The following is a 118062-nucleotide window of genomic DNA, read 5'->3' as shown; positions in this document are numbered from 1 at the left end:
TATTGATTAGACCTGGATCCCGCGTAAGAAAGAAAAGTTGATTAATAGCAAGCTGAAAATTTGTCAAAGCTGAAAATTCTGTCCGACGAAATTAATGGGAAGTTTTCGTAGTCCGATATTCTAAACATGTAGATAAAGATATAGACAAAAATGCTGGTGATAAATAGCTTTCCGACAAAAACGAAATTTAATTAAGTAAATTATTCCTTACAAAGAATGACTGTTGTCGGAAAAAAATAAGGGGTAGATTTCGTAGTCGGACAATTTAAAAAAATAATTTTTGAAATTTCAATAACGGGTGATTATTCTATATCAAAAGTACCTACAATCAATTACAATCGATACCTTTCGATTAATCTCAACATCATTTAGGTACCTTACTGCAATACATTCTAACTAGTAGATTAGGCAAAGTATGGGCCACTCTGTGCTTCGAGGTGTAACGCCAATATTATGCCATCTTTGTCTGTCACATGCGCGGGATCGCTTGGTTAAAAGAGATAGATAGACCATCGATCGACTGTTTGCTCTGTATTCCCTGTCTACCCTTAATAATATGTCTATGATTACATTGCCATTTAAAGGGCGCTTTACAGCTTGCAATTCTACCTGCAAGACGCAAGAAAGTTGCCTAAAGGCATGCGCAGTATGTCGTCAGTTGATTATTGCATGCAACTTCTTGCAATTGCGCAATAATCGGTTTGGTGCCATTTTTTCTGCAAGTTTTCATGCAAGTCTAGGGGAATTTGATTTTTCCACAATATCAAATGTCATTGACGACACGGATTCACGAATACATGCCGATCAGCTGTTTTCTGTTTGTGAAATATATCAACGATGGAAATGAATTAATAATGAAATGGCACTTTCTGAGATTCTATAATAATTGTAAATTGTATATTAAGCTACGGAAGCCCTCTCTCCTCTAGCTAAGTACCTTAGGATAATAATTAATTTGTGTTTCGCAAAAATAGTATTTCAAAATATAGATTTCTTTGTAATTGTTCAATTTTTCCCAAGGGTTTATTAAAATGTACATTCATTCCTAGAAAATTAGAGTCATTTTCATCATCTACTTGGATAAATTCTTCTGTTGGAGATACATTATTACCCCTCTTCTTGTTCAACTAAGATCTTACTCACCATCTCCGATCTCGGCGTTCTAAATTAGTGACTAAAAGGCTGGCTGCAGCAATAATAATACTTAAAGTTGCTGCTACCGCCTTTTTCCTTTTATATTTGGTTATTTCTGGTAGTCTTGGCATTTCGAAATTTACCAAGTTAAATAAACAGCAATAAAGTAATTAAAAAAAAACAAAAGTTTATAAGTTAGGTTAAGGGTAAAACTTTCAAATTGCATGCAAGCCGAGTTGCAAGCTGTAAAAGACAATAGACTTGCATGAAAGTCTTGCATGCAAGAAGTTGCAGCAAGTTTTCTTGCAAGCTGTAAAGCGGTCTTAAAAAAATTATAGTCCAAGCTAAAAACTGTCACTTTTGACAATAATTCATAATAAATTGCAATCGTAATTTCAACAAATTATTTCTAGCCATGTGACATATTACATTATATATGTATTTCATTTGTAGAAATTTGAGAAAAATTACTATATACGATTTTAATAAATAATTTATTTAGGTACCCTTCTTCAATGAAGCCCTTTTTAACTCAAAAAGCATTACAGCACGAAGAATGATATCCAATAAAATTTTGTAAAATGTTCGACAATTACTCAAAAATGTTCCGTTGAATTGTTTCACTTTTTCATTTGGTGGCTTAAAATCTAAACTGTTCACACTCAAAAAAAAAACACAAAAACACTCCATAGTTATTATAAATTTTAATTTCCAACACACGAGGCAAACAGAAAGTCAGAGACCATTGTGCTTTCAAATAATACTTTGTACAGAGCACAAAATGTCAGACATAAAAATACAGCCTTCTACATACACATACTTACGTATATGCTTATAAGCACCGAATTTTTACACTCTTCACATTTTTCAACGTCGTTTTACAGGGTTAAGATTTGGTTATGGAAAAAAAATGTATACAACGTTTTTTGTAGGAAATTTTCCATACTTTCTGATGCACATAATTATAAAACGGTAAGTCGTTGCTTTCACATGTTCTATGAAATTTTTTTATTATCATTTTGAGAATATCTAGAACAAATTCCACCCAAAAAAATATTTTTTTTGCAAGATTGATGCAAAGTACATGCATTGATACTTACCTCACTGTTTTTGGAGTGTGCATGTATGTATATACATATGCAAGTATGTGAATATAAATAATAATAATATACAACTAAATAGCTTTATCAATATGCGACTAAGTCATTCTCAAAAAATGATTGTTTATTTATTTCCTTGGATTTTCCCAAACTTTTGGTCCGACATATAACTTTTAGCGTTACAAAATATAATTTGTACACAAAAAAAAAATCAAAATTAGCTTGCTATTTATCACCAACATTTTTGTCTATATCTTACATGTTTAGAACGTCGGACTACGAAAACTTCCTATTAATTTTGTCTGACAGAACTTTCAATTGATTTTTTAACCTTTCATTAAACTCTCATGCAAAAATCAGACTGCTATTCATCACCAACATATTTCCTGTGATGTGACATGTTCTACGTGTCGGACTAGTTAAAATGCCCAACATTTTTTCGGACAAACATTTTTTCATATCTTGTATAACGTTGGCTATTGAATATACTTAAAAACAACTTGTAATTTTTCACAATCATAAACTTGTAAAGACGACACGTTTATCATACTCCACAATTAAAACTTCCCCTGTTCCAGTGTTCCCAAAGTTTGTACGACTAGACACCGTTAAGCTATTAACAAATTTTCAGCTTGCTATTAATAAACTTTTCTTTCTTACGCGGGATCCAGGTCTAATATCATGGCAGGTTCTTCAAATAATACAGATGAAGAAACCAGATCATACTTTTCATATACTATTTAGCTACAATAAATTACAATACTTTAGAATTATCTGTACATATAGGACGGAATATAAATGGAATGCACTTTTAAACTTCTTTGAAAATAAATTTGGAGTGAATTTTAAAAAAGAGAGGTGATAAAATACGCCCTTGCCTCACTCCACATCGTATTTCCACTGATTCCAAGATGGAGGTATTGGTCATCAATTCCCACCTATTGCAAGACACCTATCAGTTTGTGGTTATGGGCGATCTCGTCAAAGGCTTTTTCAAAGACGATAAAGCACATATATAGGGTGAGGCAGATAACTGTCCTATTAGAAATATCTCGAGAACTAAAGGCAACAGAATCATGAAAATTGGAATGTAGGGGTTTTGAAGGATGATCTATTAAATGAAAATATTTTCATCTCTTTGCAATTTCCGGTTATACCAGAAGTTGCTTATAACTTCGTTTTTTTTAATGGGACACCCTATATATTTTTACATTTTTGGATTCTCCTCAATATCTTCTTTCTTAAAATATGAGGTTTTGTAATATTATACAGGGTATTTTAAAAGATATTTATGTTTTTTTTATTAATTTCGTAGCAACATTCACACCCTGTAGAATTGTAACAGTTTGACATTAAAAACTCTGCTTACGTTCAAGTGATTTTTAATATAGTCTACTATTGTTAAGAATCATTAGTATAGATAATTATGAAATTTTAGTATACAGGGTTGGTCGAAACTTGAAATGAATATTTTCTGAGTTTTCTTAAAGGGAACACCCTATATTTTAGTACTGTAATGAAATGATATTTCATGGTACTTTTTTATTTTATAAGTATTCCCTATACCTAATTGCTTTAATTTGTGAGTTATTGGTGATTCAAGCTAAACATTAATTGCAATAAAAAATACGTAAAATTTTATTAGGTTGGCCGCGAAAAAATTCAATCACAAATAATTTTTCAGAAATAAATACATATTAATCCAGACTAATCCTTAAAATTGCCAATAATGGTTTAGCTATCAAAATACCTACGTAATTAAAATTGTTGGTGCGATTAACAATTAAGCACAAATTAAAGCAGTTAGGTATAGGGAATGTTTAAGAAATAAAAAGGTACCATAAAATATAATTTCATTACAATACTAAAATACAGGGTGTTCCATTTAAGAAAACTCAGAAAATACTCATTCCGAGTTTCGACCAACCCTGTATACTAAAAATAAAAATTTAGCTATACTAATGATTCTTAATAATAGTATACTATATTAAAAATCATTTGAACGTAAGTAGAGTTTTATATGTCAAACTACTACATTTCTACAGGGTGTGAATGTTGCTACGAAATTAATACAAAAACGTAATTATCTTTTAAAATACCCTGTATAACATTACAAAACCTCATATTTTAAAAAAGAAGACATCGAAGAGAATCCAAAAATGTAAAAATATACAGGGTGTCCCATTTAAAAAAACGAAGATATAAGCAACTTCCGGTATAACCGGAAGTAGAAAATAGATGAAAATATTTTCATTAAATAGATGACTCTTCAAAACCCCTTAATTCAAATTTTCATGATTCTGTTGCCTTTAGTTCTCGAGATATTTCTAATATGCCCTTTATTTGCCTCACCCTGTATACCGGTTGTTCTATATTCCTACATCTTTGAACCATGACCTGCAAACTGAATAATTCGTCTATCATTCCAAGGTTTTTTTCTGAAACCAAAATATGTGGTTATATGTGGATGATTGGTATGTAGTCTATCCACTAACATGATCTTTGTTTTCGAGATGTTTGTTACAGATATTTACTGCAGACCAAATATTTGTTTTTAGTTTTCAACAAGTCGTATGGCATCAATTAACTCATCTTGGATATTTGCAAGCAGGGCTCTGTCATCTTCAAACCGTAGATTATTTATTTTTTGACTGTTTATTAAGATGCTCTTTTCCCATCCTCCAATCGCTCTTCTCATAATATGTTCCCCATAGGGGAACAGGGGAACTGTATGTTAGATAATAAAAGTAGTATACATCCTTGTCTGACACCTTGTTCTGAATGGAATTCGATAAAGAGTGTGCCGTGCCAAGCACTTTAACACTCGAAATTAAGTGATATGGCCTATCTCTTTCAGTTTTTGCCATAAGTGTTTCCATTTGATCCTGTTGAATGCTTTACGATAATCTCTAAATCAAATGTATAACGAGATAAGACAAAGTTTTCACTCTAATGGCATATAAAACAACATCACCAGACTGAAAACAATGGGAACATTCTCTGGTTACACCTCCGAGGCTTCTACAATTTGCAATCCATAAGGATGCTGAGACTTAGGAAGATGAGGGAATTTTACAATTTATAATTCACGTCCCATCTGCTCAGCGCCGTAAAGTTCCAACGAGAATGCTTCCCTTCGTACTCCAATCAGAGTAAACATGTAAATAAAAAATGAATAACCATTTTCAATTTCGCTGCAAAACGAAAATACAGCCGCACCATATTCTAGTCCAATCAGAGAGTGCAGCAGGCACCTCTACCGGTTTCGAAACTTATTAGTCTCTCATCAGGAGGCACATATGCTGCTCTCTCTGATCCAACCAAAAAAAACCCCGGCGTGCAGTCCCGGATTGCAATGAACGAAATGACATAGATGCCCTAGCCACAACTGCTAGCAAAAGACAAAGTTTTCACTCTAATAGCATATAAAACAACATAATGTTGCTCTACATCCCACCAGACTGAAAACAATCAGAACCTTCTCTGTTTACACCTCCGAGGCTTCTACAATTTGCAAGCCATAAGGATGCTGAGACTAAGGAAGATGAGGGAATTTTACAATTTATAATTCACGTCCCATCTGCTCAGCGCGGAAAAGTTCCAACGAGAATGGTTCCCTTCGTACTCCAATCAGAGTAAACATGTAAATGAAAAATGAATAACCATTTTCAATTTCGTTGCAAAACGAAAATACAGCCGCACCATATTCTAGTCCAATCAGAGAGTGCAGCAGGCACCTCTACCGGTTTCGAAACTTATTAGTCTCTCATCAGGAGGCACATATACTGCTCTCTCTGATCCAACCAAAACAAACCCCGGCGTGCAGTCCCGGATTGCAATGAACGAAATGACATAGATGCCCTAGCCGCAACTTCTAGCAAAAGACAAAGTTTTCACTCTAATAGCATATAAAACAACATAATGTTGCTCTACATCCCACCAGACTGAAAACAATCAGAACCTTCTCTGTTTACACCTCCGAGGCTTCTACAATTTGCAAGCCATAAGGATGCTGAGACTAAGGAAGATGAGGGAATTTTACAATTAATAATTCACGTCCCATCTGCTCAGCGCGGTAAAGTTCCAACGTGAATGGTTCCCTTCGTACTCCAATCAGAGTAAAAATGTAAATCAAAAATAAATAACCATTTTCAATTCCGTTGCAAAACGAAAATACAGCCGCACGATATTCTACTCCAATGAGAGAAGTTGTTTTCAGTCTGGTGGGATGTAGAGCAACATTATGTTGTTTTACATGCCATTAGAGTGAAAACTTTGTCTTTTGCTAGCAGTTGCCGCTAGGGCATCTATGTCATTTCGTTCGTTGCAATCCGGGAGTGCACGCCGGGGTTTGTTTTGGTTGGATCAGAGAGAGCAGCATATGTGCCTCCTGATGAGAGACTAATAAGTTTCGAAACCGCTAGAGGTGCCTGCTGTGACTAACTGCTGTGCCAACTCTCTGATTGGACTAGAATATGGTGCGGCTGTATTTTCGTTTTGCAACGAAATTGAAAATGATTATTCATTTTTTATTTACATGTTTACTCTGATTGTAGTACGAAGGGAACCATTTTCGTTGGAACTTTACCGCGCTGAGCAGATGGGGCGTGAATTATAAATTGTAAAATTCCCTCATCTTCCTTAGTCTCAGCATCCTTATGGCTTGCAAATTGTAGAAGCTTCGGAGGTGTAACCACAGAAGGTTCCCATTGTTTTCAGTCTGGTGGGATGTAGAGCAACATTATGTTGTTTTTACATGCCATTAGAGTGAAAACTTTGTCTTTTGCTAGCAGTTGCCGCTAGGGCATCTATGTCATTTCGTTCGTTGCAATCCGGGAGTGCACTCCGGGGTTTGTTTTGGTTGGATCAGAGAGAGCAGCATATGTGCCTCCTGATGAGAGACTAATAAGTTTCGAAACCGCTAGAGGTGCCTGCTGCACTCTCTGATTGGATTAGAATATGGTGCGGCTGTATTTTCGTTTTGCAACGAAATTGAAAATGGTTATTCATTTTTTATTTACATGTTTACTCTGATTGGAGTACGAAGAGAACCATTATCGTTGGAACTTTACCGCGCTGAGCAGGTGGGACGTGAATTATAAGTTGTAAAATTCCCTCATCTTCATTAGTCTCAGCATCCTTATGGCTTGCAAATTGTAGAAGCCTCGGAGGTGTAACCAAAGAAGGTTCCCATTGTTTTCAGTTTGGTGGGATTTAGAGCAACATTATGTAGTTTTATATGCCATTAGAGTGAAAACTTTGTCTTTTGCTAGCAGTTGCCGCTAGAGCATCTTTGTCATTTCGTTCGTTGCAATCCGGGACTGCACGCCGGGGTTTGTTTTGGTTGGATCAGAGAGAGCAGCACATGTGCCCCCTGATGAGAGACTAAAAAGTTTCGAAACCGGTAGAGGTGCCTGCTGCACTCTCTGATTGGACTAGAATATGGTGCGGCTGTATTTTCGTTTTGCAACGAAATTGAAAATAATAATAATAATAATAATAATAATAATAATAATAATAACCCAGATACGATCCAGAAAATAACACAGCCCAACAGTGTCTGGATACATTAAAACAAAAACTCTCCGTCTACTCAGGACGATTAAGAAGGTATAAAGTTAGTAACAACCGAAAATGTGACAATGCACTTTTTGAGAACTCTGAGAAGGCGTTCTACCGAAAACTCAATTCCACCGCAGAAAGTGTCGACAAGTCTTACCCAAGCCAAGAAGAAATTCATGAGTTTTGGGGAAATCAACTTTCCACACCAGCTGCTTTTAACAACAATGCTGGCTGGATAGAAGATACGACGCACAACTGTCACCACTACGTCACTGCTAACTACGAACCATTCACGACTGAAGAAGTCTCAAATGTCATCAAAGAGCTTCATAACTGGAAATCTCCTGGACCAGACGGAGTTCAGAACTTCTGGCTTAAAAAGTTTTGGAGTATTCATGAGTGCTTATCAACATTAATTAATCATGTTATTTCTAATCCGCAGGAATTACCATCATTTCTAACTCAGGGAACTACTTATTTAATATCCAAGGATCAAAATAACACCCAAGATCCATCCAAGTACCGCCCAATTACTTGTCTTCCAACTTTGTATAAATTGGTCACATCCTGTGTAACCCGGCGTATCTACCAACACTGTGCTCTAAACAATATCATAGAGCCTCAACAGAAAGGATGCGCTAAGGGTTCCATGGGCTGCAAAGAACAGCTTATCATCGACTCAGTAATTTCTAACCAGGCATTCACTAAAAAAAGGAACCTTTTTACTGCTTTTATTGACTATAAAAAGGCCTTTGATTCAGTACCGCATGAATGGCTAATAGATATATTGAAAATATACAAAGTAGATGATAACATAGTGACCTTTTTAAGGCATATAATGAGAGATTGGAAGACTAAAATTCACCTCCAAATACCTGGTGAAAACAATATCGAAACCGAAAATATCGCAATCAACCGGGGCCTATTTCAAGGAGACTCGTTGAGTCCATTGTGGTTCTGTTTAGCTTTGAACCCCCTTTCCCAGCTATTAAACTCCACTGACTCAGGTTTTAGCATTAAAAGCAATAATACTGTGGTAGCGAAGCTCAATCATCTGTTGTATATGGATGATTTGAAATTAATGGCTTCCACTCGAGAACACCTAGAAGAGATGCTAAAAATTGTAGAAACATTTTCTAATGATATTAGTATGCAGTTCGGTCTAGACAAGTGCCGTGTTTTGAATATAGTCAGAGGAAAGGTACAGCCCGGTGGATTCGATATGCAAAATGGCCAGAACATCGAGGCCATGGGCGACAACGATATGTACAAATATCTTGGAGTAAAGCAGGCGCGGAAAATTGACCATAAGCAAATGAAAACTGAGATCACTACTGAGTTTATAAGAAGGGTAAAACAGCTGCTTAGGTCACAGCTTAACAGTAAAAATTTGTTTAAGGCACTAAACACCTACGCTTGTTCCGCGCTTAGCTATTCATTTGGTATTGTTAAGTGGACAAAAACGGATATAGAAAATCTTCAGCGAAAAGTACGAACACACCTCACAAAGGCACAAAAACACCACCCTAAAAGTGCAGTAGAACGAACGACATTACCCCGGTATTTAGGAGGAAGAGGACTTATGGATATAGGTGAGCAATTAGATAAACAAATTGCTAATTTAAGAACTTATTTTCAGATGCAGGCTGAGACATCTACTCTACATCGCGCTATCTGCGCAGTAGATGACACAACACCGATCAAACTGAGGGAAGCAGAACTGCGCATAAACCACCTTACTAAGGACGAAAAAGTGCGCGCCTGGATGGGTAAACCTTTGCACGGGCGACATCCCAATGAGGTCAGCCAAGATTATGTCGACAATATAGCGTCGAACTACTGGTTGACATCAGGAAAGATGTTCCCTGAAACGGAGGGTTCATTACTGGCCATTCAGGATCAGGTTATACCAACCAGAAACTACCTGAAATATATCATCAAAGACCCTCAGGTTCAAAACGACAGATGCCGATATGGATGTCAAGCCCAAGAAACCATCCAACATCTTACAGGGGGCTGCCAGGCATTTGCTGCAACTGAATACAAGGAACGGCATGACGCAGTGGGAAAAATCCTTCATCAAGAGTTAGCTATCAAGCTGGGACTTCTCCAAACGGACCATCTCCCGTATTATCAATACGTCCCTGAGAGTATGCTTGAGGATGGCAACTACAAGCTATACTGGGACCGCACTGTGCTCACAGACCAAACAGTGGCACATAATAGACCAGATCTCGTACTAGTTAATAAATTAACAAGACAAACAACACTAATTGATGTGGCGATACCTAACAACAATAATCTACGCAGTAAATTCACTGAAAAGATCGCCAAGTACAGAGATCTAGAAATTCAAATACGAAGGCAATGGAGAATGCAAAGTACCCAGACGATACCTATTGTTATGTCTACTACTGGAGTCATTCCGAAGAACCTCCTCGAAAGCATAAAAAGGCTGGGTCTAAATGAACATCTCTACAAGACCATGCAGAAAGCTGTACTACTCGCAACGGCCAGATGTGTACGAAAATTTTTGGGAGATACACCTGCATACCAAGTCACCTAGGGCTCGACAACACGGAAAGAGTCCCACCAGAGCTCAATCCTTTTGATACCGTAGGTATCTGGGATGAGTCAATTTTCCCCTTAGAGGGAGTGTGAGCCGTATGGCTAAATCTGGATAATAATAATAATAATAACTTTTTACTGCTTTTATTGACTATAAAAAGGCTTTTGATTCAGTACCGCATGAATGGTTAATAGATATATTGAGAATATACAAAGTCGATGATAACATAGTGACCTTTTTAAGGCATATAATGAGAGATTGGAAGACTAAAATTCACCTCCAAATACCTGGTGAAAACAATATCGAAACCGAAAATATCGCAATCAACCGGGGACTATTTCAAGGAGACTCGTTGAGTCCATTGTGGTTCTGTTTAGCTTTGAACCCCCTTTCCCAGCTATTAAACTCCACTGACTCAGGTTTTAGCATTAAAAGCAATAATACTGTGGTAGCGAAGCTCAATCATCTGTTGTATATGGATGATTTGAAATTAATGGCTTCCACTCGAGAACACCTAGAAGAGATGCTAAAAACTGTAGAAACATTCTCTAATGATATTAGTATGCAGTTCGGTCTAGACAAGTGCCGTGTTTTGAATATAGTCAGAGGAAAGGTACAGCCCGGTGGATTCGATATGCAAAATGGCCAGAACATCGAGGCCATGGGCGACAACGATATGTACAAATATCTTGGAGTAAAGCAGGCGCGGAAAATTGACCATAAGCAAATGAAAACTGAGATAACTACTGAGTTTATAAGAAGGGTAAAACAGCTGCTTCGTTCACAGCTTAACAGTAAAAATTTGTTTAAGGCACTAAACACCTACGCTTGTTCCGCGCTTAGCTATTCATTTGGTATTGTTAAGTGGACAAAAACGGATATAGAAAATCTTCAGCGAAAAGTACGAACACACCTCACAAAGGCACAAAAACACCACCCTAAAAGTGCAGTAGAACGAACGACATTACCCCGGTATTTAGGAGGAAGAGGGCTTATGGATATAGGTGAGCAATTAGATAAACAAATTGCTAATTTAAGAACTTATTTTCAGATGCAGGCTGAGACATCTACTCTACACCGCGCCATTTGCGCAGCAGATGACACAACACCGATCAAACTGAGGGAACCAGAAATGCGCTTAAACCACCTTACTAAGGACGAAAAACTGCGCGCCTGGATGGGTAAACCTCTGCACGGGCGACATCCCAATGAGGTCAGCCAAGACTATGTCGACAATACAGCGTCGAACTATTGGTTGACATCAGGAAAGATGTTCCCTGAAACGGAGGGTTCATTACTGGCCATTCAGGATCAGGTTATACCAACCAGAAATTACCTGAAATATATCGTCAAAGACCCTCAGGTTCAAAACGACAGATGCCGATATGGATGTCAAGCCCAAGAAACCATCCAACATATTACAGGGGGCTGCCAAGCATTTGCTGCAACTGAATATAAGGAACGGCATGACGCAGTGGGAAAAATCCTTCATCAAGAGATAGCTAACAAGTTGGGACTTCTCCAAACGGACCATCTCCCCTATTATCAATACGTTCCTGAGAGTATGCTTGAGGATGGCAACTACAAGCTATACTGGGACCGCAGTGTGCTCACAGACCAAACAGTGGCACATAATAGACCAGATCTCGTACTAGTTAATAAATTAACAAGACAAACAACACTAATTGATGTGGCGATACCTAACAACAATAATCTACGTAGTAAATTTACTGAAAAGATCGCCAAGTATAGAGATCTGGAAATTCAAATACGGAGACAATGGAGAATGCAAAGTACCCAGACGATACCTATTGTTATATCTACTACTGGAGTCATTCCGAAGACCCTCCTCGAAAGCATAAAAAAGCTGGGTCTCAATGAACATCTTTATAAGACCATGCAGAAAGCTGTACTACTTGCGACGGCCAGAAGTGTACGAAAATTTTTGGGAGATACACCTGCATTCCAAGTCACCTAGGGCTCGATAACACGGAAAGAGTCCCACCAGAGCTCAATCCTTTTGATACCGTAGGTATCTGGGATGAGTCAATTTTCCCCTTAGAGGGAGTGTGAGCCGTATGGCTAAATCTGATAATAATAATAATTGAGAGTATGCTTGAGGATGGCAACTACAAGCTATACTGGGACCGCACTGTGCTCATAGATCAAACAGTGGCACATAATAGACCAGATCTCGTACTAGTTAATAAATTAACAAGACAAACAACACTAATTGATGTGGCGATACCTAACAACAATAATCTACGTAGTAAATTCACTGAAAAGATCGCCAAGTACAGAGATCTAGAAATTCAAATACGAAGGCAATGGAGAATGCAAAGTACCCAGACGATACCTATTGTTATATCTACTACTGGAGTCATTCCGAAGAACCTCCTCGAAAGCATAAAAAGGCTGGGTCTAAATGAACATCTTTACAAGACCATGCAGAAAGCTGTACTACTCGCAACAGCCAGATGTGTACGAAAATTTTTGGGAGATACACCTGCATACCAAGTCACCTAGGGCTCGATAACACGGAAAGAGTCCCATCAGAGCTCAATCCTTTTGATACCGTAGGTATCTGGGATGAGTCAATTTTCCCCTTAGAGGGAGTGTGAGCCGTATGGCTAAATCTGGATAATAATAATGTTTATTAGCTTTCATGAATACAAAATATCTTTTATGAATACAAAATATTTCTAAGCCACAAAACTTAACTAATAAACAGAAATCTCCACAGAAGTAACACCAGTGCAAGCACTGGAGTTGCTTGTATGTGGAAGTACAATATATTTTATAGAATATTATTAATAATGTAAATATTTAAATAGTTATAATTACACCAATGACACTAATATTAGGTAACTAGTAGTAATCTGATGATCAAATCTACTTAACAATATAGTAAACCTATGAAAAAAAAAAAAAAAAAAAAAAAACATTAACAACAGGACAAAAACTGTAATTAAAACTTTACGTAAAAAGAAAATCATATAATAAATATATTTAAACATTCAACTAGACCTACTTATTTACAATTTCTTATGGACCCATATTACGTCAAATTAAAAAAAAATTTCAATTTAATTTAATGAACCGCTGTAATTCGTAATTGATTTCCTTTTCTTTTACTCAAGTGGATGATTTTTAATATGTTTTATTAATCTTTTCTTAAAAATATATAACGAAGGACTTTCCTTGATTATATTTGGAAGGCTGTTGTAAAGCCTAGGGCTTAAATAAGAGTGTGCCCTTTGTCCGATAGTTCGACGAGCTCGTGGGACTTCATACTGGTTCGCATTTCTGGTGCTGTATTTATGATTGTGTGATGTTAGTTGTTTATTATTTTTGTACTGCATTATGTTAGAATTTTTACAGTAAAGTTGTTGAATAGTCATTACTTGGGCTTCCTGATATAACATATTACTAGGATATCTATTACTTCTGGAGAGTATACACTTTAGAATTCGTTTAATCATTACCTCAAGAGGTTTAAGATAAGTGTTTGGCATTGATCCCCATACTAGTAATCCATAGGTTGTATGACTTTCGACAAATGCGTGGTAAAGTATTATTTTATGTTTTAAGTCTATGATGTTTTTTAGTTGACGAAATTTATATAAAACATACCTTAGTTTTTTTAATAAATAGTTTACGTGCTCCTTCCATCGTAGATGTTTATCTATAAAGACTCCCAAGTATTTAATAGTGTCTACTCGAGTTATTTTTTCGGTGTGATTTAGAGTGAGGTTTTGTAATATGGGTTGGGTTGACTCATAATTTGAAAAAGGAATAAAAAATGTTTTTTTAAAATTTATAGATAATAACTTATGGTCAAACTAATCCCTTATTATTTCTAGATCAGTTTCTACTTCTGTTTTTAAAGTTTCCCAAGACTCTCCTCTATAAAATATGGCTGTGTCATCTGCAAAAGTAATAATTTCTCCTGATGTTTTTAAGTTAAATAAACTATTCAAATAAATAATAAATAGTACTGGTCCAAGGACTGTACCCTGAGGTACACCATACTCTATTTCTTTATAACCGCTATATTCGTTTTCCACTTTTACACATTGCTTCCGATTTGTGAGGTAGTTTTTAAATAATTCAATACAATTGCCTCTAATTCCAAGGTTTTCGAGAGTCGTGAGAAGAAGTTTATGACTGACCGTATCGAAAGTCTTGGCTAGGTCCAGAAAAACTGTAAGACATGGTTTAGCTGCATCCAGTGTTTCGTACAGACGGTTGGTTAATGTTAAAATTGCATCTTGGGTGTTTTTTGCTCTCTGAATCCAAATTGCTTATTAGAAAGAATATTAAATTTTTCTAGATAACTAGTTAATCTTCGTTTTAAAACTTTCTCAAATATTTTACTGAAATTTGTTAATAATGATACCGGTCGATAGTTTCCAGGGTTGGTTGTTTCCCCCGACTTGTAAATTGGAATTACCACCGATACTTTAAATTCCGCTGGAAACTCACCTGTTTTCATGCATACGTTAAATATATGTGCTAGGGGCTCAGCTATGTATTTTTTAACGTTATTAATTGTTTCTGATTTAACATTGTCTATTCCTGGTGTCTTACCATTTTTTAACTGTCCTATTATTGTAATAATTTCTTCAACAGTTGTTGGTCGAAGAAACATAGATGTGTTGAGTTTTTCCTCTTTCACTGGATTTGGTCTATTTGCATTGATTTTACTTGCAAGATTCCTACCAACATCTACAAACGTATTATTAAAGAGATTGGCTATTTGTTTTGCTTCGATGACTACATCACCATCTGCATTTATCATAGTATTTATTGTGTTAGATTTTTTAGTATTACATAGTTTGTTTATAGTTGTCCACAGTTCTTTTGGGTTGTTTTTATTTTTATTTATTTGACGTTTGTAATAATTTTCTTTGGCTTCTTTGATTAAAGTGTTCGTACTGTTTCTGTACCTGTTGTATTCTATTTTGAGTTCTCGGCTTTCAGGATTATTTTTAAGTCGTTTAAACATTTCATTTTTTTTATTAACTGTTTTAATTAATGATTTAGTGATCCATTCTTTCCTCTTCATTTCTTTATTTTTTATTCTAATTTTGTAAGAACTTTTATCTAAACATGACTGAAATATCTCTATAAATCTTTTTGCAGCCATTCTACCATTGTTTGCAAGGTACACTTCATCCCAGGAAGTTTCTGCTAAAAGTTTATCCAATTTAGTATTATTTATATGCGTTCTATATTTTATTTTATACTCATTTTTTCCTGCTTTTGCACTAAAGATTATTTGCAGCATTGTTGTAAAGTGATCAGTGATATTAGTTCGAATTACCAGCGGTATTATATTGTTGAGGTCACCATGCAAATTTCGTATAAAGATATGGTCGAGGCAAGTTTTTTAATTTCCTTGTACTCTAGTAGGGGCATTTATTGTTGATTGATATCCAAATTCACCAAGAATATCCAAGTACTCGTTAGATATATCAGTCAACTCTAGAATATCAATATTTATATCTCCAGCTATGATTTTAAATTCCGACGGTTCTGCGTCATTTTCACTGAGATATGTGTGAAGGTTTTCAAGGAAATTTCTAACGTTGGTAGATGGTGACCTATACAAAGCATGAACTAAAACGGAATTGTTATGGACTAGTAGTTTTAGCTTAATTGCATATGATCCATTGATTTCTATAATACTGTGAGAGTGATAAATTTTAGATTTTATAAATACTAATACGCCATCGGACTGGTTGAGAGCACCTTCATTATATATAGTAATATATCCATCCAGTGCAAAAAAGTCAATATTGGGAATATTCCAGGTTTCTGTAAAAATAATGCAGTCAAAAGTTGTGTCAATCTGTTCCATAAATATTAAAAACTCATCCATGTTTTTAGAGATACTTCTGATGTTGTTATGTACCACTTTAAGATTATGTGAAGATTCGTTAATTTGAAATATTTCGTTAATTTCTTTTGGTAAATTTAAGGTATATGTATCAATTTGATTTATTGAGAAGTCGCTTATAAAAGGGTCCATATCAATATATTACTTAATACTTTTTTTTATATTGAATCTAAAATATTTTTTTCTTTTTTTTTACCTAATTAAATTAAAATTTACAAACAAATAGAAAAAAAATAATCTACACAGGTTTAATATTATTGTTTGTTATTACAGACCTTGTTTTGCTTCTAATTTACAACGCTGCAGTAGTTGGTTACTGCAGAAATCCGTTTCAGCTGTTACTTTCTGGAAGAAGTGGAAGAAGTTGATTTATTTCTGTTTCTTTGGTCTTGCTGGCGAGTAAATGGTTTACCTGTATATTTCGACGACGTGGGTGTTCCGTTTGGGTTATCTCTTATGTCCGGTTTATCCTTGTGGTTTTTTGGTATCTCTGGAATATGTTTAGTAGGTTCTTCACAGGTTTTTGCTTCAGTTGTTGGCGTAGCAGGAGCACTATTTGTAAGTCTTTCGTTATTCTCTTCTATATCTATTAAATCTTCTGCTGCATAGACTCTATTATTTACATTGAGTTTGCCTCTTTTTATGTAGCTATTTTCTCTCTTGTCTTGTTTGGCCAGCAATAAATGTTTCCGCAATATTTTGGCTTCTATTTGTTGTTTCTTAGTTAGCACTGATGAAATAAATATACCCGGCTTTTCTTTCAATTTAAAAGAGTTCTTTAGAATTTCAACTTTCATCCAATAATTTACTAAATCTATTCTTAAAGGGCTATTTGGTTTTTTTCCCAACGTGTAAAAGTTGTTTATGTCTGATGGTTTGGTTTCAATTTCCACTAAAGACAATATATGTGCGCAAATATCTTTTACAGTAAGTTGATTTCCAGTTATATGTAGTCCGAAAATCACTATACTATTTTTGTTATTATGTCTATTCACTTGCTCGACTTCCTGTATTAACCGTTTATTCTCTTCCTCTAATTTGTAATTTTTGTTTTTTAAATCGGCAATCTCTACCATTAATCTCGTTTCTGCAGCTTCTATTGCATTCTTTATCTCGACTCTGTTTCTTTTAATTTCATTTAGCACCTCATTTAATGGTAACCCAAAATGGTTATTCATTTTTGGTATAACGGGATATTAAATTTATTAGATTTTTCTATTATTTGTATTATGTTCAGAAGCTGGTCTAGAGTACCACTTTCTCTTTTTGCGTCGCTGTCTCCTTTAATGGAGATTAGCGACTAAACTGGAAAATCTGTCTCTGCCCAATGCGGCCCTAAACAAAGATGTTGAATCAAGACCGGTCCAGTCTTTGATTAGCTTAAAGCTATGGACACCTGTTGCCTACCGGGACCTCGTTTTCCTTCAATCTTCCCTTGGATGATCAGTTGCGCTAGGCGGTACTTTTTGTTTCTCATTATATGTCCTAGGCAGCTAACTTTTCTAACTTTGCTGATCTTTATCAGCTCCATATCTGTACCTATTCTCCTCAGGATATTTTCGTTGGTGGTGTGGGTTGTCCAGGGTATTTTCAAGATCCTTCTACAAAGCCAGAGTTGTTCAAAGGCTTCTAAGTTTTTCATCAGCGTTATGTTGAGCGTCCAGGCTTCTGTTTCATACAATAGTATTGACCATACAAAGCGATTCAGAACAGATACGTAAGACTGATATTAATGCTACCGTTAAAAAATAAGCTTTTCAGTTTGCTCTTGTACTATTTCTCTTTGTAGGAAAGTTTTACTACAATCAAGCTATACTACAATCAAAGAGCCACCGTACGGGTAGAAGATAGTGAGACAAACCAAGTGGCGATTCAAAGAGGAGTCAGACAGGGATGCGTGCTGTCGCCACAATTATTTAATGGGTACTCCCAACTAATATTTTAGGAGGCACTATGGGAAAGAATTGAAGGTGTAAGGATTGGAGCGAGCATCATTAATAACAAGATTTGCAGATGATACCGCAATCATGGCAGAGAATATAGACGGTTTACAAATTCTCCTAGATATCATTAACAGAGAAAGTAAAAAGATGAGACTAACAATGAATGTAAATAAAACCAAATTCATGGTGATCTCAAAAACGCTGTTGACAACATACATCTGACATTGAAGGGTAAACCTATAGAGAGGTTCGAGAAGTATAAATACCTCGGAGCAATTATAAACTCACAATTAGGTCAAGATGAGGAGATAAAAGTCAGAATAGAAATAGCTCGAAAAGGATTTATAAAATACAAGTCAATGTTTACAAATAAGAAATTGAGTATGGACATTAGATTGAGGTTCGTCGAATGTTATGTTTGGTCGCAACTACCATATGGGGTAGAAGCTTGGACTCTAAAAGCTCAATCCGTAAAAAAAATTGGAGGCATTCGAAATGTGGCTATATAGGAGTATTCTGAAAATTCCTTGGACTGCAAAAGTCTCAAAGAAGGAAGTATTAAGAAGAATTGGACATGGCAGAAAGCTTATGAACACAATTAAAATAAGAAAAACATCGTATATCAGAGATTGCAATAACCTCAGTGTTGAACAGATATTTCACGTTGCAAAATACAGAGAAGCGTTTAAAAAAGTGATCGTCAACCTTCGTTAGAAGACGGCAAGAGAAGAAGAAGAAGGAAAGTTTTAAGCCTCGCATTGATTATGGATAGCATTATTTTACTGGCATGTGAAACAGGGGAGATGGTTCTATAGTTGCCGTATTTATGGAAGATGCCTTTTTTAGTTCAGAGAAATAAGGAAAAAAATATCATGTTGGTGACACAACCACCTCCACGCCACAACTAAATTTTTTGAGTAGTGTGGACATCTATAATATTAATAACCTATATGTTTCTTGCAGCCGATTTTGATGATATACATTGTTATAAACAAATGAAGATCGAAAAACGCTAAATTTTCGCTTTTTTCGTCTATTGCCAAAAGACTAATCATTTTAAACAAATTTGGAAGTAAGAAACTCATAAATCATATAAAAAAACTTTAATATCGCGTCCGCTGAATATGTCTATGTCTATCCTTATTGGTTGCTTAAAAAATTGCAAAATAACTCATAAATTTTGAGTTTGTATAAATATTCATAACTTATGTAAAAATTAACTTAGAACCTTCTCATTACACGGAATGCTGGGACTTCTGGTGCTTAAATTATACACTAACTTTCATAACAATTGGTCAAACAGTTTAAAAGTTATTTAATTTGTTTTTCCCAAATTCATTTTTTTTGCAACACTGTAAGTCAGAAAATGATGAAGTTACAGTAATACTTTGGATAGTTTATGAAAGAAGAAGATTTATGCTAATAACTTAATTAAAAAAATACAAAAAATAATTCTAAGTATCGCAAAATTATTTTGCAAAATCATGTCGATTTTTTGCTTATAAACAATTAGAATAACTTTTTAACCATTACCCGTAGAAAAATTATTTTTTCATATTTAGAAAGACTGAATTTTTATACATATTTAAAAGAAGAAAAAATTGTCCTAGGACAATTAGGGACGAAGTTGACCCCCCGCCCCTTTTTTTAATTTACAGCAGCTTTCTTTATAACAATTACGAAATCAAATCAGTCACATTTGAAAGAACATACTTCAGAGTTTTAATGTACTAAATATACAAAATATATACTTTCAAACAAATCGTCCACAAAGCTTCAAAGTGTCACCTTTAAAATCGGCCCTTGAAACATGGGAGATCGATGAAAAGGGGGAAGGAACTGTTAGCTGTATCTCTTGTTCTCGCCTATGGATTTCGACGTTTCTTTTTTTAATTTGTATGTACTTTTTGCGTACAGCACGAGTATGCATTATTTAAATAAATTAATTGTTATATACAGCATCAAATTTGTTTAAACAATTTTTTTTCAATTTTTTTAAATAATATTTGAAGTAATTTTAATTACAAAGCATAAATATTTATGAATAATATAATAATACATAGTTTTTTATTAAACCTAGTAATAATTTAAAGTATGAAAAACAAATTACCCCATTCAATTGTTTCTTAAAATAGTATTGGTCTATGGAAATCAGAAAATCTCAAATAAACTAGGTTTTATTTTTTTGGTAAACATGCTATTAGATGAATGAAAAACTAAAGTTACAGAACCACCAAACAAGAGATAAACGTAATTGATTGGGGTTGGAAATTAAGCTAAGAACCGTTAGTACCGATCAGATCAACAGATCTTCTTTATACCAGATATTTTATTAAAATAAACTATCTGCTCTTGCAAAACTGTTTGCACCGAGTTCTTGTTAGTACAGAGATATAAATGGTTTATGGACTTCGATAACCAAAACCTCAACCTTTCTCTATTATCTATTTTGGAGTTTATTTTTTTAATCTGTATGTACTCTTTGCGTACGTTACGGATATGTTTTTTGTTAATAAAGTGGTTATTTAATTAACTATGTAAATTGTGTAAACAATTTTTGGAAATTCTTTTACGATATTTCTAGAATAAATTTGTTGGCAATCATAGGAGTGGATCATATGCACTTGACTTTACAATAACTTATAATAAATAGGTAACTGATAACTGTTACTCTTTTCATAAAAATACAATTATTCCTAGATAAATCTCCTTTAATTTTATTTTAATAGTCTTGTTATCATAACAAAATGTATGAAATATCTTAATTTTTATTTTTTTTTTCAATCTTAAAATTATAACTTTCAATGTTGTACGATACAATTATTACAATATTGTAGAAAATTTCTGAAAATAATTTTTTTCTTTTTATCCTTTCTCTAATTTTGTTACATTTCATTTTTCGTTTATCTAGTAGCATATTTATCGAGAAATAAAACCGAGTTTATTTTAGATTTTTTATTTTCAATTCAATATTACATATAAGCCAATTTTAGATTTAGGAATAATTGAATACGATTAGTATATAATAATTACAGGGTGTAACAAAAATACAGGTAATAAATTTAATCGCATATTCTGGGACCAAAAATAGTTCGATTGAACCTAACTTACCTTAGTATAACTATGCACATAAAAAAAGTTACAGTCCTTTGAAGTTACAAAATGAAAATCGATTTTGTCCAATATATCGAAAATTTCTAAAGATTTTTTATTGAAAATAGACATGTGGTATTTTTATGGCAGGAGCAACTTACAAAAAGAATATAGTACAATCTTGACACCTTATAAAAATTTTATGGGGGTTTTGTTCTTTTAAACCCCCCAAACTTTTGTGTACGTTCCAATTAAATTATTATTGTGGTTAAACATTAGTTAAACATTAGTTAAACACAATGTTTTTAAAACTTTTTTACCTCTCAGTACTTTTTCGAAAAGTCAGTTTTTATTGAGATATTTTGAATATTAGTCAAATCCACCACATATTTGTATATGGTTAAGTACGATTATGGAGACTTGGTAATCGTATGAAAATTTATTTATATTTACATTTTACATTTTTAGGTATATTTTGAACCATATTAAAAAAGATGCCACATCTTAATAAAAGGTGCCTTATCGAAAAAATACTAAGAGACAAAAATTTTTAAAAACATTGTGTTTAACTAATCGTATACTAACGGTACCGCAGTTATAGTTTAATTGGAACGTACACAAACATTTGGGGGATGTAAAGGAACAAAACACCCATAAAATTTTTATGTAAACGTATTAAAAAAGAAGCCGCAACTTGATGAAAACTGCCTTATCGAAAAAATACTAAGAGGCAAAAAAGTTTAAAAAACAGTGAGTTTAATTAATGGTACCACAATAATAATTTAATTGGAACGTACACAAAAGTTTGGGGGGTTGAAGGGAACAAAACCCCCATAAAATTTATATGGGATGCACAAATTTCACTATTTTTCATTAAGATGTTCCTGTCATAAGAATGATACATGTCCATTTTCAATAAAAAATCTCTAATAGTTTTCGATGTATTGGAAAAAATCGATTTTCATTTTGTAACTTCAAAGGGCTATAACTTTTTTATGTGCACATTTGTAGTAAGGTAAGTTAGGTCCAATCGATATATTTTTGGTCCCAGAATATGTAATTTAATTTATGACCTGTATTTTTGTTACGCCCTGTATAACTAATATGTACGTTTTATAATAAAAGTTACATCAAATATTATTTAAAAAATTGAAATAAAATTGTATAAACAAATTTGATGGTGTATATAACAATTAGTTTATTTAAATAACGCATATTTGTAATGTACGTAAAAAGTACAAAAAAATTAAAAAAAGAAACAACGAAATAAATAATCGAGAACCAGAGATACAGTTAACAACTACTTACCCCCTCTCATCGCTATCCAAGTTTCAACGCCGGCCGATTTTAAGGGCCAAACTTTTAAGCTTTGTGGACGATTTCCTTGAAAAGAACTCTTTTGTATACTTGGTACATTAAAACTTTGAAGTATTTTCTTTTAAATGCGCCTAATTTTATTTCTTAATTGTTGTAAACAAAGCTGCTGTGAATTAAAAATAGAAGGGGGTTAACTTCGTCCCTAATTGTCCTAGGACAATTGTTTTTCTTTCTAAATGTGTAAAAAATTTCAGTTTTTCTAAATGTAGAAAATTATTTTTCTACGGGTAACGGTTAAAAAGTTATTCTAATTGTTTTTAAGCAAAAAATCGACATGTTTTTGCAAAATAATTTTACACTATTTAAAATTATTTTTTGTAATTTTTTTTAAATTAAGTTAATAGAACAAATCATCTTCTTTCATAAACTGTCCAAAGTATTACTGTAACCTCATCTTTTTCTGACTTATATTGTTGCAAAAAAATTAGTTTGGGAAAAACAAATTAAATAACTTTTAAACTATTTAACCAATTGCTTTAAAATTTAGTATATAATTTTAAGCACCAGATGTCTCAGCATTACGTGTAACAAGAAAGTTTTAACTTAATTTTTACATAAGTTATGAACATTTATAAAATCTCAAAATTTATGACTTATTTTGCATTTTTCTGAGCAACAAATCAGGATAGACATATGCAGTGAACACCATATTAAAGTTTTTTTTATATGGTTTATCAGTTTCTAACTCTCAAACTTGTTTCAAATGCTTCACTTTTTATAGGTCTGGATCCCGCGTATGAAAAAAAAGTTGATTAATAGCAAGCTGAAAATTTGTTAATAGCTTAAGGGTTCTAGTCGGATAAACTTTGATATATGGGAACACTGGAACAGGGGCAGTTTTAATTGTGGAACAGGTTAAAAATTTGGAACGGTTACACCACGAAAACGGCACATTTATTTTGTCCGACAGAACAGACTTAAACTCTCCGAACAGAGATTAAACTCTCATGCAAAAATCAGACTGCTATTTATCGCCTGTCAGAATTCCTGTCATTTGACATATTCTACATGTTCCACTCATTACAACGCCCATTTGGTGATAAATTGCAGTCTGATTTTTGCATGAGAGTTTAATCTCTGTTCGAAGAGTTTAAGTCTATTCTGTCGGACAAAATAAATGTGCCGTTTTCGCGGTGTGACCGTTCCAAATTTTTAACCTGTTCCACAATTATAACTACCCCTGTTCTAGTGATCCCATATATCAAAGTTTGTCCGACTAGACACCCTTAAGCTATTAACAAAATTTCAGCTTGCTATTAATCAACTTTTTTTTCATACGCGGGATCCAGACCTATTAGTAATAGACGAAAAAAGCGAGAACTTAGCATTTTTTGATCTTCATTTGTTTATAACTATGTATATCATCAAAATCGGCTGCAGGAAACATATAGGTTATTAATATAAATGTCCATACTACTCAAAAAATTTGGTTTCGGCCTGGAGGGGGATGTGTCACGAGAAAAATCTTATTTCTCTGGACTATTTTATGTATTTCCTTTATTGTAGATATTGTACAGTCGTCAGGCCATTGCTTGGAATGTCATATTTTGTTACAAGCATGTGAAACAATTTTATTCCGGTTTCTTTTATGGCTTTGAGCATGTGCTCTATGATCCTAACTTCAGGAGAAGAAAAATCGTTCTCAATCGTGCTTCCATTCACTATTGTAGCATATACGGGTGATTCCATTTCAAATCACTCAATTTTGGAACAAAAAAAATTTTGGATCTCCGATTTGTCTGAAAATTGGTATATAGCATCTGCGGGATGTAGAAATAAAACATTTAAGGTCGAATTGTCTTCTGCTTCTTCTTCTTCTTCTTTTTTTTTTTTTCTCAAAATGTTATTTTAAGCAGTTTTGCAGTGATTTGGTATTTCTGGACTATTTTATGTATTTCCTTTATTGTGGATATTGTACAGTCGTCAGGCCATTGCTTGGAATGTCATATTTTGTTACAAGCATGTGAAACAATTTTATTCCGGTTTCTTTTATGGCTTTGAGCATGTGCTCTATGATCCTAACTTCAGGAGAAGAAAAATCGTTCTCAATCGTGCTTCCATTCACTATTGTAGCATATACGGGTGATTCCATTTCAAATCACTCAATTTTGGAACAAAAAAAATTTTGGATCTCCGATTTGTCTGAAAATTGGTATATAGCATCTGCGGGATGTAGAAATAAAACATTTAAGGTCGAATTGTCTTCTGCTTCTTCTTCTTCTTCTTTTTTTTTCTCAAAATGTTATTTTAAGCAGTTTTGCAGTGATTTGGTATTTATTTAAACAAATTTGCATTTTATATCGTAAAGTATCAATGGAAAACATAATATTTTAATAGAAGCGACTCAAAAATGTCATTATATAGCATTATAACAAGTTATTTTGATTCAAAACAAGTTTTTGATCAAATTTTATAGTGTAGAAAACGTTAAAACATCGTTTTTTACATTTTTCTCCATTACCAAAATACATCATAATCGATTAGGCTGAAAATGTGCCCACAGATAGCCACAACATAGGACTTTAGGTGGTTAGAAGAATTGGAATTATATTACAATACCAAAAAAGTTACATGCAATATCGTAGTCAAAAATATAGGCGTCTACTGTAAGTACAATTAACTCGGAAAATATCGACCTCACGACAAAAATTGTTAAAAATAAATTGTAATAATTGCAAATACAATTTATTTGGAACAATTTCATTTCCTACCATTTTTGTCGAAAAGTTACAAATGGCGGAGATATTGAGTAAAAACCGTTCTCCTTTAAAATCAAGATGGCGGCTAACGTAACGGAGAAATTCATTCCCGATTTTAAATTTAGGCAACTATTGACCAACCTAAAGATAAGAAAAATAAAATTTTTGGGCAGCTCGGTGAGTGGTTAGAGGATACCTCAAGCAACAAAGCATGATATTATTGTATGTAACTTTTTTGGTATTGTAATATAATTCAAATCCTTTTAACCACTTATAGTGGAGTCACTGAAGGTTTTCACCTCCGATTTCGTTGAACCTCCATCGATTTTCATGAAAATTGGTGAGTGGTTAGAGGATACCTCAAGCAACAAAGGTGATATGATGCAAACTTGCTCTTTTCCGTTGGGGGTGGAAGCCACCCCTTCTCGGGGGTGAAAATTATTTTATTAAAAATAATACCATAAATCGATATAAGGACTAATTCTAAGCAAAATATGTTATATAAAGTTATTAATATAAATCAATTCTTTTTGAGTTATTGAAGATCAAAGATTTTATTTTTTCGTAAAAAAATGCATGCTTTAAAGCTGTTTTTCACGTATAACTCAAACACTATAAGATTTTTCGAAAAAAGATATTATTACCAAAATTGAAGATAATAAAAAACTGAATACACTCCTCACTTAAAAAACTAAACTAATGTTAAGTCAAAGTGAGTTATGGGTAATTGAATGTAAATTTTTTTCGACGAGTACTCAAATCAAATTATTCAAGCTTAAATAACGGGAAAACGATGCATTTTATAAAATATACAGTCGGAAAAATGAAAGAATACCCATGAACGAACATATAAAACACGCTGTATTTTCCTGTCACCGTATCACAAAGAAAATTGTCCAGTGCAAGTACATGTAACAATAATTATTACATGTACTTGCGCTGGCCAATAATACAGCGTGTTTTATATGTTCGTTCATGGGTTCTTTCATTTTTCCTACTGTACCTGTTAAGCAGTTTTCAAAGCACTTCAGATTACCTATCAATTGAGCTTTAGAAGAAGTTAACAGCATTAAAATTAAGCAAGTTATGATGAAAATAAGAGAACCCTTTCGAATTTTTTAGGAAAAAGTGAAAAATAAAACATACGCCATTTCCACAAAAATTAAAATTTATAGTAATCCTTACATAATTTCTTTATATTAGCATAAGTAATGATATCAACAATTTTGACCGGTTTAGAATGAAAAGTTTTGAAAGAAAAGTATAATTTAAAAAATCAGAATTTTTAAAATGATCGTAATTTTCATTTTCTTTTGATAATACCTCCAAAAATATGGTGTATTCCACGAATATACGACGGTTTTGGATTATCGCGACAACGAATATTTTAGTGTGCAACATAAGAAGTACGAAAGTATTTTGCTCTAATAATTACTCCAATAAACAACAATATAATTTGCAATTTACTTTCGTTCTTCATATTTTGCACAGTAAAATATTCGTTGTCGCGATAATCCAAGATGGTCGTATATTAGTGGAATGGGGTATACTCAACATACGTAAAAAATGATATTCAACCAAATTTGAGTTTTTTCTGTATCAAATATTTCACCGTTTTTATTATTTCTGTAGGGTAAAAAATAACCGAGATAGAAACGTTTAAAGCTTAAATTTTGCTACGAGAACCATGTAACCGGGGCAATTTAACCTTTTATTTTTTAAAAAGTAAGGGGTTTAAAAGATTAAATTTAACGTCATTTAATTGCCCTTGGAACTAACTTTCAAATTTCAAACTTCAAAGGCGAACTTGATATCCTAAAAATTAACGGAGCTATTTAAAAAAAAAACAATAACATTTTTTGGAAAAAATTTTAAAAGATAAATTTTGAAAAATTTTGGAGCATAAATTTTAATGCTATCAACTTTTCCGAGGACTCATTTGATAGATATTTCTAAGTACTTTGACAAATGTTTAATAAGTTTATGTTATAAAATGCATCACTTTCCCGTTATTTAAGCTTGAATACTTAGATTTGGGCACTCGCCTAAAAAATATACATTCAATTACCTATAACTCACTTTCAGTTACCATTAAAAGATTTTTTTAGTAAGGAGTTTATTTCATTTTTTATTGGCTTCAATTATGGTAATAATAACTTATTTGTAAAAACATAGTTTTTGAGAAAATATCGCTTAAAAACATGCATTTTTCTCACGAAAAATTAAAATATTTGATCTTATAATAACTCAAAAAGTTTTGATTCATTTTAATAACTTTATATAAAAAATTTTGCTTAGAATTTGTCCCTCCATCGAATTATGGGGTTATTTTTAAAAAAATAATTTTCAACCTCGAGAAGGGGTGGCACCCACCCCCAGGGTAAAAGTGCAAGTTGGCACCATGTCATCTTTGTTTCTTGAGATATCCTCTAACCACTCACCAATTTTCCAGCAAATCGATGTAGGTTCAACGAAATAGGAGGTAATAGCTCATATCCACCTTCAGTGACTGCACTATAAAGTCCTATGTCTTGGCTATCTGTGGGCAAATTTTCAGCCAAATCGATTATGATGTATTTTGGGAATGGAGGAAAATGTAAAAAACGGCATTTTAACGTTTTCCACACTATAAAATTTGATCAAAAACTTGTTTTGAATCAAAAAGCTTGTTATAATGCCATATAATGGCATTTTTGAGTCCCTTCTATTAAAATATTATTTTTTCCATTGATATTTTACGATAGAAAATGCAAAATTGTTTAACCCTCGTAAGGCGGTGCGGGGTGCAATTGCACCCCAGGCCTCGTTTTTCTCACCTATCTTTTTTAATAATTTTTTTTTGATTTTTGTCATTTTTTTTTATTTGCATTAAATTCAATTCTAAACACATTCCACCCATTACAGCATTTAAAAATCTGCGTTTACGTTTTTTTTTTGGAAAAATGAGTGTAGAGTGCAAATGGTGAAAATTTCATATTATCCGGAATTGGGCGTTTCTGATGTTCCGCCTGGAGCTAACAGAGCTACGGGTCAAGATCAGTGTTACTTATGTTAGAGAAAAAAGACCGAAAGTCCCGGCATAACTGTATTTTGTGTAAAAACTTTGCGTTGCTTACTCTGAGAAAAATTTCATGTGTTTGTCTTGCAACGATAATTAATTTTTTTAATCAAGAAATAATTACCTTGTTTGTAAAATTATGTTTCATAGTATAATATACAAGTTTTAATTATCTTTCAAATCAATTTCTCCAACGTTCGCATATAATAAAATGGATATACGGATGGGGTGCAATTACACCCCGCACCGTTGTTTACGTAACAATCTAAGCACCGCCTTACGAGGGTTAAAATAAACACCAAATCACTGTAAAATCGCATAAAATAACATTTAAAAAAAAGAAGAAGGATATTTTTTGACCATAAATATCTTATTTTTACGTCCCGCAGAAGCTATACAACAAGTTTCAGAAAAATCGGAGATCCAAAAGTTTTTGCCTGAGTGATTTGACATGGCATGCACCATAAGTACTATTTTGCTGAACCGCTGGGTGTTTGATTTTCTGATTTATATCAGTTTTTCCTAAATACAGTGTCTTGAATAATTACCAACAGTATTAACAAATTGATCCAATAAAATTGTGTGTCTTATTAATTTAAGTATAAGTACCATAATTGCTGAAACCGATTTTTCTGGGACAAACTTTAGTAGACTTTGCCTCGCCATGTAAGAATTAATTATCCAAATTTACCTGGTTTCTTAACGACACGCATTATATAACGAGCCACAAGTGGTGGTGGAGAGGTGAAAACGCAAAATCGCAATATACACTATAAATATCAACAAACGATTTTAAATGGTAATGAAAAGAGTTTAAAGAGTGGTTTACCATGAAATCGTTACTGCTAGTGATTTGTTGTTGCGCCTTTTACAATGTGGTCCAAGGAAGAAGCTTACAACAATTACGTAAGTGATGTTATTGTTAAATAGATTAATAACGCGTAATTTTTTTTCACCAACAGCATGATGGATTTATCTTAAGGGTGTAGACGCAAAATTTCGGGCCAATGCTTTACGCATTCATTCTATTCTATTTCGGTCCAGAAATTAACTGTATTGGTGTAGGATTTGTAAGCGAAATTTTTGATTATTATTGAGTAAATGTCTATACTGTTTTCGTCATGTAAGTAAAACTAATCAAGTATTTACTTAAGTGGATTTATTCTTATATCATAAAATTTAGATATGCTTTGAAAATTTAAATGAATAATATATATTTGGATACGATTAAAAATTAAAAACAAATGCATAACTACTAATGTACGAGTATATGTATGTCACTGTAAGTTGCAACCATATATAAAACTTTTTTATTATTGATTTTACGAAAAAAAATTATTCTTCATCAAAAGCTCTGCATGGTCTAAAACCTAAGATGTAGTCATCTGATATCAAGTTTTATCAATAGTATACGAGGGATCTCAAAAGATATGAATTTATCTCAAGGGTAAAGTACCTTTATCTATATATTTCACAAGATTTAAATTGAAAAGTGTTATTTCGAAAATTTGTTTGGACTTTATATTATTAGTTTTAGGAAAAAAAAGTTATTCTTTACAAAAAGTTTTGCACGTTCTACAACATTTATCTACATTTTTATATATGTAGAGTAAGCGCCACGCTAGTAGACACACGGATACCTATGTAATTGCTACGCTTATGGGCTAATCCGGCCCGTTCTCAAATGTGACTTTCATGTCTGTCATGTTATGTATGTCATGTATTTTATATAGGCCAAGAAATGAAGCATTTTGGCTCGCAATTTTTTCGTCCAGCATGGATTTACTTGAAATTTTCACATAAGTTAGGGAATAATAGCCCAGGGATCATTTTCTGTATCATACCGCTGTACGCTAAAACCAGGGGGGTGGTTGCTCCCCCATCTTGGGGGTGGGAATTTTAACCATGGAATTCGATGAAAAAAGTGATTCTAAAAAATTGTTTTTTACGGTTTCTTCGTAAAACTAATATTTTTCGAGTTATTCGCAGTTGAAATTAACAGTTTTTCGACGAAAAAATCGACTTTTTTAGAGGATATTTTGAGAAATATATGCATTTAATAAAAAAACTGTAAATATAAAAATTGCATCTGTTAGAATCAGAAACCAAATCCCTTTTTTATAATTTTTCTGCGACCAACACAAACCGAGATACGGCATGCTAAAAGTTAGCTTTTTCGTCAAATGCATAATTTCAAATATTCGAAGCCAAATAAAGGGGAAAACTTCATTTTTCGAAGAAAACATACATAATCTATTTTCAAGTATGCAATGAGACGTTTAAAAAAAAGTTTCTTGCATAAAAATTAAGCGACATGATCAAAATAACGTCGGCCCCTACTTTCTTCTGCGAAAAAATTAGTGAAAGCAACCCCCTAACTATTCTCCTAATTAAAATTGATGTTCACCCTTCTGTAATTATTTTTATATATGTATTATCAATACAATCAAGAAGTGACCTATTTAAAAGGCCTAATTTTAGAAAAATTGGAGTTTAAAGATAAATTGATTTTTTGCAATTTCGAATTTTTTACCCTTTTCTTCAAAATATCTCCGAAAATACAGGAAACACGAAAAATATTATACAATATTAACTTGTATCTTTTTTAATGACTAAAATTTCCCTGTGCATATTGGTAGGGGAGCAAAGTATGCTAAATGTGTAGTCACTCGAACGTTATGGAGACCTATTGGGTTGTGAAGAGTAGGTCCTAAAACCAAAAAAAGTTAAGTAAAATTTTCCATTTTAGTGGGCGCTTGCCATTTTTTAATTTAATTTTCCATTTCCAATAATCGTTTTTTCCTATTATAACGCCATCTATCCATAATTCGAAAAAATGTTTCGAATAAAAGTTACTTAATTTTACGTAAGTAATCCAAATCTGCAATAAAAAATGGGGGCTTCTATTTAAGATTTTAAAGTAACCCCCCACCCCACCTCCTTGGGTAGTCGTGTTTGGTGCCATTCGATAGATTTTGTAAAAGTATCGAATAAGTGTATTTTACAGTTTTTCGATCTGATGTTCATTTCGCGAAATATCGCGGGATTCGTATTTAAAATATTAAATTTACCCCCCACCCCTCTCCGTGGGAAGTCGTATTTGGTATCATTCGATAGATTTTTAAAATATATTGAGAACGTATTTTTTAGTTTTTCGATCTGTCATTTATTTTGCGACATATTCGCTTATTTCTTGTGAAATTTTGGGACTCACCCATTTCCTTACCCCCTGCTCAAATCGTCAGATTTTTGAAATATATACTCTTTTGCATGTACTTAACTTACCTTATCTTAATCTGACAATTTCGAGTATTTTTAAGGATAGATTTTTTTTTTCGGGCCCCCCTTAACGAACTCCCCTGTGTTAAGAGCCAATATATGGTAGAGGTTCATCTGCAGGGTACCAGGTTTCTCCCATATGCTAATCTGACGCGCTCGAGTAACTGCAAAAATCCCCGCTTGGGCTCCCCTACCATATATTTTCTCTACAGTATAAGACCTCTACAATATAAAAAAATATATTCTCTCGTATAAAACCTCTATTTACGAGCAAACACCCCCTTATTCGAGCTCTTTAAGCTCACCCCACTTAAAAACTAAGGGATCTTACGGAATTTAATTTACATACTCTTATAGCTCTTCAAAAAAACCTACAAAATCATGTTTAAAAAACTTTTTATCACCAAAATGAAGAAGCTATACATGTTTATAAAACGAATTTTTTTTTCAAAAAAATTCGAATATCTCGAAATTTCAAAAAAAAATGAAGATGGTGTCGGTCTCGATGAAGATGACTAAAAAACTATTTGTATTTGCATTTTTATTTGTAAATTCGTATTTTTGTGTAAATAAATCTTTTGTTTTTGTACGTAATTCTACTTTTTCTGTACAGATCTATTAAATTATTTATAAAAATTGCAATGTTATTAAGAGTGGTTTTTAAGGGTTGAAATGTTATGATATTATGTCCTAAAGCATAAAACAATCATTATTTAACCAATCAAAACCAAATTTTACCCATATTAAGGTTTACAATGTTTCCATATAATTTTTGACAATAGGGGTAGTTTACATCCCTAAAAATAATCAACGACTTTGAGCTTGATATAGAATATAAAGTAGGTACAGAGTGAGATTATCCTAATCCTTAATAATTCTTTTTGCATTCGATTTCTGAATGTACCATGAAACTTTGTGACAAATACATTCTTAAAGTGCATCTCAAACATAGAATAAAATAAATTCAGAACTCATCAATTATCGGTAAAATTGAGTTCAATTTTGTTACTCGTGGGTTTTTGGGTCTCTGAAAACGAATATGATATTGGAAGTGATCTCCGGATTACCTGGTGCCCAGATTACCTACTGTTTACCTCGTCTACTGTAGCTTTTGACAAATTCATTAAAAAATTAGTCAAATATCATTACTCGGGAGCTTTTTGGGGTCACTGAAAACGAATATAACGTCGAAAGTGATCTCCGGAGTACCTGGTGTCCAGGGTACCAACTGTTTACCTCGTCTTCTGGAGTTTTCGGCAAATTCATTAAAAAATTAGTCGAAAATCATTACTCGACGGTTTTTGGGGTCGCTGACGAGGTATATGACATCGGAAGTGATCTCCGGAGTACCACTGTTTACCTCGTGTTCTAGAGTTTTCGGCAAATTCGTTAAAAAATTAGCCAAAAATCATTACTCGGGGGGTTTTTTGGGTCGCTGATGACAAATATGACATCGAAAGTGACCTCCGGATTACCTGGTTTCCAGTGTACTTACTGTTTACCTCGTCTCTTGGAGTTTTTTATAATTTTAATAAATACTTAGTCAAAACTTGATAATTGGGTGTTTTTTGTGCTCGCTAAGAACGTATTTACATACTGTGCAACATACCAGTAGCCACATGCTGTGCCTTGGAGTTAAAATGGCCAGTGTCAATTTTTTGCGCTTTGTTTTGTCAATATTAAATTTTAAATAAAGCTGTACAAAAAAGTAAGATATTGACATTGGCCCTTTCAGCATCAAGCCACAGATATATTTTAAGCGGGAGATCGTATTTTTACTTTGTCTATTTTCTCCTTCTTCTCATACGCAGTGATACTATTGATTCTATAAAGATTCATCAATGCTACCAATAGAAGTTGAAGCGCCAAATAAAAAAAAATTAAAGCACTCATGGGAGTGCCGACAGAAGTGAAAACTTCTTATAGTATATAAATTACAAACTCAATGCTTTTCCACATCCAAAAAGAAGTGCTATAGCTATATTATATAAGCGCTGCGTACGTTCTATGGTATTTATGTATACATACACATCATATATATTATGTACGTACTAAATTTATTTCGTCAAAGTGATGACGGTCGCAAACTCAATATTTTTTCCTATCTAAACAGTGCACAACGTCCCTACAGAAGTTTTCACTTTAAAAATTTATTTCGTCCAACAATGACGGTGGCTAATTTAATACTTTTTCCCCATCTGAAAAGTACACAACGTCCCTAAGAAGTTTTCATTTGAAAAATTTATTTCACCGAAGCGATGACGGTCGCTAATACAACACTTATTCCCCATCTAAAAAGTGTATAACGTCCCTAAAAAAGTTTTCGCTTCAAAAATTTATTTCGTCGAAGCAATGACGGTCGCGATGACGGTCGATAATTCAAGACTTTATCTCCATCTAAAAAGGGCACAACGTACCTAAAGTAGTTTTCACTTCAAAAATTTATTTCGTCGAAGCAATAACGGTCGCTAATTCAATACCTCTTTCCCATCCAAAAAGTACATAACGTCCCTAAGGAAGTTTTCATTTGAAAAATTTATTTCGCCTAAGCGATGACGGTCGCTAATTCAACACTTTTTCTCCATCTAAAAAGTGTAAAACGTCCCTAAAAAAGGTTTCGCTTCAAAAATTTATTTCGTCGAAGAAATGACAGTCGCGATGGCGGTCGATAATTCAATATTTTTCTTCATCTAAAAAGGTCACAGCGTCCATAAAGAAGATTTCACTTCAAAAATTTATTTCGTCGAAGCAATGACGGTCGCTAATTTAATACTTTTTTCCCATCGAAAAAGTGCAAAACGTCCCTAAAGAAGTTTTCACTTCAAAAATTTATTTCGCTGAAGTGGTGACGGTCGCTAATTCAATATTTTTTCCCCATCTAAAAAGTGCATAACGTGGTTAAAGAAGTGTTCACTTCAAAAATGTATTTCGTCGAAGCAATGACGGTCGCGATGACGGTCTCTAATTCAATACTTTTTCCCCATCTAAAAAGACCAAAACGTTCCTAAAGAAGTTTTCACTTCACAACATTATTTCGCAGCAGCAATGGCGGTTGCTAATTCAACACATTTTCCCCATCTAAAAAGTGCACAACGTCCCTAAAAAAGTTTTCACTTCAAAAATGTATTTCACCAAAGCGATGACGGTCGCTAACTCAATACTTTTTCCCCATCTAACAAGTGCACAACGTCCCTAAAGAAGTTTTCACTACAATAATATTAGTATTATTATACGTTATTATACATTATAATAATACACGTACAAAATTTATTTCGTCGAAGCGATGACGGTCGCGATGACGGTCGTGAAATCAATCTTTTTCCGCATCCCAAAATAGATTTTACATTTATTTTAATTTAAATACTTTTGTAAAATTTATGTATACATACTCTTAATATAGATACGTACAAAATTTATTTCACCGTAGACATGACGGTCGCGATGACGGTCGCGAAGTAAATCATTTTTCCCATCCTAAAATAGGTTTTACATTTATTTTAGATTTAAATACTTTTTATATACAATTTATATATATATATATATATATATATACATACAAATAATATACCTATATAATGTATATATGTACAAAATTTATTTCTCCGACGCGATGACGGTCGCGATAATGGTCGCGAAATCAATCTTTTTCCCCATCCTAAAATATGTTTTACATTTATTTTAAATTTAAATGCCTCTACACAATTTATATATACATACACATATTATATAGCATAAGCGATGCTATATAATATGTGTATGTATGATGACGGTCGCCAATTAAATGCTTTTTCCCCTATCCAAAAATCGCAAAACATCCCTAAAGAAGTTTTCACTTCAAAAAAATGTGTTATTTTTTAAAGATATCAAATGAAACTCTATGACGTAGAGGCTGCTCAGATGATCATTTTTAATATTAAATACGTTCTCAGCGAGCACAAAAACCCCCAAGTACCAAGTTTTAAATAATTATTTATCAAAATTATCGAAAACTCCAGAGGTACTCCAGAGATCACTTCCAATGTCATATTCCTCTTCAGCGACCCCAAAAAACCCCCGAGTAATGATTTTTTACATTTTTTTTAGTGAATTTGCCGAAACTCCATTAGACGAGATAAACAGTAGGTACCCTGGGCACCAGGTACTCCTGAGAACACTTCAGATGTCATATAGCTTGTCAGCGACACCAAAAACCCCCGAGTAATGATTTTTGACTAATTTTTAAAGAATTTGCCAAAAACTCCACAAGACAAAGTAAACATTAGGTACCCTGGGCACCTAGTACTCAAGAGATAACTTCCAATGTATATTCGTCTTCAGCGACCCCAAAAACCCCGAGTAATGATTTTTGACTAATGTTGTAATGAATTTGACGAAAGCTCCAGAAGACGAGGTACACAGTAGGTATCCTGGGAACCAAGTACTCCGGAGATCGAAGATCACTTCCGATGTCATATACCTCGTCAGCGACCCTAAAAACCCTCGAGTAATGATTTTTGGCTAATTTTTAAATGAATTTGCCGAAAACTCCTGAAGGTGAGGTAAACAGTAGGTACCCTGAGCATCAGGTACTCCGGAGATCACTTACGACGTCATATTCGTTTCCAGAGACACCAAAAACCCCCGAGTAACAAAATTGAACTCATTTCCGCCGATAATTGACGAGTTCTGAATTTTTTATTGTCTGTTTGAGATGCACTTTAAGAATGCATTTTTTATTGCAGTTTTTTCAATATTCTCTCATGGCTATGGGTCACAAAGTTTCCTGGTGCATTCACAAATCGAATGCAAAAAGAATTATTAAGATCTGTTTTGTCGTTTTCTTTTCGGAGGTTTAGTGCTTTATTGCACCGACCATGAAGAAACCAGTGATGTGGGAGACAGGAAGAAACACACCGGGCCAAAATGGATGCAAATTTCCCAAGACGGAGAGCCATGGAAGAAGGACGAGGGGGCTCATACCCAAGGATGGATGTTTAGTGCTGATTAGATAGATAGAAGACGACATTAAGCCTATTCGCGCTGTATACCCCGAACGTACTCAGATGGAGAACGCCTGCGCATTACAAAATTGGACGTTCAAGAAGGTCGAATATTTCCCTCCGAAAACGTAATGCGCAGGCGATCTCCCTCTGGGTAAGTTCAGGATACGTTCAGAGCATGGTCCACGAATAAGTCTAATAATAAACACAACATGGCCGTTTTCACCTCGAATTCAAAACACGCCGAAACGTGTAGGCCAGGGTAATAAGACAAAAATATACCCTGTTCGTGACACTTCAGCAGCCAGGGTTCTGAAGCATTTTTTTCGACAGGTAATACCTATAGGAACAAATTATAACTATTTCCTGCGTAGGATCTGGCGGCCATTTTTATTTGTAAACAATTAACTGTCAAAAAATGGCATTTCCCCCTTTTTTCAAATCAACGGAAAACAGTGAAACTTATAATTTTTTTAGTACAAATATCTTCGAGATTATGGAAAAAGCTTTAAAATGACGTATTACAAAGTTTGACATACTCATATATTGTTAATATAATTGCGAAAAAAGTCGGAATTGCAAAACAAAATATTTTCTCAATAACTGTTGTACAAATTAGTGTACAGCTTTGAAATTTTTGTCAAATGAGGGTTCCTTGGTGCTTAATATGTGATAAAAATTTCAAAGTGATTCTTTCAATTGTTTAAATTTTATTCAAATTGTTTATCCCAGAGAGCATTGTTTTTGCAATAACATAAGTCAGAAAAAAATGACCTTAGAACCATTCCACTGGTGTCAAGTGAAAGAGCATGAGCTACATTTTCAACATGGTTTAAAAAAGTGAATAAAAAATGCATTTATTAGTAATAAATAATTATGTAAAAGTATCGTCAATTATTCTTTATAAACTTTTGGAATAACTTTTTCCAAAAAAATTAACTTTTTCACCCTGCTTTAAGTGCACAACTACCAAGTAATGTTATCTATATCATAATTGATAAAAAATTGTAATAAATATGTATAAATTCTTATAAAACAAAATAAAAAGTTTATAAGGAAAGATTTACGATACTTTTGCATAATTATTTATTACTAATAGTTGCATTTTTTATTCACTTTTTTAAACCAAGTTGAAAATATAGCTCATGCTCTTTTATTTGACACCTGTGGAAGGGTTCTAACGTCATTTTTTTTCTGACTTATGTTATTGCAAAAACAATGCTCTCTGGGATAAACAATTTGAATAAAATTTAAACAATTGAATGAATCGCTTTGAAATTTTTATCACATATTAAGCACCAAAGAACCCTTATTTGATAAAAATTTCAAAGCTATACACTAATTTTTACAACAGTTATTGCCAAATTATTTTTTTTGCAATTCCGACCTTTTTTCGCAATTATATTAACAATAAATGAGTATATCAAACTTTGTAATACGTCATTTTAAAGCTTTTTCCATAATCTCGAAGATATTTGTACTAAAAAACCATAAGTTTCCCTGTTTTCCATTGATTTGAAAAAAAAAGTGACTAATGCCATTTTTTGACACTTAATTGTTTATAAATAAAAATGGCCGCCAGATCCTACGCAGGAAATAGTTACAATTTGCTCTTATAGGTATAAGCTGTCGAAAAAACGCTTCAGTACCCTGGCTGTTCAAGTGTCATGGAAAAAACCTTATTACCCTGAAATAGATTTGCTGTTTGAAACTGGCGAAATAAAAAGTTGCAGTTTTGTTTTATTCGACACAAGGTTGTGTTTTGTTTTCATTTTGTCCGTTTGATGGAAAACCGCCATTAGACCAGCCTTTGTAATAATAACAATTTTTTGTTCGATATATGAAATAATTATTTATAAAATAGACTGTAAACGATATAGAGTAGTAATAGACTGGGAGATATTATACAGAAGTTCAGCCACGATTTTCTAAGTCCTGCCTTTTGCAATACTGGAAGGGTAGACGATGTACTTACAATCTGTGGAAACATCCACAAATTTCCTGTGACATTTTCCTGTAAAAATTAGATTTTCCCAAAAAATAAAAATAGGGTTTTGCGATGAATTTCTAAGTCCTGCCATATCCGTAGATAGACAGGATACTATCGATTTTATGAAGAAAATTTTTTGGGCAGGAGGGTTGCAAACGGGGTAACGGAGTATATATGTATACAAACATGTAAGGAAAATAATGAAATTTTCATGATTTTCTAAGTCCTGCCAACTTAATAAACTAAACATATTTATTTCAAAATGATCAAAAAAAATATTGGCATGACGTCTCCTAATGTTTAAGTATACTTGTCCCTTGGAAAATTCTGCGGAAAATTTGCACCCTGATTCCGTGATTTTCTAAGTCCTGCCTTTAAAAAGTTATAATACTCAAATACAATCAATACCTTTTCGGTACTCGGCAGGAAGGTTAAACGGTTCTTGTAAGATGGCAGGAGTCCTAGATTTGTAAGAAAATTCGTGAAAAAGTCAACGATTTTCTAAGTCATGCCATTTTGCACATGTTTCAAGACTCCTAATATAAGTCTATATACAAAGAGGCAGGATGGTTTTATGGTTATTTTGTATACAGGGTTGGGCATTAGTGTGGGCTAGTCCAATTACTCGTTTGTCGTAAGATATACGAAAAAAGTTATTTAGGTAAAACATGTGCCACAGATAGGACTATAATTTAACAGTATTTTCTAATATACAGGGCTACCCGTTTTCACAGGGTGACAAAAATTTATGTTTTTTTAAATGGAATACCCTGTATATTTTTACATTTTTGGATTCTACTCGATGTTCTCTTTAATAAAATATAGTGTTTCGAAATATTATACGAGGTAGTTTAAAATATAATTACGTTTTTTTTTAATTTTGTAGGAACATTCACACCCCATACATATTGTTAGTGATTTGATATCCAAACTTCTATTAATTTATGTTTAAACGATTTTTAATATAGTCTACTATTGTCAGTTAATAATACTATACCAAAATGTTAAATTTTAGTATACGGGGTTGGTTGAAACTTGAAACTCGGAATGACTATTTTCTGAGTTTTCTTAAATGGGACACCCTGTATTTTAGTATTATAATAAAATGATATTTTATGGTACCTTTTTATTTGCTAAGCATTTTCTATACCATATTTATATATTAATTTCGGCAGTAAATTGATACAGACAGATTACTCAGGTGGTTTTTGGGGTTTCTGAACAAGAATGTCACATTAGAACAGATCTTTACCTAGTGCTCGAGGTGACTGATATACACGCCATATTCTTAAATTTCGAGGCTTTCAGACACTAAAGTGATGCAAGTAAAATACTCGAAGAGTTTTGTGGTTGCTGAACTGAATACGCCATCAGAATCGACCCCGAAAAACTCTCTTAAATTCGAGATCAGTCACCCTGGGCACCAGGTGCTCCGAGGGTCGGTTGTAATGTCATATTCGTGTTCGTCCATCCCAAAAACCATCGAATATTCTGTTTTTTTTTAATTTATTGCCGATATCCCACGAAACTCCAGATGACGTACCTTAGCAGCAACTCTGGGCACTAGGTGATTCGGAGGTCGGTTCTGCTTGCGTATTCGTAACTCCATAAACCTCCCAAATAACAAAATTTTGCCCTTCATACACTGATTTTTACAGGTTTATGCACTTTTGGATGCATGTTATGCACTAAAATGCAATTTCCACCCATTTTTATATTATACACCTTTTCCTGATGTTATCCTGAACACAATGCAAAAAGTTGCAAGTAGATAGATGCTCTATTTAAAAATCGATTTATTCTGGTGTTGTTAGTGTTAGTACATTTTGCTATCAAATATAGGAAACAATATCAGGATAATATCTACAATATCAGGATAATATCCACCACTAACAACATACAGGGTGTCCAGAAACTCTAACAAATGACGACCGGAGATTCCTCAGATAATTTTAAGGCAATTTAACACAATTCACCTAATCTGAAAATGCTTCCTAAGGCAGATTAAAATAACATAAAACGTGAAACATGAGACGTGAAACATGAAACTTGAAATAAGAAACAAATAAATTGTGAAAAAACATTTGATTTCATGTGATATACTAATCGAAGAAACAAAAATAAAATTTGTATAGTCGACAATGGAAAGTTATGACGAGGTCGTTGCTGTCATGGCAAACCTTTATTACTGTCTAAGGGAGGCCGCAAATCAAAGAAACGTGAAATAAAAACATAAAACGTAAAACATGAAACAAAATAAATTGTGAAGGACGAAACCGTTTCATATTATATACTAATCAAAGAAACAAAATGAAAATTTGTATAGCCAACAATGGAAAGTAATGATGACGAGGTTGTTACTCTTGTGCCAACTTTTTACTACTGCCCAACATCATAACCATAGTACGTATTTGGTTGCAAACGAACTAAGTAATCATCTTCCCAAATTTAAATCATTTTATAGACTGAGTATTCAAACATCTACATTGTTTTATTGTGGGTCCTGGTTTAAAGAAAACTGATATTTTCTTATCATTACCTATTCGAGTACCTCTCCAGGTTATAATTGTACAACTCTTCGTCCTACTTTACAGCAGAAACCAATGCAATATTAAATTCTTGGTCGGAATTCATATTATGCACGTAATTAACTGTCCAAAACAATGAAACTGAAACCGAAAAATACAACACGATCTCTTTCCTGAAACAGATTTCACCAAGATAAAAATGTTTAATGTGCATGAATCACACTCGCTTCTTGTGTGTGCGGACTTCTATTTGTTTAGCTGTGTTTTATTTTCATGAAACGTGTTTTTCGTTTCATGTTTTATGTTTCATGTTTCTTTGGTGTGGGGCCTCTCGAAGATAAAAAAGTTTCAGGCACATGAATCACACTCGTTTCATTGGTGGGCGTACTTTTAAATAGACGGAGGCCTATGACCACTGACCAGTACTAGAAATTCACAATTGATAAAATCGATTCATCTCTGGAAGAGAAATAAACGTAGCAGTTTTCGTTTTTCTAAATAGAATTTTTCTAAATTCTTTTAAACTTAAAAAACCAAAAAACTAAAAATTTTTCACATCGATTTTTCTAGAACACTGCGTATTCTTCTGAGTTAAAGGAAAAGTAACTTTTAGTACAAAACTATCCCAGAATTCAATAATCCAGTGTCAGAGATGCTTAAAAGTTAGACAGAAAAGTTATTCGATAATATATCTGTTTCCGTACCCAAACGAACCCCTATGACCGGTACTAAAAATTGACAATTGATAATTGACATTTGACAATTGACCTCTGGAAGATAAATAAGTGTACCAGTTTTCATTTTTCCAAATAAAAGCGTTCTGCAGCTATTTTAAAGAAACTAATTACAAGACTTCGATATGCTTCTTCTAGACGAAGCATATCGAAGTAGAGGTCGTCCGCCAACCAGATGGTCTGGTGACATTTGTAAAGTTGTAAACGGTTTTAGCTAGTGTTTTTTAAGCATACTCGACATGGTATGACTCAAGAAAAATGTGATGATATGAATATGTTTGTATAACACCCTGAAATAATTTTACAGACAGATAATTTAATTTTTTTATACGAAATAACTATACAACCATCCTGCCTCTTTGAAAATAGATTTATATTAACCTTCTTGAGATATGTGCGAAATGGCATGACTTAGAAAATCGTGTAATTTTCCACGAATTTTCTTACAAATTTTTTAACTATATATAGTAAAAAAGGTGTAACTAAACATCCTGCCATTTTGCATAATGTATACTGAAATTATTTATTTTGTAACAAAATTTATTTTATGACTTAGAAAATCACGGAACCAGAGTGAAAATTTTATACAAAATTTTCCAAGAAACAAGTGCAGTTAAACATTAGGTGACGTCATGCCAATATTTTTTTTTGGTCATTTTGAAATAAATATAATTAATTTATTAAGTTGGCAGGACTTAGAAAATCATGAAAATTTCATTATTTTCATTACATGTTTGTATATATGTATACTCCCTTAGTCCTTTTGCGACCGTCCTGCCCAAAAAATTTTCTTCATAAAATAGATAGTATCCTGTTATTCTATGGATATGGCAGGACTTAAAAATTCAACCTCAACTCCCAATTTTTTTATTCATGGAAAATCTAATTTTCACAGAAAAATGTCACAGGAAACCCGTGGATTTTTTCACAAATTGTAAGTACCTTCTCTAACCTTCCAGTATTGCAAAGGGCAGGACTTAGAAAATCGTGGTTGAACTTCTGTTAATATCTCCCGGTTTATAAGGATCTGTTTTCAGGTGGATGTGAGAGGTGGCATTCAGATTTTTGCGGATAAAGTTACGTGATAACTTTGTTAATAATAATTGATTTATGCTCCTTCTCAAATAGGCCCGGAACATTAAAAAAAAATATTTAAAAATTTCAAAAAAATTTGTTTTTTTCCTAATTTTTTCCTAATTTGCCAAAATAAACAGTATTACCAGAAATGAACATTGTTTTGAACTGCGCCAGACGTGCCAGAAAGTTTCTAGCATTAAAACTAAATGAGTTACGCTCAAAATAAAGTTGGCCCCATTTTTTTGGAAAAAAAATCGTAAAAATCTCCCCCTGTTCATTACCCCAGATGAAATTAATGCGTACCGTTTTACCATTTACATAATATGTATGTGTATTCTATACGATCTGTAGGTCTGACCGGTTCGAAGTGCTTATTTTTGAAAAAATTTGGTTTTACAGTAAAAAAATGTTTGTAAAAATGCTGTTTTTTTTTTTCAAAATACCTTAAAAAGTATTAGTGATACGAAAAATCTTAAGGAGTAAAAAATGTAGGTTTTACTTTTATAAATATGCTAGTTTCATTTTTTTTAGTAAGACAAAAAATGGTTAAACATTCAGTTTGCATACACTCGTGATTAGTAATTTGTTCAAGCCCTTTCAACTGTAACCCTTTCAAAAATAAGCAGTTTAAGCTGCTGAATCTTACAGATTATATAAAAAATACATACAGTTGAGTCCACGAGTCTTTACCCGTGCGTCATCATTTAAAGCATACGAAATAAGTCGGAAATCTATTTCACGCAACAACAACTGACAGAAAGTGGCTACTGTTCCGATTACGAGTTTTATTATAAAATTTGACGTTATCAAATATATAGAATGTCAAATGTAAGTTTTGCTTCAAAATTTTTGTGCAGAATTACAGCTACATTTGAAGTAGCTTAATAAATTCTTTTATTATTATTGATTAATAAATAAATAAACAATTTATAAAAAAATTCAATAAGATATTTTATTTTTGTTATTTTATTCACTTTGACGGAAATCTAAACACAATCATTTCTTTTCTGTGTGAATGACGTTAGCTTTGTATGTTTTAAATATTAATTGCCAAAATATAATTATTTACCTTAAAATTTCAAAGCCCAATATAAAATTAGTTGTGAAAACAACTGTTTGTGTAATAGAAAGAAACTTCAAAACGCAAAAATTCGACAAAAACCGCAAAAAATTCAACTGACTGACAGCCATAAAAGTAAACAAAGCAGAAACGTCAAACAAATTGTGCTTAAAATATGAAAACATACCGAATCGTCTTTTTTTGTACCTATCTCTTTTCAATGCACTGAGTCTAGATGGTTCATAAAAATAACATGTGTCTTTACTTAATAACAAACGGCAGCTGGTTTGTCATGAGTTTCATGCGTGGAAGAGAATGATGCTAAATAAAAATTATGTGTTTTAGTTCGCCAGGTATTAATGACGCACGGGTAAAGACTCGCGGACTCAACGTAAGTAAAGTAAATTGTTTGTAAAGCGGTATAGTCTGGGCTGATTATCGGAGAATAGGCCATTTTTTGGGAAAAGTTATTTACCAGCAATTTTATTGCTGGAATCGAAACTTATGATTGTATATATTAATAATAAAGATATGCAAAGTCCGCAGATAGTGTGCTACTTTTTTTATAAACAAAATGGCGCCAGAAAATCGTGTTTTTTCAATTTTTGCTCTATAAGTCCAAAGATTTTAACTTTAGACCAAAAACACTCAAATAAAAATTCACCGTAATTAAATTCTGCATAGAGACGTGTTTTTTCCGATTTACTTCGACGAAAACTTTCCCCGGAAAAAGCGGTTTTTTTCCAACAAAATCTTTAATTTTCAACTAAACTTTTAGATAAGTAGTTGTTAATGAATAATTAAATAACTTGGTAACGTAAAAGCCCTTTCCATATATTATATTATAATTCCAGAAGCCGATGGAAATTGAATGAACAGTTTAGCAACAATTAAAATGTTAATTAAAAATTTACGGTAGCTATAATAACGACAATAATTATGATGCCTAAGAATAACTATATTTTTTTCATAAAAAAACACTATACCTATCTAATGCACTTTACAGAATTGAAATTGGACTATTTAAGCGGCCTCAGGAATATTTTAAAATTATAAACAATTTTTTGGCTTATAAACAAATAGAATATCTCAGAAAATATTAAACTAAAATAAATTATGAAAACGGTATTCGAAAGGCAGTGGCAGGACGCTTCTTCTAAAAGAAAAACGTTTACTTATGACGAGTGGTTCCTGAGATACAACCGGTTAAAGTTGACCAGAATTTACGGCAAAGATATAAACAATAGGATCATAATTCTCAAACCATCACCTTTTTATTTTTGTCCTCTTTCTCCACACCAATTTTCATATATTTAAAATCCTCATAACATATATTATTATAATAAAAACTATCGATAATACGTGTGAAAATTGACAAAAATAGCAAAATTCCAATCAAAAATTAGGTTGGAGAAAATGTAACCCTCAAAGTTCAAAAGCGGTATACGTTAAAAAAATGCATTTTCTCGGCTTCGCATGGAGCAATTTCCTTCATTCTTTTTTTGTTCCCAAGTAACTCGAGTAGAGCCATCGAACTAACGCATTATTAAATGTCAAACTTGCTTTTGTTTTGTTATAATAAATTTATTTATTTATTATAACACAATATTTTAATTTGTTTAAATAAAAATTGTTTAAATAATTATACAGCTTTCAAATGCGAATATTTATGTTTTTAACTTTAAAAGGTACACTTGTAGTAAGTTTATCTAAAAAAAAACCTACAACTGGAAAAAATATGTAATTTTCTGTTCTTATAAATAAATTAATCTATTATAACAAACCAAAAGCAAGTTTGACATTTAATGATGCGTTAGTTCGATGGCTCTACTCGAGTTATTAGGGGAAAAAAAAGAATGAAGGAAATTGCTCCATGGGAAGCCGAGAAAATGCATTTTGTTAGCGTATACCGATTTTGAACTTTGAGGGTTACATTTTCTCCAACCTAATTTTTGATTGGAATTTTGCTATTTTTGATGTCTATTAAGCCAGATCATCCATTTCATAAGTCCATATTTGTAATAGTTTCATATTTTTTTGCTAATTTTTTGCTAATTTATTACCACAAAAACAAATTTTTTGCTCCACCCCTAACCGAGAAACAATGGTTGATGTAGCTTAATATTATGTCACATCATCGATAGCCATATCTGGCGAACCTAAAGAGCTAGAAAATCGTACGACGCGGCATATTTTTTTGCTAATTTATTGCTGTCGATCTGCATATGCAACATACCCCAAAACCACCCCTGCTTCCCTTACAGCTAAACAACACCCCCAAAAAACAACGAAAAATCTTGAAAAATGATTTTTGTGATATAGTTGACGGTTGATATTTAATTGCTAATTTTTTATTGTCATTAGCCGTAAAAAACAAATTTTTTGCTCCACCCCTAACCGAGAAACAATGGTTGATGTAGCTTAATATTATGTCACATCATCGATAGCCATATCTCGCGAACCTAAAGAGCTAGAAAATCGTACGACGCGGCATATTTTTTTGCTAATTAATTGCTGTCGATCTGCATATGCAACATACCCCAAAACCACCCCTGCTTCCCTTACAGCTAAACAACACCCCCAAAAAACAACGAAAAATCTTGAAAAATAATTTTTGTGATATAGTTGACGGTTGATATTTAATTGCTAATTTTTTGCTGTCATTAGCCGTAAAAAACAAATTTTTTGCTCCACCCCTAACAGCCGTATTTTGATCCAAGAAAAACGAAGTTTACAGAAACGAAAAATGCAAACGATTTAAGACGACAAAAATTTAGGATTTTTAATTATTTATTAAAAGTGCTCTTCAGATGTAAGGGTAGCAGGAGACGTTTTGGGGTATGTTGCCTATGCAGATCGACAGCAATAAATTCGCAAAACGATATGCAGCGTCGCGTCGTACAATTTTCTAGCTCTTTTGGTTCGTAAGATATGGCTATCGATGATGTGACATAATATTAAGCTACATCAACCATTGTTTCTCGGTTAGGGGTGGAGCAAAAATTTTGTTTTTTACGGCTAATGACAGCAAAAAATTAGCAATTAAATATCAACCGTCAACTATATCACAAAAATCATTTTTCAAGATTTTTCGTTGTTTTTTGGGGGTGTTGTTTAGCTGTAAGGGAAGCAGGGGTGGTTTTGGGGTATGTTGCATAAGAAGATCGACAGCAATAAATTAGCAAAAAAATATGCCGCGTCGTACGATTTTCTAGCTCTTTAGGTTCGCGAGATATGGCTATCGATGATGTGACATAATATTAAGCTACATCAACCATTGTTTCTCGGTTAGGGGTGGAGCAAAAAATTTGTTTTTGTGGTAATAAATTAGCAAAAAATTAGCAAAAAAGTATGAAACTATTCCAAATATGGACTTATGAAATGGATGATCTGGCTTAATAGACATCTATTTTTGGCAATTTTCACACGTATTATCGATAGTTTTTATTATAATAATATATGTTATGAGGATTTTAAAGATATGGAAATTGGTGTGGAGAAAGAGGACAAAAATAAAAAGGTGATGGTTTGAAAATTATGATCCTATTGTTTATATCTTTGCCGTAAATTCCGGTCAAATTTGACCGGTTGTATCTCAGGAACCACTCGTCATAAGTAAACGTTTTTCTTTTAGAAGAAGCCTCCTGCCGCTGTCTTTCGAATACCGTTTTCATAATTTAATTTAGTTTAATATTTCCCGAGATATTCTATTTGTTTATAAACCAAAAAATTGTTTATAATTTTAAAATATTCCTGAGGCCGCTTAAATAGTCCAATTTTAATTCTGTAAAGTAAATTAGATAGGTATAGTGTTTTTTTATGAAAAAATTATAGTTATTCTTAGGCATCATAATTATTGTCGTTATTATAGCGACCGTAAATTTTTAATTAACATTTTAATTGTTGCTAAACTGCTCATTAAATTTTCATAGACTTCTGGAATTATAATATATACGGAAAGGGCTTTTATGTTACCAAGTTATTTAATTATTGATTAACAATTACTTATCTAAAAGTTTAGTTGAAAATTAAAGATTTTGTTTGAAAAACCCGCTTTTTCCGGGGAAAGTTTTCGTCGAAGTAACTCGGAAAAAACACATCTTTATGCAGAATTTAATTGCGGTGAATTTTTATTTGAGTGTTTTTGGTCTAAAGTTAAAATCTTTGGACTTAAAGAGCAAAAATTGAAAAACACGATTTTAGGGCGCCATTTTGTTTATAAAAAAAGTAGCACACTATCTGCGGACTTTGCATATCTATATTATTAATACATACAATAACAAGATTCGATTTCAGCAATAAAATTGCTGGTAAATAACTTTTCCTTGTATTTTGCTAATTAGCCCAGAGTAGTAACGATTAATTTCATTTGGAGTGCTAAACAGAGTAAGATTTTCACGATTTTTTTACCAAAAAAAGGGGGACATCTTTATTTTGAGCGTAACTTGCTTAGTTTTAATGCGAGAAACTTTTATAAAAAATAAAAACAAAGCTTTTTATTTTTAACACTTACCTACAAGTTTAATGGGGTTTTCCCGAAAAGTTATTTATTCTTGGTTATTTTACGTTAAAATATTCTATTTGAAATTTGACGATTAAAAAAGTATTTTTCATGAGCTACAACTTTGCTTTTGCTGGGTCTACAGACTTCGAGTACACAACTTTTTTCGCATTTTTCTATGCTACATTTTTGCTAAGAACATTTTTTCGATAAAATACTTAGTTTTTGAGTTGTTTGTGAAAATCCGACTGAAAACCTTTTTTCTTTTCGAAAAATAAACATTTTCAATCGCAAATAACTCGAAAAGTATTGACTTACTCTAAAAAACACTATAGAACGAAAGGTGCTTAGAATTAGTCAGTTTATCCATTTCCGGATTTATTTTAAACTTACGTTTTTTCACCCCCGAGAAGGGATGACTGTCACCTCACAAGTAAACGCAACCAACGACACATGTTCAACTTTGAAGTGGGGGGTAAGTAAAACCTAAAGCCAAATTTTCATGCAATTCGAAGATGACCCTGAAAATTACACGGTATGTCCGTATTCCCCACTAGGCTTTTTTCATAAATTTATATAATGAGATTTATTTTTTTACATGAGATATCCAATGTAGTTTAATTTATTTTTGATAGGATTGTGCCTATTAGTTATAGGTTAGCCTATATATCTATAAGTTTGTCTTTAAGTCTTCAATTTGTGTTATTTTGTGTTTCCAGTTATGTTTCTGTATATTCTATGAAAAATTTACTATATTAACCTCACTTAATTATTTTTAAAAATGTTAATATGTTGTATCTGGGTTACTAGTGTCAATATCTAATTTTTAGTTATTAAGAGAATAATATCGTGGGCGTACTGGGAAAATCTACTAACTCACAAAACTAGTTTTGAGAAAAACGCATTTAAACATTATTATACATTATGGCTTACCTCTTAAAAATCGGATACACTGGCTGTTCAAGTTTTGGTATCTGGATATGATTTTGAAGGATCCACAAATGGTGTGCACATACACATATAAAAAAAATATTTTAAAAAACATTATTTAAAGAGTACATGTGAAAAACAAGGAATGTCACTTTTTCATTATTTTTGGCTGTTCTTGCCATTTAGTAGCAAAAACTGAGTACTATCGACTAGGCTATCGATTCAAGACAATAAACAGAAAGATTAGTCTATATAAATTTTTTAAGCATTATTTATATCCAGTCGAAGGACCAGAATTGTCCGCACGCCACTGGACAAAAATAAGGAATGTTAGGAGTTTTTTGGTGCATTATTAAATTAATAAGTTATTATAGATTCACATTATATTTAGATTATAGAATAAAAATTGGTATAATTCTGCTAGGAAATTAAGAAACTCATAAGTAGATTTTAGGTGTCATAAGAATTAAACCTTTATTGGTGTTTATCTCAATATGTATAAAATGTGACATTTCTTGTTTTTCCCCTGTACTCTACATTTTATTCATAAAAACTTAGAAAAAATTGGAGTTAGTTGATTTTCTTTGTCATTGAATGTACCGCTTTAAGCACGGTGGATGACGAATTTGGAGATATAAGGTTTTTCCTGTTAACATATTGATGTTTGTGAATTTAATGGTATTAAAATGTTAAAATTGAAAAATATGGAGTTAGTGGATTTTCCCAGTACGCCCACGATATTTTCGTATATAATATAACATAATGCTGTGGCCACACTAGCGTCTTATGCCGTTAATTATCGCGTTATTTGCATTACCAAGATGGCAAATAATGCTATAATTAACGGCATTAAGGCGGCGTCAGACATGCGGTATTTGGCAAATACTGAACAAGTGCTCGCTATTTGCCTATTAGTGTGGAGGGGTTGCTTGCTATTTGGCATTGACCAATTTTAGTACTTGTCGAATATTTGTCGTGTTCCCGTACGTTGTCAGTATTTTCAACACTTCAAAGTAAACAAATATTCGCCGTTTGAATATTTTTATTGTCATTTACATATTCGTGCAAGCATAAGCAAGTTTTTAAATGTTGGGTTAAAGTTTATATCGTTTATTGAAGTATTTTACTTATTGCTACAGAATGTAGAAAATTTGTTGTTCCCACAGTGATTCGATACACGAAAAATCTTGAATATGTGGTGCAAGGTGCTTGCCGTTTAACGAACACTTTCATGAGCACTCAAATATTCGATATTTAGCAAGCACTTGTTCAGTATTTGCCAAATACCGCATGTCTGGCGCCGCCTTTAGACGTTAGTGTGGCCCCAGCATAAGAGAGAAAAAATAAAATAAAAATTTTTATTTTTAATTCAGTTGCAATGCGAAAGCAAAACAATCTTACTTTTCAATTAGAATACGGAGCGCAGTCCAGTCCCTTGAATCGCGATTTTCGGCTCTTATTGGAGCCTCATCGGAAAGAACGTAGGCTTGTTCTCCATATCCCAATTGATCCGCACTGAGAGGTTTTCCCGCCCATTGCAACTGAAGTGAAAATATTAGGTGACTAATTAAAAATAAAAATTTTTATTTTATTTTTATATTGGTCTTTACTCCTTCGAGTAACTAGGTCCATTTTCTGTTGGAATTTACCAGCTGAACAGACGGGGTCGTGAATTGTAAGTTTTTTGAATTCCCTCTTGTCTTCTTCGCTTCAGCATCCATTTGGCTTGCAAATTTTAGAAGCCTTTGAGGTGTTACCAAGGAAATGGACCAATAAGTTTTCGATTTAAAAATCTTTTAGTAATATTTTAATATTTTCTAAATATTATTAATAATGCTATTAGGATCGAAAACTTCATCTTTTAATTGCTAGATGACGCTAGTCACCTAATATTTTCACTTCAGTTGCAATGGGTGGGAAAACCTCTCAGTGCGGATCAATTGGGATATGGAGAACAAGCCTACGTTCTTTCCGATGAGGCTCCAATAAGAGCCGAGAATCGCGATTCTAGGGACTGGACTGCGCTCCGTATTCTAATTGAAAAGTAAGATTGTTTTGCCTTCGCATTGCAACTGAATTAAAAATAAAAAAATTTTATTTTATTTTTATATTGGTCTTTACTCCTTCGAGTAACTAGGTCCATTTTCTGTTGGAATTTACCAGCTGAACAGACGGGGTCGTGAATTGTAAGTTTTTTGAATTCCCTCTTGTCTTCTTCGCTTCAGCATCCATTTGGCTTGCAAATTTTAGAAGCCTTGGAGGTGTTACCAAGGAAATGGACCAATAAGTTTTCGATTTGAAAATCTTTTAGTAAAAATTTAATATTTTCTAAATATTATTAATAATGCTATTAGGATCGAAAACTTCATCTTTTAAGAGAGAAAATTTTGCCGGCAATATTTTCGACTGGTATGAAAGTTTGTTGCCTGACAATTTTCGCGAATTAAATTTTGATAGTTAAATCACGACACGTCAGTCGAGTGATTTTGTCAAAATTTCATAAGCAAAAATTAATTGCAAAAAGGCAACAAACTAATTATTACCAGAAGAAAACCAGAAGAAAATTTTGCCGGTAAATAATTTTCTCTCCAATGATATTCGACAAGACTACTTCACGAGACAATTAATGCACCATATCAACGAAACATAATCTTTATTTATTTATTTGTTAACAATATTAAATGTACAATTATTATAAACTATAGTAGTTTCCCATTCTTTTCTACCAAAGCATGATTTTGTCTATTATTAACCTGTAGCATTTGGGAACTCGGAGGTTCAGCTTCACTTGTTGTTCTGAGATTTTCGATCAACTTCTGGTGGTGAGTGGAATCCAGCTGCAGATATGATTTTAGAGCATTTGAGTGACCCGTTAATTTAATTAAGTCCTGTTCAGAAACACCTTGCTTGAACAAGGCTGACACAGCTGAAGATCTATGAGAATGGTTTGTTATTTTATGTTTTTTTGTGTCTATTCCAATGTTTTCAGCTGACATTTTTGTCCACTTAGATACGATGTTGATCACAAGTGGACAGTTTTTGAACCAAAATCCATCCTTCCAGTTGGGATGAACGGTATGAAAGAGTCTGTCTGATAAAATCTTTGGTCCCCTTTTTTTTCCATTAATTTTAAAAATAATCTATCTAGGCAAAAATTTTCGTTTGATGAATTTCTTACCAGCCATTTGCAGCTTGCCGAACTTTTCGAACCGCCTTGATTTGTATTGGAAAAAATGCTGTCTTATTCAATTCGGCCTGTAAATTGTCCCATAACATCAAATTCCTTCAGGAGAATTGCCTCTCCAAGTAAGTTCAAATGAGCAAAGGTAAAAACACTTTTTTGTGCTCCATCGTCAGTTTCCCCGTCGTAGCTTTGGATGATTTTTAATAGTTCTTCGGTGGATAATGTTTTGAACTGAGTTTTCCTTTTTCTTGAACACTAATTTTTTACTTGTACCATTTTTGCTGTAGTATTCCATATTGACTTTACAGACGACTCTTTACAGTCTTCGCCATTGCCTTTTTTCATGTTAAAGGCATAATCCTTTAGAATTTTTGCTAGTTCCGTTATGGTTGTACATATTTGAAGCGTAAAATTTCTCACCCATAGGAACTCCGAAAATTGGGTCCAAGTAGAGCTTCTGGACCAGTGCGTGTTCAATGGGACATTTTCCGAAACCAATTTTTTGATTTCTTCACCTGACTGGCATCCAAATCTTGATTTTTCGTCTGTAGTGGGAACACGCAAAATAGAATTCTACTTTAGTGACGTCACATTGCCTAGCAATCGTCGATTCTTCCATTACGAAATTATATTTTGTGACGTCAGCAAAATAGAATTCTATTTTGCTTGCTCTGGGCTCTGGATTCATTATATCTGTCCAAAATTGATTACGCCTCAATGACTTTTGTCAAACTGGCAACAATAGAATTACTTACCAGACACCTTCGTGACGGATCTGTCATAATTTTGTCGCTCAGAAATCACGGGCAGGAAAAAGTTTTGTCAGTAGGAAACGTGACGTTGCTATGAGGGTAAAACAAATCGATAATTTGAGCTCGAGAGTAATTCAGTAAGATTACTTCATGAACAAAACTGTCTTTTTAAATCATTTTAACTAATATTTTATTAAACTAAAAGGGAAGTTCCCTAGGTTGGCTGTATACCATATAGTTAAAAAACTCTAACAAGAAGTAAAACCACTTCTATGTAAATTGGTATATTTATTAAAACTTAAAAATCCCAATGGATTGAATAAAATATGTCCAATTCAGAACGTTTTCAGACCTATCGGTCCATCATCAGTGAATGTGCATACTTGCTCAATACTTGCTCAATACTTGCTTGTGCATACTTGTTTGGTTCTGGGGCTATTGAGCAAGTATGCACATTCACTGATGATGGACCGATAGGTCTGAAAACGTTCTGAATTGGACATATTTTATTCAATCCATTGGGATTTTTAAGTTTTAATAAATATACCAATTTACATAGAAGTGGTTTTACTTCTTGTTAGAGTTTTTTTAATATTTCATTGATATCTTCGCCTGAAAATTTGCTAAACCTGTTTCTTGTTGCTCTCTGTGAGAAGTTGTAAAACATTAATTGTCATTAATGTCACTGAATGTATTTTTGCGTGGCAACGAAGGGCATCTGACGTAAAATACTTAACGAGGGAAATTATCAAAAATTATCGCTCTAATTTTTATTCTTTTAGGTTTCTATTCGTCGGAATCTTTATGAATGTAATAATCTAATAAATTTTAAAGATTCAGCAGATAAAAATACCACCTATTCTTTATGAAGCACTCTTTATGCTAGAAAAGCAATGGTGTCTTGATCACTAACATCAATATGTACATAAGGAAATACATTAGGTTATATCAAGATTATTAATTAACAAATTAATGTGTTTATTTAAAAAAATATTTAATTATCAGGTCATTAAGTATATTTTATTTTCGATGATTTTATTTTTACCATCTTATATCTTCAAAACAGTCATTACCTTGATTTTTGTCCTTCATTAGTATTCAGAATAGTGTTACATTATGTTTACCTGAGCAGTTTTTGTACCGTATCCATAATAAATGTAACGTTTAACATCATTACCGTTTACGCACTAAAATGTTCTTTGATCGACCTTCGGATCATATATTATGTACTATGCACACAAACATGTGTACATATATATAATAAATAAATGCAAAACTTGTTTTTGTAAAAAATACCAAATTTGCAGAGAACGGTAGTTCTCGCCAGTGGCGCACATCCACACTCCCCTACACGCGACACTATATACAGAGTCGGTATTTTTTTATCGATGGTATGGGTCTTTAATAAGAGCAACAAAGAGACATGCATTTATTATACATTTAAAACGGGTTAGAAGATATTGGGCGGCCGAAGTAGCCGAAGATTTTGCGTTGTAGGTATGGCTTTGTCAGACAGCGTTGCCGAATTTGGAAATTATCAAAAGAAAATATTAAAGTAGAAAAATAATATAGTTAACTTTTTGTAAACAGATAGATATAATAAACAAATTATTTAAAAATAACAAAATATTGTTTTCACCCATTTTAAAAAAATTTGAAAACGTTGAATTATAATTCAACGTTTATTTTTTTACTTATATTTTTCTTTTAAATAATTTGTTTAGTAGATGTACTTATTTGTTCACAAAAAATAATATAGGTACAGTAATGAGTGCGCTATTAAGAACCGGCAAAATAACGCAAAAGATGGAAAGCATAATACGTTGTGAAATAAAAAGAGATGAAACTAATAGAGATGTAAAGTTATCGATAGGAACCTATAAATTTACATAACATTACATAGTTTCGCACCATTAGACATATCTGAGGAGTATAACAAATCTAACCGTGACAGCAGAATTTTATAAAATTCTAAATGTTTTCTGTCACAGACGTCTAAATAGGAGGGAAACTATGTAGGTACCTGATGTAATGTAAACTTATAGGTTCCTAACGATAATTTTACACATCTACTAGTTTCATCTCTTTTTATTTCACAACGTATTAAGTTTTCCATCTTTTGCGTTATTTAACCGGTTATTAGCGCGCTCATCACTGTATTATTTTTTTTTTTTTCTACTTTGATGGATAATTAGATACGCATGTCTGTCTCTCTCAGAGACTTTGTAAACACAACTTTTCCGTCATTAGATAAGACAGGACAAATGAGCTGTCGAATGAAAGCTCATTACCCAACGATCTTATTAAGGTGAGAAATTTGACCTTGCACTTCCAGTTTTAGAGTTGAAACTTGAAGTACTATTTTAAAGTCGCCCAATAAATATTATAAACGACTTATTATTGGACGCGCTTTAGCAAGACGAAAACCATTATATTTTTCCGGCTTTGTGCAAGTCTGTCCGTCCGTCTGTCTATCGAATATAACTCCTACTTTATTAAAACACTCAACTCCGGTAGCAAGATAATATAGCAGGAGACCTGAAAGCTACGGGCGTGGAGAACTGGACAGAGATTGTCTACGACAGAGAAGAGTGAAGGCATGCTGTCGAGTGGGCTAAAACCCACGAAGGGTTGTAACGCCACGTAGTACGTAGTATGAGGTGTCGAATTAAGGATGGTATTAAAGCTGAGAAATTGGACTTCACACTTCCGGTTGCAGAGTTGAAACTGGAAGTAGTGTTTTAAAGCCGCCGAAATAGTACAAACGACATATTATTCGATGCGCTTTAGCAATACGAAGACAAGGTATCAAATTAGATCTTATAACCCAAAGATGGTATCAGTTGCAACCGGAAGTACAGTTTTAAAATCACCGAAATAGTACAATACATTTGTTTTCGTCTTGCTAAAGCGTGTTAAATAATACATTGCTTGTATTAATTCGGCGTCATTAAAACCGTACTCCCGGTTGTAACTCTATAATCGGAAGTCCGAGGTCAAATTTCTTACTTCTAATGCCATCTTTGGGTTATAAGCTCTCATTCGACACATAATTTGTCATTCTATTTTTTTGTCGGACGGACTGACTTGACTAATACCGGAAGCATCTTGCTACGGCGCGTCGAATAATATGTCGCTTGTACTATTTCGGAGACTTTAAAATAGTACTTGTGCGATCAAGTTTCTCACTTTAATAACATCCTTGGGTTAAGAGCTTTCACACTTACACCTCATTTTTGTCCTTCTGTCTGATCTTATGACGGAAAAGTTGTGTTTACAAAGTCTCTGGGACAGAAAAACTTGCATTATTAATTAATTAAAGTAGAAAACATATTATATTAATGTTTGTTAACAAATAGTGTAGCTACTAACCAAATTATTTAAAAGAAAAAACTAATAAAAAAATAAACGTTGAAATATAATTCAACGTTTTCACATTTCTTAAAATTGGCGAAAACAATATTTTTTTACTTAAGTTTTTTTTCTTTTAAATAATATGTTTATTATATCTGTTTACAAAAAGTTAAATATATTATTTTTTCTATTTTAATATTTTCTTTTGATAATTTCCAACTTTGGCAACACTGTCTGACAAAGCCATTACCTACGACCCGAAATTTTTTGGTGACCCTTCCCAGTTCCGCCACGTTCGACCGTCCCACATCTTCTAACCCGTTTTAAATGTATAATAAATACATGTCTCTTTGTTGCTCTTATTAAATTCGCATACCATCGATAACAAAATACCGACTCTGTATACACGAAATTTTCGATTTTCTAAATCTGACTGAATTGAAAATTGGGCCAACTCCCATCTTAATGTTCAGAAAAAGACGTATTCATATGTCGACCATCCATTTTGGTCCACGGGTGTGGATTTTACGGACTTCCTATTTAGGGTCTGTTTTTCGTTCTCGTCCCCAAAACTCCCAAAAAGTTCGAAAATTTAACTCCGACCTTTGCGGCTTCTGATAGCACTGATCATGATTTTTCTAACGCATGTCTAATTTTGAAAATCAGTTATACCATTCAAAAGTTACCGAGCTCAGAAATATGACTCAATTTTTATTTAAAAAGGGAAAATGTTTGTCGATATGTATGTACAGGGTGGGGCATTAGTGTGGCAAAGTCCAATTACTTGTTTGTCGTAAGAAATACGAAAAAAAGTTATATTTTTACGCGTGTTTACTTCAAATTTAGCAAACATTATGGAAAAATCTTTTAAAGTAAAACTAGAATTTTGTTATGCATCAAAATGAAAATACATTTTCGCGCCATAGTCCTGTCGCCAGGGGGGGTACAACGGCCTTCTTAATTCAGATGGACTTACCCAAGTTTTTTTATGTATTTTGACCCGTAGAACACGAATTTTTTGGGTAACAGTTGATCCGGATGTCGATAAGATTGTTATAAACAAAGAACTTGAGGAATTACATAACAGCGATTTTTCGTAAAACATTTTTTTGTATTTTTTGGATGATTCTCAGCAGAAAATGATCTTACAAGTTTTTTCGTAGGATGTATAGTTTTCGAGATAAACGTGGTTGAACTTTCAAAAAATCGAAAAAAAAGTGTAATTTTTAAACCCAAATAACTTTTGATTAAAAAATAAAATAACAATTCTGCTTACTGCATTTGAAAATTCAAGTCAAATTCTATCGGTTTTTATTATTTGCATTGCTAAAAATTAGGGTTGTATTTGCTAAACAAAGCCATAAACACATCATGTTTCCCGTGCCCAATGCATGCGTTTTAATGTACGTAAATCTACGTAGAAATTTTGTATGCGCGCCTACTCATTCGATTTCAAATGGGAAATGCATTGAAAACACCATTCAATCATTATGTGTTTATAGCTTTATTTAACAATAAAAAAATTAATTTTTAGCAATGAAGGTAATCGAAACCGATAGAATTTGACTTGAACTTTCAAGTGCGGTAATCGGAATTGCTATTTTATTTTTCAATCAAAAGTTATTCGGGTTCAAAAATTGAAATTTTTCGATTTTTTGAAAGTTCAACCCCGTTTTTTGCGAAAACTATGCATCCTACGAAAAAACTTGTAAATACATTTTTTGCTTAGAATGACCCAAAAAATACAAAAAAATGTTTTGTTTTGCGAGAAATCGCTGTTATGTGATTCCTCAAGTTCTTTGTTTATAACAGTCTTATCGACATCCGGATCGACTGTTACCCAAAAAATTCGTGTTCTACGGGTCAAAATACATAAAAAACTTGGGTAAGTTTATCTGAATTAAGAAGGCCATTGTACCCCCATTGGCGACAGGACTACCACGTAATATTCATATATCAGATCTTTTGTAGCTGGAATATTGTATGCGCCACTCATGTTTACGGCGTTTAGCGGTTTTTTATTCTTGTATGAATTGACTGTAGTTTAAAATTCATTCACCAACAAATACTTGCAAAACTGTCTCCATACCGGCTATTTTGTGCAGAGAAATATGCAAAACTCTCTTTTTACAACGTTAAAAGATATGCATGAGAACGTTTTTATTGATTATCTGAGAAGAGTATAGCTCCGATATGGCGAGTTTTGCATTTACACGCCTCATATAGTCCTTGATTTTCTAACGATATTTTGGTCTTTGCTGTTGGTGAAATAGTGGAGATTTTTATCTGTCCGTGTTAAATATCGTTTCTATGTTGTGTTTTCTCAGCACTCTCCCTATTTTTTCTGTTGTACCCTTCACATATGGCAGAATGGTTTAGGCGATCGGTTTTTCGTCTTCTGTTAGGTTTTTAATTCTTCTTCGAGCATTTTGAGCTTTTTCGATGGTATATGTTGGGATACCGTTTTTTCTTAACGCTGTAATCAAGGTTTTGATGACTGAATTTAATTCTGCAGGATGGTGTTGTGAAGCAGCATTTATATATCTGTCGGTATGTGTCAGTTTTCGATAAATTGTATAGACTATGTGTCCGTCTTGTTTCTTTATTATTAACTCATCTAAGAATGGTATATTCGATCGTTTTCTTCCAGTTCCATAGTAAACTGAATTTTATGGTGGATATTGTTGATGTGTTCTAAAAGATGTGTCCAGATGATAAAAATAGGTGAATCTTTAAATAAAACACTTAATTATTGTAAAAGTAATAAATGATGGTTTTGCTTGTTTTAGATTCAGAGGTATGCACATTGCACACCCTCTGGACAGGCTGTTTCTACCATTGCAGGCGTCATCAGCAGCGTTCGTTAGCGTGCACTCCTCTGAATCGAAAAACAGCCGGACCATCAATTTAAAGGGAATCTTAAAGATAATTCAAAATCCCCATTAGGACGAGATACAGCGGCATCTCTTAACAAATTGAAGAGTCTCAGATGCAGAATCCACCAAAAATGGTAAATAGTTATTTAAATCTGAGACTATTCGTGTTGAAAGTTCTTTCTGGTACATTCTTAATCTGCGACTTTTTCAATTAATAAGACCGCAGGCGACGAATATAGAAAACGAAAAGGAAACGATCACATTCCGTTTTCATTCGTCTAGGAAAAAAGGACAGAAGAGGAACTTTCAGTACTCAAATCCGAGTAAAGATAGAAAAATAATAAATGATGGTTTTGCTTGTTTTCGATTCAGAGGAATGCACACCCGCTGGACAGGCTGTTTTATCATTTATTATTTTTCTATCTTTACTCGGATTTGAGTACTGAAAGTTCCTCTTCTGTCCTTTTTTCCTCGACGAATGAAAACGGAATGTGATCGTTTAATTTTCGTTTTCTATATTCGTCGTCTGCGGTCTTATTAATTGAAAGAGTCGCAGATTAAGGATGTACCAGAAAGAACTTTCAACACGAATAGTCTCAGATTTAAATTACTATTTACCATTTTTGGTGGATTCTGCATCTGAGACTCTTCAATTTGTTAAGAGATGTGGCTGTATAGCGTCCTAATGGGGGATTTTGAATTATCTTTCAGATTCCCTTTAAATTGATGGTCCGGCTGTTTTTCGATTCAGAGGAGTGCACGCTAACGAACGCTGCTGATGACGCCTGCAATGGTAGAAACAGCCCGTCCAGCGGGTGTGCATCCCTCTGAATCGAAAACAAGCAAAACCATCATTTATTATTTTTCTATCTTTACTCGGATTTGAGTACTGTAAGTTCCTCTTCTGTCCTTTTTTCCTAGACGAATGAAAACGGAATGTGATCTTTTCGATGAGATTATACTATCAAAACAATAATTTTTATACTCATAGGCGCGCTAAATATTGCCGAGTCAGTCACGTTCGATTTCTTGTTATAGAAAATCGATTTTTAGTAGATCCAATGTGACACAAAATCTAGACATGGGATAAAAAAGTTTATTTGAAGAAAGTGTATTTTTTTGTTCTTTTTAATGGCGGTACATGCTCCTTTTTGCAATATTTTATTTAGTTATAATAATATTTATAGTAATTTCCACATACTAACATATTTCTCAAGTTAGGCTCTGTACCGTCTTTCTTTATTATATTACGAATATGTGTGCCAAATATCTAAACACAAAATATTCAAAATTACTGATGTAACGCTACTGTTGCCTCTAAATACAAACTAACACACAAACCAACCAGAATTTGATATCCATAGGGTAATAACACCACCGTCAAAGATTTTTTCAATCACACACATTCTGTCTCCTGCAATACCCAGGCCAAGTATGTAAATTTTTCAAAAAAACATACATAACATAATAAAACTAGTAGGCCTTGGGCCCGCATATACAAATATTATTTATGACCACACCGTTGAAACTTTTTGTACTTGTTATTTGGATGGAGTCGGACAAATTTTGAGCTTGGCGCATTATGGTAGTGGGGCGTTTGTCTGTCAAGCGGTGACGAAGTTGTCAATTTTATGCAAGAAAAAAATTTATTACCACATTGGTCATTCTATTTTAATCAATGGATTTTATCATATAAACAACGAAAACAATTTTGTCGGACAAAAATATTGGGGCATATGACGCGTCGGACACGCTAAATATGTCAAATTTATGAAAATAATAAATTTATTACCACATCGATAATTTTAACGGTATCTATCATAAAACCTTTTTACAATAATGTGGTAACCTTGTCGGACAATTTTCACGGGGCATATGCGCAGTCGGACGCGCCGAAGATGTCAATTTCCTGAAATTTTTTTATTTACAACCATTTTTCCGACAGCATTAGTAGGTTATAAGTAATTATATTCTTAATCAAAAAAACAAAGCGTCGGACAAAAATATTGGGGCAACTCGACAGTCGGACAAAAAATTTAATTTTTATTAGTAAAGTATACTTTCAAATTATGCTGGGTTCGTGCATCCCTTATCTTTACAACCATTTTTCCGACAAAAGTAGTAGGTTACAAGTAATTATATTCTTAAACAAAAAATGTAATTGTCTGACAAAAATGTTGGGGCAAACGAACAGAAAACTTAATTCTTTTAGGCTATCGACGAGGAGGTATTATCAAAAAAAAATTTAAAACAGTGTTTCTCGGTTACTTTTGAATCGATTTAGCTGAAAATTGGTACACACACTAAGTAAAGCATTTAAAAGGGTATGACGCAGATCGGAACCCAAAATTTTCTTAAAAAATTTTCCGACAAGAGGGAAAATTTTAGAAAAATTGTGATCTGATAATTTGTGTACATACTCCTTGAACAACTACAAACATCGTTCTGTATTTTTTTTCTCGAATTAAAAAAAATTTTTCAGCACATGTATCATGTTATAAGTAGTTATATTTCAAATCAAAAAATCTAAGTGCCCGACATAAATAGTGGGGCACATCCAAAGTCGGACAAAAAATTTAATTTTTATTAATAAACTATACTTTTAAACTATTCTGGGTTCGTGCATCCCTTATCTTTACAACCATTTTTCCGACAAAAGTAGTAGGATACAAGTAATTATACTCTTAAACAAAAAATGTAATTGTCTGACAAAAATGTTGGGGCAAACGAACAGGAAACTTAATTCTTTTAGGCTAGGGACGAGGAGGTATTATCCAAAAATATTTTAAAACAGATTTTTTCGGTTATTTTTGAATCGATTTAGCTGAAAATTGGTACACACACTAAGTAAAACATTTAAAAGGGTATGACGTAGCGCTGTACCCAAAATTTTCCCAAAAAAATTTCGGACAAGAGGGAAAATTTTTGAAAAATTGTGATCTGATATTTGCTTACATACTCCTTGAACAACGACAAACATCGTTCTGTAGTTTTTTTTTCCAATTAAAAAAAATTTCTGACACAAGTATCAGGTTATAAGTAGTTATATTGTATATCAAAAAATCTAAGTGTCCGACAGAAATATTGGGTCAAATCCAAAGTCGGACAAAAAATTTAATTTTTATTAATAAACTGTCTTTTAAACCTTACTGGGTTCGTGCAACCCTTACCTTTAAAACCATTTTTCCGACAGCATTAGTAGATCATAAGTAATTATATTCTTAATCAAAAAATCAAAGTGTCGGACAAAAATATTGGGGCAACTCGACAGTCGGACAAAAAATTTATTTTTATTAATAAAGCATACTTTCAAATTATGCTGGCTTCGTGCATCCCTTATCTTTACAACCATTTTTCCGACAAAAGTAGTAGGTTACAAGTAATTATATTCTTAAACAAAAAATATAATTGTCTGACAAAAATGTTGGGGCAAACGAACAGAAAACTTAATTCTTTTAGGCTATCGACGAGGAGGTATTATCAAAAAAAAAATTTAAAACAGTGTTTCTCGGTTACTTTTGAATCGATTTAGCTGAAAATTGGTACACACACTAAGTAAAGCATTTAAAAGGGTATGACGCAGATCGGAACCCAAAATTTTCTTAAAAAATTTTCCGACAAGAGGGAAAATTTTAGAAAAATTGTGATCTGATAATTTGTGTACATACTCCTTGAACAACTACAAACATCGTTCTGTATTTTTTTTCTCGAATTAAAAAAAATTTTTCAGCACATGTATCATGTTATAAGTAGTTATATTTCAAATCAAAAAATCTAAGTGCCCGACATAAATAGTGGGGCACATCCAAAGTCGGACAAAAAATTTAATTTTTATTAATAAACTATACTTTTAAACTATTCTGGGTTCGTGCATCCCTTATCTTTACAACCATTTTTCCGACAAAAGTAGTAGGATACAAGTAATTATACTCTTAAACAAAAAATGTAATTGTCTGACAAAAATGTTGGGGCAAACGAACAGGAAACTTAATTCTTTTAGGCTAGGGACGAGGAGGTATTATCCAAAAATATTTTAAAACAGATTTTTTCGGTTATTTTTGAATCGATTTAGCTGAAAATTGGTACACACACTAAGTAAAACATTTAAAAGGGTATGACGTAGCGCTGTACCCAAAATTTTCCCAAAAAAATTTCGGACAAGAGGGAAAATTTTTGAAAAATTGTGATCTGATATTTGCTTACATACTCCTTGAACAACGACAAACATCGTTCTGTAGTTTTTTTTTCCAATTAAAAAAAATTTCTGACACAAGTATCAGGTTATAAGTAGTTATATTGTATATCAAAAAATCTAAGTGTCCGACAGAAATATTGGGTCAAATCCAAAGTCGGACAAAAAATTTAATTTTTATTAATAAACTGTCTTTTAAACCTTACTGGGTTCGTGCAACCCTTACCTTTAAAACCATTTTTCCGACAGCATTAGTAGATCATAAGTAATTATATTCTTAATCAAAAAATCAAAGTGTCGGACAAAAATATTGGGGCAACTCGACAGTCGGACAAAAAATTTATTTTTATTATTAAAGCATACTTTCAAATTATGCTGGCTTCGTGCATCCCTTATCTTTACAACCATTTTTCCGACAAAAGTAGTAGGTTACAAGTAATTATATTCTTAAACAAAAAATATAATTGTCTGACAAAAATGTTGGGGCAAACGAACAGAAAACTTAATTCTTTTAGGCTATCGACGAGGAGGTATTATCAAAAAAAAAATTTAAAACAGTGTTTCTCGGTTACTTTTGAATCGATTTAGCTGAAAATTGGTACACACACTAAGTAAAGCATTTAAAAGGGTATGACGCAGATCGGAACCCAAAATTTTCTTAAAAAATTTTCCGACAAGAGGGAAAATTTTAGAAAAATTGTGATCTGATAATTTGTGTACATACTCCTTGAACAACTACAAACATCGTTCTGTATTTTTTTTCTCGAATTAAAAAAAATTTTTCAGCACATGTATCATGTTATAAGTAGTTATATTTCAAATCAAAAAATCTAAGTGCCCGACATAAATAGTGGGGCACATCCAAAGTCGGACAAAAAATTTAATTTTTATTAATAAACTATACTTTTAAACTATTCTGGGTTCGTGCATCCCTTATCTTTACAACCATTTTTCCGACAAAAGTAGTAGGATACAAGTAATTATACTCTTAAACAAAAAATGTAATTGTCTGACAAAAATGTTGGGGCAAACGAACAGGAAACTTAATTCTTTTAGGCTAGGGACGAGGAGGTATTATCCAAAAATATTTTAAAACAGATTTTTTCGGTTATTTTTGAATCGATTTAGCTGAAAATTGGTACACACACTAAGTAAAACATTTAAAAGGGTATGACGTAGCGCTGTACCCAAAATTTTCCCAAAAAAATTTCGGACAAGAGGGAAAATTTTTGAAAAATTGTGATCTGATATTTGCTTACATACTCCTTGAACAACGACAAACATCGTTCTGTAGTTTTTTTTTCCAATTAAAAAAAATTTCTGACACAAGTATCAGGTTATAAGTAGTTATATTGTATATCAAAAAATCTAAGTGTCCGACAGAAATATTGGGTCAAATCCAAAGTCGGACAAAAAATTTAATTTTTATTAATAAACTGTCTTTTAAACCTTACTGGGTTCGTGCAACCCTTACCTTTAAAACCATTTTTCCGACAGCATTAGTAGATCATAAGTAATTATATTCTTAATCAAAAAATCAAAGTGTCGGACAAAAATATTGGGGCAACTCGACAGTCGGACAAAAAATTTATTTTTATTAATAAAGCATACTTTCAAATTATGCTGGCTTCGTGCATCCCTTATCTTTACAACCATTTTTCCGACAAAAGTAGTAGGTTACAAGTAATTATATTCTTAAACAAAAAATATAATTGTCTGACAAAAATGTTGGGGCAAACGAACAGAAAACTTAATTCTTTTAGGCTATCGACGAGGAGGTATTATCAAAAAAAAAATTTAAAACAGTGTTTCTCGGTTACTTTTGAATCGATTTAGCTGAAAATTGGTACACACACTAAGTAAAGCATTTAAAAGGGTATGACGCAGATCGGAACCCAAAATTTTCTTAAAAAATTTTCCGACAAGAGGGAAAATTTTAGAAAAATTGTGATCTGATAATTTGTGTACATACTCCTTGAACAACGACAAACATCGTTCTGTATTTTTTTTCTCGAATTAAAAAAAAATTTTCAGCACATGTATCATGTTATAAGTAGTTATATTTCAAATCAAAAAATCTAAGTGCCCGACATAAATAGTGGGGCACATCCAAAGTCGGACAAAAAATTTAATTTTTATTAATAAACTATACTTTTAAACTATTCTGGGTTCGTGCATCCCTTATCTTTACAACCATTTTTCCGACAAAAGTAGTAGGATACAAGTAATTATACTCTTAAACAAAAAATGTAATTGTCTGACAAAAATGTTGGGGCAAACGAACAGGAAACTTAATTCTTTTAGGCTAGGGACGAGGAGGTATTATCCAAAAATATTTTAAAACAGATTTTTTCGGTTATTTTTGAATCGATTTAGCTGAAAATTGGTACACACACTAAGTAAAACATTTAAAAGGGTATGACGTAGAGCTGTACCCAAAATTTTCCCAAAAAAATTTCGGACAAGAGGGAAAATTTTTGAAAAATTGTGATCTGATATTTGCTTACATACTCCTTGAACAACGACAAACATCGTTCTGTAGTTTTTTTTTCCAATTAAAAAAAATTTCTGACACAAGTATCAGGTTATAAGTAGTTATATTGTATATCAAAAAATCTAAGTGTCCGACAGAAATATTGGGTCAAATCCAAAGTCGGACAAAAAATTTAATTTTTATTAATAAACTGTCTTTTAAACCTTACTGGGTTCGTGCAACCCTTACCTTTAAAACCATTTTTCCGACAGCATTAGTAGATCATAAGTAATTATATTCTTAATCAAAAAATCAAAGTGTCGGACAAAAATATTGGGGCAACTCGACAGTCGGACAAAAAATTTATTTTTATTAATAAAGCATACTTTCAAATTATGCTGGCTTCGTGCATCCCTTATCTTTACAACCATTTTTCCGACAAAAGTAGTAGGTTACAAGTAATTATATTCTTAAACAAAAAATATAATTGTCTGACAAAAATGTTGGGGCAAACGAACAGAAAACTTAATTCTTTTAGGCTATCGACGAGGAGGTATTATCAAAAAAAAAATTTAAAACAGTGTTTCTCGGTTACTTTTGAATCGATTTAGCTGAAAATTGGTACACACACTAAGTAAAGCATTTAAAAGGGTATGACGCAGATCGGAACCCAAAATTTCCTTAAAAAATTTTCCGACAAGAGGGAAAATTTTAGAAAAATTGTGATCTGATAATTTGTGTACATACTCCTTGAACAACGACAAACATCGTTCTGTATTTTTTTTCTCGAATTAAAAAAAAATTTTCAGCACATGTATCAGGTTATAAGTAGTTATATTTCAAATCAAAAAATCTAAGTGCCCGACATAAATAGTGGGGCACATCCAAAGTCGGACAAAAAATTTAATTTTTATTAATAAACTATACTTTTAAACTATTCTGGGTTCGTGCATCCCTTATCTTTACAACCATTTTTCCGACAAGAGCAGTAGGATAAAAGTAATTATACCCTTAAACAAAAAATGTAATTTTCTGACAAAAATGTTGGGACAAACGAACAGGAAACTTAATTCTTTTAGGTTATGGACGAGGAGGTATTATCCAAAAATATTTTAACACAGATTTTTTCGGATATTTTTGAATCGATTTAGCTGAAAATTGGTACACACACTAAGTAAAACATTTAAAAGGGTATGACGTAGAGCTGTACCCAAAATTTTCCCAAAAAAATTTCGGACAAGAGGGAAAATTTTAGAAAAATTGTGATCTGATATTTGCGTACATACTCCTTGAACAACGACAAACATCGTTCTGTAGTTTTTTTTCTCGAAATAAAAAAAAATTTCCGACACAAGTATCAGGTGATAAGTAGTTATATTCCAAATCAAAAAATCTAAGTGTCCGACAAAAATATTGGGTCAAATCCAAAGTCGGACAAAAAATTTAATTTTTATTAATAAACTGTCTTTTAAACCTTTCTCGGTTCGTGCAACCCTTACCTTTAAAACCATTTTTCCGACAACATTAGTAGGTTATAAGTAATTATATTCTTAATCAAAAAATCAAAGTGTCGGACAAAAATATTGGGGCAATTCGACAGCCGGACAAAAAATTTATTTTTATTAGTAAAGTATACTTTTAAATTATGCTGGGTTCGTGCATCCCTTATCTTTACAACCATTTTTCCGACAAAAGTAGTAGGTTACAAGTAATTATATTCTTAAACAAAAAATATAATTGTCTGACAAAAATGTTTGGGCAAACGAACAGAAAACTTAATTATTTTAGGCTATCGACGAGGAGGTATTATCAAAAAAAAATTTTAAAACAGAGTTTCTCGGTTACTTTTGAATCGATTTAGCTGAAAATTGGTACGCACACTTAGTAAAGCATTTAAAAGGGTATGACGTAGATCGGAACCCAAAATTTTCTTAAAAAATTTTCCGACAAGAGGGAAAATTTTAGAAAAATTGTGATCTGTTAATTTGTGTACATACTCCTTGAACAACGACAAACATCGTTCTGTAGTTTTTTTTCTCGAAATAAAAAAGAATTTCCGACACAAGTATCAGGTTATAAGTAGTTATATTCCAAATCAAAAAATCTAAGTGTCCGACAAAAATATTGGGTCAAATCCAAAGTAAGACAAAAAATTTAATTTTTATTAATAAACTGTCTTTTGAACTTTACTGGGTTCGTGCAACCCTTACCTTTAAAACCATTTTTCCGACAACATTAGTAGGTTATAAGTAATTATATTCTTAATCAAAAAATCAAAGTGTCGGACAAAAATATTGGGGCAACTCGACAGTCGGACAATAAATTTATTTTTATTAGTAAAGTATACTTTCAAATTATGCTGGGTTCGTGCATCCCTTATCTTTACAACCATTTTTCCGACAAAAGTAGTAGGTTACAAGTAATTATATTCTTAAACAAAAAATATAATTGTCTGACAAAAATGTTGGGGCAAACGAACAGAAAACTTAATTCTTTTAGGCTATCGACGAGGAGGTATTATCAAAAAAAAATTTTAAAACAGTGTTTCTCGGTTACTTTTGAATCGATTTAGCTGAAAATTGGTACACACACTTAGTAAAGCATTTAAAAGGGTATGACGTAGATCGGAACCCAAAATTTTCTTAAAAAATTTTCCGACAAGAGGGAAAATTTTAGAAAAATTGTGATCTGATAATTTGTGTACATACTCCTTGAACAACGACAAACATCGTTCTGTAGTTTTTTTTCTCGAAATAAAAAAGAATTTCCGACACAAGTATCAGGTTATAAGTAGTTATATTCCAAATCAAAAAATCTAAGTGTCCGACAAAAATATTGGGTCAAATCCAAAGTAAGACAAAAAATTTAATTTTTATTAATAAACTGTCTTTTGAACTTTACTGGGTTCGTGCAACCCTTACCTTTAAAACCATTTTTCCGACAACATTAGTAGGTTATAAGTAATTATATTCTTAATCAAAAAATCAAAGTGTCGGACAAAAATATTGGGGCAACTCGACAGTCGGACAATAAATTTATTTTTATTAGTAAAGTATACTTTCAAATTATGCTGGGTTCGTGCACCCCTTATCTTTACAACCATTTTTCCGACAAAAGTAGTAGGTTACAAGTTATTCTTAAACAAAAAATATAATTGTCTGACAAAAATGTTGGGGCAAACTAACAGAAATCTTAATTCTTTTAGGCTATCGACGAAGAGGTATTACCAAAAAAAAATTTAAAACAGTGTTTCTCGGTTACTTTTGAATCGATTTAGCTAAAAATTGGTACACACGCTAAGTACTACACTTAAAAGGGCATGACAAAGAATTGTACACAAAATTTTCCAAAAAGATTTTCCGACAAGAGGGAAAATTTCGGAAATTTTTTTTAAAATTTTGGAATGTTCTCTACAAGGCGGAACCCGACATCCGACGCCCTGAAGGGCACTAAGGATTATGAGAAAGAAGAAGAAGAAGGAATGTTCTCTACGTTACGTCCTTATAAATATTATAAGGTGTATTTCTACAAATTTTCAGTTTGATCTATGTAGATCTAACCGAGAAAAATTGTTTATAGTTCGCTTTAGTCTCCTTGATGCTTATTATTTTTTTATATCCCAGAGAACGGCTGTTCCCGTACATGCGACACTATATTATACAAGAAATTTTCGATTTTCTAAATGTGACTGAATTGAAAAAATTGGGCCAAATCCAATCTTAAAATATAGGAAAAGAGATATATGTCAACCATCCATTTTGGTCCAAGGGTGTGGATTTTACGTCCCATTTAGAGTCTGTTTTTCGTTCTCGTCCCCAAAACTCCCAAAAATTTAGAAAATTTAAGTCCGACTTTACAGCTTCCTTTAGTACTGAACATTACCTTTCCAAAGCATGTTTAATTTTGAAAATTCTTCTCTTCTTCTTCTTCTTCTTCCTTTTATATAGACATTACTCTGTCTGTTTTTCAATGTGCCTCCAGTAAGTTGTCATTCCACCTTTTTCGTGGTCTTCCCACTGATCGTCTTCCTATTGGGGAACCTTCTCTGACCGTCCTTACTACTCTATTTGTTGTCATTCGGCTTATGTGGTCGTTCCATTCTACTCTTCTGCTTTTCACCCCATAGGCGTAACCAGGGGGTGGTTTTGGGGGTTATAACCCCCCTTTTGGATGTACTTTGAGCTCTATACGCTTAACACAATTATTATTCCATACCCCCAGAGACCTTCAAGTAGACGTAACTCCCCCTAAGGATCATCCTGGTTACACCTCTGTTTCACCCAGTTATTAATGTTGTCCACCTTGCATCTCCTTCATATATCTGCACTTCTAGCTCTATCCCATAGCGTCTTACCATCGATTTTTCGCAATGTTTTCATCTCTGCTGTTTCTATAGCATTCTTTTTGTCCTTTCTGTATCAGGTTGTGTTTCTGCCGCGTATGTCATTATTGGTCTGATGACTCTTTTGTAAATTCTGCCTTTCACTTCTTTTCTGATTTTTTTATTTCTCTATATTGTTTCATTCAGGCAACCTGCGGCTCTGTTTGCTTTATTCACCTGATCTTCCACTTTTGTTTCGAACTTTCCGTAGCTGCATAGTGTGATGCCTAGATATTTAAACTCCATGACTTGTTCTATTATTTGACCCTCCAGCTCTAATTTACACCTTATTAGATCTGCTGTTATAACCATGCATTTAGTCTTTTTTAGGGAAATTTACATGTTAAATTTTCTAGCGGTTATATTAAATTCGTGCAGCATACGTTGTAAATCATCTTCACTTTGAGAGATTAGTATTGCGTCGTCTGCATAGCAGATTATTTTAAGTGGTTTTTCTCCCATTTGGTATTCTTTTTTTGTTCTTACTTTTTTTATTATTTCGTCCATGATCAGGTTGAACAACAGAGGACTCAGGGAATCTCCCTGTCTTATCCCATTGTAATTTTGAAAATTGTATATACCATTCAAAAGTTACCGATCTCAGAAATTTTATTCAATTTCTATTTAAAAAGGGAAAAATGTTTTTTCTCAAAGTTCCCATCACCCCGTGGAATATTCTAGCATCTATAAAATACTAAAATTAATACCTAACTATAGCCTCATTCCTTCTCAACATTCAGTTTTTTCATTCATTCGTTTATGTTGGATAATAAAAAAGTTAAGGACTTTAATAACTAGCCATGTTTTTCATAGACAAAGTGTGTTTTTAAATGGCAAACTTTAAGGAGTAATTGTGCATGACAAAATAAAGTCAGTTTGCTTTACGAGAAAAACGTATGTCCACAAATGCATCGTTTCCGAGATAGGGGGTGTTGAAGTTTTTCTGACAAACTGACGATTTATTTATTGCTTTAAAACCAGTTGAGATATGCAAATGAAATTTGGTGGGTTTTAAGAGGTAGTTATTGCACATTTTTAACTACAGTTAAGAATTTAATATTCACCATTGGCGCACATACGGGTAATATGAGCCGAAAAATACGTAATTTAATATGAAGTCAAAAATGTATAAAAATTAATTTTTTTTAATTTGTACCAAAACGCCCCATTATTTTTGTCCGACAAGTGATCCAATATGCATTACACATGTAAAAAAACAGTACAAAATAAAAATAACATCTGTGGTAATAAATAAAAAAATTTCAGGAGATTGACATTTTCGGCGGGTCCGACTGCGCATATGCCCCGTGAAAATTGTCCGACAAGGTTACCACATTATTGTAAAAAGGTTTTATGGTAGATACCGTTAAAATTATCCATGTGGTAATAAATTTATTATTTTCATAAATTTTAAGTTATTTTTCGGGTGTAACTTCAATGATATTATGCTAAAAATGATGGTGTATCGCATATTTAAAATGCGTTTATCTCGAAAACGGTTGAGTTTAGGAAGATGAAAGAAGTATACCTTTATTAAGTAAAACTAATAGGAAAATAAAAATTTTAATGTCAAAATTATACAGAGTGAGGGATAAAAAAAATTGAACGTAATAAATGAGTGCTGAAAGGCATATGTGGCGCCCTCTGGGCAATGCATAATTTTTGGTAAGGAATTTAGATTTCTCGACCCAAGAAACCTCCAAATATAAAATTTCATGTTGTTATCTCATACCTATCAGGAAATATTAAATAATAAATAAAAAAAAAGTTTAACTTTGACACCCTGTATCTCGGCTATTATAAACTTTGTACTAAGGTAAGTTAGCTTAAATCGGCCTATTTTAACCTCAGGAACCTGAGGTTAAGCTATGGCCCATTCTTTACCAAACACCCTGTATGCATAAAAATTACTTCTTCTTTTAATTGTACCAAAACGCCCCATTATTTTTGTCCGACAAGTGATCCAATATGCATTACACATGTAAAAGAACAGTACAAAATAAAAATGACATCTGTGGTAATAAATAAAAAATTTTCAGGAAATTGACATCTTCGGTGCGTCCGACTGCGCATATGCCCCGTGAAAATTGTCCGACAAGGTTACCACATTATTGTAAAAAGGTTTTATGATAGATACCGTTAAAAGTACCGATGTGGTAATAAATTTATTATTTTCATAAATTTGACATATTTAGCGTGTCCGACGCGTCATATGCCCCAATATTTTTGTCCGACAAAATTGTTTTCGTTGTTTATATGATAAAATCCATTGATTAAAATAGAATGACCAATGTGGTAATAAATTTTTTTCTTGCATAAAATTGACAACTTCGTCACCGCTTGACAGACAAACGCCCCACTACCATAATGCGCCAAGCTCAAAATTTGTCCGACTCCACCCAAATAACAAGTACAAAAAGTTTCAACGGTGTGGTCATAAATAATAATTGTATATGCGGGCCCAAGGCCTATAGGTCTTCCCAAAATGTTTTAAGAACTTAAATCTTTTTTGAGAACGATTTGCGGAATGTAAATTGAAACTTCAAACAGTAGATAATTAAAAATGTAATTTTCATTGCATCAATAATGGTGGCTTAATCCCATAAGAACATAATCCTTAAAATAATCACATCCACATGATTGTAAAAGAGAATGCATTGATAACATTAAAGGTTGTTAATCTCTTTGTAATCAAATTTTACGTAACTTTAAATGACGATCGACAGTTCCTCACTGACACCAATTTCTTCAAATTATATAATCAAACATCAAACAGGAAATATATAATAGGTACAAGGTTTTTAAAAATGTGTGAGAATGTAATAATTCGGCTAATTTTAATAAAGTTGTACAAATGATTATTATTCAAATTAGTAGTTTTTAGTTTATTACCTATTTCATAGAACCCTTATAGTATAGTAAAGTTGATCCAAAAGATGGCATAACCCAGACATCCAAAGTGAAAGTTATCCTTCAACACCAAATTGTTCTATATGGTCCACACAATGTCCAGAAAAAAGTCACACCATTTTGAGCGTCGGATTTGGGGGATTTGGGGGAGAGGGGGGAGTAATCGGTAAATTCGTAGTTTTTTAAGTTTTTCGCCAATATATCTAAAACTATGCGGTTTAGCATGAACAACCTTCTATACAAAATTGTTCTACATTAAATTTGAAATAAAAAAGGTCCTATGCATAATTAATCTTTCTAAAATGAATGGTTCCAAAGTTACGGAGGGTGAAAAGTCGAGGTTTTCGATACTTTTTATATTTTTCGGGCAATATTTATGATGTAACTATACCAAAAACTCAGACATCCAGAGTGAAAGTTATCCTCCAACACCAAATTGTTCTATATGGTCCACATAATGTTCAGAAGAAGTCACACCATTTTGAGCGTCGCGTTTGGGGGGAGTGGGGGGAGAAATCGGTAAATATAAAAAGTATCGAAAACCTCCACTTTTCACCCTCCGTAACTCTGGAACCGTTGATTTTATAACAATTATGTATATAACCTTTTTTGTGTTAAATTTTATGTAGAACAATTTTCTATAGAACATTGCTTACGCTAAAGAATAGTTTTAGAAATATTGACGAAAAACCTAAGATAACTACTAATTTAGCAACTTCTCCCCCATTTCCCCCCCCCCCCCCCCAAACCGGACGATCAAAATGGTGTAACTTTTTACTGAACAATATGTGGACCATATAGAACAATTTGGTGTTGAAGGAAAACTTTTAGTTTGGATGGCTGGGTTAGGCCTTTTTTTGGACCAATTATACTATACTACCTCCGTAACTTTGGAACCGTTCATTTTAGAAGGGTTATGCATGCATAGGGCCTTTTTTATTTCAAATTTAATGTAGAACAATTTTGTGTAGACGGTTGTTCATGCTAAACCGCTTAGTTTTAGAAATATTGACGAAAAACCTAAAAAATTGCGAATTTGCAGATTTCTCCCCCCTCTCCCCCCAAACCCGACGCTCAAAATGGTGTGACTTTTTTCTGAACATTATGTGGACCATATAGAACAATTTGGTGTTGGAGGATAACTTTCACTTTGGATGTCTGGGTTTGGGTCTATACCATACTATTAATAAATTGTGTGTTTTTACATTTATATCGTGATGCGGAGGATATGTCCATTTGCTTAATCAAGTATATAATAGTTGTAGTACTAAAAAGAATTGTACGTTTATTATTTTATATTATAAAATATTATATTCATTATGTTCAATAGTGCTGTCGCAAGTGCTGTCGCCTCCTTTATTTAGATGGACTGACCGACTTACCCAATTTTTTTGTATGTTTTTTGACCCGTAGAACACGAATTTTTTGGGTAACAGTTGATCCGGATGTCGATAAGATTGTTATAAACAAAGAACTTGCAAAATTACAAAAAAGTGATTTTTCGCAAAACATGTTTTTGTATTTTTTGAGTCATTCTAAACAAAAAATATTGTTACTACAAGTTTTTTCGTAGGATGCATAGTTTTCGAGATAAACGCGAATTAACTTTCAAAAAAATCGAAAAATTGCAATTTTTGAACCCGAACAACTTTTGATTAAAAAATAAAATAGCAATTTTGCTTCCAGCCTTTGAAAGTTCAAGTCAAATTATACCGGTTTTGACTTTTTGCATTGCTAGAAATAAATTTTTTATTCTTAAACAAAGCTATAAACCGATAGGCTTAAGCGTTTTGACGCGTGCCCGTTATGCATGCTACAAAGAAATTGCCTGTTTGCAGACACTTGCACTTGTACTCTACGCGGTCGCACACTGTTCGATTTTAAATGAGAGATACTAAGAGAGAGAATTAGACTAACTTGGACAGCTTCCGGAAAACAGAGAGTCTTTAAATCAGAGAGAAGGTATTTGATCGATCTTTGTACTCCCACTTCTAGCGTATGGAACAGAAACATTGACCCTTGTCAGAACAGTAATCAACAAAATACAAGTGGCAGAGAGAGCAATGGAGAGAATATATCCCTCAGAGACAGATTTTCCAATAAAGTTAGGAGAAAACTGGTCTTACGGACGCAGTTAAAAGAATTACAACTCTGAAATGGAACTGGGCGGGACATGTTGCCAGATTCAAAGATTGACCAAGCAAATTTTAGAACGGAGACCTAATAGGCCTGGATCCCGCGTATGAAAAAAGTTGATTAATAGCAAGCTGAAATTTTGTTAATAGCTTAAGGGTGTCTAGTCGGACAAACTTTAATATATGGGAACACTGGAACAGGGGAAGTTTTAATTGTGGAACGGGTTAAAAATTTGGAACGGTCAGACCACGAAAACGGCACATGTATTTTGTCCGACAGAACAGACTTAAACTCTCCGAACAGAGATTAAACTCTCATGCAAAAATCAGACTGCTATTTATCACCAAATGGGCGTTTTGATGAGTGGAACATGTAGAATATGTCAAATGATAGGAATTATGTCAGGTGATAAATAGCAGTCTGATTTTTGCATGAAAGTTTAATCTCTGTTCGGAGAGTTTAAGTCTGTTCTGTCGGACAAAATAAATGTGCCGTTTTCGTGGTCTGACCGTTCCAAATTTTTAACCTGTTCCACAATTAAAACTGCCCCTGTTCCAGTGTTCCCATATATCAAAGTTTGTCCGACTAGACACCCTTAAGCTATTAACAAATTTTCAGCTTGCTATTAATCAACTTTTTTTTCATACGCGGGATCCAGACCTATAAACATGATGCTTATCATAATCGAGGACGTCCTCCAACAAGGTGGTCATACGACATCAAGCACATTCAGCCCAACTGGATTCATGGTGCTCAAGATCGAATGCCATGAAATTATTTACGGGAAGCATATGTTTATGAATTTGCGATGCAATGACATAAATATGACAACTGGCACAATTATTATTAGTCCAAGTCGTAATGAAGCTTAAAATAGGACAAAACCTCGCAATTTTTACAGAATGGATCAATTTGCTTGAAAATTTGAGAATAAGTAGTGGATAGTCCAAGGATCAAAATCTATAGGATGCCGAAAGGCGCTTTTACCATGGGGGTGGTTGCCACCCCATCTAGGGGGTGGAAATTTTTTATTTTATTTTGATCACAAAAGTTGGTAAAAACATTAATTCCAAGCAAAAAATGTTTTATACATATTTTTGATAAAATTAACAGTTTTCGATTTATTTCCTATCGAAAGTGTTACTTTTATATCGAAAAAATCAATATTTTTAATAAGTTAAATAGTAATCGAGCTATACTTTATTACTAGTATATGTTAGCTCTTCTTCGTCAAATGCTAAATATTGTAGTTTCAAAGTCAAAAGACGGGAAAACTATTCATTTTTCGAGGATAACTTATTCAAACTAATTTAAAGTATTTAAAAATATCTATCTCCAGAAATAAAAAAAGTCTCTAGCTCAAAAATTAAGTGACTTATTATGAAAAGAGTGTCAGTCGCCATTTTTTTTTCAGCGAAAGAGTGACCGGAAGTAACCTCCTAATCACCACACTAATTAAGATTAGTTATTGACCATATTTGTTCTTCTTTATTTATGTATTATTAATTGGTTCTAGAAGTTGGACCGGCTTACAATGATTTAAAAAAATGGACTTAAAAGTGAATAACGAATTTTTGTAGTTTGGAAAAAATGGACTTTTCTTCGGAATAGAAAGATTAGCATCAGAGATCCGAAAAAAATGTTTAAATATGAAATTGTAGCTTATTTAATTCACAAAAACCTGGTTTTAAAGATTTTTTCTACGGCAAAAATTTAGTGAGCTATTGACGATTAAAATTTGTAATAACATGCAAAAACCACCTTTACCAACCCTTTAAAAGTCACCTCTTTTTGCGACTGAGAATTTTAAAAAGATTTAATATTAATAGTCTTATAAATCTTGAAAAAACCTACAAAATTCTTTTTAACAAACTTTTTAAGATAAAAAATAAAAAAGTTACAGTTAAAAAGTCAATATATTTTTTTGAAAAAAAAAGGAGAAATCCAATTGGAAGCATAATAATGTAAGTTAGCGGTGTTTTTAATCATTGATCTTGTTCATTTTTCTTTATTTATGTATTATTAACAGATTCTAGAAGCTTGACTGGCTTAGAATGATTAGTTTTTAAAAAACCGGAGTTAAAAACGAATAACGAATTTTTGTAGTTTGTTAAAAAATGTCATTTTCTTCAGAATAAAAAGATTAGCATCAGAGATACGAAAAAATGTTTAAATATGAAATTGTAGGTTATTTAATTCCCAAGAACTTGGTTTGAAAAAAAATTGTTCTACTGCAAAAATTGAATGAATCGTAAATGAGTATATCGAAAAACATTGATTGTTTTCGATATAAAACTAACACTTTCGATAGCGAATAAATCGAAAAGTATTAATTTTATCAAAAAAATGCGTAGAACGTTTTTTGCTTAGAATGAATGTTTTTATCAACCTTTGCGGTCAAAATATAATAAATAATTTCAACCCCCGAGATGGGGTGGCAACCACCTCCATGGTAAAAGCGCCTTTCAGGATCATATAGATTTTGATCCTTGGACTATCCACTACTTATTCTCAAATTTTCAAGAAAATTGATCCATTCTGTAAAAATTGCGAGGTGAAAAGCTTCGATTCCTGGACTATATAGTTTCTAGTTTATTTTTCGGGTCTAACTACAATGATATTTATGCAAAAAATTATGTTGTATCGCAGATTATAAATGCTTTATCTCGAAAACAGTTGAGTTTAGCGAGATGAATGTAGTATAGCTCTTTAAGTAAAAATATTAAGAGAATAAAAATTTTGATTCAGAAAGTATGTAAAGTGGAGGATAAAAAAAATGGAACGTACTAAATCAGCGCTGAAAGACGTATGTGGCGCCCTCTGGGTAAAACATAATTTTTGGTGGCGAATTTAGATGTCTCATCCCAATAAACCACCGCTTACCAAATTTCGTGTTGGTATACCATGCCTGTCAGGAAATATTCAACAATAAATAAAATAAAAGTTTAATTTTGACACCCTGTATTTTGGTTGTTATCAACTTTCGTACAAAGGTAAGTTAGCTTAAATCGACCTATTTTAAGCTCAGGAATCTAAGGTTAGGCTATGGCCCATTCTTTACCAAACACCCTGTAAAGGACATAACAGACATTGTACATTGTACTAATAAGTGTTTATTATGCAATGTATTATGCTTTATGAAATTCCTGTGAAAACAATAGAATCTTTCCCAGTACTCGTACGTTCCCTATTTTCCAAGACATCTGCCAGATTGCGGATACAAGTAATGGACAGTTTGGCTTTCGTAATGGCTTCGGAACAGTAAAGTTTCACAACTCTGTATAGTTTCACAACTCTTGTCCAAAAATGTCGAGACCAACAAAAATAACTTTTCGTAGCATTTTCCGACTATAAAAACGCTTTCCACAAAGTTAAATACATAATTCATATGTAATGTCTAAAGCGAAGAGGACTCGACAAAAATTATATTAACATAGTGAGAAATCTCTATTGGAACCAACAGGCTGCGGTAACATTAAATGGAAATATCACAGATGCGCAACACCTAAGTAGAGTAGTGAGACAGGGCCGTGTACTTTCACCATTACTATTTAATGTATTATGCTCCGAAGACTTATTTACACAAGCACTTGAACACTGTACAGAAGGGATCTAGATCAGCGGTTCTCAACCTTTTTGAGTGATGTACCACCTACAGTTATTTTTATTATTTTTGGTACCACTTTAAGTACTACTATTTTAATTTTTTCTGTGTTTTGTATACCACCGCCAATAATGATATGTACCACCAGTGGTACATGTACCACAGATTGAGAACCTCTGATCTAGATAAATAGTGAAAATATAAATAATATTCGCTATGCCGAAGTCATTATTCTTGAAAGTGAGAAAGACCTGCAGAGGCCACTAAACACAATTTGTGATATTGGAAAAAGCTAGAAGCTTTTGAGATGTGGCTTTTTAGGAGAATTTTGAAAATACCATGGACCGATCATACTCGAACGAAATGACGTTGCACAGAATGGGAAGATAGAGAACTTTTGACCATCATTGAAAGGAGAAAGATAGCATTTGGGGCACAACCTTGGAAATGATAAGCACGAGTTGTTGCAACTGATTATGAAGAGTGAAGACGAAGGAAAAAGGGGTCCTGGTAGACAACAAATATCCTGGCTGAAAACTATTCGCGACTGGACCGGGTTAAATACGCAGACGCTTTTAAGAAAAGCAGAAGGCAGAGACAAATTTGCAATGGTTATAGCAAACCTTCATTAGTAAAGTCGGCACTACAAGAAGAAGAAGAATTAATGAATAAAGGTTTGAGGTGATGGTCTGACAGATTCTGATTCGGATTCAGTATTATAGTGGTTTTTAAATATTTTTTTACTTTTTAACTGAAGTGATTGATTTTAATTCTAGGTGTAAAATTTTCACGACCAATTAATGTCCAGAGTCGTGTTATTTTTGTGTCTTATGTTAATATAAATTATTAAGGGCTGAAAGCTTAGTTGACAATGAAAATTGCTGGCCAGAAATACTATAAAATAAGCTGGCGTAAATGACCTATTTTCAAATAGTTTTATTATTACGGCAATATAAACATCTTCCAAAACTCCAATTCATATCCGCATTTTTGAAGTTACATAAGATGTATACAACAATGCCATTACAGTGGGTTATGTTGTTAAAAACTTATAGCTAAAAAAATATACAATACAATTTCTTATGCTATAAATATTATATAAACGCAAAAAATGTCACAAAAAACCTTAGTGGTAAAAATCCTAAGGTAAACAACTCATATGATTTATTAGAAACATGAGGCCAGGAAAAGAGATATTGTGTTGAAGCAAAAAGAATTATTTTCAAACAATTTCCTGTCTTAAACAAAAACATACTACAAAAATCTTATGAAAAAAGCAACTGCTAGTTGTCTAAAAGTTACAAGATTTGAAAAATTCATGTGAAAATTTAAATAAAACATATACTTATAAAATATATAGGTACATATACAGGGTGTCCAGAAACTCTCCCGACAAACGAAATTTAACCCAATTCACCTAGTCCGAAAATGCTTCCTAAGGGAGATAGAGCACTTTAAAGAAGGCGTCCTGGAATTACTTACTTACTTTACTCCTCTTGATTCCATTTGGAACATAGGGCCTCTACAGTCCCCCTCCATTCATCTCTGTTTCTGGCCAGGGCTTTCACTTCTTTCCATGTTAACCCATTGTCTTCTAGCTCTCTGGTAATATTTCTTTTCCAGGATGTCATTGGTCTGCCTTGTTTTCTTTTTCCAGTCGGTTGGTAATCCAGGGCTTGTTTGGTTATATCATCTTCATTTTTCCTTAATGTGTGTCCAATAAACTTCCATTTGCGTCTGTTTATCGTTTTGGCTATCGGCTCTTGATTAGTTTTTCTCCAAAGTTCCTTGTTACTTATCCGATTTGGCCAATATATTTGCAATATTCGTCTAAGGCATCTATTTACAAATGTTTGAACCTTTTGTATAATCTTTTTCTCTATTTTCCAAGTTTCTGCTGCATATAGCAAAATACTCTTTACATTTGTATTAAATATCCTGATTTTGGTTTTGGTTGTTAATCTATTGGACTCCCATGTTTTCTTCAGCATATAGAATGCATTTTGGGCTTTAGTTATCCTTCCATTAATTTCCTCTTCTATTCCACCGCTAGCGTCAATTATGCTTCCTAGATAGCAAAACTTCTGTACATTTTCTACTTCTTCTCCTTCAATGAATATACCCATTTCTCTTTCCGTATTTATCTTCATAAGTTTGGTTTTTCTTGTGTTAATCTCTAGTCCTATTTTTCTTGCTTCTTTTGTCACCTTTTCTGTTTTTTTCTGCATATGTTGTCTTTTTTAGGACACCAGACATATATCATCTGCAAAGTCTAGATCTTCAAGCTGACCGAAAGCATTCCATCTAATTCCTGTTTTATTTTTTGTTGCCTTCTTCATGACCCAGTCAATTAAGATCAGAAATATGGTTGGAGATAGAATACACCCCTGTCTGACTCCACTGTCTATATTGATTGGTTCTGTGAGTTTCCCATTGTGCATGATTTCTGCGGTATAGTTTTCATAGAACATTTTGATAATTCTTATATATTTTAATGGAATTCCATATCTCTTTAATATTTCCCACATTTTTTCTCTGTTAATCCGGTCAAAGGCTTGTCTAAAGTCAATGAAATTTATATAGATTTTGCTCTGCCATTATATTGTTTGTTCTACAATGTTTCTTAATGTGTTAATATGATCTGTGCATGCTTTATTACTTCTGAAGCCCGCTTGGTTTGGTCTTAACAACTTGTCTATAGTTTCTTTCATTCTTTCTAGTATCATCCTTGTCATGACTTTACTCACTGTAGAAAGTAGTGTTATTGCTCTCCAATGGTTCAATTCGTTTGATCTTCCTTCTTGGGTATCTTTACAAGTATACCTTTTTTCCAATCATCAGGTATTCTCTCCTCCTGCCATATTCTGTTTATTAGTACATACAGGATTTCTTCCGATGTTTCTCTATCTGCTTTCAGTAGTTCTGTGGTAATGTTATCTATTCCAGCTGCTTTCCCTCTTTTCAGCTGTTGTATTGCTTTACTTACTTCTTTTTTTGTGAATTCGGATTCGGTGAAGTTTAGTTCTTCCTTTATTTCTTCATTTTCCATTTCGTGTTATATTGTTCTGTTGGCATATACTTCTCTAAAATGTTCGATCCATCTCTCAACTATTTCCTTTTCATTCTTCAATATTTTCCCGTTCTTGTCTTTTACATGCTCAACGTTCATTTTTCCGCGCGAGCTTAGTTTTTTCGTCGTTTTATATAGAGTTCCCATGTCGTTGTTTTTTGCTGCTGTTTCTGCTTTTATTAACAGTTCTTCGTTATATTGTCTTTTGTCGTTTCTCGCACTTTTTTTAACTTCTTTATCTTTCTCTCTATATTCTCTCTTCATTTTTTCCCTATCTCTTAGATCATTTTTTAGCATTTTACATTTAAGTAGTTTCCTTTCGTTTATTTTTTCCCACGTGCTTCTCGATAGCCATGGTTTATTACTTCTTTTTTGTATTCCTATCGTTTCTTTTGCTGCTTGTGTATATACATACTTGCATTTATCCCACAGCTCTTCTATCGTGGCATTTTCTGTGTTGTAAGTTTTATTATATAATTCTCTTAACTTGGTCTTATATTCTTCAGTACTTTCATTTCCGTCTTTGAGCCAGTGAACGTTATATCTTTCTCGTTGTTCCATTGGCGTTTTCTTACTTCTGGCTAGTTTGAGTTTGATTTTGGCTCTAATCAACATGTGGTCGGACCCTATGTCTGCCCCTCTCATTGCTCTAACATCTAAGAGTGAGTGCCTCCATGTCTTATCTATGGTTATGTGGTCAATCTGATTGTGTGTTTGTCCATCAGGGGATGTCCATGTTACTTTATGTATGCGTTGGTGTTGAAATATACTTCCACCTATGACTAAACTATTTTGGGTGCAGAAATCTATAAACATGTTACCATTCTCATTAATTTGTCCCAATCCTTCTTTCCCCATTACAGTTTCTCTTCCACTATTATTCGTTCCTATTTTGGCATTCATATCTCCGATTATCATCACAATATCTTTTTTATATTTATTTTGTATTTTATCGTATGCCATCTGTAGCTGTTGGTAAAACTCATCTTTTATGTCCTGTTCCTTTTCATTTGTTGGTGCATATACATTAACAATTATTAGATTTTTATATCACGCTTTGAATCTAGCCATAATTATTCTATCCGAGATGGCTTCCCAATCTATTAGGGCATTTGTTGCTTCTTTTGAAATCATGAATGCAACACCACTCTCGTGTCGGTCTTTTTCGCTACATTTTCCCGAGTATATAACCGTTTTGGCGTGTTCAATTCTTGTTTTTCCACATCCCTTCCATCTAATTTCAGATAATCCTAATATACTAATGTTATTTTTATCCATTTCTTTTGCCACTTGATGTGTTTTACTTGTTTCAAACATTGTTCGGACATTCCAACATCCTATGTACGTTGTTTTTCTCAAATCCATTTCCGTGGCCATTTTCGTCATCGCGTTATCCGTCCTATTTCCGAGGCTTGTAGAGGTTTCTTTAGCAATATTATTTTTTATGTGGTGAGGTTGCTAACCTCACGCACAACCCTCCTCCTTTCTCATCCTGGGCTTGGGACCAGGCAATGGTGGAGTTGAGAGAGAACTATTTTCAAATAGTTTTATTATTACGGCAATATAAACATCTTCCAAAACTCCAATTCATATCCGCATTTTTGAAGTTACATAAGATGTATACAACAATGCCATTACAGTGGGTTATGTTGTTAAAAACTTAATAGCTAAAAAAATATACAATACAATTTCTTATGCTATAAATATTATATAAACGCAAAAAATGTCACAAAAAACCTTAGTGGTAAAAATCCTAAGGTAAACAACTCATATGATTTATTAGAAATATGAGGCCAGGAAAAGAGATATTGTGATGAAGCAAAAAGAATTATTTTCAAACAATTTCCTGTCTTAAACAAAAACATACTACAAAAATCTTATGAAAAAAGCAACTGCTAGTTGTCTAAAAGTTACAAGATTTGAAAAATTCATGTGAAAATTTAAATAAAACATATACTTATAAAATATATAGGTACATATACAGGGTGTCCAGAAACTCTCCCGACAAACGAAATTTAACCCAATTCACCTAGTCCGAAAATGCTTCCTAAGGGAGATAGAGCACTTTAAAGAAGGCGTCCTTGAATTAGTTTTCCTTAAATATCTCCAGAACGCTTCTATTTAGAAAAACGAAATCTGGTACACTTATTTACCTTCCAGAGATAAATCAATTACGTCTATTACGAATTTCTAGTACCGGTCATAGGCGCCCGTTCTGGGTAGGGCAACGGTTATTTTATCGTAGAACTTTTTTATCTTTAACTTTTAAGCATTTTTTCTACTGGATTATTAAATTGTAAAGTATTCTAGTACTAAAAAGTGCTCTTGCTTTAAGTCGGTAGGATACACCGTTTTCTAGAAAAATCGATTTGAAAATTTTTCGTTTGTTGAATTCGAAAAAAAAAATTAAAAAAAAACTTGTCTTAAAATTAATTGAAGAATCTCCGGCCTTCGTTTGTCGGGAGAGTTTCTGGACACCATGTATATAAAGGGTTGTCCACAGCTAATGCCGTTTCCCTTCCGTCAGCCAGGATTTCCATTTTTTTTTTTCGATCTTCCCAGTCTCAGTCTTCCAATCCTTTCTTAGACATGGCTTCGTCTACTTCATTTTTCCAAGATCTTCTCGGTCGTCCTCTTCTTCTTGTTCCTCTCGGGCTCCATTCTGCAACCTTGTTTATCAAAGTGTTTTCTACTCTGCGTACGTGGCCGTACCATTTTAGTCTTCTCTCGTCTATATATTACAGGTCATATTTTTCTACTTGCTTTCTTCTCCTTATCTCCTCGTTTGTTATTTGTTATTCTGTCTCTTCTGGTGAGACCACAGCGTCTTCTCCAGTATTCCATTTCGGTTGCCAGAACGCTCTTTTGAGTTTTTTTGTTTATGACCCAAATTTCTGCGGCATATGTCATGATGCTTCGTACTATTGTTTGGTATATCATTTTTTATTTTTCTCTTGATGTTCTTATCCCAGATTACATTATGGAGTTGTCTGATTCAAGATCTTATCTGTCCCAATATATTTTTTATTTCTGCTTCTGTTTTTCCGTTTTTCGCTATCATAAAACCCAAATATTTAAAATTCTTCGTTCCTTTTATTTCTACTTGTTCTTCTATTTCTAAATTTTTGACGTCGTCTTCCGATATTGCTGAGTATACCCAGTGGCGTGCTGGGTATATAAATGAAACGGTGCAATCACCGAGAGGCTGCGGCCTCTCGAGGCCGGTTAAATAAGTTTCTTTCACAAAAAATTTTAGATGTAATTTTAGATGTTTGTTGGATTAATTTTAAGTTTAGAAGAGATTAACAATAACAGTGGTAATGACAACTCGTTATTTATCTGAAGCTCACTTGAAAAATATCGCAACGTTCGAAACAATCCTGATTGCTACAACATTTTTGAGGATATTTACTATCACAACTCCTCTTTCTGAAGATCTGTAAACAGATGGTTTGAATATTTTGGCTGCGTACGGAATGGTTAAAAAAAGTCTTGAAAAATTAAAATATCTTAGGAATGATTTTCAAACTAAAAAAAGCTTCCATTTCATTTATTATATGGGCGAATTCAGAATTAGAAAATAATAACTCTACCACACTAATAAATAATATGTTAAAAGAAAATCGAAAGAACCTTTTCAACGATGAAATACATAAATCGGTTAAGAATTGCTTTAACACAACATTACTTGGAAACATGTCAATGGCTATAGAAAAAGAAGCTTTGTATGAGCTTAAAAATGATGAAATTATCGACGAATTTGCTCAAAAATCTACTTTAATGCGAAAATTATTGACCCAGAGTTAATTATTTTACAAAATAATTGCAAAATAATCTGTAAATTATTGCGCTGTATTAACATTTAAATATTGTTAAATTAAAGTATTTGTACTATACTTGTATTTGTACTTTCTTGTATAATTGATTTACTAAAATTCAATTGTGGCTTACTTCCCATCAAAACTAGTTAATTACAAAAATGCCACAAGAAAATAGCTTCAGAATAAGACTAAAATTCAACTTAATACATAATAAAAAAAATTTCAAATATTTTATTTAACTTTTATCTTAATTACATTAAATTCATATATAACATTTATTCAAAATGGTTGTTTGCCTTTATTTTTTTTTGGCAAAATTTATTATGGTTTCTGCCTTTTTTTCTTCTTTTATGGCCTTTGGGAACTGCGCCCATTTAGCCAGCAACACTTCTTAAAATCATCTCCTGACCATACACCAAGAACCAAGACCATTACGAATCAAATCGATCAAGGGTAGGGAACGAAAAAAAAAAACTTTTCGTACCCAGGTCGTTCAGGGTGACTAACCACAGACTAAGTAGGGGTATGGAGTATTATTAATTTGCACGACAATTTTATAATCTTAAGTTTCAATTTACACGACTTAACATAATCTAGAACAATCCTAAAGATTGACGGTTTGTTCAAAGCTAGTAAGGTCATCAGATTATATGGGGGATAAACGTTTTCTGCCTTGCTGCAAACAATATTGTCATACATTTATTATTTGTAAGATTGCTTATTCTTAAATAAAAAAACAGCAAATTAAAAAAAAAAGTCATTAAATTCAAAGTTTTATGTTTAATTAAAAAATAATTTATATTTTTGTTTTATAAATAACGAATAAAAAATCCTGATAATAGAAGATAAAATGAGAATGGGAGGCCGCTTTTCTATAAAATCACCGGGCCGCTTGAAAAGTTCCAGCACGCCACTGAGTATACCACATTAGTAATTTGTAGTGATTTAATTACGTTTTTCTTTTTTAGCTGAATATTTACAGAAATACAGCTGCAAGGAATCAGAACCAGATTACGGAAAATGTGTCTGGGAAGGGTTTCACAATGTCTGGCCTTTCTTCATGAAAGGAATTCCAGAATTAGGAGTTCTAGGTCTGGATCCCTTCCGAATGAAAATGTTTGCTGTTAACAGTACTGTTGGTAATTTGATAAAAATAGATGCTGTCTGTGAAAATGCTGAAGTTACTGGATTGGCAAATACAGTCATTCAAGACTTAAAGTAAGTTATACAATTGTAAAATAAAAATGTCTTCCTCTTCTTCTTCTTCTTGTTAGCCTCCTAAATTGTTTAAATTATTGTATAGTATCTTTTTCTTAGTCTGCCAATACTACTTCGTCCATTTGTTGACTTATCTCCTGCTATTCGTATTATCCTATCCTCTGCCATTCTACTATGTTCATTCCACTCCTGTTTCCGTTTTGTCACCCATCCTTTTATGTCTTCTACATTGCATGCTCTTCTTATGTTTTTGCTTCTCTCACTATCCAATAGACTATTCGCTGATATCCGTCGAAGTATGTATTTTCCCATTGGATTTTCCCATTGATTTTTTATTTTTTATGTATTTTCATCTCTGTTGTTTCTAATAGTCGTCTCGTTTTAGATGTGTCAAGTCTTGTATCCGCCGTTTATGTCAATATAGGTCCAATTGCTGCTTTATAGATTCTTGCTTTTGTGTCTTATCGTAGGTGTTTGTTCTTCCAGATTGTGTCATTAAGAGATCCCGCCGCTTTACTTGCTTTTAAGCTTTGTTGTCGTACTTCTTCTTCAACACATCCGTAACTAGTCATATCTATTCCCAGATATCTAAACCTTGCTTCCTGCTTTATTATTCTCCCATCAATTTCGATTTTACATCATAGTGGGTATTTAGTTGTTGTCATACATTAATTGTTTAAAATAAAAATGTGCAAATATATATGAAAACATATCTAAAAAGGTTTGAGGGTTTTATCCAAATTTAGTCAACAAACTTAACAGATTTTTCTGATGACCGATTAACTTTCCGAAAGTCATCTATTTTGTTATTGAAATATTTTGGCCCATTTTCTTTAGTTTAACTTTTCCTCATTTTAAAACTCTTTGCTTTTACGGAATGACGGAACTATTCAAAAACTCAATTACTACTAGGTACTACCTGAACTGTGAACTTCCTGTTTATATACATTTTCTTACGTTACAAACTTAACGAGACATTTCAGGATATTTCGATGACATCTAGAATATTGAACAATAACCGGTTGCTTTATGTTCGGAACTTCTAGTAGGAATAGATCCCAATATTTTTGATTGTGAGCGATCAATATGGAAAGGTGTAGGAAAATAGTTCTATTGTGTTTCGACCATTCCGTCTGATTGCAGATGCAGAGGCGTAGTGCGAGTTTTCTGAATACCCAAGGTTTTCATTAAATCTTGCCATAATTTTGTTTAAATTATGGTTCAAATTTCATCCTTGATCATAATATATCTCTATAGGAACTCTATGTCTTAATACGATGTGTTAGTAATGCTTCTGGTACTGTAGTCGCTTCTTGATTAGGAAGGAGTACAATTTTAAGCAATTTCAAACATAATCCATTGCGACCATCAAGTACTTGTTTTCTTCCTCTGTCATCGGGAGTGGACCAAGAATATCCACTGCAAATAATTTAGAAGGCTCTCTGGAAAGATATTGTGCCATTTTTTCACGACTTCTTATTCTAGGACCTTTTCTACCGTTACATAAATCGCATTACTTACACACACCAATCTTCTACATCTCGGCAACAATTAATCCAGTAAAATCTGTCTCGAATTATGTCTAAATTCTGTCTACAATATAATCTATTTGGTTTTTGTATCGTCTTCCAGGCTAAGTCCATGTTTAGCCCGATCAGGGAACACAAAATTTTACGAAAACCTCTAAGAAAATAAAGTAAGGATGAAAATTTGGGAATAGGTCATAGTATAATAAATTTCCACTTTATTGAACCTGAAACTTTATTGTACCTTATTAAAACTTTATTGTACTTTAAAAGTAAAACTTTATTGTACCATGGGAATAGGTAGTTGAAATTGTCTATTATTATATAAGAAAAAGTTAACAATTCTACATCCCCTCCATTTTACAAATATTGGGAAATACGGGATGAAAAATATTTTCTCGGAAGTGAAAAAATATACGTTCAAAATAAGTCCGAAATTGGATAAAATACTAATTCTAAGTAACGTTCTAAAGAGTTTTTTCACTAAGTTAATACTTTTCGAGTTATTTGCGAGTGAATACGTTCATCTTTAATAAAAAAACATGTTTTTGGACGGTTTTCGCAGATAACTCAAAATAAGTATTTTAGCGAAAAAATAATCTTAGCAAAAATATAGCTAATAAAATTGAAAAAAATGGTTTATGCATGATGTCTGTGGACCCAGTAGAAGCAGAGTTGTAGCTAATGAAAAGTAGATTCCTCGTCAAATTCCAAATCGAATATTTCAATTTGAAATAACCCAAAAAAGAGCACTTTACGGGAAAAATTCATTACAACTTTTTTAAAGTGTTTAAAAAAAGGTTAATTTTTGTTTTAAAAAAAACTTCTAACATTAAAAGTAAGTGAGTTACGCTCAAAATATTGTTGATCCTTTTTATTTTTTGGTAAAAAAAATCGCGAAGATCACCTTCTAATTAGCATCCCAAATAAAATTAATCGTTACCGCTTCACAAGTTACTTTACTTATGTATTCTTTATATTATCTATAATTTTCATTGATTCAAAGTGCTCATTTTTGAAAAAAAAATGGTTTTAAAATAAAACATTTTTTTTAATTTTGAAAAAAAATGGAATTTTTTATGGAAATAACTTAAAAATTATAAGTTATACCAAAAATCTCAATGAGTAATATAATGTACGTTTTGATTTTCTGAATACTTCTAATTTTTTGTTTCCTTGTTAGTCAAAAAATGGTTACACTATGGCTGTTCAAATTTTGCCTAAACTCTTGATTAGTTACTCGTTCAAGCCATTGTAACTACAGCTTTTTCAAAAATAAGCACTTTGAACCGATGAAACTTACAGATCATATAAGTAATACATATGTTTTCAAAAAAAAAACCTTTTTACCACATAGTGGTGTAAGGCGAAATAAATAATACATAAGCAAAGTAACTTTGTGATTTTCGCGATTTTTTCACCAAAAAATAAAAGTGACCAACAATATTTTGAGCGTAACTCACTTACTTTTAATGTGAGAAGTTTTTTTAAAAACAAAAATAAACCTTTTTTAAACACTTTAAAAAAGCTGACATTAATTGTCCCCGAAAAGTGTTCCGTTTTTGAGTTACTTCACATTGAAATATTCGATTTGGAATTTGACGAAGAAAAACCTAGTTTTCATTAGCTACAACACTCTGCTTCTACTGTGTCTACAGACCTCCACAGTCCACAGACCTCATGCATAAACCATTTTTTCATTTTTTTATAAGCTATATTTTTGCTAAGAATATTTTTTTCGCTAAAATACTTACTTTTTGTGTTATCTCCGAAAAACCGTCCAAAAACATGTTTTTTTTTGTTAAAAATAAACATATTCACTCGCAAATATCTCGAAAAGTATTGACTTAGTGAAAAAACTCTATAGATCAAAAGTTGTTTAGAATTAGTCATTTTATCCAATTCCGGTCTTATTTTGAATGTATATTTTTCACCTTCGAGAGGGAGTATTCTCCTCCATTTTTGTAAAATGGACGGGATGTAGAACTGTAAACTTCTTCTTATATAATAATAGATAATTTCAACTATCTATTCCCAAATTTTCATCCTTCCTTTATTTTTTTGGGGTCAGATTGTTCTTTGATCGGGCTAGTTGATAATATTCGCGAATGTTGTTTAAATATTGTGTTTTTTATACTAGGTTCCTTATCGAGAGCGAAATGAAGTGGCCATACACCCCTGTCATATCGCTCCTCTAAGCCAAGCTCACCTACCGTTCGTTTCAAATCACCTATCTTAGTTATGTTGGAGATAGTTTCATGTATCATGTGGTGGTATGTGTGGTGTTGGTGGTATGTTTCTTGTAGGTACTATATCTTCTGCAGCTTCGGATGTTTGCATATATAACTGGATATGTAGTGTGCATGTTGGCTGGTTTAGCATTTAGGGTTATTTCGGTTATTCGATGATTTACTGGAAGATATTCACGTACATATTTTACCAATGTTTATATTGGGTAAAATATATACATTGAATATCGATGTCATCCGGTTACGTTAGTATTTGTAAACTTCTATTAATTATGGTTCCTCTTGTTGTTATTCCAGATTCTCTAATAGCTTTCTCTAGGGCAATGTTGAGTAGAAGGCATGATTAAGTTATCTCCCTGTTGAGGTCCTATTTGTGGCTGGAAAATTCTGGATCCCCCGTTCTCTACTTTTACCTTACACTCCTGTAACATTTATCTAGTGCGTTTCTGTCTTTCCAAAGCTTGTCTAAGAAGGAATATTTGATGGATAGTTGACTTCTCTTTGCGACCGATGCCTACACTAGTCTTTGCCTATTATGTTTTCACAAGATCTCGATAGTCGATCGTAAAGAATATAGGCCAATATTTTGTAAGTCACGTTTAGAGCGTAATTTATCTGTAGTTATCACAGATTGCTTGATCTCCTTTCTTGTGAATAGGTACAACTATTCCTACGTTCCAGTCTTCTGGTAGTTTACAGAAGGAATGCTATTTGCTCCAGGCCTTGTTTTCTTTCAATTTTTGTGTTGCTTCGATGATTTCTTCCTTTATTGGAATGTTATCTTTTTCTCTTTAGTCGTCCATGCCCTCGAGCTAAATTTCTGCTTCCTACAACCTCATATTACTTCTTATATTTAGTCTTCTCCTTCTTCTTCTTTTTATGTAGACATTACTCTGTCTGTTTTTCAATGTGCCTCCAGTAAGTTGTTGTTACATCTTTTTCGTGGTTTTTCGTGGTGTTTCTGCCGCGTATGTCATTATTGGTCTGATGACTGTTTTGTAAATTCTGCCTTTCACTTATTTCCCGTTGTTTTTATTTCTCCATATTGTTTCATTTAGGCCACCTGCGGCTCTGTTTGCTCTATTTACTTGATCTTCCACTTCTGTTTCGAGCCTCCCGTAGCTAGATAGTGTGATGCCTACATATTTAAACTCCATGTTCTATTATTTGACCCTCCAGCTCTAATTTACACGTTATTAGAGCTGCTGTTATAACAATGCATTTACTCTTTTTTGGGGAAATTAACATGTTAAATTGTCTACTGATTATATTAAATTCGTGCAGCATAAGTTGTAAATCATCTTCACTTTGAGAGATTAGTATTACGTGCGTCGTCTGCATAGCAGATTATTTTAAGTTGTTTTTCTTCCATTTGGTATCCTTTTTTTGTTCTTACATTTTTATTATTTCGTCCATGATCAGGTTGAACAATAGAGGACTCAGGGACAAATATTTAGTCTATCCTCAATATTTTTGCCCCTCTTTCTAGTATCTGGTCTTAATCCCCACCTGTTCTGTTTCTAACTATTGATAGTCTGGAGTCTAGATGTTTGAATTCTTTGCTGTTCTGGTTAATCTTCTCGTAGAATTTTTGCTTTGTACACGGTGTAGGTACCTACGTGAAATTCAAATTTGCTATGCCAACTAATCCCAGCAATCAATAAAAGTATGAAATAAATATGTGTTTCGCAGTTAAATTTCGTCAGTGACGCACGCCCCTATATGCGACACTATGCAAAGTTTTCGATAACGTCAATCTGACTAAATTGAAAAATGGGCCAAATCGGCACTCCCCATTTGGGGTCTTTTTTTGTTCTCATCCATAAAACTATCAGCAATTTCGAAAATTTTAATCCGACGCCTTCTGATAGTGTTGATCATTGCGTTTCCAAGGCATGTATAATTTTGAAAATCTGTTATATCTATCATTCAAAAGTTACCGAGTTGGCTCAATTTATAGTTAAAAGGGTGAATATGTTTGTATGTATGTATCCTTGTATGTTTGTGGTAAAGTTACATCGATCTGAATTTTTTTCTGTTTCAAGGCGGGGTCGGGCCAATTGAAAACCAGTGTAGTTTGTGACTTGACCACCCATAAGCCAGCTATAGGACTAGGTAGATACAACAAGGCATATTCTTGGGTAAATGTATACGTTCAAAAAGAGACAGGAAAACCGCAAATACACCATATCAAATCTCTTTCGTTCAGCTTTCAATTGGTGCCTAAATGGTCAGGATAGGACATACACACGGCTCAGTATAGCTAAAAAACTGAAAAATTGAACTTTGAAAATTTTGGGTTTTCGACAATTACTCAAAATATCTACCTACGAATGGCGTCAATAACTAAGTGTTTGTAGAGAACGTGTATACCTCATATCTGGGAAAATTCGAACTTTTATGTTATAGGTCTCATAGGTATGATAAAATCCATTTTCATTTTGGAAAAAACTGTTTTTCAAACTCACTAAATCCTATAATACTTCAGATATCACATTTAACCTTGGGTACATCAGATATCAGGAGCTAATATCTTTCCAACTCATGTTTAGTGATCAAAATCGGTTAAACCCTTTAGAAGTTATCGAGCTCCAGAAGTTTAATCCATTTAAACATTATGGCCGAAATAGTCTAGTGGTTACGACGCTAAACTTGATCTTTCAATCCAAGTTCATTTGCCAGCAATCCCAATATTTTTCCGTAGAAAAAATCTAGTGTACATTCAATGGGTACAAAGAATTATACGGAAAAATATTGGGATGACTGGGATATGAACTCGAATCACTCGGCCCTATCACAAGTTTAGTGTTGTAACCATTAGATCATTTGGGCGATAATGTGACAAAGGCGACCATTTATAATGCACGTATAATCGAGAAGCATTACACTCAAGTCCATACATTTAATTTATAAAAACTTTGAAAAACTTCTGATACAAGAATAGAAACTGCTAAACGCTGTAAAAATGTGTGGTGCACGTGCATACAATTACTCTGGGCTAATTAGCAAAATTCATGGAAAAGTTATTTACCAGCAATTTTATTGCTGGAATCGAATTATAAGATCCTATATATTAATAATATAGTTATGCAAAGTCAGCAGATAGTGTGCTACTTTTTTTATAAACAAAATGGCGCCGACAAATCGTATTTTTTTCAATTATTTCTCTATAACTCCGAAGATTTTAACTTTACAACAAAAACACCCAAACAAAAATTCACCGCAATTAAATTCTGCATAGAGATATGGTTTTCACGATTTGCTCCGACGAAAATTTTCCTCGGAAAATGCGGGTTTTCCTAACAAAAATTTTAATTTTCAAATAAAGTTTTAGGTAAGTAATTATTAATCAATAATTAAGTAACTTAGTGACATCAAAGCTTTCTTGGTATAGATTGTAATTCCAGAAGCCGGTGAAAATTAAACGAATATTTTAGCAACAATTCAATTGTTAATAAACAATTTACGATCGCAATAATAACCAAAATAATCATAATACATTGATCAAACTTATAAAGGTTATAAAGATGAGATGCCTATTTAATATTTTATCGACAAATTATAAATTTTTCTTTTTTTTGCATAATCTTTAAATTTTGAAAAAAAAAATAGTTATAATACGCTGGTCTAATTAGTAAAGTACAAAGAAAGGTTATTTACCAGCAATTTTACTGCTGGAATCGAATTATAAGATCCTATATATTATTAATATAGGTATGCAAAGTCCGCAGATAGTGTGCTTCTTTTTTATAAACCAAATGGCGCCGACAAATCGTATTTTTTTCAATTATTGCTCTATAACTCCGAAGATTTTAACTTTACACCAAAAACACTCAAATAAAAATTCACCCCAATTTAATTCTACACAGAAGCATGTTTTTTCCGATTTGCTCTGACGAAAATTTTCCTCGGAAAATGTGGGTTTTCCCAACAAAATCTCGAATTTTCAAATAAATTTTTTGGGCCAATAATTATTTATTAATAATTAGATAGCTTGGTGAAATAAAAGCTTTCTTGGTATAGATTATAAATTCAGAAGCCGGTGAAAATGAAACGAATATTTTAGCAACAATTCAATTGTTAATTAAAAATTTACAGTCGCAATGACAACCAAAATAATCATGAGACATTGATCAAACTTAGAAAGATTATAAAGGTGTGATGCCTATTAAATATTTTGTCGACAAAATATAAATTTTTCATTTTTTTGCATAATCTTTAAATGTTTAAAAAAATTGTTATAAAAAAATTAACATTTCTCAGAAATTGTTTATTATATTCTAGTTTTATAAAATACTTAAAATGCGTATTTCATAGGTCTTGAAAAGAATGCTTTAAAAAAATTTTCTAACCATTTGCAAAAAAGTTATAAAACAGCAAAGTAAATATACGAAATCTCCGTTGTTTATAATTTGTTTTAATTGTTTCAAAGCTTAAAAGTGAGTCTATGGTACAATCTAATTACTCACAAAGAATGTCAAAAATTAGTGCAATGGTTATATTTTAATCAAAGATTAAAAATACTTTTTTTTGTAATTTTTAGCGCAAAAGTAGGCCTGATACAGAGTCGGAGCTAAAATGTTCACTCGAAGCGACTGACACGCAGCATAATATATTATTTATAAAAGTGTACGTCTCGTGCGGCCGGTCGTCGCTCCGAGTGAAAATTTCAGCTACAGTGCTGTATTATTCTACTTTCGCGCGTGTAAATTACAAAAAAATATATTTATAATCTTTAATTAAAATATAACCATTAAATTGATAATCGATATTTTTTTGTAAATAATTAGCTTGTACATTATACTCACTTCTACGCTTTGAAAGAATTAAAAATATATATAAACACCGTAGTAATCGTATGTTAATTTTGCTGTTTCATAATTTTTTTGTAAATGGTTGCAAAAAAGTTTTAAAGCATTCATTTTAAAGATATTTGAAATGCGCATTTTAGCTATTTGTTAAAATTACAATATAATAAAAACTTTCTGAGAAACGTTAATTTGTTTATAACTATTTTTTTTAAACATTTAAAGATTATGCAAAAAAATAAAAAATTTATATTTTGTCAACAAAATGTTAAAAAGGCATCTCATGTTTATAAGATTTCAAAGTTTGATCAGTGTATCGTAATTATTTTGGTTATTATTGCGACCGTAAGTTATTAATTAACAATTGAATTGTTGCTAAAATATTCGTTTAATTTGAATCAGCTTCTGGAACTATAATCTAAACCAAGAAGGCTTTTAAGTCACCAAATTATTTAAATATTGGTAGATAATTACTTATCTAAAACTTTATTTGAAAATTAAAGATTTTGTTGGGAAAACCCGCATTTTTCGAGGAAAATTTTCATCGGAGCAGATCGGGAAAAACACGTCTCTACGCAGAATTTAATCACGGTGAATTTTTATTTGAGAGTTTTTGTTGCAAAATTAAAATCTTCGGATTATAGAGCAATAATTGAAAAAAACACGATTTTCTGGCGCCATTTTGTTTATAAAAAAAGTAGCACACTATCTGAGGACTTTGCATACCTATATTATTAATATATAGGATCTTATAATTCGATTCCAGCAATAAAATTGCTGGTAAATAACTTTTCCCAAAAATGGCCTATTCTCCGATAATCAGCCCAGACTAAATATACCAGCTACAAAAGAGCTGATATGAATATTACATGGCGCAAAATGTATTTTCATTTTGATGGAAAATAAAATTATAATTTTGTTTTGAAGGATTTTTTCACAGTATTTGCTAAATTTGAAGTAAAACGCGCCACAAAAGAGTAACTTTGATAAAGTTTGCAATTTGAGGCTATTTTGTGGCGCATTTTAAATCAAATTTAGGAAATACCTACTCTGGAAAAATGGAAATAAATTTGCACCGCGTAATATTCACATCAGCTCGTTTGTAGCTGGAATATTATGTGTGCCACTACTCATTTTTACCACGATTGGCGGATTTTTATTCTTGTTTCATTTTTATCACAAATTATATGTTTCGCAAAAAATAATTTTATGTTATTCAGGTGGTTAATGTTGTTGAAAAGTTTGTAATTTTACAACAATTTTACTAATTATAGGAAAATCGACCTTGTTTTCCTGTAATTAGCTAATTCCTGTACTGATAAATAGTATTGTCATGTTTTAGGGCTGATCCTATTAAACACTACGGTGAAATAAGATTGTTTATTCCATGGATGTATGCAAATTTTGACTATGATGTTAAAGGACAACTTTTGGTTATTCCTCTAGAAAGCAAAGGACATTTTGAAGGAAACTTCAGTAAGTATAAGTACAACGTTTTTCAGTAAATTTGTTATAAAAGAATGGTTTATTTGGTACTGGCAGCTGATAATAGCCATATAAGAAAACGTCACAGATGTCAAATTTAAACTAATGCCGGATTTACACTCAGTCCAGTTGGACAGGGAATTGAGTGAAGAAGTGGGCAGCATGAGTATGTACTCACGCTGCTACTCCTCATGCCACTGCCATTGCACGGCGCTCCCTTAATTGTCGGTTTTTTGGGACGGAAGCGCGAGCGTGATTGCGTGTTCACATTCAGCCATTATCGCTCTTTTGCCGCCGGCAAATGAGCAAGACGGTGCTGTCTTCACACTCCTTTCTTGGGAGTCGTTTGAAGTCGTTCGGTAGAATGAGTTGTAAAGAGATTGATGAGGACTGATGTGAACACTCACTCGCGTCGATATTGTATTTTGGGTAATATTTCCGGCAGCGGCAGGAGCAGTGGTAAAGGCTGAGTGTAAATCCGGCATAAGACGCTGACTCACTACAGATATGTTGTTAACTTGACATAGACTCATACCGTTTAGCTATGACCTTAAATGTGCCATAGATGACCAGAATAAATCTTAGAGAATTTGGCAATTTTTCTGTATGAAATAACATAAGCGTTATTAAATAGACTATTTTTACTGTTTGCGGTAATAATTAGCATTTATGTTATTACATGGATCAAAGCAGTTTTATATAAGCAAATGGGCAATATAAATGTACATTAAATAAAACCGTTGAACAGCCGGAGAGCTTTTATAACCTGTTACTCGCTCATCAGCCATTACGGACCACTAATGTCATGTTTTTTAACTCGTGGCTAGTGCCTGGGCTTTAAGATCGAGTTATTTGAAAAATGTCTATTGACAGTTTCATCGACAGATCATTTTGATCGTTTGCATATTCTTCAAATATGTGTTTTTTCCCAAATTATCGAACCAAATGACTAATGCAGAAATTGTTTTACCGTGCTTTAAATGAAATATCATTCCTACATAAGTATAAAAATGACATCTGGGTTTCATTGTAGTGGCCATCTATTTTATAGCGTTTCTCGTAAGATAAGAATGGACTCGGTGAAGCAAGTAAGTACGGATAGTAAAATGAGATCACCTCTGGAGTATAATGGAAAATATGGAGTACCTAACTACCTAGTTAACCTAATAAGAAAACCCAAAGAAATGAACTAGATAGAACTGTATACTATCAATATTAGGTATTATACAAGATGTAGGTATTCTGAAGATACATATAATGAGGAAAGTACTAGAGTAAAGAACTGAAGCAATAACTGTAGAAGAGAGAAAAATCAGTAACCTGCGATACGCAGATGACACAGTAATACTAGCAGTGAATGAAATTATTACCATCGCCCAACGGCTAAGTCGGATAAGCAAAGAATTCGGACTTCAGATCAACATCGGAGAAACAAAAATAATGAACATAGACAGGGCAAATAATAATCTACCGCACATACACCAAGCGAATTTCGAAGCAGTAAACAGATTTGTATACTTGGGCGTCCTTGTTAACCAACAATGGCGATTGTTCCTCAGAAGCATAGAATAGAAGCATAGATTAACAATGGCCCGAATGAATGGCAAGAGGAAAATTAATTAAAATATGAAAAGAGCAAATATTAAGAAGGAATAGGTACTAAGCTCAGGTTGGTAGATGCTTTTGCTACATGATCTCTCAAAAAAATCGATTGAAGTAAAATCGAAGCCTTTGAAATGTCTGTATAGAACTCTACGCGTATCACGGACAGAACTCGAGCACAGAACTAGTCTGTCAATGTCTTTTATATCAAGAGCTTCATATAAAAGACAGGCTATTAAAAAGAGTAAACCGAGCATACCTACATTACTTCGGTCACGTAGCCAAAAGAACGCAGACAATGAAACTATTGGTAGAAATCCGAACACCAAAAGGAAGATCAACACGATTAACAGACCAAATAAAGACTCTGGTGAAAAAATCCCTAGATGAAGCTGGCCACGTGGCACAGTATCGCAGCCAACGAGACAGCAAGCTAATAACTTTATGAGTTTCACATGGAATGAGAAAAGAGATAAAGTAAACAAAACAACCTCAGTACATAAGAGATTGTACATAGAATGAGAATTTTTAGAGACCATACTTTCGAAGATGGATAGAAACTTTCGTAGGCTAAGTTTAAGTCTTTGTTGATGCAAAGCCTTTTCGCAAACTTGTATAAAACTGGTACACCTGTACATCACAAATATCGATGTAGGATATACACCAAAGGTCTCGCAGGCCGCACTGTAAAAGGTCTGCGAGGCAAAATAACTTCTGTTTCTCCCACATATTTATAATATCTCACTCTGAAGGCACCACTGATATTACGAATAATAACGCTTTCGATCAACGTATATCTCTCGTGCTATGGACCCATACACAGAATTGGCCACGTTTGAGAACGATTTCCAAAGTAGAAATCAAAACGTCCAATAAACTTAATTTTAAAGTAAAATTGTGGCTTATTCCCAACAAAAATAGTAAATTTCATTAAGATGCTAGATTAGTAATAATTTCATTTATTACCATGCATTATTTTTCAGCTGAAACGCAGGTGTTAGTAAAAGGTGATTTAAAAACTTACCTCAAGGATGGGGTAGAATATTTTAAAACAGGCAAGCTTTATCTAAAAGCTCGAATTGGTAATGGATGGGTGAAACTGACGTCCCTAGAAAAGGAATTCCAATATGCAGGTAATGTAAACCAATTTTATTAAAATACTAAATAGTTTATGTAAATGTATTAAAAATTTCTAGAAAATTTCATTTGGAATACTGATAATAATATGCTTACTCGCCCAAAACAATAAAGAACTCGTTAGCATAATACAGCACTTTTCTCCTACCTTCATTATGATCATCATCAATCGTATTTGTGTATTGTTGAGCCTAGGTCTCCTACAGATATTTCCATCTTCTGTTCTGCGCCTTTGTTATCCAATTATCAACAATTCTTTTGATGGGGTCGGTTCATCGCGTTGGGCTCTTTGCCTATCTGCTCGTGGTCTCCATTAAGAAAATTTTTTCATTTAGTTGTTGTCTTTCATTCTTGCAACATGTCCGGTTCATCTTCTTTTTTGCCTTGTAATACCTTGGATAATATCTTTCACTCCGGTCGTCTACGAACTTCCTCGTTTCTTAGTATATTTCTTAAGCTTATTGCAAGCATTTATCTCTCCATTTTACGTTGTGTCCTCAATTTTTTCACTGATGTTTTTATGGGAGTTAAAGTTTCTGCTGCGTATGCGAAGACTGGTAGAACAAACTGTTTAAAAGCTTTCCTTTTTAAGTAGATTGGGTTTATATTATTTCTTGACCCAAATAACTTTCGTGACCCAAATGTCTGTCCACAAGTTATATGGGCGATTTCTCAATTTCTATTATCTCATTGGGGACAAGACTGGTCATCATTTTTGTTTCTCCATGGTTTATCTTTAAAGCGACTCTCTGTGTTACTTAGTAGTTACTTACTCTGTAGTTGATTTAGTATTTCTCCATCGATGTTAATGCCCACTTTATTGGTTTAAATGGATACTTTATGATTGTTATAAATAGTTTTGGCGACAAGGAAAAATCCATGCGGTACCCCTCTGCCAATGTTTATCTCCACAGTCATGCAATGAAAGTTGACAGTTGTTGCATTTTCGGATAATATATTTATTTCGAATAATATTCACATACCAGTGGTATACGCTGCATTCTAATAGTGCTTTTAAGATAGCGAATGTTTCCACTGTGTAAAATGCTTTGTAGAAGACAGCAAAAGTAAGAACAAGTGGTCTATTAGAAGAAAGGCACCAAATTTGAGACAGGCGCCTAATTTGAGACACCGTCGTATATTTATGTACGATGGGTTGACATCTAGTGAAAATATTGAAAACTAATCATTCTGTGAAGTTAGTAGTAGATCTGCTTTTAGTTGGCGCTTAGAAGTGACCGTTGTTGTTTTGTCGACGTTAATTTGATTTACACCATACACAAAGTTTTTCAGAATTTATAAAAACTTACAATACATCAAGGTAAGATGATTATATTTACTCCAGTAATTTTTTTTGGTAGTTTAATATTAGTTAATACATTTTATGCAAATTAAACGGTAATTGTGTGGCATACATAACCAACAAAATTCCGTTTTATTTTTTGACGGAAAAATCCTAATTTGAGACACCTGTAGGTTCCAAATTTGAGAGTGTCTCAAATTAGGACCCCGTGTAAAATTTTTATTTTTATGTATTTTTTTATCTGTAGATGCCGCCAAAAAATAAAAAATGGAATGCAAATGATATGATACGGGCTGTAAATACAGTAAGAAATAGAGAGATGGGCTATTTGAAGGCTTCAAAAGTTTTTGGAGTACCAAAAGGTACCTTAGAACGATATGTGAAATCAGACAAGATTCCAGAAGAACTCGTCGGGATATCAATTGGCCGCCGACCTATTCTTCCTTTGGAATTAGAAAATGAGTTGGTTGAGTATGTCCTAACTATGTAGCAACGTTATTTCGGGCTAAGAGCGCATGATATAAAACGACTGGCATTTCAACTTGCAATACGAAACTAATACCACATCCATTTAGCGTAGTCAAAAAATCAGCTGGAAAGAAATGGTTGAGACTCTTTCTGAAAAGGCATCCGACGCTTTCAATGCATACTCCTCAGAGAATGTCATCTGCTCGAGTAAAATCGTTTACTCATGAAAATGTATCGAAGTTCTTTGACCTGTATGAACCAGAATATCTTAAGCTTACTAACTCTGCACAACGTATATTTAATGTAGACAAAACAGGTATTACAATTATTCAGCACAAACATAGCAAAGTCATTTCTATGAGAGGGAAGAAGCAGGTTTCGTCACTTACTTCAGCAGAAAGGAGCACGCTGATTACTGTTATTACATTTATGAATGCTGCAGGAGTTTTCGTACAACCATTTTTAATCTTCCCTAGAAAAAATATGAAAACAGAGTTGATGCTAGGAGCTCCCACTGGAGCAGTCGCAGAATGCCATGTGTCAGGTTGGGTACAGGCCGATATTTTCACTAGATGGCTACAACACTTCATAAAATTCACTAAACCTTCAGCTGCAGACCCTGTTCTTCTCGTCCTTGATGGCCACTATTCTCATACTAGAAATGTTGCTCTAATAGATTTGGCCAAACAGAATCATGTGACGATTATTTGCCTCCCACCACATTCTACATATAAAATGTACCGTGGATGTTGCTTTTATGGCACCGCTGAAAACTTACTACGCACAAGAAATAGAAAACTGGCTTAGAGAAAATCAGTTGAGTGTTGTGTCGCCTTATGCCATTGCCAGTATTTTTTGTAAAGCGTATACCAAAGCTGCGATGATGGAAATATATTGCAATGGTTTCCGAAAAACTGGACTGGTCCCTATTTGTCGCCATATTTTTAGGGACTTTGAATTTGAAATTCAAGAGCACTTGGAAACACAAAACGAAAGGGACGAACAAATAATAGAACCAAACCATGAACAACTAAATCATCCAATGAGGGAACATAGAACTCCTAGTCCACCACTACCTCATCAACAACTTGTGTCTCCGAAAGACATCTGTCCGATCCCTGCATACAAGAGAGACACCACTAAAAAGCCACATGCCAGATCAGGAAAGGCTTCAGTAATTACTCTAACACCCTACAAAGAAGAATTAGAGCAAAGTTTGCAGAAGAAAAAAGCAAAAAAACTAGTACCCTAGCTAAACTTGGATTATGTATTAGCTCCAGAAAAAACAATTCAACAAAAAGTGTTAGATCAGAAAAAACAGCAACGTCCGAAGAAGAAATAGCAGTACACGAAGACGTAGGTCAACCTTCTACATCAAAAGGCAAGACATCAAGAAGGAAACGGAAAGTTTCTTCGAGTTCAAGTTCAGATAGCAGAGAAAACGACGCGGAATGTCTATTTTGCACCAGAAAATTTTCCGACGATAAATATGGAGAACGATGGGCAAAGTGTTACCAATGTGGCAGGTGGGCACATGAAGACTGTGGAGAAATAAAGTCCAGCACATTTATTTGCCTTTTCTGCCACGGGAAATGGCTTTTTTGAATAGTATCTCTAATTGGGGTACCTGTCTCAAATTTGCATACCTGGCTATCTCAAATTAGGCGACCTTTTATTTTTAATATTAAATGTCGCAAAAAAGGGTATTAAATGTAGGGAATTGTATATTTAATTTAGTCATGTTGTACGAGTATGCATTGAACCTAACCCCATTTTCTCTGGCATCTGAATGCTGAAGAGCACACAGTAGCGATCAACAGGTAGCAACAAACGCGGTCCAAGATTGCGAAAGTTCTGCGTACTTTCAAAAGTGAGGCAACAATGCGTCGGTAATTCGACACTGACAGTGACGTTTATACTATGAAAAACAATAATTTTTATACACATAGCCGCGAAATGTTGCCAAATCAGTGACGTTCGATTTCTTGTTATAAAAAAATCGATTTTTAGTAGTTCCAATGTGACACAAAATCTAGGCACGGGATAAAAAAGTTTATTTGAAGAAAGTGTATTTTTTGTCTTTCTTAATGGCGGTACAGGCTCCTATTTTCAATATTTTATTTAGTTATAGAGTAATTTCCACATACTAATATATTTCTGAAATTGGGCTCTGTACCGCTATTCTTTATTATATTACGAATATTTGTGCCAAATACCTCGACAAAATATTCAAAATTAGACCCGCAATCTTGGAACGCGTTTGTTGCTACCTGTTGATCGCTACTGTTTGCTCTTAATGTTTGCCAGTCACAGTGACACAGTGTTGCCATATATCTTTTTTAATTTCTGGTACAATTTCAATCAATGGCATAATGGCATAATGTCTAGGCACAAAATCTAGGCACGGGATAAAAAAGTTTATTTGAAGAAAGTGTATTTTTTGTCTTTCTTAATGGCAGTACAGGCTCCTATTTTCAATATATTATTTAGTTATAGAGTAATTTCCACATACTAATATATTTCTGAAATTGGGCTCTGTACCGCTATTCTTTATTATATTACGAATATTTGTGCCAAATACCTCGACAAAATATTCAAAATTAGAGCCGCAATCTTGGAACGCGTTTGTTGCTACCTGTTGATCGCTACTGTTTGCTCTTATTGTTTGCCAGTCACAGTGACACAGTGTTGCCATATTTTTTTTTAATTTCTGGTACAATTTCAATCAATGGCATAATGGCATAATGTCTAGGCACAAAATCTAGGCACGGGATAAAAAAGTTTATTTGAAGAAAGTGTATTTTTTGTCTTTCTTAATGGCGGTACAGGCTCCTATTTTCAATATTGTATTTAGTTATAGAGTAATTTCCACATACTAATATATTTCTGAAATTGGGCTCTGTACCGCTATTCTTTATTATATTACGAATATTTGTGCCAAATACCTCGACAAAATATTCAAAATTAGAGCCGCAATCTTGGAACGCGTTTGTTGCTACCTGTTGATAGCTACTGTTTGCTCTTATTGTTTGCCAGTCACAGTGACACAGTGTTGTCATATATTTTTTTAATTTCTGGTACAATTTCAATCAATGGCATAATGGCATAATGAATAAGAATAGATTGTACAAGACCGTTTAAAATATAAAGATAGACTTATAGCGTTGATTGATAAATATATTATTTATATACCAGTTTACTTGTATTTTTATCAATCAACGCTTATAGAAAAGGAAACAATTATAGAAAAGACGTAATTTTTGGGAAAAGTTGTTTATCAGTTATTTTAGCTGGAATCAAATCTTGTATTTTGTTATCTAGTAATATTTTACATCATACTCTTATCTTCATTTTTTTTTTATTTATCAGTTGATCTTCTTTTTTATAACAACTTTAATTAACTTTGATTTAAAACTATTTATTATCTTTTGATCTTTTTGTAAAGAATATTTACACTAATATTTTGTTGTTTACTTTTAAAAACTTTTCTTTTTTGTTATTTGAAAACTATTTTTTAAATGCAACTGTATGTAATGTGACAGTATGAAACATTGACGATTTCAAAGTTAGAACCAGTAACAAGCAGGCCATAGAACACTAATTTCGCTTGAGAATGCGGGGTTGCCACCCCCTCCTGACCACGTAAAATAGAAATCGCCGATTTCGATTTACCTTGATTGTGATGTGAGTTACAGAATGCCAATCCAAACACGAAAATGACGTGATAGATATCAAACATTCCGATTTCAGATAATTACGATTCGACTTGGTCATTTCTATTCGATTTGTTAAAAGTTACAGAATAGGGCTGAATATCAATCATTGTTGTCGATGAGTTCTAGAATAACTTGACTTTGATAGAATGTTTCATAGAAACTTCCCTCTATACATATATAATATGCCTGGTCTATCTGCCACTATATTTCCATTTTTGTCTTTAAGCTAGAAGATTTCTATTTTGGGGTTTTCTATTTTTCTCCTATATGCTTTCATGCTTTTATTTTCTTTTATTGTTTTATAATTTTCTCGTTTTTGTATTTTCTAATATCTCAGTCTAACGGCTTTAGAGATTTCTTTATTTTTGGTGTTTACATCATGCAGGTCAACATTTCCTTGACTTTTCAGTACTCTACGATCTTCCATTTTTTGGTTCTTTACTATTTTTTTCTTCTTTTTCATGTTTAGGACCAATTTTTTGCGCTTGTGTTGTTGTGTCTACTATTTCTTCGTTTAGGTTGTTTACATCTTCGGTTGTTGTTTTACTGAGTAAGTTACTGCCGATATATTTCTGAAAGTCAAATTCATTCTATGACAGGTTTACATTTTTTAGTTTTTTGTAGTTTTTTAGATCTGTTATATCTCCTTTCTTGTGTAATAAAACAATAACTGCATTGCTCCATTGGGAAGGGGTTTTTCCTTGGTAGAAGCATTCGATTTAAAGTTTGGCCAAAGCCTGAATAGTTTTTGTTCCACTTTGTTTGACCGCCTCGTTCACTTCTCCATCAAACCATATTTAATTGTATTTATAAAATATCAAATAATATACAGAGTTTTTTATTGGGATAGTAACATACGCCAATTGTAGAAAGGGGACACTTAGGCGGTCTCAAAAATACCACACTTAATGGGTCTTACTTCGTCAATAACAAAATTACTGGGTGTTTTATCGATTTTGTCATTTTCCTATTTGGTTCTTAACTTTTTAATCACACTGTGTATTTATTTTATATTTGGCACGCGAATATTCTTTAAGGTTTCCAATTAATTAATTCATTTATAATTATAAAAAATCCAGGTCTGGATTAAAAAATATTTGAAAAATATTCCGACCCAAAAAAGACCCTGTAGGTACATTAATTATTTTTAATGTATTCTGCACTTAAAAAAAGATGAAAAACTAAATTTCGTGGTATATTTCGAATTTTCGACAAAATCTTTTCACCGTAAAATTTTGAAATTTTGAATTCGAAAATTATGTGAATAAAAAAATAGATGCTGGTAAAATATTTTTTTTTATTTAAATACAAATCATCGGTTAGGGTGGGAGGTAAAATATATGGTCCTATTAATTTCTTAACAAATATTCCACACTAGACTTTGCGTTGTGGTAAACGGATTTAGCTGTGCCCAAACCTGTGTTACCTGTGAGTCTTTGATATTGTTTACCCCATCTTTGACGAATTTACTTCATCCGTGAATAAACATCTGTTTACAATTATTCTTGGATTTCTAGTGTATTGGATCTACTACAATCAATTCTGTGTATTTCATCTTTAGGTAAAATTAAGTCGTTTTTCACTTTGTTTTTCTGCTTTGAGCTCTCGCAATTCACATAATTTTAGAATTCAAATTCAAAATTCTACCAGATAAAAAATTATGCCGAAAATTCAAAGTATACAACTAAATTTAATTTTTCATCCTCTTTTTAACTGCAGAATCCATTTTTAAAAAAGTTCATGTACAGGGCGTTGTTTTTGGCTCGGAGAATTTTTCCAATATTTTTTAAACCGGACCTGTAATTTTTATAATTATAAATAAATTAATTGATTAGACACCTTAAAGAATATTCGGGTGCTAAATATAAAATAAATATACATTGTGGCTAAGAAGTTGTAAGTCCTATATCAATTTATTTCTACTTCGAGCATTCGGAATTCACATAATTTCAGAATTCAATTTCAAAATTTTACCAGAAAAAACATTTTGCCGAAAATTCAAGGTATACCACTAAATTTAGTTTTTCATCCTCTTTTTAAGTGTATTATCCATTTTTTTTTATTTAATGTACAGGGTGTTTTTTTTTGGGTCGGAGAGTTTTTCTAATATTTTTAATCCGGACCTGGATTTTTTATAATTATAAATAAATTAATTCATTAGACACCTTAAAGTATATAAGGGTGCCAAATATAAAATAAATATACAGTGTGGTTAAAAAGTTATGGACCAAATAAGAAAATGGCAAAATAGATAAAACACCCAGTAACTTTGTTATTGATGAAGTAAGACCCATTAAGTATGGTATTTTTGAGACCGCCTAAGTGTTCCCTATCTACAGTTAACGTATGTTACTTTCCCAATGAAACACCTGTATAATCAAATAATGAAAATTATATCTCTATAAAATACTATCATTTATAATAACTTATTATTTATAATCTTTTATATTATTTTAAGAAATTACCAGATTATATTATGAAGGTTTTTTTTATTTTTAGCTGATATAATTACCGATTTCTACAATGAAAATCCCCGTCGAGTTATGGACGCTATTAACCCTATATTCATCCAATATTCCAAAGCCTTTGCAAGGCAAGAAATGGATAAAATTCTATCAAAACTTCCTGCTGCAGCATGGATACCTAAATAATCAATTCAAAGTTTTCCAATTATATACCATTACCTTTAGAAAGTTGGGAAATGTAGAATTGTTTTGTTAAAGTTCAAATGTAATAAAAAGGGTTTTTATAATTTTCGAAATAAACATATACAATAAAACCATCTTAGCATTTCATTTTTCTAATACACTTAAGAAACAGTAAGTACAGTGGAACCCCGTTAACTCGGATTAATCGGGACCGCGGCCGATCCGTGTTATCGAAAATCCGCGTTAGCCGGAAAAAATGCTAAAAATTAATAAAATACGGTATACTTACAGATAAACTCTGTTGTAATTGAAATAACATGAAATATATATGCGCAGTACACATCTAAATTACGTATCAATTAAGCGTTTATCAATTCTACCTAATGCTTCTAGTTTCTTTTCCATTGTCACTACATCTTTACGTTTTGTTGCCATTACGTAGACGAAAAAACACGCAAACACAAAATCTTAATAGATTTACGAACGATTACAGAACGGAAGCGAACATTACGACCGTAATACACACAATACGGTCTCAATCGCAACGATGTTATGTTATTTAATAACAGTGAAGACTAACACCATTGTTTAAAAAATAATTTTTCTATGGATGCTATACAATGTGCAACTTCTCTCACTACTTACATACATTCAAAACGAACAATTTCTCATGCTGTGAGAAAAGTCGGCCATTGCAGTGAGAAATATTTTTTCTCGCGGGTTCTCCTACGGTTTTCCATATATGATCGCCGTTTTCATGGTAACATGCACAATACAAACACAATTAATATTGTCAAATAAAATGTGTGGAAGCAAAACTTACCAGGAATTACCTTTCAAAACTTCGAAAATAACTGTTAATTAGAATTTTAAATAAATAACGTAAGTATATAAATTTTAAGAATATTAAATACTTAAATGGATATGTATTTTATTTCAATTTATGCATATAATATACCTAAAAGCACCTAAATTATTTAATTTTGAAGTTTGAACTCTTAACAAAACCGCATCCATAGAAAAAGTACAGTGTACAACACATGAGAAAATGACATAATTCTCCCTCGCTTGATTTGCGGCACTCGCCTCGTGCCTCGGCTTGTGCCAACAAATTTTTGCGCTCGTGAGAAATATGTCTTTTTTCTCACTTGTTGTAGAATATACTATTTTTAATAGTATTTTAGTCTTTTTTAAACAATGCTAAGACAGTTTGAAATAAATAAAGGATACTACAGTTGCCTGTTGTTTGAAGGCGTGTGCTATGAGTCATTTTTACTATCGTATATATGTAATTCAAATTACACAAGTACCCATTATCTCTCAAATATTATATCACATACTTTTCTATTGATGAAATGTTTGTCTGATAAAAATCGGTCCGGGTTAGCCGGACTTCCGGGTTACCGGAATCCACGTTGGGCGCCAATGTAACAAAAATAAGAAAACTTCTGTTGGAGTGAAAGTAACAAGAAAGATATACTCCAACAGAAGTAAGGAAAAAAAAGAAAATACTAAGTAACTAAATAGTTGTGGCTCTTATGAAAATAAAAATGAAGGAGCTTCAGCGTTGAAGCCGAAGTAGGAAAACAAAAAAAAATACTACTTTGCAGTAGTACTGAAGAAAGGGGAATAAAAAGGGGTATAAGTAGAAGTGGGAAGAGACAGAGGCAAACTGAATAGAGTTGGCTAGCAAGAGATGCAAGAGAACAACTTGACACTCAAGGATGGATACGGCTCGTTTGCATGCCTGTCGAAGAACAGTAGCTTTAAGTGGATAGTAAAGAGGACTAAAAGGTGAAATAATAAAATAAGAATAAGGTACTGAAAAGGAATGAAGATGAATAATTTCTAAAGACGAACAAGATAAATAAATCTAACAAATCATGGGCGCTATGAAAATGATCTTCTATCATTTTCCCAGGTATCTTATACTGCTGTCAAATATTAGATATATCAAACCTGTAATAATGAATATAAAGGAGTAATAAAATAATTGATATACAAAATAAGTAAATATTTATTAAAAATAACTACTAGATCTTTGACAATCTCTGAGTTACACAAAGTGCATATCATGTGACTCTAAAATGACATAAGTTATACAAAAAGTTATATTTGAGATAACTACAATAATGTTATCTATTACAAAATTATATAATTACCTGTCACTTACATATAGGGTACAACTCACATGAGTCCTTTTTACCAAATGGTTATAGTACGCTTGCTACGTACAACTAAATGAAACTGACAAAGATGAAAATAATACAAATAAATAGGCCCAAGCCTCACTAAGGGAAAATACAATAATGAAGTAAGTAAGTTACGTATACAATGAATGAAAGAGAAATGAAGTTGAGATAAATACCGACGATGACCTAAATTAACCGAACAAATGGAATAAAGCGAATAACAATAAAATATTTGGGAAACAAGCAAGTATAATTACAAAATAAATTTACCCGAATAACATAAACCAATATCAAAGCAATAATAAAGTATTAAAAACCTAATTTTCTCTAGGCTTATTCCTGTGCACAAGAAGTTACCGTAGATACAAAATTTGGGAACCAAATACAATAATATACAAATATGTCATATTAAAAAAAACAGAGGTAAACTAAACCTGGAAAAAAAATTAATTAATATAGTGCATTAAACCGAGAGTCTGAAATGTAAAAAAAAACCAATAGTTACTATAACACACTAATTGTTCCCAAACGAATCCCAATGATTCCTAAAAAGGTTGCGGTTGCATCCTAGAAAATGATGCACCAGGATGATGCGACCCCATGACTCCTGTAGGCCCAGGTGCCAAGACGAAAACTGAGCTGGAACGCTCCCATAGCTTGCTCCCAATTAGACATACTCCCATGATGACTTGGCTGTGGCTGTCTCAGGGCTTCTCAAGATGTTATAAGGGCTATGACTTAGTATATTTCTTCCAAATGGCTAAAAACATATCCTTCGTTTTATTTCTCATATAAACCGGTAAGCAAAAGTAAAGAAAAGAAGAAATAATTGAGGAAAACTTTTTAGCAGAAATAATACAGAAAAACGACCATTAAAAATGGAATAAAAACTAATGTCAGGTAACCTTGAACTATTTTGAGTGTGAAGACATGAAGAAATAATGACCTTGACTGTGAAATTTGAATATGATTTATCTGAGGGAATATGATGTTTGTAAAAATATATTGAATTTATAAAAATATTGGATGTTCAATAAATTTAAAACCTACAGAAAAATGATGAGTATTTCCAATATTAATTGGGAATTGCATGTTTGGTTATGTCTAACCAAAAAATATATTAATATATATAATTTTCCTTGAATGATTATTCAATAAACATGTAATAATCTACATAAAATCCAAGCAATGAGTTGACTAAGAAGTTTAACTATGAACCTAATATATCAAATAATGTTCCATAACAAAAAACAAGGCTATATATAAAAATTATTATAAAAAAAATAAATATTTTACCGAGTGATTCTGATTCCATTGGTTATTTCCACTTATCTCCTTTCTCCAAAGCAACAATTGGTAATAATGACTTTTCACTTTAAAATTACACAGGAGATGTTAAATATAAATAATTTAGTAGAAAATATCAACCCGCCATTTCTTCCAGACAGCCAGCAACCAAGTGACGAAAGAGAGACGTTTCTCCGCCAAGGTAAACGTCAAATTCTCTCAGAACACGAAATAATTCTCGATAGGTGGCGTACATAGTACGTTCCATCACCGAGGTATGACGTCACCTCAGTAGTCCTATACGAGAAATTAGAGAATTTAAATGAGAGACCGAGGGAAAATAATTATAAAAATAATTAAAGCTAATTTCGTAACGTGACCGTTACAGGGCCGACTTATCGGGGTTCCACTGTACCAATATGCTCAACTAATACTGAAAGGAAAGATCGAGAAAAAAATGGGACTAGGAAAAAAAAGACTATCGTGGCTAAAAAAACATCCGAAAATGGACAGGGCTAAAGCTTGAACAGCTAATATGAACACCTGAAGACAGACAAGAATTTGCAATTGTAGTAGCCACCTTCCATTGAGAAGAGGACACTTTAAGAAGAAGAAATATACTTTATTCATAATTTGAAACAAATTATTTTCAATACTAGACTTGAAATTTAAAACTCATCTTTGATCCAAAAAAAAATTATTGGTAAATATGTTACGAATATTTACCACTACAATGAAGCCATATATTCCATTGTTTTACCAACCGATGTATACCTTGCTTAGATAATTCTTGTGGCTGTTGTGTGACGAGTAGTTCTTTCAGAACAATAAACTCAGTAAAATACAGTTTAAAAATAAAATAAATCTATTGAGATGTAACATTACAAACGTCACACCTTTGCTATTTTATTTTAAATAATTATTTTATTTTACTTTATATTTCATTAAGAATTATTTTCTGTATTTGGTTTACTTGTTTTCCCCGTTAAAAACTTGTTTGGCGCCCTCTTTCGTTATCCTCTATTTCCTATCTCTCGTTTCATCTAACATCTAAATCATCATACTGAACATACTTCATATTCTTACTCTCTAGATATCTGTCTTTTAATACGGAACACGGAACATGCTTGTCCAATTGTCCATCTCCTTATACTTTGTGCTGTCATGTCAATGAGAGTGACAATTAATAATCGAGAGCGCAAAACTAATTTTATTGTAAAAGCCTATGCAAGCTGATAATAGCCTCATTTTAATTCCAGACAATCTTCTCTTGGGGTAAGAATCTTATTGTATTATTTAAATTTTTACATTCACAGTTTTTATAATAATTTTTTAGTATTTTTATAGTAGAAATTAAATAATTTTAACTAGTAATAATTAATGATAATTCCATTTAATCTTGTTCTGAAGCTATTTATTTGTGGTATTATTGTAATTTATAATCTATTTTAATATAATTACAATCCATTATATAATTATAATCCATTTAATCTATTATGATTTGCTACTTTTTCCGATTATTAGCAAACTTGGCACACTTTGGTTTCACTACTTTCTTGATGTCTAATACGCTTTATATCTTCTAGTTTTACGTTTCTTATGAAAGGAAAATCCCCAAAAAAGTGTTAGAATGGACCCCCACAGAAAAACGAAAACGGGGGAGACCAGCAACTACATGGATAATGGGCATCTCCAAGGCGATGTCTGAAAGAAATCTAAGAGAGGAAGACTGCCACAATAGAAAGAAGTGGCGATTAGGAACGGAAAGGCGTAGAACGCTATAAAACCGAGTTTCAAGCATCCTCAATCGCCGGCGATACAACGAGGACAATATCATCTATACTGCAAGCATACAATGCATCTCACCTAGGCTGCAATGACCAAAATCCGTAGGCCTTGTGGTATAAAGCATCTAGGACTCCAGCGCTAGTTGCACAAGCATAAACAGCAGTACCATTCGACAGCAAGAAGTTACCATAGAACAGATACCAAAAGCCACATAAGTATAATCAAAAAATTCTTAGTTCTGAGCAAGATTTTGAATATATTATAATATTTTGGTCGAGTATCAGTCTGACTTATTGTGTCAAGTGGAGGATCGTAAACACATAGATGCCATATACACGGATTTTTCGAAGGCGTTTGATCGTGTTGATCACAAAATACTCTTGGAAAAGCTGCTGTCTGTGGGTTTTGATGTTAACTTTGTCGAGTGGATTAAGAACTCCTCATCGGGGCGTACTCAACGAGTGAAGATTGGTAGCTAGTTATCTGACATTATTACAATAAGCTCCGGAGTTGCTCAGGGTGGCCATACTTCTCCGCTTCTTTTTATCATCTTGGTTAATGATATAAATAATTGCTTTTTGAATAGTAAATGCTTAATGCTAGCTGATGATCTGAAATTCTGGAGACCTGTGGATGGTTTGTTGGACCAGGCGTTGTTGCAGGAGGATCTTGATAGACTGCAGGAGTGGTGTGTTCGAAACAAACTTTTCTTAAATGCCAGGAAATGCTGTTTTATAAGCTTCTTTCGGAAAGTCAGTAGAATTGAATCAGGTTACATCATTAATAATCAGCCACTTGAATATGTATCTTCCGTTAGGGATTTGGGTGTTGTTTTGGATGAGAAGCTTTCTTTTGTGGAGCATATAAATGCTGTATCTGTGAAGGCATCTAAACTTTTGGGATTTGTTACAAGAAATTGCAAATTCTTCTTTATTGAATCTACTAGGCTTGTTTACTGTAGCTTAGTAGGGTCCCTCTTGGAGTACAGTTCTGTGGTTTGGTCACCCTATTTCCAGACTCATATTGATACTATCGAGAGAATACAACATAGATTCTTGAGATCATGTGCTTACTATACACAAACTATCATTGTCAATCACGATTATTCTTTTCTTGAACAACAGTTGTCCCTACCTCCACTTAAGGTACGCCGTGACATAGCAGGTGCTGTTTTCATTTTTAGGATCATAAATGGACTTATAGATTCTCCCAATCTTTTAAGTCAGATTAATTTTAATGTTCCTTATCAAGCTCTCCGTTACCATAATATGTTTAAAATACCTTTCCATAGAACATTGTATGGCGTTCACAACCCACTTGATAGGTATATGTGATTGTTAAATAATTACGAACTTGATTTATTTAATCTAACTCTAAATCAATTAAAAAGATCTCCTGCTCTGTGATGTTATTTTTATACTCTTAAGTGTTATGTTTGTATGTTGTATATTTTTTGTGGTCAATATTTATGTTATATATTAATTTTCGTGACATATGAAATTTTTCAGTGTTTTTATACTTTTCTAACTCTCTATTTTTTAGATTAATTAAGTCATATTTAACACATTGAATTTATTATTACCTTTTGGAAATGTATTAATATTTAACTGTAATTTTTCTGTTAATGGGGTTATCCCGTATAATAATAAATAAATAATAAATAAAAAATAAATATGTAATATGTATGTTATTGAATTTAATAAGTCATATTTTATTATATCTTTATTGAACAATAAACATTAATTGAAATGTTCTTTTCTTTGCATCCAATCCATAATCCAGACCTTCAACACCTTGGCAATCTGAGCTAGGCTAGGGTGAACGATAATTATGATGGTTGATTGAAATATTATTTTTCACTAGTAATTCAATTATCTGGATTAGGTTATCGCTACAGGGGATTTTTATATACAGTTAAAACTTAAAATAATAAAATAAAATTACATTCTATCTTTGCCCTGTTCCGGAGCAAGCTCCCTAGACGGACGTCTGCAAAAGAAAAATAAATTTCTATTTATTACTATCATCAAAAACATAATAACAATATTAGAATAATACGATACACAACACAGTATATATATCATAGCAATCACGCTACACAAAATCAATATATCTTTATAATTGAACATTACACACACAGACTCGTAGCCCATCACACTCCAATCCAGTGTAATCACAATCAAACATCGACAAACAGCTACCCATCTGCCAGCTACATCTCCGTCATCCAGTCGGAGATGGCAGCTACCGCTTACTGCGGTTACAGTTCCGGCAAAGCATCTTTTCAGTACAAAGTACCTTTGCCACGGCAGAGTTCCAACTCACTTTGTTGCATAACAACCGTTTGAGTTCCTTCCCAGTTCAGTACACCGAGTGGAACTGATTTCATGATTCTGTTTTCTCTTCTTAAGTACACTCTCGGTAGCCACCACTCCTTCGTTCCGTCGGAGAGGTGGCAAGTAGTTTGGTTGGGCTGGTATCAAAGCACATACGGTTGTCTTCTGACGAGCTGTTAAATGCCGAGCCGAAAGATATCGTTACAGTTGCTCCAAGAATTCTTTTATGGCATTTTATATTTCTTCGTCCGACTGGAAACAATTATCTTGAAACGCCTTTTCCAGTGGCCTGAATTATTTTGACTCATTTTTTACCTTAAGGGCGTAGGTGTAAAAATTCACGCCAATGTGTTTTAAATACATTCATTTTTTGACTCCTGAAAAAACTAATAAGTATTTTTGAAAAATTTAAACGCAGATTGATAGATTACATTATTACCGAGGGTCGAAAGTCCCGTAGAATAATCATAAAGATACTTTTGCTTTTGAGTGAGATATTTGAAATTAAAAATCACACTAAATTTTCTCTTTTTATTTTACCCCTGTAACTAATTGAAATAAACAATATACATTGTGACTGATTAGTGGGGTAAAGCTCCGTAGATAAGTTATAGTAATAAATAGCGATAAAAGTTAATAACATAAATTGTAGACAACTTTGAGCTTCACATTACAAAATTAGTTAGAACGTTACAGGGTGTTCGATAACATGGTGGCAGACCAAACTTATGTTTTTTTAAATTAAAACCATATATTTTACTTTATATTCGAAATCTTCTTAACTTCTCCTTAAAAAATATAAAAGTTTGGTTTGTTATACAGGGTATTTACAAAGTTATAACCAATTTTATATGAAAATCGTAAGAAGTTCAAGTCCCTGTATAATTAAAAATATGCACAACAGCAATGGTTTATTGATGCCATATTTTTTATTTATTGTCAAAATTTCCATGAATGAATGATATTGCTAATTTTCCTTATATTAAATACAGGGTGAGTCAAAACGCAAGTACATTATTTTCTCAGTAATTTTCAATAGAACATCCTATATTTTATATCATTATCGAAAAGTACCATTAACGTACTTTAATTTGTACACAACAGTCTCGCTGTCTAAATTTATTAGTTTTCAAGATATTTTCATTTTTCCATGGACCAGTAGCATAGCGTGGCCACCCAGATTACCAGAATTTAATAAACTGGACCGATTTTTTTGGGGGTACTTTAAAAATGAAGATTATAAAATGCCTGCAACAACAAGAGTTGAGATGAAAAATAGAGTACAAAGTGTATTTTGAAGTATTAGTTTACAAATGCTTCGTAGTGTAAGTAACTCGTTCAATGGCCGTTCTTAGGCATGCATAAATGTGTTAGGAGGTCATTTTGAACAACTTATGTAATTAAATAATTAAAATATTTTATTAAAAGTAGCTTTTATTTTTTTCAAAAATGTTGTGTTTTGTGTTCATGTTTTTTTTGTAAAATTTTTTACTGATTAATTATTTTTCGTTCTTTGTTTGTTATATTGTTACATTTACATACAAAAGTAGTTTTTAATTATTTTCACAAAATGTTGTATTTTATGATTTTTCTTTGTAAAATTTATAACTAATAAATTATTTTTCTTTCTTTATTTGTTACACATCCAAAAGTAGTTTTTAATTGTTTCAAAAATATTGTATGTTGTGGTTGTGATTTTTTTGTAAAATTTATTACTAATAAATTATATTTCTTTCTTTATTTGCTACATTGTTATATTATTACCAGATTGATAATATATAATCGTAAATTGTCAGTTTTAGACAATTCAGTCATGGCTTACTTAAAATTTGGAAAGATTTAGACTCTTAATTATAACTTTGCTCTGAAAAATGAAAATATCTCGAAAACTAATAAGTTTAGACATGGGGGATGATATATAAAAATTAAAGAACGGTAATGGTGCTTTTCGATAGTGCTATAAAATAAAGGGTGTTCCATTTAAAATTACTGAGAAAATAATGTGCATGCGTTTTGACTCACCCTGTATTC

At 32.8% G+C, this 118062-nt stretch overlaps 1 protein-coding gene and 1 long non-coding RNA gene across 2 annotated transcripts; one reads left to right on the top strand and one right to left on the bottom strand.

The window, feature by feature from the left end:
• The first annotated feature begins 29144 nt into the window (after positions 1-29144).
• Positions 29145-108562, top strand: LOC114334786 (uncharacterized). The gene is made up of 5 exons (XM_028284881.2): positions 29145-29343; positions 87237-87486; positions 97412-97545; positions 100140-100289; positions 108280-108562. Exons 1-5 carry the CDS (start codon positions 29268-29270, stop codon positions 108429-108431), a joined length of 762 nt encoding a protein of 253 aa, XP_028140682.2. The 5' UTR covers positions 29145-29267; the 3' UTR covers positions 108432-108562.
• Positions 108563-110427: 1865 nt separating this feature from the next.
• Positions 110428-112066, bottom strand: LOC126891780 (uncharacterized). The gene is made up of 2 exons (XR_007700563.1): positions 111917-112066; positions 110428-111380 (listed from the first exon to the last, which is right to left on the bottom strand). It is a non-coding gene; the product is annotated as an uncharacterized LOC126891780 (long non-coding RNA).
• Positions 112067-118062: the final 5996 nt, after the last annotated feature.

This window comes from Diabrotica virgifera, chromosome 9 (genome assembly GCF_917563875.1).
Source record: "Diabrotica virgifera virgifera chromosome 9, PGI_DIABVI_V3a".
Classification (NCBI taxonomy): Eukaryota; Metazoa; Arthropoda; class Insecta; order Coleoptera; family Chrysomelidae; genus Diabrotica; species Diabrotica virgifera.
The sequence above is the reverse complement of the archived record's forward strand: the minus strand, read 5'-3'. Positions and strand labels throughout refer to the sequence as shown.

What these genes read in the sequence shown, in the direction of transcription:
- LOC114334786 (XM_028284881.2), top strand. Translation starts at nt 29,268, where the DNA reads ATGAAATCGTTACTGCTAGTGATTTGTTGTTGCGCCTTTTACAATGTG. An exon ending in ACAGTCATTCAAGACTTAAA is followed by an intron (nt 87,487 to 97,411) that starts GTAAGTTATACA and finishes GTCATGTTTTAG; the next exon opens with GGCTGATCCTATTAAACACT. An exon ending in ACATTTTGAAGGAAACTTCA is followed by an intron (nt 97,546 to 100,139) that starts GTAAGTATAAGT and finishes ATTATTTTTCAG; the next exon opens with CTGAAACGCAGGTGTTAGTA.